This window comes from Mauremys reevesii, linkage group 8, assembly GCF_016161935.1.
Source record: "Mauremys reevesii isolate NIE-2019 linkage group 8, ASM1616193v1, whole genome shotgun sequence".
Lineage (NCBI taxonomy): Eukaryota > Metazoa > Chordata > Testudines > Geoemydidae > Mauremys > Mauremys reevesii.
The window spans coordinates 90,950,903-91,057,397 of NC_052630.1; the positions used below are offsets into that span (position 1 = coordinate 90,950,903).

Genomic DNA, 106,495 nt, shown 5'->3' on the forward strand with positions numbered 1-106,495 from the left:
AACCCTATAATTCAGGGCTCAGCAAACTTTGGCTCCCGAGCCATCAGGATAAGCTGCCGAGATGGTTTGTTTACCTCGAGCATCCGCAGGCACGGAGGTAAACCTAAGTAAACAAAGTGTCCCGGCGCGACAGCTGCTTACCCTGATGGGCCGGGACAGCAACTGGTGGGCAAGTTTTTTGGGGGGGAGGAGAAGCTGGGAGTCAGGGGAGTAACCCCTGTGACCACCCCCTACATGATCCCGCCCCTAGCCTGGGACCCCCCCCACTCTCCCCATCCCATCCCAGCCCTTCCCACCTTATCTGGGGAGGGCCAGGAGGGGATGTCTCTGACCTGGCTGGAGCTGCTCCGGCAGGCTGGGCAGTGCAGCAGCAGCCTGCTCCAGTGGGCCAGACCGGGCGGCGCGGCCACAGCATCTTCCAGCGGGCCGGGCGGCACAGCCACAGACTGCTCTGTGGGGCGGGGCCGAGCGGCACGGCTGCAGCCTGCCAGCCCCGGAGCTGCAGCTGCTTTGGAGGCTCGGGGGAATGCACGCCAGCCTCTGCCTCTTCCCTTCTGGCTGTGCTGCCTCTCCTTGCTCCCTCTGTTGGGGGGAGGGGCTGTGTCCCACCTCTCCCTCTGTACCCGTTCATAAGCCGACCCCCGTCTCTGGTGCTTCCCTTTTTTACTAAAAAATATTTGGCTTATGAACGAGTATATACGGTAAGAAGTAATGTCAGTTTATAACATGGTAAGACATTAAAATGGAGTTATTATCCGATTACCCCCAACATATACCCACAGTTACAACTAGAGTGGGATGAAAACAGAATATTTTCCTTTTTTATTTGTTGAATGCTGACTGAGTGTAGGGAAGGGTGTTTGTTGAATCTACATTCCCTTTACCTGTAGTAGTGAGATGCAAGACCAGATGTGGTTCTGGTAGTGCGCCATGGGCCATTAATACAAAGGTGAGCCTGAGAATTCAGAGAAATTAGAACATAGCCTCCTAGAACATCCAATACTTCTCACTCTCCCTTTATCGTGGATTGGAAAAGAGATACTTGGCAGCAGTATTATGGGTACTCAATGGGGTTTGGTTTTTTTAAACTGAGAGAACAAGCTACTGAAAATTACAATTATTTGAATACAGAGGCAAATATTTGTTCCATCCTAGTCACAAAACAGAAATTAATCAAGTTAGCGAAACCAGGAGACTAAACTGTACAGTCAGTATATAGGTCCATTTTGATTATGCTGTAAAAATGTCAGCTATGTTACTGACTCCCAACATACATACCAATATTATATCAGAATTAAAAACTAAAAGTCAATAAAATAGTGCACACTGTGTAAACAAAGATTTAAGGACAGATTTAGCTATTGTGATTTCAGCTTATTCTGTACCTATTTAAAAAGCTGTCAGAAGGCTCTTTCCCCTTAATTTGGCGGACATACAAGTGTAAAAACGCATATGATGTTCGGATAGCATAAGGCTACATGTGCAGGCACAAACATTCCAACATACACACATCCATATATACAGTATATAAACATGTATGTTGCATATCACCAACATCATAGTGATGTAGTGAAGTCCTACCACTGCTCCCAGCTAAAGTCATCTCCTCTACCAAATACAAGAAAAAAGCCTAAAATGGTAAGAAAAATGACTGCATTGCCAGCAAGCACAAGACCACAGGCTCCCCACTTGATCTGAAATACAAGATGAGAAGAAAAAAAATCCTTATTTGGTTTACATGATGTGTACAGATCTGTGTTACTTTCATGCATTACATAAGCTAAATGAAATATTACACACGGGTGCTAAAAGCATAAGGGAAAAGACCAACGAATAATTGATTCAGTTCAAGCATTCAATTAGCACCCACTGAAGTAACAAGTATTATACTTATAAATTCTCCCTTCATTAGACAGTCTTCTTCAATACACTATCTTTCAGAACTAAATAATTATCTTAAAGCAGAATCCTCTTGGCAAAAAGAACAAATAATAAAGGATACAGAAAATTGTTTCAAGCTCAATGTTTTCTCCTAAAAGCAACAAAGAATCCTGTGGCACCTTATAGACTAACAGACGTTTTGCAGCATGAGCTAAATTTTCTCCTATGCATTACAGATTCGAAGATATTCCATAAAATCAAGGCAAGGAATAACAATGAACAATAATTTGCAAAAATAAATAGCAATAGCTTTTTGTAGCCAAACAATCCCATGCCCCAGCCTTAAAAATATTTTGCTCTTAGGAGATGTTGCTAGGGATTCGAGTACCCTCTTGTGGGCATTTCTGGTTTTGCCTACTGTCAAAAACCTACAATTGCTAAATCAATTTGTTTCTATATAGTGTCCTTCATACAGAGCATTACAAAACACATTAGAATGAAGCGTACAAAAGCCTAAGCAAAAGAGGAAGTCTGTAAAGTGATATTAAGAAAAAAAGCATTTCAGTAATTTAGCAGCAGGGAGGAAAGAGTTCCACATACATGGCAAAGAACCAGTGTCAGACTGAATCCATCCCACAGAGGAGCAGCTCAGGGATGGGGCAGAGAGGAACGGAGTTAGTGGGTGGATAAAAGGTAGGGTAGAGCAAGTCTGGGGAATGTTTTGAAAACCAGGAAAGTAGTTTTGGACATATGGTCCTATTTCTTTAAGCAAGAATTTCATTTTATTTCACATAATTTTGGATGCCCTAAACTTCAGTAAACAGAATTTTTAGAAGACCAAAATAAGATAGCTGTAATACCCAAGACAGGAAAGGAACAGGCATAGATACAGATTTCAGAAGAGCTACTATCAAGAATTCTGGAAATGGGAGTAGGTAGACTAGTTAAGGATCACAAGGGATGAAAATGAACGTTTGTGAACAGAAATGACTCCAGGATTTGAGCTGAAAAGAGCAACAATACAAGCTAGGCAGGGACATAAAAACTGTCAACAAATGTGCAACAGTACTAAGTTTCTTATAATAAGAAAGAGTCAGCAGAACGTACCGCTTCAACACGTGCAAGGATTATAGGCATTCCAAAGGCAGAAACAACAATTCCAGTTGTGAAGAAATATGCCAATTCCCTGCAGGCACTGCTAGCTGCATCAGTGTCATCGCTCACTCTTTTTGCAATGAAGTGAGGAATAGGACAAAGGATGTAAAATATCAAGACAAACAGGGGCCAGTACACGCTGTGGGAGAAAAAGCCCCCAAAAGAAAATAAAGTTACTTTTCACAATCAAATTAGACAGACAACTTTATAGATTTCAAGGGGATTTTCACATGCACAAAATTAATTATATGTGACTTTGTAAGATCAGGACCAATGTTTGAACTAAATAACCTATTTTTTAGCTTTTATTGATCAGAAAACAATTATATGTAAGCATGTTTAATGTTTTTGCCCTTCAGTCACTATTGGAAAAGTGTATATCTAATAGTTAATCTTAAAACTCAGTGAATTTTACAGTTATTTTTATATACTTTTTCAAAAATAAACCATCTGGTTGTTGTTTAGAATTAGTAAAATTTAAATATCATTTGTATTTTTTTTAATGCTGCTTGTCCATGTCAGATAAATTCACCTCTACTCCATTAATTCGGTATTACTATTTTAATAAATTCAGTAAAATATTTATTAAAATCAAATCAATGCTAGAGAAATCTACTGCAAAAATACTTCTACAAAGTTAAAACTACTGACTCATTAAACAATACTATAGTTCTACCCAACCGAGATTCAGTATACAATGATTTTAGTCCAGTTTTTACAGGAGTTAAACATCAATGAAAATAGTGTATTTACAATAACTAGAGCCCCATTACCAAGTGCTGGTTCTGGACCTTACAATGGTGTTCTAGGATAGTAGGATTAATATGAATAATCGTAAATGCAAAGCTAAATGGGTTACAAAGCCATCCAATCAGAGTCCACAATTCTTAGTTAACAACTACTGACCTTATCTTTTAGCTAGTAAAACAGTGGCTAAATGTGCATACTCCAAATTATATGGGACCGACATACAACTAGACTGCATGTGTGTATTGACATGGGCAATTCAAGAACACAAAGTTAGAACAAAGTCAATTTTTATTTTTGAACTGAATTATTTCTTACCCATAATATTCTAGGGCACATCCCAACATAAGAAACGTTAGACCAATGGCTCCACTGAAGGATAAACCAACAAGGGCTGTACAAGAGCAAAGAAATGGATTGTTATGCTGAAAACTCAAAACAAAACAACAATTATTATAACTTTAAGAGGAAGTCACCCTGACATTGTGACAGCAAAACTTTCCCCAAGAGTCAGTAAAAACTACCCTTGACTTGAATCAGCAGCTGCAATGCAAAGTGATTCATTATTTCAATTCATTGTGTGATCTGGTTACTAACGATCATTGTAGCAGACAGGTACATTCCTCATTCGTTTGATTTTTATTCGTCACCTTTTCTGCTCTTGATACCATACTCTTCCTTGAATGACCATAGCAACAACTTATTGAAGCTTCAAAATAGAAGTTAAGGGATTTTTACTCTTTTTAAAGTTTCATTAAAATCTAATAATAGCATTTTTATATATTGTGAAATCAAGACACACCATAACACAAATAAGGCTTTTATTCGACTTCAAACTGTTCCCTACAGTGTTTGCAATCCACACTGTAGCACCCTAAGAGTGCATGGAAAGCAAAAAATGAAACCAGCAAGTCTCTCTCCTTACCCCCAAGCTAAACAAGGCCAAAGTATCATCAGACCCTGATCTTTGAGAATATGGCCTTTTGTAACATCACCTCAAGCCTTTCAAAACTATTCACAACTTTTACAGATGTCAGCCACTTCAGGGAATACCTGCGGAAGGATGGAGGAGCTGGGGAGCTACTCTGGGGGCAAAACGAGAAATAAGATCCAGAGAACTGAGGGGGGACCAGATTTGGGGCCAGGGAGAATGGGGAAGAATCAGAGGTGTGCAAGGGGGCCGCAAAGGGAGAACTAGGGGTGTCCAGACTCAGAGGCGAGGGGGGCCAGTGGGGAGAAATGGGGGGGTGTCCAGGATGGAAGGAACGGGAGAATCGGGAATGTCAGAGAGACTCAGGGGGTAAGGGGGAGAGTGAGGTGAGGAGGAACTGGGGGAGGGCGACCCAGTGAGGGAGAGGCAATGAGGCTCGGGGAGGAGGGAATGGGAACTCTGTGATGTCATGGCTCCAAAGGAGGAATCGGAGTGTCCAGGCTCGGGATAGGGGGAATCAAGAGTGACAAGGCTCAGGAGGGTATCATGACTGTGCAGGGAGGGAATCGAGGCGTGATGAGCCTCATAGTAGGGAATCATGGTGGGCAATCGGGGTGTCCAGGCTCAGGAAGGTATTGTAGCTGGAGGGGAGGGGGCAATCAGGAGGTGATGAGGCTCAGAAAGGGGAATCGGAGTGTCCAGGCTCACAGGGCGAGGGGAGAATCAGGGTGTCCAAGGTAGGGTTGCCAGCTTTGGTTAGATGAATTCCTGGAGACTCCAGGCCAATCCTGGAGGCTTGGCAACCCTAGTCCAGGCTCGGGAGGGTGCCGTGGCTGCAGGGGTGAAAGGGGGAGTAATGGGGTTAGGATGCTGGAGGGGGAATCTGAGTGTCCAGGTTTGGAGTGGCTCAAAGAGGAGGAATCGGTGGGGGGAGGTGTGACGAAATCAGAGGTGAGGGGATCGGGCTGGCCAGACTCAGGAGGGTAGGGAATCGGGGTGATGAGGCTCAGGGGAGGATCGTGAATGATGAAACTTGAGAGGGTATCGAGGCCAGGAATCGGGGTGAGGAGGCTCGGAGGAGAAGAATCGGGGGTGACGAGGCTCGGGAGAGTATCGTGGCTGGGGGCCAATCAGGGGTTGATGAGGCTCACAGACGGAGTCCGGAGGGTGAGGATGCTCGAAGGAGTCGGGGGTGACGAGGCTCAGGAGAGTATTGTGGCGGGGGTGAAATAGGGAGTGACGAGGCTCGGGGGCAGTCGGGGGAGTATCGTGGCGGGGCCAGTCAGGGGTGACGAGGCTCAGAGGAGCCGTTGGGGGGTGCCGAGGCTGGGGGGACAGTCAGGGGGTGCCGAGGCGGTATCGTGGCGGGGACAGTCAGGGGTGCCGAGGCGGTATCGTGGCGGGGAGCCGAGGCTGGGGGGAGCAGTCGGGGGGTGCCGAGGCGGTATCGTGGCAGGGGGGGCCGAGGCGGTATCGTGGCGGGGAGACAGTCGGGGGGTGCCGAGGCGGTATCGTGGCAGGGGTGCGGAGGCTGGGGGAGCAGTCAGGGTGCCGAGGTGGTATCATGGCAGGGGACAGTCGGGGTGCCGAGGCGGTATCGTGGCGGGGTGCCGAGGCGGTATCGTGGCGGGGACAGTCAGGGGTGCCGAGGCTGGGGAGCAGTAGGGGTGATGAGACTCAGGAGAGTATTGTGGCGGGGTGAAATGGGGAGTGACGAGGCTCAGGGGGAGTATCGTGGCAGGGGACAGTCGGGGGTGACGAGGCTCGGAGGAGCAGTCGGGGGTGCTGAGGCGGTATCGTGGCTGGGGGATAGTCGGGGTGCCGAGGTGGTAGGAGCAGTCGGGGTGCCGAGGCTGGGGAGCAGTCGGGGTGCCGAGGCGGTATCGTGGCGGGGAGCAGTCGGGGGCCGAGGCTGGGGAGCAGTCGGGGGCCGAGGCGGTATCGTGGCGGGGAGCAGTCAGGGGGGCCGAGGCTGGGGAGCAGTCGGGGCCTGAGGCTCAGGAGAGTATTGTGGCGGGGGTGAAATGGGGAGTGACGAGGCTCAGGGGAGTTGGGGGAGGCGGTATCGTGGCAGGGGAGCAGTCGGGGGTGACGAGGCTCGGAGGGAGCAGTCGGGGGCCGAGGCGGTATCGTGGCGGGGAGCAGGCGGGGTGCCGAGGCGGTATCGTGGCGGGGAGCAGGCGGGGTGCCGAGGCTGGGGAGCAGTCGGGGTGCCGAGGCTGGGGAGCAGTCGGGGTGCCGAGGCTGGGGAGCAGTCAGGGGGTGCCGAGGCTGGGGAGCAGTCGGGGGCCGAGGCGGTATCGTGGCGGGGAGCAGGCGGGGTGCCGAGGCTGGGGAGCAGTCGGGGGTGCCGAGGCGGTATCGTGGCGGGGGTGCCGAGGCTGGTGGGGGGGAGCAGGCGGGCGCTCCCCCGGAGACTGGGTGCCGGTCTCTGGGGCAGGCCCCGGCCGGCGCCGCTCGGTACCTTTCACCCCCGCCATGGTCGCGGGGAGCAGAGAGCGGGGGGCGAGCTCCGCTTTTCGGGGCGGCGAGCGGATCTGCGGCCTGCGGCTACTTCCGGCTTCCGCTCACGGAGACACCTCCCCCCTTAGCTCCGCCCCGGCCCGGCCCACGTGGCCACAGAGGGCGGGGCCGTTAAAGGGCCAGCGGCGCGACACCCCCCGGCGGGAGCCCGTGTCCATCCCCGCCCCGGCAGCGGGTGGAGCCGCGCGTGTCCCCTCCCCCCCGTGAACCAACGTGGGTGTTTGGAGCCAAACCCCCGCAAATCCCCAGCGAGCCCTGGGACCCGCCGCCCTCTCGCCTCGTAGCCCGCCAAGGCTCCGGGTGCTTCCGTGCGAGCGGCCCTGGGGGCCGGCGCCTTACAGCGCTCACTAGCATCACGCGTGGATTTGGCTGGCGGACTCCAGCGTGGGGCGCGGCCCTGGCGGGCTCCCTTCCTCCCACTCCCAGGAGGAGGAGCCTGTCCCAGAGAGACTTTTCCCCCCACCTGTTTCAGTGTAACAAGCATGGGACAGACAAGAGTTTTGAGCAACTATTGCTGCTGCTACACAGAATCTCAGGGTTGGAAGGGACCTCAGGAGATCACCTACTCCAACCCCCTGCTCAAAGCAGGACCAATCCCCAACTGGCCTCTCAAAGATTGAACTCTCAACCCTGGGTTTAGCAGGCCAAGGCTCAAACCACTGAGCTATCAGGTTTTGCGTTTATTGGCTATCCTAATCCTGCGCCTTCCCCCATCAGCCCTGTTAGAGTCTTGCAGGAAAAGCAGGTAGACAAAGTCTGCAATTCTCACCTGAAACGAGCCTGAAGAAAAAGTTATTTTTCTAGAAGCCATCTTGTAGTGTTGCCCCTGCCTTGGCTCGTGAAAGGAAACAGTCCTCCAGAAGTCAGCTGGTTGGAATTTAATAATAAAGTTACGGTCTACTGATGGTATGAACCAGAGGTACCGTTAATCTGGATCAGGGGTAGCCACCTAATTAAAACATGAGCACTAAATTTATGAATTTGTCTCCTCTAGAAAACCAGCATCAAGATAATCCAAGTGCACTACAATTTATTACTTAATTAGATCACTCTTGCTGAAAGTCATAGTCACTGACATGGGCCCATTAAATGAGGTTTGCTATTTGTATGGCAGCACATTAGGAGAAGAGAAGGATAAATGTAGCAAAACAAAATGAATTGGTAGACTTTGTGGCAACTGAGAAATTACACACTCCACTGTTCTTGGTGTATGTTTGATAGAAATGGCAACAGTATGAAATGTTATGAATACTGTAGAAGCTACAGTGTGTTAACCTATGAATACTGATATGTACCAATGGTACCAGGTCAGTGAGGGGAAGTTACTCTGTATTGGGTTAGAAGACTTTTTCTTGTATGAATGCATTGGTCTAATTCTTAGTGGGGTTAGGGCAGTATTTATTATATGCCTATACTGCTTGAATTCAATGGGGAACTGCACAGGAAGGCAAAACAATGTCTTTCCAGCTACAAATACATATGTACACAGTAGAGACCAGGCAGGTGAGGTAATATCTTTTGCTGGACCAACTTCTGTTGGTGAAAGAGACAAGCTTTGGAGGCATACAGAGCTCTTCTTCAGATCTGGGAAAGGCACTCAGAGGTCTTGTCTATACTACATACTTATGTCAGTATAACTATGTTGCTCAGGGTATGAACAATCCACCCCAAGCCACAGTTATAACCGACCTAACTCCCCATGTAGGCAGCGCTATGTTGGCTGAACAGCGTCTCCCACCAACATAGCTACCACCTTTCGGGGAGGTGGATTAACTATGCCAATGTAAGAGCTCTCTCCCATCATCTTAGAGCATCTTCATTAGAGCACTACAGCGGTGCCGATGCAGCGTTTTAAGTGTAGACCGGCCCAGAGTGTCAGAGCTAAATACAAGGGTGGAACAACAAAGGAGTTAACACATGTTGAAAAGACCATTTAAGTGGTAAGACAAAAGGAGGGTTATTGGGTTACAGATTGTTGTAATGAGCCATAAATCCAGTGTCTTTATTATGTCCATAAGTTTTGGAGCCTAGCAGAATTATGAATTAAAGTTCCCAGGCTAGCCTTTTGAAGGTGTTGTGCAGATTTCCTTTGAGGATGAGGACTGAGAGGTCAGAGATGGTACACATTAGGAAGATAGAAGGGCCAGCTTCAAGATCCTATATCTTGTCTCCAAGGCAGCGCAAGCCTTGTTTTGCCAGGCTGGTAACTAGAGACTAAAAACTTAGAATTAAAAAGTACTGAGTAGGAGAAGGGCATTCAGTGGTGAACAGCTGTCTAGGTAGGCAGACTCTGCAGAGGGAATCTGAAGGAATGGGGATTTCCCACACCCTGGGAATGGTGAGCATTAGGGAAAAGCACATATATTTAGGCTGGTTTATTTTAAAAATTTATTTTCTCTTAAGTTCATTTGTTCTAAATAAGTGATACTTTGCTTTAAGGAAGCTGTTTGGTCACCCATTACTGCTCTCCATTGCCCCGTGAGGTTGGGCAGGGCAGGCATGCGGAGTAGTTTGTTGATGTACGTAGGGAAGGCCTTCATCTCCTCCTAAGATCTTTCAATGGAACTTTTCTTGAGGTACTCGGCCCTCTTCTCCTGAGGGATGGCAGCCTTATTTCTTCCTCCACAGTAGGTGGCTTTTCCATACCACTCCACAATCAGTTTGGCTGGCACCATTGCAGTAAACTGGGTAACAGCATACCAGCCCAGAAGGCTTTGGGAACCAGCAGCTTCTGTGCTCTCTGTGTATGTATGACCCTCAAGAGATATCAGTTAAAATCACCACCACCAGTAGAAAATAGTGCCAGTACTCCATATCATTGCCTGGTTATTGTACCCATGGGAACAGGGGCCAAGATTTTATTGTTTCATTCAACCAAAAAATTCCATCTTCGTTTCACCCCACCCCGGTGGGCCATGCTCCCCATGGCTGTGGCTGGAGGGCTGTACTGTGGCACTCCAATGCTGAAGTGTCAATAAGCATGGCTTATATAAAAATTTTGTAGGGAAAAGGAAAGGGCACGCTGAAACGTAACTTTTGCTTTCCATTTGGACTGTAAATACAATGATATATCTATTTTATCTGTAGCTACTGCCATTGCAGCCTTCAAAGGTGCCCCATCCCACACCCATCGGACACCTGAACATGCTAGCATTAGGGTTCCTCTGGGTAGAGTATTTGTGGGTAGGGCATCCTGCCCTAGGGTTGCGGTTCCTAGGGAGAGTGTAGTAAGAGCTAGGGTTCGGGTTCCTATGGAGAGGGCTTTCCACCTTAGGGTTAGTATTCCTAGAGGTAGGATACTTGGAGCTAGGGTGAGGGTTCCTCTGGGAAAGGCTCCCCGCCCTAGGCTTAGGGTTCCTATGAATAGGGTACTTGGAGGTATGGTAGGAGGAGAAAGAAGAGAACATGATAGACTATGGTCAATAAGATACCGCAAGCCAGTGCTACATGGACTGTGCTCAGAGGGCCTGGTTGGTGATACAACAGAAACCATGGAAAAGAAAAAAAGTGGACAGGAGAAAGGCCCAGGAGCCCCCCCAGCAAAGAGGGGAGAGAGAGAGATGCACCAGGACATAATGCAGCTTCTTAGGCAGCCAATATAAATACTGTAGACCAGTGTTTCTCAAACTGGGGCCACAAGGGTACTCCAGGGGGTTGACAGGCCCCGCTGATCAACTCCCCTCCTCCACCTCTCTCCCCTGGCTAGTTCTGGGGAACAGCTGTTCAGCAGTGTGCAGGAGGCACTAGGAGGGAGAGGGAGGAGGGAGGACAGGGCACATACAGGAGGGAGGGTGGGAAGAGGAGGGGCAGGGGTTGGGAAGTCTGTGAAAAATTTTAAATCAAAATGGAGTCCTCAGGTTACTAAAGTTTGAGAACCGCTGCTGTAGATTCTTGTTGACTTAGAGGTCCAACAATTATGGGCTCACTTCCTCATACAATCTACGGAGAGCTTCACTTTAACACCTCTCTACCACCCCCTACAGTCCGCATTGTTTCAGGGGCCACATCCCTACCCTTACCAGAGCCAATAAAGAGAATCGCAGCTTCAAATACACAAACCTGTGAGAGCCAGAGTTGCTGTATGTGTAGCCAAAGGGGACTGAAATGGACACAAATGTTTTCTACCTTTCTAATTTTCAAGTTCTGTTAACATATTTTAGATGTTTATAGTATATTTGTTTTGTAGTTTAACATTTTTGCACTGTATTTGGTATACAGTAAGTTTCTATTGTTTTGAAAATGAATTCATTTTTATCACTTCACAACATGTATTGCAGAATGCCTAGTACTACCCAGCACACCCACTGGCTGTTACTGGACAGAACCACAGAACTCACAGGTTCAGTGAAAAACAGTGTGTTGCAGGGATCACTCACCGCTGGTGGCATCTCCCCTGGTTAGCTCTGGGGATTAGCTCTGGTCAGGCATTATGTTCTCTGGTGATCTCTCTCCCACTGTCCTCTCATCCTGCTCCAGGACCCACAGTCTCCTCTTGATGACTCAGCCCTCCAATCAAGTCACTCCACGGGTCCCCCTGCTGAGGGGGTATCAAAGTCTTTCCAGGACAAATCATCCCACACAGTCCACTGTCCTCTACATGGTCTGTGCCACATCTTGAGTGGCTGTTAGGGGAACCCGGGCCCACCCTCTACTCCAGGTTCCAGCTCAGGGGTCCCGCAGCAGCAGGTGGAAGGGCCACGGTGGCTCTTCACAGCTGCCTGCATGGCTCTTAACATGGCCAGGCTGCAGCTCTGCACTCCCTCCCCTCCCCCAGCCAGAGCAAGATCGGGGAGAACCACATGGGGAGCTGTGGGGAGGCCCCCCCCCCCCGCCACTTTTGGGAAGGCTCCGATGCCCTGGCCAGGAGTCATAGTCCTGCATAGCAGGAGACAATTACAAACTTGCATGACAATAGATCTCCCCTGTGGATTTTCCAGCTCCAAACTGATTACCTACTGACTGGTAGCAATTTGGCACTGCAAGGTTCCAGAGTATGATCACTACTCACTTTTCAACTATCCATGCAGCTTTCATTGTGGTATCCATGCAAAGGAGGGCTGGGGTTTGCTCGGCCCATAGACCTAGGAACATGGTCTTTCACATCTGAAAGTTCTGCAGCCACTGCTCATTGTCCCAGACCTGTATTATGAGGTGATCCCACCAGTCCATAGTTGTTCCTTGGGCCCACCACTGGCAGCTTCTCCGTGAAATGCCACCAAGAACCTTGAATTGGTTTTCACTACATCCCTCAGCAACCTGTCCTTGAAGAAATAGGCATGTCTCCCTGTTGTTGTGGCTCTCCTTGGGACTCTGCAAATAGCGGAGATCCTTAATCAGGGCCGGCTTTAGGCCTATTCCACCAATTCCCCCGAATTGGGCCCCGCTCCCAGCGAGAATCCCCTCCCTGGCTAGAGGTGCCTTTTTAAATTTTTACGCACCTGGCGGCGCTCCAGGTCTTCAGCAGCAGGTCCTTCGCTCGCTCCAGGTCTTCGGTGGCACTTTGGCAATGGGTCCTTCGCTTGCTCTGCGTCTTCAGCGGCACTGAAGGACTCGCCGCCGAAGACCTGGAGCGAGTGAAGGACCCGCTGCTGCTGTGCCAACGAAGAATCGGAGCACCACCTGGTGAGTACAAGCCCCACGTTTTTTTTATTTATTTATTTTCGAATTGGGCCCCGTACTTCCTAAAGCCTTAGTCCTGTGTCCTTAGTCCTGTGTTTGTAACATTCAGGATAATAGTGCAGAGCTCTGTGGGCTCCATGCTTCTGTCAGAGATGGTGGAGAGCAAAGAGTACCAGGTGGGTTTGTAGGATTTAAAACACACAAAAATGTTACAGGATGTGGATGTTATTATGGGACAGAGAAAATTGCTCCTAGCCCCCTGCAAGACTTGATTTCTGCCCCACCCTGCATTGTGAAAATTTCTCAAAAGACAGTGCACCAGATAGTGGTGAGTGCTACATTGGGATACGTATCCATGGTACACCACACTGTACTTTGACACAAGCATTCCTGGTGAGTACATGCAGCGCTGACCCAAGCAGCCAAGTGCTCACACACATAAGCAACACAGTAATTGCAGCAGCTTTCCATCAACATAGCTTGCATTGACCAAAGTTTGTAGTATAGACATGGCGATAGACAAAGCCATAATCACAGCAAGCACAAACATACAAAACCTGATTTCCACTTATATACATCAATGAAATCAGACTCTGGGCTTTTAGGTTTTTTAAATAGAACTGCTTTTAAAAAAAGTCATTTTCTAGTTGTGTAGTTTTGCAATATACCTGTTCTTCATATGCATCAAGATATTATTGTCCTATTAATCTAATTTGTCTTCAGCAACAGAAACCAAAGCTGACTAACTTCCTCGCTCAGCTTGTTTGCGCTAGAGCAGTGGTTTTCAAACTGGGGTATCTATACCACCTCTCATCAGGGGCTACATGAGAAAAATCCTGTAACAGCAGACACGTTTTATTTAGTATAGAGGTTTTCAAACTGTGGGGCATGCCCTGTTAGGGGGGCAAAGAACATTTGGGGGGGGAGTAGAGGAGGTAGGTAAGAGGCAAACACCAGTTACTCTTTTGAGTTACAATTTTAGTTGCACCCTCTAACCCAGACAGGCTGGGTGGCCCACTGAGGTGAATCAGAGAGTGGAGGTGGCACTCCCTCCCCAAACCCTGCAGGGCAGGGTTGGCCTGAGCCCCCTGGCATCGCCACTACCCCCCACCCACCCATGTTCCTCTGCACCCCCACAGTTTGAAAGCCTCTATTAGCTGTTGCTAAATGGAAGGCAAAATTTGGGGGGGCGCACATGCCCCTGCATGCTCCCCCACATTGCCTCTTCCTATCTCACATGGGGGTATGTGGTAAACTACATTATTTGGAAAAGGGTATGCAACCTAAGAAGTTTGAAAACCATTGCTCTAGAGGAAAAGTCTCTAGGGAGCACCCAGTGTTGATTTATTTCTCCACAAAAAGTAGCAATAGTTACTTCAGGTGCATAGCTGAGTGGGTCCATTCCTCCGGAGACATGATTAAAGGGGGTCTGTTTAGGCACATGTAAAAATCTTGTAAATACAGTATAAGCAGGAGAGCTAGTGCTGAAGTTAAACCTGTATTTTGCACAGTTTTATTCCCCCAAATTGTATTCAGAGTAATAAAGTGGAGGTTTCTTTACAAGCAGAGAACATACCTGGATTTATTGAATTTAAGCTTTAATATATATACAAATGTTTTAGACTAGTCACATAGCATATTTACAAAAAAATTACAATAATTTTAGACAAACAGTAAACCTGAACATTGATAAGCTCTGTCACTACAAGATATGAAAATAAATGAATTGCCGAGTTAACTAATTTTGAGATAAGTACGTCCCAAAACTTTCATGCACCATAAAAACCATTAGGTTGGAGAAGAATCAAAGTTTAAATTTGGGTAAGTTTTTTTTTTCCTGTGTTATTTAAAGTTTAATGATGGTTTGTATTTTGTGAACATTGAGGAGTTATCCAGAGCTCTCTGCCATGACAAACTTGATACAAAGCTAATGTAGTTTATCATTTCAAAAATGTATATTACATCAATGAGATCCTTTTATTATATAGGCATAGTTCACACAATATCTACAAACGTGAATGAGAAACAAAATAAATCAACAAACCACAGGAACATGATTCACATTCCAATTATCTTTTTAAATAAGACAAGCACATACTGGATCAAAAACATTTCATAATATGTTAATAAATATCATTTGTTATGGTTATCTTGAACATTTTAAGGTCTTGTATATAAAAAGGAAAAGTGTGTTTTGGTATCACATTGTCAGTTAATGGTAATAAATAATGGACCAATACGACAAAAAGATGAAGTTTTATACAGAAAGTGTTGTCCTTTGACATGCTGCCTTTGCTGTAAATATTTTGCCACTGGAAAATTAAAATTTAAAGTAAACAAACAAAAATGGATTGTCTTTAAAAATATCAGCTTTCCAAAGATTTTCACATCAGATATAGATCTTTTCCTTAAAGAATTAATATGGAAACCTTTCTGCCCATCCTATGCATATGCTGAACTTTTAAAGCTAAAGCAGATATGAGATTTCATCTCATCCATGACGTGTGGTAAATAAACCATTATTTCTAGTTACTTTACAAAAGGAGAAATAGCCTGGGTCAAAGTAACTTGCTGCATAACTAGATAAGAAAGGCTTCAGCTTCAGCATCAGACACGCCTGTATGTTGCCATTATTGCTGTGCAACTTTTAAATATGCAAACTGCCCTGTTGTTACTTCTCAAAGGCCAGACAAATTCCACATTCCTGAATAACTTGCGTACTGTGATCTGCAGGGTGAAGCGGTAACAGATTCCATTTCTATCATGACCCCTTTCCCAAGTGCTCTGAGAAACTTTTAGACAGTTGGTTGGAACTGATAAAACATGGTGGTGCAAGATCTTTCAAACCCTCAAGTTAAATGTTTTTAACTAATGTGGAAAGCTTCTGAAGGAGCAGCATAACTGACATAGCAATCTTAAAAAACATGGGCTATCAGACAGTTCTACTTATGGGTACAGCTTCACCAGGAATGTGGTAAATGCTTACCATTCCCGTTCTACAACTACGGACTCATCCGACACCCACACAGTTCACTATTCCCTGAACATTGCATCTTAAGCGGTGTTTAGTTTAGGCTGGTGTAACATCAAATATTTGATCTTCAGTTTAAGTCACTCTCTGTTCTACGGTGCTGTAGAATTTTGTTCTCAATATTTCACTGCTTGGCTGTAATGTGAAGTACAGTTCTCTGCTTAAGGCGTTAAGTTGCCATATTGACTTATCCAGTTGCTCAGCTTTTGTCTTTGAGAATATCCTAAAAGTGATTAGATATCAAATGAGGATTAATTATTATTAGATGTGCCTAAACCAGGTCCCTGGAGGCGAACACTTACATTTGGATCTCAGCTTGGAAGGTTGGACATAATCTCCAGTTATTGCACTCACTTGAAGTGCGGTGTCTCGCTACAATTCATTGTCAGAAGTGGGACGTCAAGTGTCCCAAGACAAAACAGTTCCATCTTTGTCTAGAATGCATTCCTCCCTCACCCCACTTAACTCTGGAAATATAGGATATGTTTCCAAAGTAATATGAGCAATTTTAGCTACACAGGTCCACTTAGGAGACATGTGGCTAAAATTCTCCTGTGCTTTTGAAGTGTGTGTGATGTATGTATGTATGTATGTATGAGGGAACATCTGTTTTGTTCTTCGTGATAAGTGTTAGGTTCATGAGCAATTTTGAAACTTCCAAATTTCCAGCCAGATTTTGGTGATCTGTGAAAATCGCGAAGTTGTGATCAGAGACTATACGAGCACGAGCACAGGTCTGAGAAAGTAGGTTAATACAAAGGCTTTTGGCCTTGGTTTTCAAATTCTGACCAGGCATCATTTAGCTCCATGAAGATCATCTTTGCATACTGTTCATATGGCTGCCCTGTAGCCTACAAGAGAGCAAAGTAAAGAATCCATCACCCATCTGCTAAACCAGAATACATACAATTGACATTTAAACACTGTAGTTTAAAGTAGTTAGTAGTTTACTTCAAGGGGAAAAAAAGGGGCTTCTCAGTTTGCTTTTGCTTCACTAAACCTAACTGCTCTTACTAAGGTTACTCACCCTGGATACATCTTAATGAAACTTCATGGCCCTCCCGCTCCTCCATAGCTTTTCTAGTATACAAGGGCGCCTCACAGCTAGTCTGGAAGGCTGCCTCCAACTCCAGAGTACAGCACTGCAGCCCCAAGATGAGGGCAATGAGGGTTTTAACATCAGGCTTTCGTGAAAGGACACTGAATTGGCCATCACCTTACATGCAATGAAGGATGCTGCTGTCTGACAGCAGGTCATTCCAGCTCCCCAACAGAAGCATCTCCCTGTCTTGCAAGCCTCACAACCCAAACATTGTTCTCAATGGTCATCCCTGGTTATGCAAACCCAGTCTTGGGGCCACGGGTACAGCAAAACCAAAACCACCATCCTCTCAAAGATAGGAGCATCCCCAGACTACCAGGGATTAATGGATCAAATCTGAACATCACTCTCCTGTTTCATGTCACACTGTTGACAGACTGTAGCCTGTCTTCTATTTTCAAATCATTATAAAAGTAAAGATCACTTAAAAAAAAAAAAAACAGCTCTTCCCATCTGCAGGACATTTGATAGTATGGGAGCAGTTCATGGATAATTTGGCTCAAAAACTAAAGTGTGAGGATGAACCAAAACCCTGAATCTGAACATCCTTGTATTTGGGGGAAGTTTGTACCCAAATTTGAACTGCCTGGGCTCATTTAAGGGACTGGTCTTGAGAACAAGCTTAGCTCTTTTTGGATTCAATTTCCCTATTCAACCATTTAACGAGCTGGTGCAATCACATCTCATGCTTTCTACCTCACCTTTCAATTGTTCATGAGATTAGTTCTTAAAAAATAAAAAGATATACTTACTTTGTCAGGATGAACAACAAGCACTGCTCTCCGGTAGACCTTCTTCACTTGTTCTGGAGTTACAAGATCTGCCATGCCGATGGGTTTCCATTTAGTCTCTCCAGCCCATAACACTGTGTGCATCGTTGACAGCAGTGCTCTTATGTTTCTCTCCTTCCCTTCAATCCATTCTAGGATCTGGAGACAAGAGACAATTCTCAACAAGAAAGCATCCATAACCGATGTGAAGAGTGTCAAATCCACATTTTGCCATTTGGATGGCAAGGGTTTCCAAGGATCACTCTCCCCACCGCCCCCAACACTCAGGCCCAGATTTTAGAAAAGGTTGAAGACCATGTTATCAGAGAGTCTCAGAGTGGGGAAAGTTTTTTAAGGAGTCTCTGGTGTATTGGGGTGGGGAGGAACAACAGTTTAGATTCCACTCACCTTCTGTACATATCTCCGAGACTGTACTAATATGAGTCAAGTATTTCAGGATCGTCAAAGTCACTGCACCACCACTGTAGCCTTTTGTGGCAGTCTGACTTTGTTACTTATCACCACCACCCTCCCTTGGGAATAGATTGGTGGACTTCTCATGGCAAGCTTTGATGCACAACTGCAATGACTGAACAGCCCCTTTTTAACATTTAATTGTGAGCGGACTACCCTGGAGAGACAATAACTATGTCCCAGCAGGGCAGCTCACCAGACACTGGTGAATGCAGTCACATAATTTAAGATCAGAAACTGACTGAGCCAGTACCACTTCCTTTCCTCCTCATCCCATTCTTCTTGTGTTCCAGCTTTGGAATCTGTTCCTTTTTTAGAAAGTAATTAAGTCATTAAAGAGTCTGCACCCATTTTTCCTACAATACCTCCCTTATGACAACCTTCAGTCACTCCCACAAAGCACTGAACTGATACCTGATTTAAAAAAGGATCTACAGAATAGCAGATTTCAGAAGAGCATATTCAGTGCTAAAGGGAAATGGCCAATGGATTTATTTAGGGTTTGGACCCCACTGGGAGTTGGGCATCTGAGTGTTAAACACAGGAACACTTCTTAAGTTGCTTTCAGTTAAGTCTGCAGCTTTGGGGCATATGGTTCAGACCCTGGGTCTGTGTTGGAGCAGACTGGTGTGTCTGGCTCAACAAGACAGGGTGCTGGAGTCCCAAGCTGGCAGGGAAAGCAGGGGCAGAAGTAGTCTTGGCACATCAGTTGGCAGCCCCCAAGGGGGTTTCTGTGATCCAACCCATCGGCTGACATTTACAACTCTAAATTGCACAGCAGTGTCAGAGTTCTTCAGTGTGAAACCCAGCTCTAAAAAAAAACCGTACCTCTGGATTTGAACAAAAACCATCTCATCCTTCAGCCTCAGTTTCCCTATTTGTAAGGTGGAGATTATGTTCCCATCAGAAGGCTGTGATGAGGATTAAGTGCCATATGAGAGATGCAAGATTTACCACAGTGAAGACTGAAATTTCATTTATCCACAGAAGAGGAACAGCAACTTTTTTTCGTTGCTTCTCAGCTCTGACTTGGAAGACCCAACCTTAGGAATCAGAGGGTAATTCCTCTGCTGAGGTCACCAATAAGAGTGCCACTAGGAAGAGGACTGACCAGCTCACACGGAAGAGCTCTCTGTTGGAAACATTTGACCGCTACTGCCCTAAACAGGGTATGAACCAGGCAGCCAGATGAGCAAGGCCCTATGCTATTAGTCCCCAGAGTACCCCGGTGACCTGAAGCTAGATATAGAGCTGTTGCTATGTAATACTGGCACTTAGCCTCCACTTAAATCTGTGAAGATTGAAATCTAGATAGGTAGGTGGCAATGTAGGGGGACCATGCCAATGATGAGCTCGCTCTCAGTCCTAACGTGCTCTCCCGTCAGTACTACGCAGACATGCACCAGGAAAGACCACACTACATGCTAGAGGTGGGTCAAGAGCCAGACAATGTGTTATTGCTTTCTCAGACAAGTACTTTAGTGGTGGGGTGTATGGGGGATAGCAGGGAGAGGTAGTGCCTCTGTTGGAGGAACACATTGTGCTCCTTAGGGAGCAGTTCATCTGCTTTGGTCCCCATCTACACCCAGCTCTCACCTGTGGCTCCCAAGTAGCTTTTTACTGGGGTGTGGCTGGTGTCGCATGCAAACTGCTGCAACGAGCAGGCTAAACCAGGCGAGGGTAGCCAATGGGTCATTTGCCCTTGGTGAGATAGGCAGTTTCCCTTTCTCTAGCACGCAAAGACTGTTCCGACGGACTGGGTGGAGGAAAATCAATTTGTGATTCGACGGCCATGAAGGCAGTTCAGCAATGTGCTATGGGGGATGGTCAGCACAACAAGGCAGGGACGATGTCCTGGTCACCCACTGCAGCTAAGGAAGTCCCCAGCCATAACGATTCTTCATGCCGCTAGAATCTGACTGCCACAGCCAAGAGAGTGGGACTGCCTCTGTGCAACGGCTTTCTCACTCAAAAAAATTTCCTGCACAGGTTTCGTCATCATCAATGGACTACCAATGTAACACACTCGTGGTTGAGCTCCATATGAAGCTTGAAATTATGTACATTCCTTTGAATATAAGGTGTATAACTAAAATAATCCTTTTACAGGAGGCTAAGAGCCACATTTGGGCATGTAGCTTTTAGAAGAAATGCATCTTTAGATTTTGGAGGACCTTGCCTTAAGATTTCCCTTCATGCCTAGCAAGGTACATAATCCAATAGCCAAATATGGCAGTTATACACTACATAGGCAATTTAGTAATCTTTAGTGGTTGCCAATTTCAGCCCTACTTTCCCATTAACAAGAAAGACAAAAAGTTACTATAAATAGTTCAACAGCTCTAAAATAAGAGATGACTCACAGGAGTAAAAAGCATCAGAAGAAAAGGGCACTGAGAAAATCAGTGGACTGGTGATTTCATTTGCTCTGCAAGATGCTAATTGGAAGACAATATTGCATGCACTAAACTCAAAACCAGCTGAATTACTAGAAGAATTATGTAGCCTATACTAGGTAAGAGTAATATCCAATTAGTATGAAGAAGATTACAACTAGTTGCAATCAAGCTGGTATTAGTGTTCATTGAATGTTTAGAACATTTTGCACCTCTTATCTGCACATCCAGACTGATCCCCAAGCCTTTCACTGTCAAATTTAAACACAAATTGTATTTTCCTAACAAAGTTTACTTGGTTTTTGATTGAGCTATTCCTCCTCCCTCCCCATTCTACCTTGATAGCTTCAGTAGCAACATAGTTTCCCACCTGGAATGGCTCACCTAGGACATAATCTGGCAATTCTATCAACAAGTCTGCTTCAAAAGAGAAAGAATTTCAGCAGAGGAAACAGGAGAATGCTAGAGCATGTGGGATCAACAAATACAGAGAACAAAATGCAGCCCTGACTTTAGCAGGTACGGCTAACTGAAGTCCTATGGCAGACCACCAGCCATGGCAATGTCACTGAGCAAGAAACTCAGTTTACCACAGAGACTGATCTAAACCATAAGCTAGAACTCCAGAGCTGCAGGAACATTCCCAGAGGACTGTTCTCAAATCCAGAGACGATTTAAGGATTTACTGAAAGACCTGAACACTGTCAAGTTCCCCTACCCCCTTACTATGGATGTGTTGAGATGGGGAGCAGGAAAGGAGAGAGGGTGGAGGAAGGAAGGGGGGAAAAATCCTAGGTGAAAGAGCAGCTTTCACTTGGAAAGGCTGCTTTTGAAGTTACAATAGGAATTCTCCAGCATGCCAGCTTATGAAGCTTCTAGGTTTTTTTGTACCAGAGGGGGAAAAAAAAAGATTTGCTCAGCTCTATTCTGGACTAACATTTTAAAACAAAAAAAAACTTTTACTATAGCAAAGTACTCTTTATGCTAAATCACAAAATATTTTTTTTTCTATCTTGGATTTGAGAATTGGGATTTTCCAAAGACAAACTTCCCCAAATTGTGGTATGTCAGCAACTGGAGCATTTGCTGGTGGGCTCCAGAGAGCTGACTAGTCACCTAGTGCAAGCTCTTCATTTCTAGTTGTTAAGTTGTATTAAGATGGCTAAAAATGCATTAGATGCTTTCCAAGTGTTTCTTTTCCATGCAAATGTAACTCACTGGTGTGTGTTACACAGCTCCCTCGGAGCCCAATCTGCACATGATGCAAGTCAGTTACAGACACAGCTAAAGAGATGTGGCTCTTTAGTTCAAACTGTAGCAATTCAAGCTTTCAGCTCTGGGGTCCCCAGCTCAATCCCCCGGTGTGCTGGCGAAGATGGCAGATCTCACGTAAGTAGTTAAGGATTGTGAGTGGAAAGCAAGGGAGTTAGTGATCATTTGTATTTAAATGTGGCTCTACTATGATAGTTTGATGCCTAGCTGAGGAATTTAGTGTGACATAGTAAATTTTAGTAGATACACATTCTAGTGCATACTAGAATGGAGTGTGCGCTAAGTGAATATAGGAATACCGTAAACGAAGGCATTAGTAGTTTCTGGCACAGGAGTTTGTTCTTAAAAACTAAGCTTGTGGCAAGTTAAAAAAGTGACAAGTTTTACTTATTGCAAGGAGGAAATTGAGCTGGATTTCAGTCTTCAGCTTGCTGAAAGGAAAGTCGTTCCAAATGTGGGTACAGTTATCACAGTACAACAAGAATGCAGCTTACTTTTAACTTTTCAGGGTCCATCTCCTTAGCCATTTCTTCTTTTCTCATTTCAGCTATTGTTCTGGGTCCCTTTTTGTCTTTGTGGGCATTAAAGCCTTGATCAGATAACAGGTCTTCAAAATCAGCAGACACCTTTGGTTTTGAGTCTTCATAAAAATCAGAAAGCTTAAGTTAGCGTCTCCTTTTGTAAATATGTAGTATGATTAAACATCATCTTCAAGTTACCCACCAAAGCAATATTCTGATCACAAAGCACATAACCTCTTAATACTTCAACAGTCTGTCTATAAATTCTCACCTCGTTATGTAGAAACCACCCCCCAGAGCACAAGGCATTTTCAGAAATGGAAACTAGTTGCATGTATCCAACTTAATACACTTGGGCTCCAGATTCAGGCTTTCAAAGCACTAGGCTCCAGTTGAAGGGAAAACACATATATTCTGCAATCAGACATGTCTAGCTGGACACTCAGACAGAACCACACAAACTCTACAGCCACTTTTGGAACATAAGAGCAACCATACTGGGTCAGACCCAAGGTCCATCCAGCCCAGTATCCTGTTTTCCAACAGTGGCCAATGCCAGGTGCCCCAAAGGAAATGAACAGAACAGGTAATCAAGTGATTCATCCCGTCACCCATTCCCATATGGCTGTAGGAGTGTTAGGAATGCAGAATTTCCGGAATACCACCAAACTTCAGAATCATCATTCCCCTCCGTCTCTCCCCGCCCAAGTACAAAATGTAATTGCCCTTTGAGATCATACAACGATCAGTTTGGTTGTATTTACTCTGGTCATAAATTGTTCATCTCTTTCTGTGATGAGCTACATTAAATAGCAGCAAACATTTTGGAAGTCATTTGGATTGGGGAGGGGGTGGAAAACTTACCAGCATTGGCTGGTCCTTTTCCACGATCGTTTTGCCCACCAGGCATTGCTGAAAAGCTCACATTGTAGTTGGGCCTGTTCTGTGGAGAGGCATGTGGTATGTTTTGCTGGGATTTGGACTGTGATTGTGGCCAGGAGTATCCGGCACCTTGCTGCCAACCACTACCACCCATTGGCTGTGGAGATGGTTTCTGTGGAGAGCCCATAGGAGGGAATCCTCCACTTATTCCTGTCGGTGTGGTTGGTTTGCTGGCAAATGAAGACCCCCCTGTGATATAGGAAGAGGTGAAGAGAAAAGAAAAAAGTTTAGAAGCATGTTCCAATAGACAGGGTACTGGTCTTAGAGCTGGAAACAGAACCCAGTGTTCTGACTCAGCTATTGACCTGTTGTGTGACCTGGAGCAAGTCACTTCACTGGTCTCCTTTGGTCTTAGTCTATATTTAGTTTGTAAGCTCTCTGGAGCAGGGAATTTCCTTTGCTAAGTCTATACTGCACCTAGCAGAAAAGGGCCCTGACGTGGATTGGAACCTCTACAGGCTATTGTAATACAAACTAACAGTAAGCACAGGTAGCTCCTTGCGTGCTACACATGGTGGACAGTCAGGAACCAAAGAATTTATTGTGGTAGTTACAATGCCAAGCAACATTTACTAAAACATTTGCCATGAGATTGTATGCGTAGACACACACTTCCTGAGGGGCATAAGGTACCAAAATGGCCAAAACTAAAATAATGATGTAACAAAAAAAATATTATCCTTCAGAGCTTAAAGCATCAAGCTGAATTCAGATACATGTAATGTAAGTTCAGTTAAGTTCATGTGACCTAAAAAATGTGAACTATGCTGAACATTTAAAGTCTTGTCCATATCCTGTAGAGTCCAACCTCTTGCTTGTTTTTAGAATCCATCACATCACTACACAGATTCACTAAAGCAAAAACAACAACTGCTCTCTTACATAATGCCTGGCACTTGTGTGTTTTGTTCCGGCAGAGCAAGTGGCAAGCCAGCAGAGGGAACTGGGAAACCTAATTTCAGAACCATGCTGACACTGACACAGATGAAGAAATAAAAATGGCAGCCAAAGGCATGTTAGTTTGTCCAATGTAAGAAGCAGGCAAATGAAAAAAAAAAAATCTGTTTACACTAAAGTAGAAGCGGGAGAAAGTCAGAGATATTGAACACATTAGAGTGTCTTAAAACCAATGTGATCAGAAGTCTTTCCAGTAGCAGAGCCTAGAGGCCTCTGATCATTTTGAAGGCCAAACTAAGCCGAAAGCATTTATCTAGGAGTCAGAAAGTGAAGTGTCATTTGCAGGATCCTTGGGGTTCCAGGCCCCATCTTTAGGGGAAGTGTGGATGGAGCAGCGAGTCAGGGCAGAGCAGCAGGCACAACAAAAAGGCATAGCCTGGAGGGGAAGATCAAAGCCCAGGCAGAAGAAATAAAGCCCACTGAAAGGGCAGGTGGAGAGTCACTCCCAGGAATCCCTGAAATTTGGGGGGGGGGGTGTCAAAAAATATTGGTTGAGCTAGGCCCCATTTGTTGTTTTATCACATTTGTTGCCATCAGATTTAAGCTAAGGATAAAAATCAAGGCAGCAGCCCCTCACAAGTTAAAACCTGTCATTGGCAAGTCATTGACTTCATATTATACCTTACAAACCCATGCTGCCTAACAGTGGTGAGGTCCCAGCCAAGTCTTCCAACAAACACCTGTAGATCAAAGCTGGACTTCTTCTGAGCTTGCAAGAGGCATAAAGAGACTAGTCCTCCCCTCCCTTCTTTGAAACAGCTGCTTTCCAAAGCCATCTCTGAGGTGCAAGTGTAGTAAACTGCCTCCCTCCTCCCAGAAATACTGCTGCCTCAAACACCAAGCTGCCCATTCTAACGCAACACTTCCACATTGGCATCTCATCTAAACTGGCCAACCAGGTGATCTGAGTTGTTATTAAAAAACAACCTGCTAAATTTGCACCAAGAGCCCCCAAATCAGCAAATGGATCCAGAGTTTGTGGTTTGGACTGATGAGTGGGAGTGCTATGGAGAGATCCTGTAGGACTTGTAGCAGCTGACTTGCTTCCCATACCAAGGCCACCTACAGAGAGAAACAGAGTTTGTAAAGCCTATCTGTAACATTAGCTCTGCTCAAACTTACCATTAGGATTCACACTAGTATATTACTATCTTAATGTTTAAGTCAAGCATGCTGTTGTAGAACATCAAGGTGCTTTGTATATTGAGCTGACATTTTATACTTTGAAGAGTAAATGGTTCATCTCTCTCTCACAATTCAACACCAACTATGAAAGAAAATATTAGGCTTGGTATTCTCAGATTGCTTCTACAGCAGCCATGGTATTTTGCGATCATATGGGGGGGGTGGGGAGTGAAACACTTTAAAAGTTTTGAATTAATTTTATGTAGTAGCTAGCCATTAGCCACAGTTAGGACTCCACAACGTAACTGAAGACCTCAATGGCTGAGAAGTTCGCATTTCATTTGATTTCATGAGGCATCTGCTACATTTTGCAGGTTTTTTGCTCAAAATGAGGACCAATTTTCAATCAAATGGTTCAATTTTCAAGCTAAACCCTTCACATCTTCAGATCAATATTTACTTTGTGGCACACAGAGTTTGGAAGTCTTGCACACTGATGCAAAAAACAGCTTTCACAGATGGTGAGAAGTAAAATTTGGAGAGGGCCACACATCATCATTTAGGCTTTTATTTTTTTGAGCAGGGATATGAAATTCTGCATGAAAAATGGTTTGCACTACTTCAGTGTTCACTGTTACTACAGTAACCTACAATCTTGTCACCTTCAACGGACAGCAATTTCACATGCAAAACTTCCTCAGTGCCTTTGAAGGAGCATGCACTAGATCCCTTAAGTTCAGGGGAGAATCTTAGTTGTGTTTCATCAATGGAGTAAATAAAGTTGTTGTTGTTGTTGTAATACAACAAAACTGTACTCATTTATAGGTAATAGAAGATGAAACCAGCTCTCTTCAGCTAGTGGTAATATTTTCCCCATTGAGAATTCACCTTTAGAAAGGGATAGAAAGTGGTACCATACAAACCTGATTTGTTGGACCACTCCCAGCCACTTGAAACATCTGGTTGTATGGCAACCGTTGGTGTACTAGAAGCTAAACAAAACAATTGTTACTTATCAACGTATTATAAAAAGAAAACCTAACCCAGCCTCAGAGAAGAAAAACAAAAAATTAAAGAAACCTATATTGCAGAATGAAAGTGTATAGTGGTACTCTGTGGCTGTCTGTGATTTGGTAATAATAGAAGAGTCACGTATTAAGTCACAGCTATTGTGAGTAAGGTTTCTCTTTGACCCCACCCCATTACGTTTTGTTACGTACGGTACACAGATTTAATGTCTGTTTCAAGTGACTCAGTTGTACAAGCTGCACAGTCCAATACAAACTTCTCTGATTTGGTTAAAGGCAATGCATAAAATCAATGTGATCACCATCCATTAGGATTTTTAAGTAAATATCTGTAGCTGTCAAATGGGGATGATTTTAGGCAGTTTTACTTTAGGCAACAAAGTCAGTTGGCTTGCACTCGATTTTATCAGAAATTAAGGTTGTGCCAGTTTGTGATGCCTATTACCACACATTATTTTACCTGAAAGAATTTAAGTAGTGACCAGAGCACAGAGCTACTGTACTGGGTGGAAGGTCGAGCAAAGTATCTAGCACATTCAACAGAAGCCTTCATTTTGGCAAGTTCTAAGCAGTAGAAGAATTCAGGTTTTGAAGTGTTAACGGAATCCCATATTTCAGATGAGAGTGTCCATTAAAAACATTACCTGTCTTAGGTAAAGAAAATAGTTCTAACCCAAATTAGATCAGGATCAATTTTGAATTCAGTGCTTTAAAATGAAGCAAGGCTTCATTCTTCCCCATGTATGTTATCTGCCCTGAAACCTCCTACTATTTCCCTCTACCCTAGTACTGATGACTATTTCTCTAGGCAATCTGAAGTACTTTGGAACTATTTTTGGGTGAGCAACACTAGGATACCTTACATATTTACTTATAATCCCTTACACTTAAGTGCTTTAAATAAAAAAGAAATTCCAGAAATTGCTGAACTCAAGTGAATGCTGCAAATCTACAGACCCTTCTATCTTTTGTTGAGCTTTTTGTACCACTCTTTTTGTACTTCTCTCTGGAGCGACAGGCCTGTCTTGTGAAAGTAAGGACCCCCTAAATATAAACATAGCAGCACAAAGGGAAAATGCAAAATGAAAAATCAAATGAAAAATGCACCTCATAAATAAGCCTCAAGATCACGATGTGGTGACTTGCTTTGGACATAAACAGCCAGCCAGAACAGTTGCTTATCAAGAGCTGAACCTAGTCAACATTATAAGTTCGCACTTTCTGAACAATACAAAAACAGTGCTCCAATACCATGGTGACGGGCACTGTTCCTAGATTACATGTGTCCCCATTCCCACCACCAGGGTAGTGCATGGATTCTCTTCAGCACTGATTGCACATATCCTCTTTTCGGAAGTGAAACATGCACATTAAATGCAAAGCCCAGCTCTGATAGAAGGGAAAGTGACATCAAATACAGCATCTTGATGAGTGAGGTAAAATGATTCAAGCTGCTCTTTACAGAAAGTAGCACAGTTCTGAGCCAGCATCAGGCTTCAGAAGGAGCCAAAAGACACTCTCTTAAGCACTTCTCCATTCCAGAGCAAGCCTTAGCAGTTCAGTAAAACCTTACATCCTCCTGTCAGGAAAGATCAGCCGCCACAGAAACATTAAAGGAAAGCAAAGGTGTAACTGTATTTCAGAGGGGACAGCAAGTTTTTTCATTCTAATGAAGTGGTATAAAAATACCCAGATAAACCAAACTGGGTTTCTTTAATGCAGCAGAGAGAAACAAGTGGTTGGGTTTTCAAACATTATTGGACTGCACAACCACCTTCTGCCAAGTTCCCTCATTGATTCTCAGCACTAGCACTGTAATTTAGTACCATAAAGAGCCAAGATACTGTTTAACTGCTTTCATTGACACAGCTGGCTCTGGCTAGGACTCAAGTGTCCAATTAACAAAGTTGATATGCCCAGTACCCTCCCCGCTTCCATGTTATGGCAGAGCTAAAATACAACAGTGCCAGTGAGATAAGAATCCCCTCTTTTGTAATACTAACTTTCCAATGAGAATATCCCACCCAAGATATCTCACAAACGATTCTCCAATGAGAAATTGCTGAACTAGAATTAATTTGCAAACTAGATACCATTAACTTGGGCTTGAATAGAGACTTGGAGTGGCTGGGTCATTACACAAATCGAATGTATTTCCCCATGTTAAGTATCCTCACAGCTTCTTGTCAACTGTCTGGAATGGGCCATCTTGATTATCACTACAAAAGTTTTTTTTTCCTCCTGCTGATAATAGCTCATCTTAATCAATTAGCCTCTTAGAATTGGTATGACAACTTCCACCTTTTCATGTTCTCTGTATGTATATATCTTCTTACTACATGTTCCATTCTATGCATCTGATGAAGTGGGCTGTAGCCCACGAAAGCTTATGCTCAAATAAATTTGTTAGTCTCTAAAGTGCCGCAAGTACCCCTCTTCTCTTTCCAGATGATCAGACACAACGATTAATTTGGGGCTGGATTTGTTTAAGCCAGAGAAGGCTACAGGATCAAAAGTTCTCAGCATCTGAATGAACGTGATATCTAGTTCACTTCAAGTGAGACACTATTTGGTGGTAATGCACCAATAAATGGGCATAGAGAGTCAATATTCAGATTGAGCAGGAGGAGGAGGAGGCAGCAGCGGCGATTGCTGTCTAAAAAAAGAAAAGTCAAGGAGCTTTTCTGCAAACACACAAAGCTTAGTATCAGTCTGATGGAGACTCAAAGATAAAATGAAACAAACAACTGAACAACAAAATAATTCTGATGGTTCTTCACATCAGACATCTAGATCCAGGCTGATGCCTGACTAAACACTAAAAGTCCTGAGTTTTCTTTACCAGTGTGCTGTGCCCTATTTAGTGCAATTAATAGTAATCTGGTTCATATCAGACCTCTTAACCACATGAATATACAAGCAGGCATCGCTGTTTAGCGGTCCAATTTCTTCAGGTGCACAAATGGCTCAATAATTAAATACAGACTGGGAGTGTAACAGGATTCAAAATTAGAAATAAGCTGCAAATCTAGGGACTGAAAGCCCTTTCTTCTCTCTCCATTGAGCAGCTGTGCTTTAGTCATTATTTCAGAGATAAGTACGTTTGGGCTTATTAATGGCTTATTCCCTCACCATTACTTATAAAAACACCTGTTTTAAATACAATAGATGAGGCATTGAGATTCTTACCCATGTGAAAAGGATCACTGTGCACGGTAGGTGAAGGACTTCTTGTTGCTTGAAGGAAAGGATCACCAGTGGCATTTGATGAACGAAGAAAAGAACCCAGTAGATCTGGACCAGATTGCTTTGGGCTAGTTCCAAATGGGTCAAAGGCAGTTGCTGTAAAAATGCATTAGAGGTTAATTTCTCCATTTCACACCATGCTTTCCCTTTCTAATTAGTCTGGATTAGCGCTGTTCTCAAAACAAGTAGGCATCATTTTTAACTCCCACAGACACTAACAGGAGGTAGGATGCAACTGGGAGAGACAGACGGATAACTGGGATTTGCACTGAATTTATAGAAGTATTCCAACCAAGTGCTATAACTCTAGGTTCTGTAGGATATATCCATGGCAACACAGATGCACATCCCATCTGTCATATCCAAGGAGAATAACTGCTCCTAAATTCAGCTGAAGTGGGAAGCTATAGGAAGGTATGTTAAATTCTGATTTGCACACTGTGTGGAGAAACAAGTGAATAGCCCAGAAACGTCAGGTGTTGGAGTCTAACCCGTCTCCCTTCCTAAAACTAATTTGAGAAATAAGATGGGGAGTGTTGGAAGTTCTCTAAAAGCTTTGAAGACACCCAGAGGATGTCACCAAGATTATGGAGTTTCCAAAAGGCTCTTGTAGAAATAGCTTTAGAGAAGCACTAGTGCCTTTCCTGTATATATGAACCATTTCCACATCCGTGACATGGGTACTGAGTTCAGGTCTTCCATAAATTCTGTTTTGAGTACATGCATAGCCCATCACATTTTAACTTGGAGAAGCTGCCAACAACAAGGAGCAAAAAGTTTAAGGAGAGAGGGGAGCAATCTAATCTGACCACTCAAAACGTTATTGTAACATAACAGCACATTACAGAAGACAGTTCTGAGCTCTGAACGCTGTACACTAGTGAAGTTACACTTATGTGGTAGCAGCATCGGTCATGTTATTTAACAATCGAATACTGGCTTACTCATTTGTCCTCCTTATTCTGCCCAAGCTGCTCATTTGACCACTACCTTCCCGCCCTTTAACATATGGTTCCACTCTGCCTGGAGATCCTTTCCCGACCCTAGTGGCAGAGCTGGCTCTAGGGGTGGGCAAGCAGGTCATTGGCCTGGGCACTAGCTCCCAGGGGGTGCTTAACTGCTGTGATTTTTATTTCCCTCGTTCTGCTGATTGGCTGGCTGTGTGTTTTGTTATTGCTCAGCCGCTGGGTGGAGAGGCAGGGGTGCCAAGTGTGTTTTCCACTGTGACTGACAAAGTCTAGAGCTGCTCCTGCCCACTGCCACACCATCACCCTCTTAAGAGTGTTCTCACAAATCAAATCAACTTTGAGGCTTATAAACCACAGTCATATATCGGAAGCAAGATACTCAGGATGAGCATACTGCTCACACAAGGAACCCTTCACTCACTTCTTCCTTCTCCAAATCTGTCAGTGTCCTTCCATCCCCGCACCTCACGAAGATTTTTGTTCTCATCATGGTTTAGATTACAACACAAAATTGAAAATTGTGACTGTTGCAGACACATATGGTGTCTGGGCACTAGTAAATAGAAGTGTCCCTCTACGAGCAGGACCCTAGATTCACTGATTTAAGTTAGCTTTGGGATCTTCAGGAACTGGCTGTGAAAACCTCACATTTAGTAGGTGTTACTACAGTGAGCTCTACTCAAGTCTTACCCTGTGTTGATCTAGTGCAGAGATGGGCAAACTATGGCCCGTGGGCCACATCCAGCCCGCGGGCCACATCCAGCCCGTCCCCTGAGCTCCTGGCTAAGGAGGCTAGCCCCCGGGCCCTCCCCTGCAGCCTCAGTACGCTATGCCGCCAGCGCAATACTCTGGGCTGCCGGGGGGGTTGGATAGAGGGCAGAGGAGTTCAGGGTGGTGGTCAGGGGGCAGAGATGTGGATAAGGGTTGGGGCGGTCAGAGGGCAGGGAATGGGGAGTTGAATGGGTGCAGTGGTCCTAGGGGCAGTCAGGGAGAAGGGGTGGTTGGATGGGGCAGGGGTCCCGGGGGAGGGAGGGCACATTCAGGAATGAGAGGAGGGGTTGGGTGGGGGTTCCAAGGACAGTCAGGGGACAGAGAATGGGGTGGGGGGAGGTGGATGAGGCAGGAGTCCTGAGGGGGGCGTCAGAGGGCAAGAAGCAGGAGGGGATAGGGGGCGGGGGCCAGGCCACACCTGGCTGTTTGGGGAGGCACAGCCTCCCCTAACTGGCCCTCCATACAATTTCCGAAACCCGATGTGGCCCTCAGGCCAAAAAAAGTTTTCCCGCCCCGATCTAGCGCACTACAAGCGGATTTTAAACACCACAGCATTAACACTCAGCATTTAATGCTGTTAAATTGCAGAGGAAAAAAAAAATACTATCAGGAACTTCAGCATATGCATCGATGTACGTATGCTGCTGCTAAACAGGTTCTTTGAAACTAAGGCTGATAGTTGTGGGTTAAAAAGACAAACTGTCAGCCTTTACCATACATTTCTTTAACTGGCTCTGAATGCGCGTGTTAAATAAATATATATATTATATATATTAGAGAGAGAGAGACACACACACACACACACACACACACAAAAAAAGGGAAGAAGCTCAGCTTTACAGCTCTCTTTTAAAACAGAAGAAAAAGCCCACCCACAACAGGGACAAGCTGCAGTTTAAGTATTGTGCCCAGTGATCTGGAATAGCTCCTCTGAAGCTTGCAATCAAGTTAGACCAGGGGTCTCCATTCTCTGTGAGCCTGCAGCTGCCTTTGGCAAGGTTGATTAACCACTTCAGAGACTTTTCCCCATCTGGGCCTTTGAGACTCTGGCCTTCAGCATTTCCTTCATAGATCCTCTTCATTCCTCCTTTCCCCAAGGAGTCTGGCCCCCCTCCCTTCTCTCTTACACTCAGCCTATGGGCAAACTCATCGACACTCAGTGTCAATATCATCTACACCAGGAGTCGGCAACCTTTCAGAAGTGCTGTGCCGAGTCTTCATTTATTCACTCTAATTTAAAGGTTTCGTATGCCAGTCATACATTTTAACCTTTTTAGAAGGTCTCTTTCTGTAAGTCTATAATATATAACTAAACTATTGTTGTATACAGAGTAAATAAGGTTTTTAAAATGTTTAAGAAGCTTCATTTAAAATTAAATTAAAATGCAGAGCCCCCCGACTGGTGGCCAGGACCCGGCCAGTGTGAGTGCCACTGAAAGTCAGCTTGCGTGCCACCTTCGGTATGTGTGCCATAGGTTGCCTACCCCTGATCTAAACAGTCTGCCTTGTACTTTTCAGCAGGCAGGTATCAGAGGGGTAGCTGTGTTAGTCTGTATCCACAAAAACAATGAGGAGTCTGGTGGCACCTTAAAGACTAATAGATTTATTTGGGAATAAGCTTTAGTGGGTAAAACACCCCACTTTTTCAGGCAGGGAGGCGAGAGAATTTTTAATGATTCAGTATTTGCCTGCTGAAAGAAGAGAGAAGGCAGAAATAGCAGAGGGACAGAGATGGACTGCGACCACAGCTCCTCACCCCTCTGAACTAAGAGAAAGTGGAGATCCAGACTTTGCTATACAGACTCCTCTCTAGCATAAATCCAACAGCTGGTAGGTTAGAGCATACCCCTACCAGCCCCCACAGCATCCCTCTAAATGGAGAATTATGGAAAATATCTGCTGGTCTTCAGTTTGGAATCTTCAATTTCATTTAGATGGACATTGGGTCACTAAGTTTTATGAATTCTAAAATATTCTCCTTCTACCTTTGTTACACAGTATCATTTTAAAAAGTCCCCCCCAACACAAACTATAAACTTACAGAAATAAATACTAAATGACACCAGTATAACTAATTCACCTGGACATGAGTGTAATGGACAGGTCCCTTCACCCGAGAAGTACACACACATTAGCAGGGCCCACTGAAAATGCAATATTTGAGATTCCTTAGAGGGCGATGCTCTGTGTAGTGCAAAATGCCTTGGTTTCCTTGCAAGGCCTCACAGAGACTTCAAATCCCTCCCCATGTAGAATCTCACTCGTCCATCATCTCTACTACAAGTCCAATAGCTCAGAAACGACTGTAGAATGAGCCTAACACTGGGATAACACCACACATTTGTACCAAGTCAGGCACTAGGCTAAGAAGTGTTACCTTCTCCTACTCTTGGGGCTGGAGATGGAGATGCTGAGGCTGCAGAGCGTCGAGGGGTGGAGTGTGCAGATCCAGGCCCACCCACGTGGAAGACATCCTCAGCAGCTGCCTGTCCACCTTGACTGTGGGCCCTGGAACCACTGATCCCAAACAGATCACTCAGCAAGTCTGAGTTAGAGGGGAGAGCAGTGGACTGAGTGGGGAAATTCTTGCTCATAGGGCTACCGTCCAGACCCAGAAGGTCGACATCCTCAGGGGGAAGTGGTGCTGGAGGCTCTTGCTGCTTTTTGCTGTGTTTTGGCGTCCCGTGGGTTTTGTCGCTGCTAGCATTGCTGTGCTGACTGGAAAGGGATAAGAGTTCATCGTCCGACTGTTCACTCTCCTCGTGCACTAGTGCTGCCCGATCCTCAGAGGTGGGGTGAGAACTGCTTTTGTCGGATTTCTGATCTAAGTGAGCAAAAGAATTGACGTTAGCTTCCTGTTCTTCAGGTTTTTACATACATGCAGTTTATTAGCCTCCCATGGAAAAAGGCAGCAATAGCAAAACACACGTGTGTTCAGTTAAATTTAAAATGGAAGTGCCTAACAAAAAGATTAGTTAAGTCCCAATCACTTTGTACTGTACAAATATCCACACTTTACTGCTAGGGAAACTGAGCCTACAGAACAGGACAGCGTAAGAGCCTGGATGAGAACAGAAGCTGTTCCTGGGTCCAGATGTGGTGCCTCGACTGATTTGTCTAGGATTTCATTTATGGGGGACTAAAACACAAGCCAAGGGCAAAAACATGTAGAAGCATTTTAATGAAAGCAGCACTTGAACTTGAACCCAGCTTTTTAGTTTGGTAAGAGGGGGAATCCTCATGCTGGATTCCTAAACTGTATGTTGCAAAGATGCTGCAGAAGACTTGTGCTATAGAGGCTATAGGAGAGGTTCTCAAGCTTGTTCATAATGTGGAACGTGTTCTATTAGACCATTACGTTCCATGGAACACCAACCCTCCCATTGGCAGGCACAGACCACTTCCTCCCTGTAGGTAGTCACATCAGATGCCACAGGCATGTTGTAAGTGAAAGAGAAATACTGGGAAAGGCAAGTATTTTAAAACGGTCTTTTAATGGGTATTAGCAGCTGGAATCAATGGTTTTGAGTTTGAGATTATGAACGAACTACCTCAGTCAGACAAATCCAGGGCAAGTAGGCACAGGGAATCTCAATACCTCAGAAGAGAGTGTTCATTTTAACTCAAATTGCAGCCTAACCAGTAGCCCACAGTGATCTAATGTGATCTTGTCTTTCACAAGCTGACCCTTTGTTTGAGCAAATTCATCCTTTAAAAACTAGAGACAACAACTTTTTGCAATACGTTGGCTGAAAATACTAGAGGCCAAGTCCAAGTACCTTGCCAGCTGAGAGTGGAGAGGAACGCCCCCTGGCCAACATTTTTAATGTTATCCTGAGGTGCATCTACAGGGCCTCGACCTGCAAGAGAAAGAACCAAATGCACCAGGATAAAAGAAAGTCACAAGATAGTAAAAGGACATTCTTCAGCTTTAGAAGCTGAAGAATGTGCACAAAGCAGGGTAGTTCTCACCTGCCAAGGCCAGAGCATCTTGATGTTCCTGGTGAGAGGAGAAGAGAATGCTGGCATTGATGTCTTTTGTTGTGAAGTTCTCCCAAGGAGGAGTCAGGTCGGTCTGTCTATCAGCAGATTCTATTTCTATCTCCAGTGTAACATGAAACAGCTGTGGATATTTTTCTGGGGAGTCACATGCATCCAGTTCAGGTCTAAATGTTGACAGAAAGCTGTTCAGTTAAAAGTAGTAAAGCAACTTTTTTTTTTTTTGGCAGACACATATAAAGTCTTCAACATGTGTATATGTCTGTTATTGATTTTTACACTTTCGCCTATTCACTCCTAGCATCTTTTCAACTGCACACAAACAGCAGCAAAGTGGCAAGGATGAAGCAAGTTTCTGGCATTTTGTTACTATGAGACGAATCACACAAATCAGCAAAGTTATTCTTTAGCTAGTGCCCAAGGAAGGAGAGAGGGGAGGGCAAAAACTGTACTCTAAAGACTCTTGTCTCACTCCATCCTAACAGTCCCCATTTCAAAAGAATCAACCTCGCTTGTTGACAGATTGTGCTGCTGTCCGCACTCTATAGAGATCCAACAGCAGCTGAAAAATATAGACACTCCTCTTGAATAGAGATACTTCATTTAAAATAAAATGGAATCAATTACCCAAATTAGTCTGCTCCGCGTTACAAACTCATTGCCATAAGGTAGATGTGGGCTAGGACCCATCCCCAAATCAACTATTCCTTATCTAGGCCTTGTCATTATACTGGAAACCACAGCCACGTTCTCCTACTCATCCAGTGATTGGACAGTCTGTAAATCAGTCCCAAAGAAAGTTCCTTGTCTCATCACATGGGTGTAGTCCTTGTCAAGCCAGTTCCCGCTGAGTTGGGGGAGTTGGTGTTCCCTTCTGTCTATTCTGTTGCCTTCTCAATTACTGATTAGGAGCCTGAAGGCTGAATACTTCCTCCAGCCTTGAAATTTCTGGTCTGCCATTTTCTGCTCTCCGGCCCAGTGTGGGATTTCTACACCCCATCACATGGATCAAGCTACCTTTTGACTGGACCCCACCACTTTGCAGTTAGGAGAAGTTAGGAAAAACGGCACAGTAAGAAGCTATTGTCCCTGCACCATGCAAAGAGCATACTCGGTATCTGATTTTGCAGTCTAATGAATGCAAAAGTTGTAAGCAGGGAACATTCTTAGAGTACTCAAGCCTTAGTTTGGTTATTTTAAAACTTTGTAAAACAGAGTTAATGAAATCAATAAAGCAACAGAAGACGACATTTCCCTTGAACACTTCTACAGAGAAAGTATCTTATTCCATTCACCCATGAAAGGGAACAAGATCTTACTCATTTTATTGTTCCCCTCATCCTCCCATACTCCACACCACCATGCGGTCATCCTTGCAGGGGTTAGATATACCCTAGACTGTATGCAAGGACCTGTTTGTTTTACCTGTTACCTAGGGCACTGAAAATAAAGAGTTGCATCTCAGAAATTAAGACATTTGCCTAGGATAACTCATGTTCTTGGATATTTTACCACAATGCACCAGCCTTGGGGAAGTAGTGGGCATAACTTCCCTCCCCATTAAACTGAGATAGGCGGACCTGAGCCAGCTGAGGGGATGTCCAGGTATTAGTTATACTGGAAACAAAAGGGGACTTGCCTTTCTAGGGAGGCTCAGCAAGTCCAAGAGTATTTTCCCTTTAAGGGACTTTCACTTAGTAGGCAGCAAATGTGAGTAAAACATTCTACTGTGTATTCCAGGTGCTCCAGACAGCTCTCCTACTGCAGAGTCCAGAGTGGATACGAGCCAGCAAGACAAGAAGAGTGTACATCATGCATGCATTTAATATATGCAGTAACCCGGACCATTTAAAAAAAAAATGGTGAGGAAGAGGACCACTCATTATGGGAAGCCCAAATATTTTTTCTGCATGTTCACAATTGCCCATTATGTAGTTTGAGAATCCCTGAATGAGTGGTACCTAGGGAAGAGATGGCTCCCTCGAAGTAAAAGAAAAAATGGTCTGCAGAAAACCTTGTTTCTCATTTCACCAGCACCTCAGAAGAGGCATTTGAGAGACACTGGAATAAAAGTCTGACAGTTTAGTCTTTTATCAGTAATGTTGTCAATGCTACTCAGGCAGCAGATCCTAGAAGAGCTATTTATGCCCTGTTTATGTGCCAACATGAATTGGTTACTTTATCAAACTAGTCAGTGATGGTCAGATTGTTTATATGCAGCTAACATGCTGAAGTTTGCATGCAGTACTGGTCTCTGCTCTAAGAGGTACTTACTTTGTAAATTTTAGCGTAGTTGTTCCCAGTGCTATGAATCCAGTATGAAATTGAATCTGGAAGATTTGTGTGTTTGTCATCTTAAGAAAAGAAAAAAAAAAATCACAGGATTAAATATACACTTTTTAAATAAAGGGAAATAATTCTCTAGATTTATATAATATACAGGCAGCTAATCAGTTGTACTTCACTGTTACTATATAAGTGAATACTCCTGGGGGAATTCTGCACCACTGCACATGCGCAGAATTTATGTTCCCTGCAGATTTGCTTCCCTGCGGGAAAGTGACTTTTTGACAGGAAAGCAAGGGAAGCCACAAAAGCGGTCAGGTGACCTACCCCAGCAGCATGTTTTGGGGGCCCAGGGCAGCTGGCAGAGAGGTAAATCACTGTGGGGCAGGAAGCAGGACTGGGGAAGATCCAGCTGGTGGCTCCTATGCCATGCCAGGCTCAGCTGCTAGTCCCAGTTGGGCTGGAGAGGACAGGACTTCCTCTTTCCTTGCACAGCAACCGGGGCCAGGTCAGACCCACCCCTAGATTTCTCCCCCAGCTGAAGGAAGCTCTGCAGACTCTCCCCCCTCCCCCCGGATTTCTGCATCCATTGCTCCTCAGTTGCAGGGGAAGGGATCCCTATAGAAGGAGCTGCTCCCCCATCTGCTCAACCCCTGTGCATCCAGCCCCCCTCATACCCAACCCTCTCACTGAGCCTCACCCCCCAGCACTCAGAACCCCCCCGAAATGAGCCACACTGCCCCTGCACCTGGGCCACCCCAACAAGCCCCTCACATCCCCAACCAGCTGCCTCTGGACCCCCCGGAGTTCCCCCCACACCCATACCCCTGTGTCAAACTCTAACTCCCCTGCACCCAGAGCCCCACGCTGAGCCCTAAGCACCTTCACCTGCACCCCCCTGCAGAGTCCCATTACTGTTGCACCCAGAACTCCCCCCCGCACCCAAACAAGCCCCTGTGCATCCAAATCCTCCCCGCACCCGGATCCTCCACTGAGCCACCCACACAGAACCCTCTCAACCCACACCTGGATCCCCCCCACACTAAGCCCCTTCGCACTCGGATCCTGCTGGGCTGAGCCTGCCTGCCCACACCTGGTGCCCTTGGCACAGAGAGGCAGGGCCCTGGGGTGTTTCTGAGGCAGGCCCGGTCCTGTGTCAGACTTGGGTGCAGCCTCACCGCTGAGTCCGTGTCCTGGGAGGAGCTACACAGTGATCTCCCACCTCTCTGCAGCCAGTGGCCTGCCATGCTGGAGCCTCCACATATGACAAATAAAATTTGCAGAATTTTAATTTTTCTGGCACAGAATGCGCTCAGGAGTAAAGTGAAAGAAAGTCTTTACTGACAGCTATGTCTTATTATGTCATCACCCAATTTGTTTTTCCAAGCATACAACAGCTTTTCTGTCTCAGAGTCCAATCTCTCTAATCATCTTCAACTTTCCTTCCTTGCTTGTAATTCAGAATACCTCAGTGTTGAGTAAACATTTCTCCCTTTGTTCCCACTTATCAAGAGATGTTATTTTTATTGTAGTGATTTTATTATAGATCTTTTCTGACAGACAACCATGTTGCCATTATGTATGTTAAAAGTCTGTTGACCTAATCCTGAGAGAATGCAGGAACTTTCCTCCTGGCTGGAGTGGAGTCCTCATTGGCAAGTCCACCCAGAGGATGATGAAATAGCACATTAGTAGGCGCCATACCAAAATTCACAGTCCATCTTGGTGAATTTCACAGTCCTACGATTTTTAAAAATTGTAAGTTTCATTATTTCAGCTATTTAAATCTGAAATTTCAGGGTGTTGTAATCGTAGGGGTCCTGACCCAAAAAGGAGTTGGGGCGAGGGTCACAAGGTTATTGTAGGGGGTTTGCGGTACTGCTACCCTTACTTCTGCGCTGCTGCTGGCAGCAGCACTTCCTTCAGAGCTGGGCAGGTGGAGAGCGGTGGCTGCCAGCTGGGAGCTGCAGCTGGTATTGCCATCTTTACTTCTGTGCTGCTGCCTTCAGAGCTGGGCCCCTGGCCAACAGCCGCCACTCTCTGGTTGCCTAGCCCTGAAGGCAGCACAGAAGTAAGGGTGTTAATACTGCAACCCCCTAAAATAACCTTGCAACCCCCCACCCCCAACTCCCTTTTGGGTCAGGACCCCCAATTCGAGAAACGTTGGTCTCCACCGTGAAATCTGTGCAGTACAGGGTAAAAGCACACAAAAAAAGACGATTTCACAGGGGAAGACAAGATTTCACAGTCTGTGATGAGTTTAAGGCCGTGAATTTGGTAGGGATTAGGAATGTGGAGGTACTGGCTTGTTGCCACCTCCTTCTATAGGGAGGGTAGGGAGTCCAGTGGGCCCTTGCTTCAAGCTAGTTACTGGCTGAGGGTCTTTCAGTCTAGCAGCTGGAGGGACCCTGCCCGGCCCCCTCCATACAGCACCATCAGCACGGTCACTGCCTACTCTGAGCTTCACTCCCAGCCTCTCCAAATCTTTAGGCGCATGCCAAACATTTTTATGGCTACGTTGCCCTCCTTCCACTTCAATCTTTGAGTGCCAGGGTCAGCCTTTGACTCAGTGTTTGTGTTGTGTGTATCAAAAGGTAGACCAAACTATACTTTTGCTTGAAGTCGTCCCCCAATGGTTGATCTCATATGGTAGACAGAAAGGACAACATCTCCATGCACAGTGACTCCTAATGGAATTAGGACTTTCCCTTCTTGCATACGGAATTCCCTTTAAAACAAATGAGGAAGAAGTCTATTGTTATGCTCACTTCAGCAGTACCATTAAAGCTATTGCTTGTGTACTTTAAAAATACATAATCTCAAAAACTCAGACCATGATCAGTTGGTAGAAGAAGCATTCTGTGCTCTTGTTAGTTGTCAGTTGAAACAGTAATGCTTCACATAGAACTACTAGTATAGTGCTGAAATATGCCAGGAGTAAGCCCCAGCACCTCATCACAGAAGTTCAGACAAGCTCTGGCAATCGAGTTTTAACACTGGGCATCAACTTTCCAATAACATTTTCACTTCTAGTAGCATTATCTTGCCCAATTCAATCACAGTCGGGGGGAACCCGCCCACCCACCCACCCAGAGCCTAGGAAATTAGATGTACTACACTAAAAAAAAAAAAAAAGACTTATTAGCATCATTTAGCGATAAGAAAGCCATAGTAACTTACTTCATTCTTTCATATTCCTGGGAGGTTGTAAAGATTCTGGTTTCTCCAATCAGAATGTCACAGAAGGGTCGACACCCATTTCTCTGCTTATTGAAACAGGGGACCGGACTGAGAGAGACTGATTTGATAGTAAGAGGCTTACAGTGAGGGTGGATGGGCTTTTCTGCTATTAGATCACAAATGTATCCTAGGTATCTGCAACAAAGAGAGCGATTACCAAAATGATCCCATCACTAGGGCTGTCAAGAAATTAAAAAATAAATAAACACAAAAAAAACAAACAAAAACACACATCAATCACAATTAATTGCACTGTTAAACAATAATAGAATCACATTTAAATATTTTTGGATGTTTTCTACATTTTCAAATATTTTGATTTCAATTACAACAGAATGCAAAGTGTACTGTTATCACTTTATTTTTTATTACAAATATTTGCACTGTAAAAAGACAATAGCATTCTCAATTCACCTCGTACAAGTACTGTAGTGCAATCTCTGTCATGAAAGTACAACTTACAGATGTAGATTTTTTTGGTTACATAACTGCATTCAAAAACAAAAACAATGGAGGCGCTCAAGTTTTACAATTCCACTTAGTCCTACTTCTTGTTCAGCCAATCGCTAAGACAAGCAAGTTTATTTTCATTTGCAGGAGATAATACTGCCTGGTTCTTGTTTACAGTGTCACCTGAAAGTGAACACAGGCATTCACACAGCACTTTTGTAGCCAGTGTCACAAGATATTTACGTGCCAGATGTGCTAAAGATTCATATTCATATATCCCTTCATGCTTCAACCATCATACATCCAAGCTGATGACGGGTTCTGCTCGATAATCGAAAGTAGTGTGGACTAACACCTGTTCATTTTCATTATTGGAGTCAGATGCCACCAGAAGATTAGTCTTCTTTTTTGGTGGTTCAGGTTCTGTACTTTCCACCTCAGAGTGTTGCTCTTTTAAGACTTCTGAAAGCATGCGCCACACCTCGTCCCTCTCAGATTTTGGAAGGCACTTCAGACTCTTAAACCTTGGGTCGAGTGCTGTAGCTATCTTTGGAAATCTCAAATTGGTACCTTCTTTGGGTTTTGTCAAATCTACAGTGAAAAAAAAGTGTTCTTAAAATGAACAATTTGTGCTGGGTCATCTGCCATATATTTCATATCATAGCAGTCTTGGATGAATGCGGGTAAAACAGAGCAGGGAACATACAATTCTCCCCCAAGGGAGTTCAGTCACCAATTTAATTAACACATTTTTAAAAAAAATAGCATTGTCAGCATGGAAACACGTCCTCTGGAATGGTGGCCGAAGCATGAAGGGTCATACGAATGTTTAATATATCTGGCATGTAAATACTTTGCAATGCTGGCTACAACAGTGCCATGCAAATGCCTATTCTCACTTTCTGGTGACATTGTAAATAAGAAGCAGGCAGCATTATCTCCTGTAAATGTAAACAAACTTGTTTCCCTTAGCGATTGGCTGAACAAGAAGCAGGACTGAGTGGAATTGTAGGCTCTAAAGTTTTACATTATTTTGTTTTAGAGTGCAATTATGTAACAAACAAAACACCCAAAAAACCTATGTTTGCAAGTTGCACTTTCATGACAAAGAGAGATTGCTAAAAAGATGTCTAAAAGGCATGGGGGGGGGGGGAGGGAGGAAGAGGAGGGTAAATGGAAGACTCACAGCCAGACCTCCTTGGTAAGAGCTTCTCCCCCTATCTCAGGGCAGTGCTTCTCCAGGAAATGGCTTCTTTCCTGCCCCCAGCCTGGACTGCTGGAACTCTTTATACTCTTTTCCCTAGGAGTATGCTTGGCAGTGCATGAGGGGCAGAGCTTTCCTGACCCAGCACTGCTGGACCCTTTCCCCTGCCTCAGCCTTAGTGTGGCTTTGGAAACTCCATCACACTTGGGTTCATGCTATGGTGCTAAAAATAGCAGTGCAGACATTCCCACTCTGGTTGAGACCCACCCTCTTTGCAGGGTTCCAGAGTTTGAGCGGAAACATGTACACTACAATTTTTAAGTGCTGTAGCAGGAGCCTGAGTCTGTAGATTCAGGCTCTGAGATTCCCTTTTGCCGGTGTGTGTGGGGTTTTTTTTTTTGGGCAGTGTAGATATACCCTTAGAGAGCAGTTAATTTAGCTCCAGCTAAGTGGATTGGAAGGTTTGTTTCTATAATGATCCTAAACAACACTTTTAGAAAAGGAAAAAAAATAATGACAAATCCAAAACTTGCCAGGACACAGCAATGCTGCTTTCAGTTTAACTAGGCTAAGTATCTTAGGGCTTTAAACTTTTGTGTCTACATACTTATCACTGCATTTTTTCTGTTCACTCTGTGGGAGCCTCCCAACAGGATATTCTTCAGTTGCAAGACAAACCTACTGCAAACAAGATGGTTTACACAGCAAGTTTCTGATCAGACAAACTCATTTTGGGGGAAGTTTGAAGCAATCTTAAGGCCAGACTGGTCTTAATTTTTTTCCAACCTAAGGAACAAAGCCATCATAAACAAACAGCCTTCATCTGTTAATCCTTGGACACAATTTAAAGAAAACAGCATTCACTACTCTCACTTTACACAGGGTGAGGCTAGGACACAAAGGCTAAGGAACTTGCCTGACACTACATAGCTCTGGCAATGTTAACATGCTGGGACTGGAACTCAAGCTCCAAACCCCTTGCTTAATACTTTAGACCATCCTTACTCAGGCTAGCATGTGGCACATGAGCAGTTCCACTGACTTCCGTGGAACTACTCACAGGTATGTTTGCAGGACCCAGGCCTGGACAGCTAAGGAGATGGGAACCACAGGCTTAAAAAGTTATACATTTAACTGTGTTGAATAGTGCTTGCCCAACTAACATACTCTACCTTCTGTGGGATGGCCAGAGTCCTATTCCAGGTCTCTTTGAGTTGAGCAACTGAATAGCTGGGATTGGACTAGAGAAGAGATGACAGAAACAGAACATTGCACTGACCAGAACTGCTGATGCTGCACGACCATCCTGTCAGATAAAATGCAAGAGCACATATCAGAGATATCCTGTTAATTGAAGGGAAAGGATAGTCTATTTTAACCCAATCCATATTTAAAAGTGCATTTCAGCAAGATTTCAATGACATGGCTGTATTAGAGCTAAAGGAGGAATGTCTATAGAAACTCTTGTTTCGGCGCTTTCATTTCCAGTAATTAACTTTTGAACCAGACTAAATACAGTTGATTTAAACGGATTCAGCTATTTTACAGAAGTGCATAAAAGAGTAGTTGATGATTTACACAAGATTTTGAGGGCCCAGAAATAACTCGTTTTTGGATTGGAACTTCTGCTGTGTGTGTTAAGTAATCTGCTGTTTGTAATATTAAAATACAACTGCAGATCTTGGGCTCACTGCAATCTGCTATAGCAGTGTTTTACCTTGATACAGGATTTGCCACGCCAGAACAGACTAAGGCTTAAGTATCCTGCTGAATATGGGCATGTGCTTGAAGTCAAAGGAGCCACTCATGTCTTTCGAGCTTACATAGAGCTCTTCTTGAGGGTTAGAGCTCTGTGTAAACTCAAAAGCTTGTCTCTCTCACCAACAGACGTTGGTCCAATAAAAGATATTACCTCACCCAACTTGTTTCTCTAATATCCTGGGACCAACATCATTTCATACCTTATGTTAAGCACTGGTTTAAGTGCCTTGCTGAAGAGGGGCCCCATATTGGTAACCTGCCTATCTTTTGGACTTGGCTGGCTGTACAAGCTAGTTAGGGGGAGGGCAGTCAAAGAGAAAAATGCCCTTTGACACACACAAAATTAATTTGGGTACTAAGCAGGTCTTGGAGCTCTGTCATATTCGAGTCTTTTGGGTTGGGAAACTACATACCTAGAGAACCTATGTGTTTCTGATTTTCCCAGTAGAACTGTACTCTTATTGAGAGTGACACTATGAGGCACCAGGGTTAATATTTATCGGGAGTTTCTTATGACCTAGGCAGATTTCATCTGGAATTTTTTACTGCCCCAAACTGCCAGCCCCGGAATCCCAACCTGGGCTCCGAAAGTTAAACAGAACTCCTTCGGGATCATTATCAACTGTAAAGGTTCTACAGGCCAATCTTCAGCCTACACTGTCCTCAACATCTGTGCAATTACATGGCCCTCAATGGATTTGCACAAGGCCCTGGAAACACTACTTTGTTAACAAGTCTGTTGATGTACAAGGAGGGACAGAACATGGTTCATCTTCCTTAGCTACATTGGCTCTACAGGGCTCACTGGATTAAAAGCCATCAGACTTCCATGAAAAGTAAGTTAGTATAACTGACACAATACTCACAGGAAGCAGATTTGATGGGTAAAATGTCTCTCTTGTCGCAGAGAGACTTTTCAGAATAGACCCACATTTTAATGGTAGGTTTAATTATTCTTATTCAAGGGCTCCTCCCCCGAGCCAAACTAGAAACTGCATTTAAAGTTGTGACAAACCATAACACTATTCAAAGCAATGTCTGCCATTGTGTTGGGCAGAAAAGGCTCTCAAACTAGGAGATCAAATATATTGCAACACATGTAAGATTGAAAGCTAAAATTGCTTCATGTCTTTAATCAAGTTGAATTATCTCTTTATATGCAAGTTTAGGTTTCTGCATATTGGCAGATTGTATAACACTTATTCTCCTGTATGGACTTACTTCATTGTATCCTCGTACAATGGTGCATTTATTGCTGGTCAATTCCCCAGGGAAGCAAGAGTTTACAAGCAGAGATTTCTCAAATGCAGCTACTGGCTGACTTACCATGCAATGGATGACACACACATTTTTTGGGTTCTGCTGTAACCAGTTGTGCATGTTCTTACATACGGCATAGAGATTATGCAGACTGGGCGCTTGTCTCATTGGCCAGCTACATTCAGATACCTAGGAGATCACATAGTGAACAAACATAAACTTCATAATCCCCTTAATTGAGACACTTTCATGGATCTTTCCTGTCAAAAAGAGCATGTTCCTTCCACACAAGGTAACTGCTGTGCTTAAACCCCTTCAGCCTCTCTTTTCATGCATAACTCTGCTTAATGGGGAGGCACGAATTATAGAATGGGCCAGAGAAGAGAATTTTTTGTTTCATAATATGAAATTGATATTTTGTCCCTGACAATACATTTTAAAACAGTTTTGAAATATTTAGCGTGCAACTTGGATCATCCTTAGTAACCATTTAAAGCACTGAATTCTCTTTGGAAAGAAGAGTTGGATCAAATTGCTGTGCTTTGATTATACTGTAGTTACATTGCAGTAAGTCCTGCACTAGTCACAGGGTTGACATGTTAGCAAATTGGTTCTTAAAGTTGGGGCCTGGTTTTCAAGAGGTGCCGAGCAGCTCTTGCTTCCACTGACTTAATGGAATGGGATTTGAGAGACCTCAGCAATCCTGAAGATCAGGCCACTAGTGCCTAATTAGTAAATATTAATTCCTGGACTCTTGTTACCAAGAGAGAGAGATCTGATTTCTACAGCACTCTTATGAGTAATTCTTTGCAGAAAGGAATTGGGTAATAAAGAGTTACTAAGATGTCAGCCAGAACATTATTCCTCAAATGCTAAGTGGTACAAACAAGCAAAGCACTTCTAGCTATCACTCATCAACGTACTCTCTGAATCACACAGTTGTCTCAAGGACAATCTTTGCAGTGCTGTTTCAAGTTGCAGATTGGCTAGCCTTCCACAAACCTATTTTTAATGGAATTGCCTTTTAAAATGAGGTTTCTGGTCAGAGGTAGGAAGCTGCAGCACCAAGTTTCTCTTTTTGTCTGAAGAGCAGTTTTTTCCCCCCCGAGCAGACATTTGAATTCTGCTTTAGGAATACCAGGGGCAGGGAGGGGGAGAGAAGATGTTTGGTTAAACCTTCCTAAATACGAGGAAGTTCCTTAGATGATCATATAAGCACTTAAAAGGAGAATGATAAAAATTTGGCAAGGCAGCTTACTCAGACTCTGCCCATAATGTCTAAGCAATTAATTCTGTATTTTGGGTTGTATTTAGTTAGAACCCTAATATTTGTAAGAGGATCAACAGCAAGGCTGGAATCCCCCTATAAGAATGTTTTGTTTCCCATTGTAAGCACCTAGCATGGTATCTGTTGCTGCAGTTAACGGTCTGTAAAACAAATTCTTATTTTACGTTATTTACAATAGTCAGTCTGATCTGTAGCACATGAGCATACATTAGGGAATGCTCACATGAAGTGCAATGCACATTTATTTGGCCAGTTTTTCCCCCCCAGACACTGTCACATCATGATTTTTGAAAGTGGAGTTGCACAGGCAATTAGTCCAGATTGTGTTTTGTTGTTCTCCAAGAGAGGCTGTTACTGTCAATATGACCAACCACCCATAAACTAAATATCCTCTAACTAGGCCTTGACACAGCAGACTCTGAAAAAGCCATTACCATCTATAAAGTAAATATGCATTTCCAGCAGTCCATAATTATGCATTTGCTTGGTCTGTAATTACAAGCCAGCAAGCAGATATGCAATTAGGAAATTTTTAAGTATATGTTACATAGTTTTATTTATTTGAAGTGCTACCTCAATATCACTAAGGAAATTCAACACAACATAAAAGTAAGTGAAAGTTTTATATGGCTTTTGAAATATGGGGGCCTGTGGCCATGTTTATGATACTAGTGTTAGGACCGTAACATCAGCTTGTTTTTGTGCTTAAGACTTTTATTTTGAATTTCTCCCAGCTTCCTTGGGAAACTGCCAGAGAAGCCACTACCAGGAAAGTCACTAGAACAGTGGTCTCAAACTCAATATACCTTAGGGCCAGTGCCAATCCTCAAATCCTCCCAGCAGGCCAATGTCACTCATGCCACCCAGAACCTGCCCCCCAAAACTCCACCCCCCACCTGCCTAAGGCTCTAGGAGGGAGTTTGGGTGGGGGGAAAGGGGTCTGAGGTGAGTGGAAAAGGGGTGGGGATGCAGGCTCAGGGGGGAGGAGGGGGTCAGCGGTGCAGTGCTTACCTGGGGCTCCAAGGCAGGGCAGGCCACAGGGCCTCTGTGTGCTGCTGCCCCCAGGCACTGCCCCCAAGCGTCCCATTGGCCACAGGGACGTTTGGGGAGGGGGCAGTGCGCGGAGGCACAGCCCCACCCCGGGGCCGCATGGAGGGGCCGGCAGCCATTGGAGCGAGCTGGCAGACGCTGCTCAGCTCCACTGTGCTGCCGGGGCCCTGGAGTGGGAGAAGTGCCTGGGGGTGGCAGGTGGGGCCAAGGGAGAGACCTGGCCCCAAAATTGCTGGAGCTGCGAGGGCCACATTGGGGAGGCTCAGCCTGCGGGCCAGGAGTTTGAGACCCCTGCACTAGAAGAATGGAATATTAAAAGGACTAATGAGTATTATACTGTTTTTATTTACATTCTTCCAGTGGCTCTACATTTTGCCTTGCTAATTTTTTTCAAACTGTCTCCCACTGCATCTTCTATTGATCCATAAGAGCCCTGACATTAGTCCAGTGTTTCTGAGCACTCTTCATCTCAGCTTCATTGCCAACAAATACACCTGAATTCGATAAGCAAATGTGAATTAAAAGCTCCTTGATTATTTTAACCTAACAGGTTTTCCTGATTCACTGACAGCATGCAACACCACCACAGAAAGGCCGTTTACAAACCGCCATTTTTTTAGTGGCAAAAATCCATGGTGTGTGCACAAATGTAAATGGAATGGCTACCAGTGATCTAGACAGTAGCTGCAAATAGACTCTTAACTATAGATCAGACTAAACTAAAGTTAGGTAATCTCTTGCTACACTAGCTTAAGTTTAGTAATTAATGTTGCATTTTGGTGGAAGACAGAGCTAGAAAGGAGGAGGAAGAAGATCACTTGTAGGAAAGTTTCTACCAGTTATGCCTAACCTTGCATATCTACAGGGATCTCCAAATGCTTTAAAAACCTTTAACGAATTGGAGCCCAACACGACTGTCTGGTCTCATTTTGGTTTTACAGAGGAGGAAACTAAGGCAGAAAGCATTAGTGACTTCTCAAATAATAAAAGTCAGTGGCAGAGCCAGATACACAACCCGTATCTTACTTCTAACCCTGTGCTTTAGCCACCAGATATTCCTGCCCTCACAAAATAAAGTTATATCACTGATTGTCTCTAGTTCTATAAAATATTGATGCAGTTTTGCAACACAGAAGTATGATGGTTTATTTAAAAAAATAAAACTTCTTTAGAAGCACCTTTGCTAGGATACCTGTTCTCACGGCTTTGCTTTTTTAATTCTTTCTAGGAGAGTCTGGTGAAGTGAGGTTTCCCTACGGACAGTACCAATACAGTAGGTCAGGGGTGGGCAAACTTTTTGGCCCGAGGGCCACATCGGGGTTGCACAACTGTATGGAGGGCCGGGTTGGGAAGGCTGTGCCTCCCCAAAGAGTCTGGCCCCCGCCCCTATCCACCTCCTCCCACTTCCTGTCCCCTGACTGCCCCCCTCAGAACCCACAACCCATCCAACCCCCGCTTCTTGTCCCCTGACCGCCCCCTCACAGGACCCCTGCCCCCTATCCAACCCCCCTGTTCCCTATCCCCTGACAGCCCTCCCAGAATCTCTGCCCCATCCAACCACCCCCGCTCCCTGACTGCCTCCCAGGATTCCCTGCTCCCTTACCTAAACCCCCCCATTCCCCGCCCCCTTACCAGCAGCAGGAGCTCGCAGCTGCGACACCCGGCCAGAGCCAGCTGTGCTCCCCACAATGCCCAGCATCAGAGCATTATGCTATTACGCAGTCATGCAGATGGGAGCTACTTTCATTCATACACATTACAACTTTAAAGAGTTGTGCAACTCAGTCAGTATATTAACACTAAGTTTTATAGACCGAGTCTTTCAGACATTTTTCTAAAAGAAAAAGTGCTTATTCCTCACTCCTCTGCAGCAGTTTCTAGTAGCTGTACAGGAGCCACGGGTGGCATAGCGGCAACCTAAGTAGCCCTACAGTCCCTCCCATTGCAAGCTCCGGTGGAGGTACGTGCCATAGCACTGAGCCCTCCAGGGCTGCGTTAACTTATGCCAGGGGCTGTTTGAGGCCCTGCCGTAGGCCAGAATCCAGGGAGCGTAATGGGCATTTATAGCCACCTTTGGTCCCCTTCTCCCTGAACTCAGCCTTCTGTGCTCTGCCTCAGGAGGCACAGAACCTGCCCCCTTTGTTTTGTAAGAACTCTGGGTCAGACAGCAAGAGGTCTCGGAAGCAGCCTGTCCTCCGAAATTTGTGATCCTGGGCTTTGGTATCCCAGAAGAAAGCACTCACCCTGTTATGGAACTTGGCACTACGATAAGACTTCTGTGACAAATTGAAGACCGTGTAGTGGTCAGGATGTCGTGAATCTAAGAACGTCCGCACATCTTCAATGTGATTCCTGAATCCCAGTTCAACCCCTTCAGCAGGAAAAGACATAACTGTCGAGACCAAACACAAGAGTGAATATGGACCACAACAGGGTTCAGAAGTTGGTTCATAAAAAAAGATTACCACAGACAGCATGATTTCATTTACAAAAGTGACTGACACTTACCAATGATTCTTGAGGTAACATAAGATATATCTAGCTCTCCCTTGGTGTAACTAAAGGAAAGAAAGCAGGGAAGACATGTGTTAACATACACACCTACATACAGAAGCCAAGACAACAATGTTTCTTCATAAAGATTCACTTCAGATTAAGTATGGATAACAGGTGAGACAAACTACTTAGTACACTGGAAGTTAAGTCTAAACAAGATAGAAGTAGAGTTTTAAAATGTTGCTTTCCAACAATGGACTGAACAACCCTCTCCTTTTTATACTCCATTGTCTTTACCCCATTGCCTTCCCCAGCCCCCCAAAAGAGCATCCTCCACTTTTCATTATCTGCCTTGGCTCCAATTTCTAATGGAAACTTGAGCAACCTGCACAATCAATCACTTCCACAGACACCTGAAAGCCTCTCGCAAGATCATGAACTATGCAGAGCTCTGCCAGCTCAGAGTTATCCCAGAGCACACAGTGCACACCACAAGGCGGCACCAGAGCACAGTGCATAGTTGAGGTGCAGTCAGCAGCAGTGACCAACAGCATGCAACAAGTCAACAGAATTCTCTTAAAAGGTAGTGGTCAAGAGTGGATTTAAGGATGGGAACAATAAGAGAGGCTGAATAGGGAGAAGTGAGATGTTAGCAAGAGGTTGTCGTCTCATGTTGAACAGCAGATGGGTGAGGGAACAGAGGTCAGTTGGAAGAATCGGTATTTAAAAAGACAAAAAACGGTCTGCATAGGCTAGAAGTGGGATGCACAAGGGATATATAGGTAAGAGTAGTAAAGAGACTTGGAGAAGAGAATGGATAGGAAAAGCCCATTCAGATGTTCAGGATCTCTGATATTCACTCATCTCAACGTTACAAATCTTGCTTTAGTGGTCTTAGCTTCATTTAAACCATGTACCCAATTATAAGACCAACTCATTCATAAAGGTCACATCAAACAAATAAAAGAAAAGAAAAGCTTTCTAGATAAACTGGTCTTTTTCCAGGTTCTTTGCCCAATGCCAGTTAAGAAAAAAGTAGTTTCCTTCTCAGACATCCTGCAGCTACAGTATTTGTTTTACCTGCGTTGAGAGGCTTTGGTTGTACTATACCTGGCAACAGATTGCATAACTTTTGAAGAGGTATCTTTTAGGGTGTCCTTCAGGTTATCCTTCAAGTTGCTGAAGAGTCTCCCTGCTCCTCCTTTCACCATGTCTAGTAAGCCTCCCCCATAGGTAGATTCCATATCTGGCGACGATGCCCCTTTAAACAAAAAGGAAAAACCCACACAGCACAGATGTCACTCATTCAAAGCAAAGAGCATACTGCCAACAGGCACTCTACTTTAGCCTCGTGGTAACACAGCTGACTGCTTTGCTTAAGAGCAGGAAACAGGTTACTTTCACGGGTCTCCAGCTAAATACTGATTTTCAGAGTTGTGGAAGCACTCCTGCTAGCCAAGGTGAAGATTTTTAGGAGTTGCTAGCATTGTATGCAAGGCAGCAGGTTGACAGTCTATAGCAGGGGTGGCCAAACCCCAGCTCTTTTGCAGTTAAAGTGCAGCTCCCAGAGCCTCCCACACCCCACCATTCTCCGCCTATGGGGGGGGGTGCTCAGGGCTTCTGCCCTGCGGCAGGGTGGGGCTAGGGGCTTCTGCCAGAGACAACTGCTAACTGTAAGAGTGGGGGGTGGCCACAATTTGAAGGTTCAGCCCTCCCAACATCTTGAGTCACACACCCCCAGGCACACTCCCCCTCTTTCCCTCAGTGGCCCCTCCCTGCAGCTCCCAGGTGTTTGCTGCTGCCTCTCCATGCAGAGCTAACAGCTGGGAGCTGCAAGGAGGTGTCTCTGCTTTAGCTCCTTGGGGAGAGGCAGCAGCAAAAGAAGCTGAAGCCCCAAGCTCCAGCAGGTGCCACCTGCAGGGCAGAACCCCTAAGCCCCAGCAGGTGTGTCCCAGCTCTCGAACATGTGACGATGGTCATATGCAGCTTGAAGGGTCAGTAAGTTTGCCTCTCCTGGTCTATAGAATAGGCACAGTATGGGCAAGAGTAGTACAAGCTATGCTACTTTTTGCCTCAACCCAGCCTCTGGGTACAAGCAGAATTCGTTACAGAAAGAGAAACCTTGATGGAAACTGGACTTCTCTACCATGAAATGGAGGCAATGATCTCAGCAACTCTTTTCACAGCTGATGTGGTCACCAGCCTGATGCATCTCAGAAGTCAAAGGCTCGGTCTCCCAATTACCAGTCCCTTAACATCTAGTCTCCTAGGAGAAATACAAACCAATAGCTTTTCTATTCTCTGCCTTCCACCCTCGTAATACACGCAATATGCAAGAGGGGATGATAGTAGGCATCCCATTTCACAGACAGGGTATCTTGGGAGTGGAGATAGTCATGGGGTTGCATGTTCCTGGCAATATCCGTTGTCAAAAGGCAAGGTAGGTGTGTCAATTTTACTGGGGGAGGGTGAGCAGAATGTTGTTTTTTTTTTTTGTTTGTTTTTGTTACACTTCAATATAATTATTTCAACACCTGGGTAATAATTAATGTATACAGAATGGGAAGAGGAGGCAATGTTTTATGCTAAGTGCATGTCTTCATAAATGTGATTTTATGCTAAGATAAAACAGAGCAAAACAAACAAAACAAAACAGAGTGTTAGTATGGTGGGATGCAATGAATCAGGCAGGCAGCCACAGAGGCGCCAAGGCAGGGCGGCAGTAAGCCGCATGGGCCATGCGCCAGCAGGCCAGGGCTGGCTGGCGGCGGGAGGCGGGCTGTTGGCCGCCGCGCGGTCCGCTGGTCCCGGTCCCCACCGGGGCCACACCGGGCGACGCCCGCCGGCCCGCCCGGCCACGGACCGGACCGCAGGCAAGCCGCAGGAGGCAGCCTGCCCGCCATGCTTGGGGCGGCAAAATTCCTAGAGCCGCCCCTGGTTCTTATACGCAGTATATCCTACACGTCACAAATCAAAAAAGTGATTTGATATTTATTTTTATTGTAATCATCATCAATAATTAAGTTATGAAAACATTTGTTATGGATGCAGAATCTCTGTTAATTTCCAGCTGAGAATATTGTTCTGGAAGTGACTGCCAATTATGTTATAGATTGCAGTACACAAGTTCTTTTATTTCATTCTGCAACTGAACTGCAAAGCATCAGTCTAGCAAAAGATTTAAAAATCCTTTGATTATCTATAAATTAAGGCTACGTTTTAGTCACACGTGTTTTTAGTAAAAGTCATGGACAGGTCACAGACAGTACACAAAAATTCATGGCCTGTGACCTGTCATAGAATATCAGGGTTGGAAGGGGCCTCAGGAGGTTATCTAGCCCAACCCCCTGCTCAAAGCAGGACCAATCCCCAACTAAATCATCCCAGCCAAGGCTTTGTCAAGCCGGGCCTTAAAAACCTCTAAGGAAGGAGATTCCACCACCTTGTATTATATACCCCGACTGACTAAATCTTGGGTAGGGGGGCAGCCTGGGGGGCGCCATGCGTGATCTGGGTGGAGCAACCTGGGACCCCTGTTGGTGCTGAGGGGGCAGGCAGCAGCACATGGCCTGGGACCCCTCTGGTGCTGGGGCAGAGGGTTGTTGGGACTACAAGGCTCCCTACCTAGCTCTGCATGCTGCCTCCGCCCTGAGCGCCAGCTCCATAGCTCCCATTGGCCAGGAACCATGGCCAATGGGAGTTACAGGGGCGGTGCCTGCAGGTGGAGGCAGCACAGGGAGCTGTCTGCTAGGAGCTGAGGGAGGAGGATGTTGCCGCTTCCAAGGAGCCCCCCTCCCTGAGGTAAATGCTGCCCAGAGCCCTCACACCCCGCCCCCGTGCCCCAACCTCCTGTCCTGACCCCCCTCCCACACCCAAACTACTGTTGCTGCTGGGGGTGGGGTGGCCAAAGACTGCCTCAGCAGCGGCCAGTGCAGCTGGCCCAGGTGCTGCCCGAGCTGCTCTACAAAGTAAATCCAGTTTCTACTTTGCTATAAACTGCCAATCCTATGTCCCTATTTAAATAATTTACACTACACTTGCTGTTTAAAAATCCAACAGTAATGGAGACCATATAATGAACCAATGGATTCTATCGTTTGAGAGTTATGCTATTATCACCTTTTATCTAAGGCATGTTTAGCATATGGTATTGTGGTAGTTTCGGACTACAGGTCTGTCACATCTTAGGCGCATTTAACATACGTGATTTCAGCTCTACGCGGTCGGCAAAAACAAGAGAAAAATAACAATTTAAATACTGTTTCTGTAGTGTGGGCGATTCCGCCCGCCATTACACTCAATGTAATTTTGACTATACGCGATTTTTGCTTTACGCGCTGACTGCGAAACGTCACCCCAGCGTAAGATGAGACAGACCTGTAGTTAGAATGGGATCCCCTACAGAAGCTGTAAAATTTAGGACTGGTCAGCTGATACTTCTGCTCATTAGGAGAGCTTTACCTGTGCTTCTTACTACCTTTGGAAGGTAGATACTACTCCCTTCCACCCCCCCCACTTCTAAATAGCCATACGGTAGTAAGAGACTGATTAAAGTAAGGTGTTGGCTTTCAACTGAAGTAAGATGAGCGTATGACAGGGGAATATGGAAGAACAGTACAGAGAGATCAACATCTGATATTTCTAACATATAAGAAAGTGGGAGGGAGTTTTGTACTCAAAGATACTCTTGGTTTTTTCAATTCACCTTTAAGAGAACCGAGGGGAAACAGTAGAGAACATGGAAATAGAGGAAGTAGCTGAAGATAGGTGGTAGTCAACCTTCAAAAATTTGTGGAAGGAACTAAGAACATACTGAAAAGGCTGACCAAAAATATGTATAAATATGTGCAACAGTTAGAAAGTGAATGCCTGGGGAGGTGTCAGGGGAAAAAAAAATAGAGAGGAGAGAGAGAGAGACTGACAAAAGAAAATTTAAGAGCCATCTTCATGGAGAACAAGAAAATTAAGACTGATGCAAAGATAGAACAAATAAGTCCATACGTGCTACAGATAGACATGGTGCTGGAAAACAATTGAAGAAACTCAAGCTGTTACCACTGAAAAGCTTAGATAGTTGGTGTCAAGCAACTGAGAGCATAGAACCAATAATGAAGGTTCAACAACGGGCAGTTATCACAGTTATCCATCCTACACACATTGAGAAGCCGACATTACACCAGCACTTGACATAAAACCTTGGTAGTTACTGGACCCGGTATCTTCTAGTCATTGAATTGGAAGTGTGTCCTATGATCTGACAGATAAAGCGAATTTCCTAGTTACAAGATACTGTGCAGATCCCTTAGACAATTTACAAGAGAACAAAGTGACATTTCATTCTAGAGATAGTGTATCTTGAAGCTTTATCCTTTAATTATAGAGAATACATATTCGTCAGCAGCTCCTCTGTCCCTAGCAAACAAACACTCTCTCCCAAAGCCATGCAAAAGTGTTTAAAACCAGAACAAATCAGTATCACTGAGCAAAAGTGATAGAGCATCTCACATGCTAAGCAAACAACAGATGCTGAAACCAGGAATTAATCCACGATAAGAAAAGGACTGTAAAATGACAGTCTGTTCAAGTAATTTCTACATAGTCATTTCTTTTTACAGAAATGGAAATCCCAGGTTTTTTTGGCTTGTTTGTCTTATACATGCTAACTCGTGAGGCAATATTTTTACTGTTGAAAAAAGAGAAAGCTGATTCTGCAAGTGCAGACATTAATTTTTAAAAAAATATTAACTATATCATATCATGTGTCTGAATTAACCAGGATAAACATTGAGAGAGACAAGGTGGGTGAGGCAATATCTTTTATTGGACCAACTTCTGTTGGTGGAAGGGAAAAAGCTTTTGAGCTTTAAAGAGCTCTTCTTCTGATTACCTTCTCTTGAGTGTCCACACTAGCTTGGATCCAAAGCTAGACAAACTAGTATGGACACTCTGGACACCTTCTCCAGGCCTAAGGAAGAGCTCTGAAGTTCAAAAGCTTGTCCCTTCCACCAACGGAGGTTGGTCCAATAAAAAAAGGTATTACATCACCTATCGTGTCTCTTTCAGATCCTGGGACCAACACAGCTACAACACTGCAAACAGGATAAATATTGTTGTATTTGCACCATCTGAATTGTTATCCCATATAGCTTGCAAGTTATGTTAGTTAGCCACCACTAGCCTTTGCAGCTCCAGTGCAAAGTCTAGTCAACACTACTACCACCCATGATTCAGATTCCCAGATCAGATTCCACTTCTGGGAGCGCATTTGTCATATAAAACAGGATATGCTGATATCTCTCATATCTATCTGATATGAATGATACATGCAGACACAGTTGACCAGCAGCAGACAGAGTCTAGGTTGACAAAACTTGACGAAACTTTTGACACTTCTTTGGTCTTCGGGTACTTTCAAAAAACCAAAAAAAAACAAAAGTGGTGGCAGTGTGTTGGCGGTGGTGTGGGAGCACTGGCCAACACCACACTCTCTCCAACACCACAGGCTGGGCTAAAGTATTCTGCTGCAAAAGTACAAAAAAAACACAAAACCACTTACACACATCCACTGTTTTTAGTGTGCTGGCTGTGAGCCAGCCATGTGTGCTAAAAATCGTAGAGTGTAGACAATCCTATCCTCCTACTAATGTCCTAACAAAAAACTCTGTTCCATTCTGTAGATGAAGAAATCAATAGAACTTCAGCAGTACTGTACCTACAGTTACTCTCTTCTTTTTAAATGGCAATCAGACTGTTTGAGGCAGGAATTACAGAGATTTTAAAAAAAGCAACACAACTTAGATTCAATTGACAACCTCTGCTAAAATTCCACTTAATTATGGTTTTCAAAACTGTTAATTAGAAGAATCAGTAGCCCTGGTGTAGTTCTAATGAAGACAATCAACAACCAAGGATCATAGCTGAATTTAAGGGAACACCTCACAATATAAGCTGTTCTCTGAATACCAGAGGGAATGATTCAGACCCTAACATACAGCTCAACAGATTGACACAAGCTTGGTAGGGATGGTACAGTTGCAGTGCAAATGTTCTTTTTCTTTTCAGCAAGAAGAAGATATAAAAAAGAAATAAAGATAATAAATATAATGCAATATAAGCATCCTCCTTAACATGTGCAGGCAGCAGGCACATTTTGTAGTGTTGTTTGCAGACTGTACATTAGCAGTGTGGGGAACTAGGCTGCTGCACAAGACCATGAGATTCCCCTTTCCCCTTCCCCCCACTCCCAGGAAGGAGCAATTGTGTTGCAAGTGCCCATTTGCTTATGCTTTAACAATATTAGAAGTATTAATTAAAACCCATAAACATATATGTGAAATTCAGTGTTAAAACCTAGTAATGTTTTATTCTACAATGTTAGAAGTGTGCCAGTGTATCTTCATAAAAATACACCCCTGCAAGTTAGAATGGTAGGAGTACCCCACCTGGCCCTCAATCCAATAGTCTGCACATTTACTTATAACTCTAGTTAATTTTGACCTTGTGTTAAAATTACTGTCTAGTGATCTTATCCTTGTTTGTGAAGAACTGATTCTTGCTCAGTATGAGATTTTTGTTCTGTATGCAGCAGGAATCCTTTACTAATTCAATTATTGGATATTCACTGAAAAGCTTAAGTATTTCAGAGAGATTGTCACTTTTGACAGCTTCTAGCTCTGTATAATTTGGTCATTAGTTGCGATACAAGTTTTAGTTAAGGTATTTTGCCAACCATGACTTTTTACTTTTCCTAATAATGATGAAGCTTTTAATAGTGTTTTTAATGCACATGTAATGTAAAATGCTAGCGAAACAGAAGCTAACATGCCTCCCCTTTAAAAAAAATTGCATTAGCAATGACAATTTTTCCATCGTCTCACTTTTAAGATTACCAATCTGAGCCACTGATGTGGAAAAGTGACTGTTTGGTTCGTTTAGTTGACAAGTTTAAACATTCATCTGCATTCATTTTCAACAGGCAGCCTTTCATTCTGAAGATACCACACACTCATATTATCAGGCATACGTACCAGCTGCAGCTATTTATAATACAGCACTATTATGGTTATAGGCACCCTACCATATGGGATATCAGCCACTCCTCGATTAACCTACGAAAAGGGATGCAGTTGTTACTCTTAAATTTCTGCTAAATGCATCAGGTGTCTGCTTGGTTCTTGTCCAAGATAATCCCCTTGTGATAACCAAATAAAACTGATAAACCCCTATTCAGATCTCCCTCCCTGCTCCCCCCACAAAAATGTTAGGAGGTGCTGCTGCTCCTGGCACTGCCCTTTACTGTCACTTACAATAAGGCAAGGCACTCAGAATGCTATAGAACAGTTAAAAGGTATGAAAACAGTGCAAAGTCAAATAAAAGGGAGCCTTCTAAAAAGAGTGGGAGCTCACGCAGGAGTGGACTGATTGCAGCTGAAAAGGTGGACAAAGACATTTATAAAGGGAGAACAGGTCTGCCCCCTGGATGCCACACAGAAATACATCATAACTCCTGGAATACTGGTGCACATTTTTGGCTGGGATGCTGAAGTTGCATCATACTGGGGGACCAGTCAATTCACTTTTAACCAACCTAGATCCCTAGCCCAGCGTTTTCTCTTGGATGGCACCAAACTGGTGCCAGGGGGTCACAGGGAAAGCTCCATGACCCTAAATCAATCCCACTGCACCACTACAAATATGCTGCTGTGGGTAAAGAGATGGGCAGCTCCTTGAAACCCCCGCCCTCTCTCCCCACTCCTGATACAGCATCTAAATATAGCTGGCCACAGGAGCCATTCATGTACAGGATTAAAGGTGCAGGAAGCAGTGCCCTATTCCATGCTTTCTGCTTCTACTCTCACACTACCCCATTTTGCTGCAGAGCAGGAGTCCCAGCCTCCAGATACACCAATGGATCTTCCCTGGCATCAAGCAGCACATACCCTTTGGGGAGGGAAGGGACAGGAGGAGCAACAGAGGAGGAGGAGACCAAAGAACAACAACAATTCATTCAAAGTGGAAGAAAGACAAGATGAGAAAGATTTGAGTCAGAAGGGAAGAGAAGGAACAGCCTGGCATGATGGGATAGACTGGAGGAGCAATGGCCTAATGGACAGAGACCTGAGCCCAATTCCCAGCTCAGCCACAGATTTCCTCTATGACTTTGGGCAAGTCATTTCATCTATCCTGTGCCTCAGTTCCCCATCTGTAAAATGGGGATACCATCACCTCACAAGCCTGAGGAGGATAAAAGTCATTAATGACCAAGGTGCACTGATGCTACAGTGATGAGGACCACATAGGTACCTAGACAGAGAGGCATCTCCAACAGCAACACAAGGGTCAGGAACCATCGCCCTTCCCTCACCTTTAAACTTCTTCTCTTTCGAGTTTCAATTCCTTTACAATCAGTCTGATCTTGCTTATGCTCCTCTAGAGCCATTTCATTATTGGGCTCTCTCTGAAGAGGAAGAAGTCTTAACAGTGAAAGCCAACAGACCCACTGGAGGTTAGTTAAATAAATCTATTGTGCAAAGCTCACTGCTAGAGCTGGGACTAGAATCAGAGCTGCTGGTTCCAATCCAGTATTCTACATACATCTTCCCTGAATGCAGAGTTCTTAGAGACACTTCTTATGTAGTGTGTTTGCAGACAGATACTAGGATAGCGACTGAGACGATAGCAGAGATGAGTTGCCTATATTTTGACAAGAAGCTTCCACAAGCAGGTCACCTCAACCTGTGAGAAACCCAGGGTGCTAGGGATGCATGTGCTGGCAGCAACAGGTGCAGGGCTAGGACACTTTCCCATTTCAGTAAGGGAATTTTCTTATACCTTAGGAAGGAAACAAAAAGCCATTAAGCAAACAAGCATTTAAAATGCACTTTGCAAACTTCCAAGAGCTAGTCTGAATATTGTTGATAGGACAGTATTTAACTTGAAATGGGGGGCGAAGGTAGACATGCAAGGTCAGGAAATTAAATCAGATAAGGCCCTTCATTCAGACAATTAACAAACCAAGAAGTCCCCTTTAAGACAAAGGCAAACAGAAGTACACAGAAAGAGAGCAAAGGAATCAGGTTTACTTCAGCTTACCAACATCATTAGGGTACTCTCCATGGGACAGCTCCCAGTCCAGGAACATTTTTCTTCCCTATACTCTTGCATGTGCTCTCTGCTCCCTTTTGAGGGAGACTGAATAGTCACCAAGCCTCCAGGGCTAACCCCACCCTTCTCTCTTGCAGATTCCTGCAAGGAGAGCAGGCAGCTGTGGTCCTTGCAGCAAGTTAACCCTTTCTCACTCACTTCCCCCAAAGAATCAGGACTGTCCTCTCTCCTGGTACAATCTGGTCTACTTCAGAATAGGAGGGGAGGGATCTTTGGGGCTTTTTAAAAATTACATTATACCCATGGATAAGCAATCACTCGGAGAGGTAATTTAGTATTAGCAGTATCCAAAGAGAGAGTTACTCCACCAGCAGCACAGGTATAATCACCTTAATTGTCTCTTAAATATCATGGCAAAACTTTAACAAAGCAGCTCCCAGGAGTATGCTCCAGCACACTATGCTGAGAAAAAGTATCTTCCTGTTTCCCCCAGTGGTGGTGACTCCTGTAAATTGATGACAGCGTATATGTTAAATTTACTGTGGTAATAAAATAGAATATAACTTAAGTCAGAGTGGGAACTACAGATCAACTCAAAAATCAAAAAATGGAAGATTTCTATTTTCTTCTACATATCAGTGCTGCTTTCATTCTGAAAGTATTAAATGCTCTAATGAATATATGGGGTTCCATGATAGAAGTCTGACACTGTACTTAAAGGAGCTCAGCCAGCTCTGCAACTGACTTTGCACAGGTGCTTCAGTTCCCTGACCATTTCCAAATTTCTGGCTTTTTATGCCACATTTTCCCCCAAGGCACTTCACTTTACAGATCTTGGAATTGTTTTTTTCCTGACGTCATTACCATGGCAGCGTCAGGGATGTCATCTGAGTTTTGTTTTTAAACAAACTCTAAGACATACAAACACCTCTATAATTACGAGCCAGCACTTCTCTTCTAAATCAATGTTAAGCCACACAACAGCTCTGTGATATAGGCAAGAAGGGGTCTAATCCTGCATTCCCTGGGCCCCCAGAGCTGCCAGTGAAGTTTCTGAGTGCTTCAGCATTATCTGCATTTTTACAGAAGGGGAAAGTTAAATTTATGACTTGTTCAAGGCCAGAGGGAGTGTCAAGGAGATTGGAATTGAGGATATCCCAACTCACTTCTTTCCCTTAGACTATGAGTCTTGATGCTATCTTCCATACTTGTCTTTCATCAGTGCCTTTCATCAGAGACTCTCAAGTCATTTTATAAACATTAATGGAAATATACAAACCCACACTTGAAATGTGAAGGTGATTGTTATTTCTAAAGGACACTTCTCTGCACAGGTGACTCCTTTCAGCCACTCATAATGGATAATATTAAGAGCTGCAAGTGCTGTATTTGTCAAATATACTTGCAAGAGTAGCCATCAAAATCTAACAAGTGTTAGAGATAATCCTTTGCCCATGCCTATTTCTAATTGCAAATTGGAGGTGATCAGTTATATGCTGTGCACCTCCGAGATTCATCTAATTTAAATGAGACACTTAAAGCACCAAAGTGCATAGTAGTTTTGTAACTGGAACTCACTCACATTAATGAAAGTTAGCTGCATAAATCTCTCAGGCATCCAGGAAAGATTAGACCCTAAACTGTGCTTCTAAAGAATTAGCAAATTTGAAAGAAGAAATATTTAAGCTACAGCTTTTGCTCATTTGATCCAGTTGCCCTTTTAATTTTTGTATTAGTTTTTCAGTATTGTTAGATTCCCTAGAATCCTTCAAACACAGGTGTACAAAGCTTGTAACATGTATTGCTATTATAAAGCAATACCTGAGATGCTCAGTCCCTCTCAGAAACATACCTCATGAGCAAGATGTGCTCTGACAGAGTAGATCAGCAGAGCATAGTAATCAATTCCAAAGGCTTGATTACCCTTTGGGATCCCATTACACAAATTTCACTCCTGTACTTGTAGTAAATATCATTAAGACTTGCAAAGTGAACTTTTAAAACGGTACAACTTTTGTAGCGCAATGATGTAGCAGCTTAGCAATATTGCAGGGGCAGTCAGCTAACAAGCCAACAGCCTGTGGTTGCTCTGCCGTGACTGGTTATGTGAAGTATACAGCAGTAGGAAGAGGTTTGTTGCACTGTGGTCTAGTGCAGTGTTTCCCAAAGTAAAGTAGAGCATGTACCCCCACCCCCACCTCGCAGTGGAGGTGGGGGAGCATAGAGAGGTCTCAATTGTTCTCCAGAGTCTCAGCTTTCATTAGAAAGAGTCTCTAGTTGTTAGGGTTGCAAAGAAAACCTCAAAAAAGTGACCTGAGCGGAAGTAATGCAATGATGTTAGCTTGGGTCTGCAGACAGCCTGAGAAACAATAGTGCTGCAGTGTGAACTGCCTCATTCTTCCCCATGCGTGCTAACTCAAATGCCAATGATATTTAAAATGTAAATATTGTTGATGTTTCATTGCTGGTCTAAGAATGCAAGAAGATCTACACAATCTACACTGAGGGATCCCTCATTTTGGGTAGGCCTTTACAGGACAAGAGGGAGCACAATTGGTTACATTCTCCTGAAGTGGGGTTCCACTTTCAAAAGTTTGAGAAATATTGGTTGAGTGGATAATGCACTGGATTGGGAGTCAGGAGACCTGGAGTTTTATAGCCAGCTCTCCCACTGATCTGCCATGTGACCTTGGGCAAGTCACTATTTATGACAACTCTCTGCCCCTCACCCTTCGTCTTGTCCATTTTGGTTGTAATCCCTTTGGGACAAGGACAAAGTATATGTTTTTACGATGGCTAGCATGATGAGTTCCAATCTTGGTGGGGCATCTAGGCCCTACTGTAACACAAATAGGTAAGGGAATACAGCCTTTGACGAAGCACAATTGTGATTTTGATTGATTAAATTTGATCAGAGAGAGGGTTCTAACTGAAAGTTTTGATTAGCTGTTTTCTATGAAGAGTAAATGACTTTTCTGGGTACTGTTCTAGTGAAAGAGTTATAAAAGGCAGTGATTTATCATATTTCTTGGCACTAACACTTGTTTATGAAGTTACAGTCTACATCTATCAAAGCACAGATGCATTCTCTCAGACATTCATCTAGGAAATAACCAGTATATACTGGAGCACAGTTCCATGTAAAATGGCCGTACATTAAGATCATCATCCAACTATTCCTTTATCAGTAAACACTCACACCACGAAAACTTATGTTCCAATACATCTGTTAGTCTTAAAGGTGCCACAGGACTCTCTGTTGCTTTTTACAGATCCAGACTAACACGGCTACCCCTCTGATACTTTTTTGAAGGCTGCAAGTTAGACAATTCTCTAGGGCAGTGGTTTTAAACCTGTGGTCTGCAGACCCCCGGAGGTCCACAGATTATATGTAAGATTACCAAAGGGGTCTGAAACTCTATTTGACATTTTTTAAGGGTCTTCAAATGAAAAAAAGTTGAAAACCACTTCTGTAGGAAGCTGGTAACCTAACCAATTAACCTCTCCTCTACACCCCATTCTCTCCTCCCTCTCAAACCCAAAGTCAGGAAGAAACAAGGAAAAAGACTTATCTGACTTGACTGATCATGTCCGTTTCCCTTCACAATGCAGGATAATAGTCCACCAATTCAACGACAAGTTGATGATTACAAATATAAAAGTATAGGAACTGCCATACTGGGTCACCCCAGTATCCTGTTTCCAACAATAACCAGTACCAGAGCTTCAGGGGAAATGTACAGAACAGGGCAGTTTGAGTGATCCACCCCTGTCTTACAGTGCATGAGAGGAATGGTTGAGGAGGAGTTTGGTTCCTTTCAGGGATTACATTACTGGTTACCTATTTCTTCTTTAAAGGCTGGCCATCGTTTGGAGAACATAGTAGTGTCCATGGAACCAGAATAAGAAGTGGCTTTCCAGTGCGGTGGAGGACACCCGCCACCTCTGCCAGAGAGATGTTTCTGCTAATGCTCACCCCTCTACATATTGCTGAGGAGGAGTTGGGTGAGCTACAAAGGTCCTGCCATTAAACCTGAAGAGACAGCTTGAATTTCTGCCAGACCAGAAATTTGCTGAATTATGTTACAGAACTGGGATGGAATTTGAGAGGAAATTGATTCTATTTTAAACAAGCAGGCAGAGTTCCTATGGAAAAGGAACAGAGGACCACAGAAAAACTTCCACCTAACCCTTTGTCTTGCCAGAAAGTCCAGCCCGAGTCCAGCACACCACATTGAATGGGACAGGAAAACAGTTGGACTTCAACTGTATTTTCTTCCCAGAACTTTTGCATTAACACTGCAAGCCAGTCGCCTCTTTGCTGCTAAGAGACATGACCTTGTATTTGTGCAACTGCTGGAGGGATGCTTCACACACCCTCACATCCCCCAGCTTCTTCAGGGCGGCTCAGCGCAGGGAGAGGATAGACACCAGGGACTGGGAATGGTAATAACATTTTGAAATTGTCATAGTGGGATTGGACTGCTCTGATGTTCCTTGGACAACTATATGTTTCCCTTTCCCTTCCGGGACCTAGACAGCCCCACACACAAGCAATCAAAGACCCTGCTTCATGCCGGTCCTATTCATAAGGGGAAGGAAAAACAGTGTGGGGGGGGAGAAAGGTGCTGTTGGGGGGGTCTTTGCACAACCATAAGTGTCATGAAACTGTTCCAGAGGTGAAAGTAAGCCGGTCCGGTCCGGTCTGGTCCGGCGTACCGGCAAGAGCCAGTATGCCGTGCCGGACTGCACTGGCTTCTGCGGCGGGGATTTAAAGGGCTCTGGGCTCCCACAAGAGGCATTTCATTACGTCCTGTGTGAATTATCTAGAGTCACAGAAATGCAGGGCTGTAAGGACCTCTGGAGGTCACCCTGTCCATCCCTCTATACTGAGGCAGGATTAGACTATCCCTGAGAAGTGTTAGTTTAAAAAACCCAAAGTCAGGGATCACCCAGCCTCCAGGAATGCTGCTCACTCAAAAGATGCAGTACTAATAAGTAACTTGCACACTCATCCCTAGCATTTACATCAATTTAAATATTTTGTCCAAATACTGATTTTACTAAACCTGTAACACCCATGTTTTGGCTACAACTTTTATCTGGAGTTCTGTGCACATCAGGCAGAAACTGCCTCCAGACTTTATATATGTCCCAAATGGTTTTAATGACTTCAAAGGAGGGATAGCTCAGTGGTTTGAGCATTAGCCTGCTATACCCAGGGTTGTGAGCTCAATCCTTGAGGAGACCATTTAGGGCTCAGGGGTAAAAATCTGTCTGGGGATTGGTCCTGCTTTGAGCAGGAGGCTGGACTAGATGATCTCCTGAGGTCCCTTCCAGCCCTGATAGTCTATGAAAGGCAAGTTCCTGGACAGTCTACTTTTGGAAAGTTGCTGGGCCTTATTCTCTCCTGTAGGGGCATGAGTGACTCTGCCTGAAAGGGAGAATAGGATCCCTCACAGGGGTGTTGTGCAGATAAAAGCATTAAAAGATTGGAAGGCCCTTAGATATTAAGGTAATGGGGGCTATGTAAGTAACTAAAATAGAGAGTCTTGAATACAGTAAGTAACACATTATTCTGTGCATAAGAAGTTGAAGAAGTATTGGCCATGGTGGCCATGTACAAATTGAAAGGTGCAGAGCATTGTTGCAGGTTCTTGCCATGCAGGACAATGCATTGTAATAGAGACTCCAAGAGAAATCTTCAATACTTGCAGGAATGAGCTTTGTTTATTATGCAGTCACTGCTACTGTACAGAAAAGCTATGTCCACTCCTAGACAGTAAGTCCTAGTGGCTAGAGCAACGGACTGGGAGTCAGGAGACCTGGGTTCTAGTCCTGACATTGCTAGTGATCTACTAGATGACCTTTGGCAAGTCACTTTCCCTTCTCTGTCTCTCAATATCCCCACTTGTAACATGGGGATAATGATACTGACCTCCTTTGTAAGGCACTTGGAAATCTACCAATGAAAAGTGCTACATGTGAATATTCTAGCAATTAAATTCCACATGTAATTTTTCTTCAGTTTCTTTCAATTTCAAATCGTTGTCCCCCACCAGCTCATGTAAACATACAGCACTATAAATTCCATCGATAATCCTTACATTTGTTTACAAATTTATAAAACCAACACAGAATGACCACATCAAGTAATTTTTTTATGAGTAAAGCCTTAAGGTTTTATAATCAAACTGCCTACATATAAACTTCATGACATTTTTGAGAACTCTAGGAAATATTACTGCTGTTTCTTCAGAACTTTACAAGTTTGCCTCATTGTCTACTCTAAACAATATTCCTTAACAACAACAAGCAGATATATTTTAAGGGAGAGGTACAAAATAACCCAGTGTTACGAGTGACCTGAGCAAAACATCTGCATTCTGAACAATTCCCCTCTCCCCCTGCCTTCCCCATTGGTCAATCAAGTTTATTTATACCAAATGAAAGATCTTCCTTGTTTGTGAAATTTACATTATGAGGAGCAAAATGTGTTAGCAGTCAAAGTGATTAAGTGCTGAAACTTGTCAAAGCCATGAAACTTGTTTTTAAAGTTTACACTAAAACTAAAACTGAGAAAAAACAACATGTAAAGCTACTGCCACATCACACGCAAGAAGAATCAGGCCATGCTATTCAGTGTTCAAAACAAAGAGGCTTATGAAATGGAACCTTCTCTTTTAAAAATGCAGAGACACAAAACAAAGCAGACATTGTCTGAGAGATGCTGTATCTCATTGCCAGTGATATGGAGATGTCTCTCTCCTGACTCACTCAGGGGTAAGCACCAACACACAAGGTTTTGATTTGTGGGTATGCAAATTTAAAATAGTTAAAGAAATCCTGACTTTACACTTCCAATGGATTCTAGATAATTTTCAGATTATGAATAATTTAAGAACACTGTACAAGACCAATGTGAATAGGAATTTCATTAGTTTTATTAAGTGTGTTTGTTTAACCAAACACTCATTTTCTTTCAATATTCAGCTTGTTAGTGCGAGAGAGCATTATTACACATCACAGCGGAAGCAAGAAGCTCATTTTACTCCTCCATTGCCTATTCCTCGTTCTCTAACCACTTTCAGCCGCCCATAAACTCTTCTCCATATTCCGTATCAGGTATTATTTTTTTCTGTAATATTTGTTTTATATTTTCTGTCTCTTTCCACTTTTGCTCAAATCTTCCATTGCTAAATTTTGCCTTTTTTGTCCTCTTTCTAAGTTCAATCCACTCTAAGGCTGAGTACACACTACCTCTTACATCCATATAAGTTCAGCTGCGCTGCTGTAAGCTCTGTAGTGTAGCCATAGCCTAAGATTCCTCTCTGGAGGTTGGTCCTTCAGATTATTCTTGAACAAAGATAAGCAGTGAACCTATTAAAATGACATAGGGAAGTCTTGTAATGGTGGCAGTCTGGGACGATTTTCTACTCAAAGTATGCAGCTGCAGTTTGGCCCCCGGTACATATACAAATACATTATGATACAGCCCTAGGAGCGGTGAAGGGCTGGAGCATGCTCAGTGACAATGGAATCTTTTAGCATTAGCAATTCTCTACTGAGCATGTGCAAACTAAGATTTTTTTTTTCCAAAGATTTATAAATTGGCCAAATTTAGGCAGATTTTTACAGGGACAGCAAAAGGCGTATCCCTGATACAAAGACCAGCCATATTTCAAATCCCTGCTCCAAAGCATAGGGATGGTAGAGCTGGTCAAAGAAAAGGGCTCAAGATGTAGTTTTTAAAAAAATATGGGCAAAACTGTGTTTTCTCCCCTAGCCTTGTTCTTGGCAATAACTGGACTATTTTGCCTTAAATTTTCTTGAAAAAATTCAAAGACCCAGCATGGAAAGTTTCAGCTGAAACGATTAAAGTTTGGCAAAGTTATATGCAACTGAACACAGGGTCTTATAATGGAAATTGTTAGTCAATCTTAATAAGCACTGATATCAGCCCTATCTGGAATATAATGACTGAGAACAAAAACGATGAAACTATGAGCTAAATCCATGAATCCTACCAGTAAATTTTCAGCATTACTGTGGGTCATTTATACCTTTGCACTCCTACTTAATCAAAACAAAAAGTAAAGTCAACACAATTGCAATTTGAACCAGAATGTTAAAATTTCATGTCTTATGTTGTGTCAGAGAGAAACAAAGTTCAAATTATTTAAATAAAACAAATTCCCTACCTTGTATTACCAACAGCTTAAATTATTCAAACAGGAACTTTCTCCATTTCACTCAGCTTGGACAATGGCCACAGACCAGTCAGATCGTCTCGTTTTCATGTGCTAACACAATGTTGTGGGGCTTGGACCAAACACATTTACATGTTACAGAATCATTGTAAGGGGATGTTCAGATCAAAACATGATTTACTTTAGTTAAAATCTCCCATTCTAGTCATATTACATTTTGTAATTTATATATTATATATACACCCCCACACCATATCTATTTGCCTGAAAGTGACTTTTTTCCCCAGATATGCCAAGATATGGTTTTAGTTAACTTAATCCTTCAAAAAAAATTTTTAAAAGGTATTCTTTCATTCTACCTGCACAAGTATCTGGGAAGTTAGAATATAGCCTAAAGGTTTGGTTATTTTTATTGCAAGGAGTTATTTATAGGATTGCAAGCCTATGTTTGGACCTACTTTCAATCTTTAAGTACCATCCAAAAAAGGTTTAGTATTTGTTTTGTTTTGTTTTTTAACTAGAGGGCCAGATTTTGAGCTGGGATAAATTATCACAACTGCACTGACTTTACTACGCCAGCTGAGGTTCTGAGCCAGAATTCCCAATGTTATGTCTTCACCATAATCCGATTATCCTTCACCACCCTCAGTTCCCTAATTACTTTATAACGTATCTACATCTACACTTTCCTATGCTTCTAGAGTAATGAAGCTACCTTAAATTGAATGTTGTCAAAATGCGGCTCTTAAACAATATTTTCTTCACAGAACAGAAAAAACATACAGTGCCTACCTGGAATAAAAGGAATATATTTTGTACATCTGTCTATATTTCACACTGTCGGTCTCTGGGCACTCCTCCTCCTTCTATGCATAAACAAGTCCCATTAATCTTACATGACTTGAGAAGACAATATGTTAAAACCTGCAAACCTAAAACACCACCAAATCAAGTGAAAGCCAGAGTTTGATCAAACCCAAACCCATCTATGTCATGAAGTGTTGGTATTTACATTGGAACCATATAGCCAATCCGAGGTTATGCCCCAATTTCTGGCACTATTTTCTCCTCTGAGTTTTCCTTGTGTAATGTGACTGGCACTTTATTAAAGTACTATTGACACAGTGAAGATCATTCTTAAATGTAACAGTAAGAAACACTACCAGCAACGTAACAGCATCAAAACTATGGGTCCAGTTCACTTCACGGCCAGAGGAACCCAAACTCCAGCACCCTAGTGCACCAGGAGTGCAGGTGGTACAGGCTACCAGTAACACCTGCTCTCCTGAGTGCCCAGGCCCAGTGAGTGCAGCCCCCAAAGTGGGTATTGCTTGCCTAAGAGGGATCCAGAGTAGGTCAACTGGAAAATGTGCTCATTAAGCCTTCATCAATGAGACTCCTATGGAGCTCCAGATAGATTTTAAAGCTGCCCTTCCCCATTGGAACACCTGCAGGAGATCAGCAACGATTTCTCCTCAGCCACTGGTGTAAGTCTGGCTTAATAGGAGGGGTTGCTATTTGACTCTGGAAACTTCTTTCAAATGTACTGATACAGCAAAGAGCTGAAGGGCCTGATTCCCCGCTGTTACTCCAGTTTTACAGAATGGTTCTTCGGTGGAGTTCCACTAGTGCAGAAGTGACGTGATGCAGTGAAGTCTGGGGTCCCCAGTCTTTCACTGCACCCAAAGACATGCAGGACAGAGGTGCAGTAACAACTGTCTCAGCCAAACATGCCAAGTCATTGCATTCTTGGCATCTTGTATTCTGAACAGTCCCAAGATGCCTGACAACTTAAAGCTACACCAAGGGATCACTTTTCCCACCACCCAAATACAGTCAACTCCGTGATAGAAATATGGCAACTATTCCAGAACCAGCATACCAACACTAACACAAAACATAATTTAACATGGGAAGTGAAGAATATTGTATCCTGTTGAAAAGCCAGGGGAAAGTCATGTCAGTAGAAAGTAAATGAGTTATAATCTGGCCAGAAGACCCCATCATGGATTATATATTGTATATTCTGAATATACAATATGTAATCCATATAAAAAATAAATCAGGAATCACTTTCTGTCATCCAAAAAAAATAAAAAAGCACAGAACAATTTTCCTTGACACCATGATAAGGCATTGGTTTAGAGAGAAAAGTACTACTCACTGAATCACCAACATCACTTCTTGCAGCATTTAGGTGTCTGGGATTGGCTGTCAGCTACACTGGCCTGTTCTGACACTAACCATCTTGTGACACTGCACATCACAACGGGAAGTTTTATACAGATTACCAAGAAAGATTATCTTGACATTTTTGCTGTGTGCTCCCTTTGATAACACATTTTACTAGGTTAGATTTACTGTCTTTGTCTTGTAGGACTAGCTAATTTCACCCACCTACCCATCCACATGTGTACAGCTTTAAAACCAAATGATGTGCTTACATTCATGAAGAACTCCCCAGTGGAAGTCAATGGGAACCACATGCACACCTGAGAGGTAGTTTCAGCTCTTAAAACTTGTTTTATTCTGCAGATTAGCTAAATTATATATGTATGTATTTACTGTAGACTACAACTGATAAAAAATCTCATTTGTAAACATAAAAAGTTTAATTGGAAAGACCAGGTGGAAGAAATGGACATCAAGTTTTAAGTAGAATATCATAGTTGATCCAGTATTCCTGTTCTTGCTGAGAATACTCCATCCATCCAAAAATGGTCTCACTTTTAGCAGAGACAAATCACTATCAAGAAATCTCATAAGCCAATTTCAAGAGCATATAAACAGAGTATTGTTGTTGCACTGTCTAGACACACAGTTGCTTGCAGTACCTCTGAAATTCATCAAATGGATATTATTAATCATGCTAATTACAGCAGTGCTCAAGGGCCAACCAAGAATGGGGTCCTAATGTGCAAGGTGCTGTACAGAGTAGTAGATTACTCTTGCCCTGAAGCACTTACAATCTAACTAGACAAGACAGACACAAGGTGGGGGAAGAGGTATAACACCCAAGCAGAGTGAACAATGTGACGGCATCAAATTGCATGTTCTATGATTTGTTGGGAGGGATGGGGGTTTAGATCAGGGGGGATCATCTAAATGGGGGCGGGGGAAGGAAGGGTGAGAGGAAGGGACAGGACAGGTAAGACGAGGACAAGAGAGGCAGGTGCGGAATAAAGCTGCAATGAAGAGACTGTAGGAGAGGAAGAGGGTTGGAGTACACAGCAAATCAATCAGCACAGGGCAGAGAAAGTCCAGTGAAACCTGTAGAAAGTTCTCTGAATGTCCAAAGGTCCATTCCCCAAAAGATGGAGTGTCTGGCTGGTTCCTCGCTGCAGTTTTTCCCCCAAGACTCCTTTGTGGTGTTGGTGGGGCACTCACTGGGGATGAAGTGAGCAGACACCTCATTCAAAGGGGCAGGAACTCGGCAGAGCATGGGGAGAGGTGGGCAAACAGACCTGCCCAGGACGCCTGGGCAGAGTAACAACAGCAAAAGATACCCCCAGTGAGAACTGCTGACTGAGCGAAAGGAAGTAAAATAGGCTAATAAGACTTCTCAACCATTAAAATCAAATACAACACAAGTGTAATGCAGAAGTGTTGGAGAAGTCCTGGAAACAGCCCTTCATCATTCAATGTATTTTGTGCATGCAAATTCTAGAAGTTCATAGTGGGAGTTATACAGTTAACCACACAGGGACTTTTGATATTTAGCAGTAGAACTTTTGATATGGCAGAAAATTGCATGAATACCTTTATATAGAAAAATACTATGTAAACACCACCATGAACACTTGTTTTTACCCAGGGAGAAAATAATGAAAATTGAACAAATAGCAGAGCAACTGCAAGAACACTCAAGTAACATACAAGTTAACATTAAGCAAAGGTCACCATTTGACATTTACTATACACTATTTGCCAGACCTAGCTAGATATAAATATTATCATCTGCCACACTTAGTTCCTCTATTTCTATTATTCTAATTAACTCCAAGACCAATTGCTTTAATAATATGTCAAAAATACAATATATAGGGGAAGGATAGCTCAGTGGTTTGAGCATTGGCCTGCTAAACCCAGGGTTGTGAGTTCAATCCTTGAGGTGGCTATTTAGGGATCTGGGGCAAAAATCTGTCTGAGGATTGATCCTACCCTGAGCAGGGGATTAGACTAGATGACCTCCTGAGGTCCCTTCCATCCCTGATAGTCTATGAAGTAGACCATAGCCTCCAAGTGTCTTGGATGGGTGCCTAGCTATGAAAACCTAGATAGCTAGAACTTAGCAACCTACTATGAATAAGCATCAGCTCACATGCTGAGTCAAACAAGCAAATCTAGCACTGACATCACACTATCAACTTAAAGTAGATTTCAATGTTCTCTCAGAGCAAGAGGCAGTTATAAACTAGAAAGACATGATTCATTTGCAAAAACCCTACTTAATCTGAACTTTCCCCAGATGTTTGTAAACATAACTATTTCTCCATATGGTACTTCTTATGCCATGAACTCTTTTCCTCAAGGAAGAAATTTTAATATATTTTAACATTGAATTCTTTTCATTACTTGTAGAGTGTCAGACTTAGTTTGACAGGTGTGCCTTGGGATTGAACTTCTCCATCCAAAGAATAAGTATTCAAGGAGACTGTGGTAGTGCAAACTTCCCTATATCATCCTCTAAGGGTGCTTAGACATCAGATTGGACCCATAGAGCTCAAAAGGGTACTTCTGCGACTACTCAATATACGTTTCCACTCTAAAATTCTCTGAAAAAACTCTGAGTAGTAATTGTGATGTGACCACATGGCCCACTAGGAATTGGACTGAAACCAATTCATTTCTGCAGACATTGAAAGGCCATTATCAAGTAAGTATGTTCAAATCACTAGTGACTCAGGCAAATTTGAATATGTGACCTAGAGGTGACAGACTCTACATCCTATTACCAATCACATGGGCCATCTGGTCCCTCCACTGCAAGATTTAAAACACACACACACACACACACACACACACACACACACACACACACGTTCATGCAGCATGCATCAAAACTTATCTGATTTAATTCTACCAGTTGTTTTTACAACAAAATGATTACCAAATGACTTCAAAAGAAATCAATAAAGTATTCAGGATTTCTCCCCCTTTTATTGATTCCCATTTACCACGGTTTCACAACAGCTTTTCTTCTCTTTGGGGGAAATTACAAAGAAATCGGTTGCAATGACAGTCATTTGCCTTTAATTTCACACTATCAAGAAGTGTTTCTGATTTCCAGCTCTCTGAAATTGCATTGAATCTATGAATGACTTGACCACCACCCAAACCACCTAGGTTACTACTCTTATGAAAGCTGTTAGAGCGGACAAAGGATTTCTGTTCAACATAGCATCAGCATCTTCAGGATAGTTGTTTCCTATTCAGTATATTTAGCTGCATAACAGCACAATGCATTTCTCATTTAGATAATGAACTCCCTCCTACTCTCCTAAACATGCTCATTCAAAAGATTTACCATGCCTGGGAAATGCACAGATTGCATTCCGATGAACAGTACAATTTCTTGCTATGGTTTCAAAAATGTCCTGCCATAAGAAGTGTCAGCAACCCCTCCCCCATAGGAACAATACATCAGCCCCAGCAGCCCCTGCGTCCCTTAGCAAGACAGAGCAGCAGCACCTGGGCTGTGTTTATTCCTTGGCTGGTAATGAACAGCTCTTTACAGTTGCAGGACCGGTCCCTGCCATCTCAGGTGTCCTCTCCCAGGGTGAGGATCACAGCCAGTGCAGCCAGGCCGATCCCCCCTTGCCAGCGCCTGGCTGGGCCAGTCAGCCCCAGCGAGGAGCAGGAAAGTGGGTCTGTAACACGATCCCCACCCCCCTCCCCGGCCAGCCCTCGGGGCGGGAAGCGGGAGAAAGGAGGCCCCTTACCTGAGCTGTCCATGGTGCTGCTGCTGCCGTCCAGAGGCTGCGGCTGCGGCTGCTGTCGGGCCGGGCTCCGGGCTGCGGCCAGCACGGCCGGGATCACCCCTTGCTTGCTGCCGCCGGCTCGCTCCTTGCTGCCCCCGCAGAAGTCACCGTTGCTCTCCACCAGCTGCAAAGATTCGTACCCGTCATTGCTGGGCTTTTTGCGGTAGCTCCCGAGCAGGCTCATGGGCGAGGCCGAAGGGGGGGAGGCTGCGCCGGCAGGGGCGGGAAATCGCACGCGCCTCGCCTTCCCCGGGGGGCAGAGGGGCCGCCGGGAGCAGCCCGAGCAGGGCCCTGCGTGCGGGGCGTGGGCCGCCGGCTCCGCTCCCCGGCTCGGCGCAGGGACTGAGCACAGCGCTCCCCGGCGGCCGCCACAGCCCAGCGCTGGGTGCTCGCAGGCTCGGCTCCGCTGGCCGGGAGCCAGCGCCTGTCTGGAGCCCGGGCCCGGAAGCGATCCGGGGGCGTCTGGCCCGGCCCGCGCCCTGCCTCTCGCGGCACCGGCAGGGAGGGGAGGGGAGGGGCGCGCATGGCAGCGGCCCCCGCCCGGCAGGGCAGCGGAGTGGATGGGCCGCTCGCGGGGGGGCGAAGGCCTAATGGAGGCCTGGCTCAGCCTAAGGCTAAAAAAGCCTCTTAAGCCCCCCGGTTTTAAAAGGGTTCGATGGGGGCTGATTTCAGTCTTAGGGCCACAGTGCTCGTGGCCTCGGTTTGAAAATTCTGTCTTGTGTGTGTAACCCCCCCAGTATATTATCTACACACACACTGACTCATAGAATATCAGGGTTGGAAGGGACCTCAGGAAGTCTTCTAGTCCAACCCCCTGCTCAAAGCAGGACCAATCCTCAGGCAAATTTTTGCGCCAGATTCCTAAATGGCCCTTTCAGAGATTGAACGCACAACTCTGGGTTTAACAGGCCAATGCTCAAACCACTGAGCTACTCTCCCCCCACATACACCCTCTATATTATCTACATACACATACACCCTATACATTATCAACTCATGTCTTCTCCGCTCTTTATTCCAAACCCAATTTTCTCTTAGCAGTCAAGGAGTTTGAAAGAAAATGGAGAAAGTCTCTCTGATTCGGAGCTATAATTCACCTAACCTAATCAGGCCAAGGACTGTAAAACCACAGACAAACTGCAGTCACTGGCACTGCCAGGACACTTGGACCAAACCCCCTCAAACAAATTACACCGGCCAATTCTGTCAATGCCACTTTTCTTGCCACAAGGCTTAGACTAAATTGATAGTGGTAGAGACATAAGAACGGCCATATTGGGTCAGACCAAAGGTCCATCAAGCCCAGGATCCTGTCTACCGACAGTGGCCAATCCCAGGTGCCCCAGAGGGAAAGAACAGAACAGGTAATCATCAAGTGATCCTGTCATCAAGTGATCATCAGATCATCAAGTGACCCTGTCACCCATTCCCAGCTTTTGGCAAACAGGCTAGGAACATCATCCCTGCCATTGATGGACCTATCCTCCATACAGGGGCGGCCCATCCATATAGGCAAACTAGGTGATCACCTACAGTGCCAAGTTAAATGGGGCACCAAATTCGAGGAAAAAAATCAAATTAAAAAAATAAAATGAAACAAATTAAAAAGATGAAAAAATACAAATAAAATAACAAAGATGTCATTATTTCATTTCCCGTGCGTGTACGGAGGGAATATGAATTATAATTCATTTCTCTACATTTCTGATAATTTATTAATATGTCAAATCTTTTATTTAGTGCAAAAATAAATAATATTTTAGCAAAAAAAAATTCAATTTGCATGATAGGATCAAGATGCCCCACTCCGCAATTTTGGTAAGCAATAACTCAGCCACAATGAAACACATCCTCCAGCAGCAAGAGCTGCAATGCTAGTGACACCTAACTCGAATATACATCCAGGACGCATAGCCGGAAATTCATGTAGAGTGGAGATATCGCGAGTTGATACATGTCAAACGGTCATTTTAACACACGTCGCAGGTAGATGGTTAAGAATTGAGCAAATACTGTGAAAAATTGTGTTTCTTGGTGCCAAAGAATAACGCCTTTCAGCATTATAAATCCAAAAAGTGAGTATCTTTAAGCGTTATTAAACCTTAGTATATCAGGCTGTATAATTATGAACTTTTCTTTGTTATAACTGGTTCACATGTAATAAATAAGGTCCATAAAAGAAAAGTAACAGCGTTAACGCTTAATAGACTACGAAAGTGATTTCGTCACGCTCCAAGCGGGTAACCGTGAGGAAGGGGATTACTTTCCAAACAACCGGTGTTGGGTTATAACATCAAAAAAGGTCATTTTGTTTCTGTGTAAATGCTGTAACTAACTGTTTTAATAGGTAAGTGAGTGTATGTTATTAATCATTGAACCTTTAAACAGTGAAAAGACATGTTGGGATGGCTGCAATGTGGTTTAAATTGCCAATGTGGTGGGTGTGTCAGCCATCCTTAATGCTATAATGCTTGCAGTCAGGAGCACAGTACATAACAATATTCAAATGCCCCATGGCAGAAAGAGAAAAAAGAAAACCTTCAGGAGCTTAGTATCGTAAACAAAAGGCTGAGAAGGAAAAGGACCAAGCAAAACAGCAGGGATCCTTCCTGAAATATCTTCTCTTTAATCCCAATAAAGATGGAAGCAGTTCACAGCATCCAGATGAAGATATATTACTTGGAGAGGAGGTTAGCTCACATCCGCATGGAAGCAGTTTGGAACATCAAGATGAAGATATATTACTTGGAGATGAGGGTAGCTCACATCCACAAAAAAGCAGTTTGGAAACTCAAGATGATGGAAACTTACTTCTAGATGAAGCTGCTCACAGCATCTGATATGGAAGTGGAGAAAATTTATTCACCTTCAGAGACACATGCAGTAAATGAAGTAAATGAAGTAGAAGGAAGAAAGGATGAGGAAGTTACAAACAAGTTACAGTATGGGGACCCAGCTTCATGGCCCAGATGTGATGACAGTCTGCAACAAATTCTCATGGAACATGGACCCGAACAAGTTCATGCATTTCCCTTACCTAAGGACAGGAATAAAAGAAAATTCTCTGCTCAGCATTACAAGAGGAAACTCATTAATGGAGAAGAAATTCATCGAAACTGGTTACAATATTTAGTGTTGAAGGACTCTGTGTTTTGCTTTTGCTGCAAGTTGTTTAGAAATCAAGCAATTCTTACATCACTTATTGAAAATGGTTCGAAGGACTGGAAAAACATATCTTCAATTCTCTCTTCACATGAAAGAAGTACAGAACATTTGGAATGTTTTCAAAACTGGAAATAACCTTGAATTACGATTGAAAAAAGGAAAAACTGTCGATGAAGAAAATTTACATGTGATGAAGGAAAAAGAAGAATATTGGCAACAAATATTAGAGCGTCTGATTGCTTTAGTGAGAGTTCTTGGTGGGCAAAATTTAGCATTCCATGGCCGCTGTAGAAATGAAAAATTATACACTCCAGGTAATGGAAGCTTTTAAAAATTTGTTGAATACCTAGCTTTGTTTGATCCAGTCATGAAGTAGCAGCTGTAAAATAACTGATCATGAAACACAGGTTTATTACTTAGGAAAAAATATGCAGAATGAACTGATTCAAATCCTAGCAAATGTCATTAAAAAGAAAATTGTAGAAGCTGTCCATTCTGCAAAATACTTTTCAGTAATACTGGACTGTATACCAGATGTGTGTCATGTTGAACAAATGATGCTTTGAAGCCTCTTTGCTATGAACCTGGAAACATTTATGATGCCCTAATTGAAATTTCTGATACTTTCTTTACTGAATAATATGGCACATTCAGATGCAGAAGCTCTTGCAAATGGCCTTTCCAAGTTCAAATTTGACGTCACTCATTTTGTGGTATAATATCCTTTCCAAGATTAACCTCCCTAGTAAGCAGCTTCAGGAAAAGAATTTGAACATACATTCTGCTATTCAAAACTGCAGCAAACTAAAAATATTCTGAAGGAATTCAGAAGTGATGAAGGGTTTGAAAGAACATTGGTAGATTCTCTCGAGCTTGCTGAAGAAATAGATTTTCCAACAGAATTTGAACCAGAGCCAGTTTGCATAGATTTTTTTAATAAGAAAACAGCAGTTTTCGTTTGAAGGACGAGACACACCCATTCAGAACCCAAAACAAAAGTTCAAAGTGAATTTCTACTTCGCAGTCCTTGATACTGCTATTCACTCGGTTGACGAAAGATTTCAACAGATGCAGCAGCTAGAGTCAGTATTTGGCTCTCTATATGATATCCACAGCTTGAAAAAGAAAACAGCAAAAAAGATAAGAGAATTTTGTATAAAACTGGAGTCGCATTGACTTATGAAAATTCAAAAGACATTGATGCTACCGATTTGTGTAGTGAGCTTCAGACTTTTTCAAGACAACTTAAGAAACATTCCACTCCTGAAGAAGTACTGATGTTTGTTTGTGAAAATAAACTCACAGACAGTTTTCCAAGAATTTTTATAGCTCTACGCATTCTTTTAACTTTGCCAGTTTCCGTAGCTAGTGGGGAACATAGCTTCTCAAACTTAAAATTGATAAAAACTTATCTGCGTTCAACAGTGGTACAAGAGAGACTTGTTGGACTTGCCACAATGTCAGTAGAGCATGAAATAGGTGGAAAACTGGATCTAAAAGAACTAGTGACTGAATTTTCAAAACTTAAAGCAAGAAAAAGTAATGTTTTAAGAGCACAGTGTGTTTTTTATTAGGAGTGTTTTGTAAATACAGGTTAAAGTTCATTGAAGAGTTTTCTTATTTCTTTCTATATTGGATGTGGTGGTAATGGCAGTTAAAGCAGGATAATATAATGGATGATTTTGGATTTGTAATAATAAAAATAATTAACATTTTAATGCATTTTTATTTGAAATCAGACTGAAATATCATCTAGCTGTCGTATACAAATCTATTCTGAAAATTTCATGTCTCTATTTTATCTGATCTCAGAAACATTGGTTGGACAGATGGACGGATGGACAAACTGAATAATTAAGCCTCTGTTTAAAAAACAACCCTTAAAAAACATTAAAAGGAAAAAAGGAGCAAAATGTTTCCCAGTTTTACCAAAAACCTCAGCCTAGATCTGCCCTTGGGACTTGGGGATGGGGGTGCTGGTTGCATGGTTTGCCTGGGGCACCAGTTGCTGGCAGCTAGTCTAGGGCCACCCCTGTCTCCGTGAACTTATCTAGTTCTTTTCTGAACCCTGTTATAGTCTTGGCCTTCACAACATCCTCTGGTAGGAGTTCCACAGGTTGACTGTGCATTGTGTGGAAAAAATACTTCCTTTTGTTTGTTTTAAACCCTGCTGCCTATTCATTTCATTTGGTGTCCCCTAGTTCTTGTGCTCTGAGAAGGAGTAAATAACACTTCCTTATTTACTTTCTCCACACCAGTCATGATTTTATAGACCTCTATCGTATCCCCCCTTAGTCATCTCTTTTCCAAGCTGAAAAGTCCCAGTCTTATTAATCTCTCCTCGTATGGCTTCTGTTCCATACCCCTAATCATTTTTGTTGCCCTTTTCTGAACCTTTTCCAAATCCAATCTATCATTTTTGAGATGGGGTGACCACGTCTGCACAGAGTATTCAAGATGTGGGCGTACCATGGATTTATATAGCAACAATATGATATTTTCTGTCTTATTATCTATCCCTTTCTTAATGATTCCCAACATTCTGTTCGCTTTTTTTGACTGCCACTGCACATTGAACAGACGTTTTCAGAGCAAGCAGATGTTTTCAGAGACACAAACAATTTTTTTAAATGTTGGCTCTCTCCCCCTTCCCCTCCTCTCCATTCCCAAATATATTTTAGGAGAGTTTGTTTTGTTTGTAGAAGGTGCTTACTTGATAGCCCTGAACCATGAAATCCCGAATCCCTGAGTTTATTCTCTTCATGTTGACAGTGCCACTGTCCTGAATATGTGCTTTAGCCCAGTTTTAGGGTTACCATAATGCAGATCCCTCTGTGCTGAGACTGCCAAACAAACAGCTAGTTCATGCCTACCATGATGGTGGATTTTGTGGTGTTGATTGGATGACCCAAGCTGATTTCATACAGACCAAGAACCCATCTGATGAGACCTGTGCAGGATAGGAAGGATGGCCTAGTGTTGGTATGCTGGACTGGGGCCAGACTACACTAGAATCACTGCAGCTGTGCCACTGTAGTGCTGCTAGTGCAGACACTCTGTGCCAACAGCAGAGAGCTCTCCCATCGGCAAAATAAATCCACTTCTGCGTGTGGTGGTAGCTATGTCAATGGGAGAAGCTCTCCCACTGACATAGCGCTGTAAACTCCGGTGCTTAGTTCGATGTAATTTACATGACTCAGGGGTGGCTTTTTTACATCCCTGAGCAAAACAGGTTGTACCAACATAAGTGCTGGTGTGTAGAAGCCCTGGGACTCAGAAGAGCTGTATTCAGTTCTTGGTTCAGATACAGACTTCTGGTGTGACCCTGGGCAAATCACTTAATCTCTCTTCTCTATCTGTAAAAAATGGGTACATTTCCCTACTTCACAAGGGTGTTGCCTGAATATAATCCATTAATGATTGTGAGGTGCTCAGATACTGACTACAGTGCTGAAGCCTATGTGAGTATCTAGATGCAGAGATCGCCAGCCCAGACGAGGTTAGAATGGGTGGTGTCAACTTGAAATGTTTGATTTTTATCATTAATTGCTAGCCTGTCTTCTGTTTGCTGTGCCCAATTTATTTTTAGACATTTGTATAGGTGGATTTCTCACTGTATAACACAGAGGATTGTCCTTGAACAATACAATAGTCTAATGTTACTCTGTATTTATATTTTAAGCACCCAAGGTAGTTCGTGTTTTAGTCATTTCCGTTTGTAGTGATCTAGGAGTGTAAAATCTGACATACAGACTATAAAAAAAAAAAGTTTAGCCACCATGAAGCTTGCACAGCCTACCAAAGCAACCAAGCAATGTTATTGCTTTACATGTGGGCCTCTCCACATCCTGCCCTTCTTGTTGTTTCATCACTATTTGGATGTAAAAAAACAAATTAAAACAAATTGTGTTTTCCTGTAAAGCAGTAGTCATGAAAGCAGTAATGCCAAGATGAAACTCTATTGCAATTCCCACAATTTGAGGTATTAAAGACACTTGGCTTTCAACCTTATGCTTAACACTCCAGGAGAGTGGGCAGCTGGTACAATCATAACTCATCATATACTATTGATTATATAACTCCTCAAATGCTGTATTGCTGGGTAGAGAAGATTCTAGGCCAGAGATGCACCTATGCAGGAGAACACACAAGTTTGAAAGTGACAAAATAAAGGACATCATGTCCAAAGATATGTAATAAAGGACACCATCTCCAAAGGTATGTAATTTGGAATGAAAATCAAAACTAATTTCTGCGGTAGGTTTGTATAAGTTCTGCCCCTTCATTATATTGTGTTAAAATACTGTATGAAGTAAAATGCAGAGAGCAAATCTTGCCAGTATGCTTCATGTGAGAAATATGTTAACAAGAAACCAATCTGAATATCCAGTAGAGCAAAACTCATGTATTTGTTTGGATCCATGAAGTGCTGAGAGACACACCTCACATTAGGCAGCCAGTAAATCCTGAATGATTGTGAAAGTCTGTACAATCAAAGTGGATTTATTTCTGTTTTCTTTATTTAAAAATACCAAATTCAGTTTTTGCAGTGTTTTCTGAAAGAGTTCGTGGTCCTGTTATGGTATGTCTACACTATTCGCTGGATTGGCAGGCAGCAATCGATCCAGTGGGGGTTGATTTATCGTGTCTAGTCTAGACACGATAAATCGATCCCCAAGTGCTCTCCCGTCGACTCCTGTACTCCACCGCCACGAGAGGTGCAGGCGGAGTCAATGGGGGAGCAGCAGCAAACTCACTGTGGTGAAGACACCACGGTAAGTCGATCTAAGTACATTGACTTCAGATATGTTATTCACGTAGCTGAAGTTGCATAACTTAGATCAATTCCCCGCTCAAGTGTAGACCAGGCCTTATAGAGGTGAGGGCTGTGAGTGAACTGATTCAAGTCTATGGCAACTCTAAATAAGGCTAGCTAATTTCATATCTGAATATTTCACTGGACTCTATCCCCTTTAAATATCCAAAAAATTGCCTGTATCAATATAGTATTTACATAGGATAGTCATTCCCTTTTATTAGTCTATTCTGTAATGTACAAGAAAGTTTTCCTGAAAGTGTAACTCATTTGTATTCTCAATTAGTTAATTAAATTAGCTCTAAATGCTGTTTAAGATATGTTTTTATTTCTTTCAACAATGTAGTTCAGAACAATAATACACATGCAATAGGAACTGGGAATCAGAACAAAGCCAGCTTCATCCTAGCTACAAAAATTTATGGTTGAAATTTGTGACTAAATTTTATATTTAGAAAAGATAGTTGAACAAAAGGTGTGTAATTTAAGGAAAATAATTTTGCATCATGAACTAATTGTTGCTTTGATTACTACATTCAATTCCTTTGAAAAGTATATTTTATTCATTATTCTGTTTTACCCTAGTTAAACCAAGTTAGTGAACTTTTGGGGGCACTGTTGAAATATTCACATATTTCAAAACATTTTGGGCTAGTCACCAAATGTTGTTCTATGCATTAAGAGGCTGATCCTGCTCCCACTGAAGTCAATAGAAAAACTCCCTGTGATTGGAGAAGAATCAGATCCTGACAGCCTCATCCAAAGCAAAAACCTTTCCATTAAATGAGGCTGGATTTACATTGATGTTTAATATACCTGTGTTTTGTGGAATGTAGTCTATACAAAGAATGAAGTTTTTCCATATTATATGTCCTCAGTTTCCACTGATATGACCCTCTCTGGTTATTCCAACAGATAGCACATATTGCTATCAATCCCCTGTGAATGAAGCTCATTAAAGTACATTCAGATTTTTCTTTCAGCATCTGAAGTGGCTCCAGCTACTAATCCCATTTCAGTTTCAGTCAATGAAGCCTAATGAGGTTCTTTCCGTGGATTTCTTGTGTCACAGCATTTTTTATTTGAGGACATATGAGCAAAAAGGGAATAAGCAAATTGATGATCATTAAAGCAGCCCTATTTATGGCAAACTGCTGCACCCCAAGGGTTACCCAAACCACTAAAGGAATTAGTGTCTGCAGCATTAAGAAGCAAGGCCCAGGAGAGCAAAGAATGTAGAAGGCAGATGTCAAAAGGTAGAATCCTTACAGCAATTCTGCTCTTGGATACCTTTGACTCAAATTTTGAGATTCTGAAGTGCACAGTGGCTGTACTTGGAACTCATCCCTGGAAATGCTTATTCAATGAGAAGTCCCAGCTCAAGCAAGAAGTCACACTGAACTCAATGGGACTTACCCACATGAGTAAAGGTTTGCTGGATGATGCCCTTAATCTGGCAACCCATCCCATGCATCGTGCAGTTATTATAGTCTAGTGGTTTTAAGCATGTAAGATCGGTGCCATCCTCCAAGGAAGAGAACTCCCCTTAGTGAAAATAATTAGTTTAATAAATGTAAGAGGAGAGTCGCAAAGATAGCTTTCCCCTTGTTAAATGTTTAAGGTGCTTAGAATCTATAGCATAGCAGCTAGTACCTATTAGATAGTGAGGGATTGTATTCCTTCGATTCCCATTTTATTAGTTTGATGTTTAGTGTAGTCAGACTGCAAGAATTTAGCATAGTTAAGATATTCACAATTTTTGGAAAGCTAGCAGAATCCTTACTAGCATTAATAAGGCTACCTAATCTAACCTTTTTACTGTAATACCCCATTCGTCTCTTTGGTATCTGCACTGCATCATTTACAAGTTAAAGGTCCAATCTGCTGAGACACTGGCTGCCAGTTCTTGATACCTTACAGAATTAGAGTCCAAGACTGGGTTTACATTCTCTTTCAGACTATTTCAAAAACTCTCTCTCTAGTAGTGGTCATTACTGAAGCAACCATTTTTTTACACCCTTTAAAAAAATATATAAAAAAGCATGACAGTTTTCTTCTTCAGCTATAATTTAGCACTCTAGATAACTTCATTGTTATACAAACAGTTGGATGCCCCTTGAACACTAGAAAAATACTATTTTGTTTTTTTATTTAAAAATAAAATGAAAACCTCCCAACTGGACTTATTAGTTCCACTCTTGCACATCAGTTCCGTTTCTCAAGGCCCTATCTGAATGCTTGAATAGCACATATATTTTATATGCACCCATCTCAGAGATGTACCACTGCTGCATGGGACTTGAGCTCCATCACCTGCATATTATGTAGCCCTTTGCGGTAGTAGTAAGATGTGCCTCTATTTGAATTATTATTTGATGGCTTGTGCTAGGACTCCCAGGCTCTTAGCTGCATAGCAGGAAGCTGGAAGCCCTAGCCCTAAGACAGTCTGCGGCTGCCTGAAGCTGCGGACTCTGGCAGTCCAGGCTCACCAGCAACCTAGCAAGTGAGCTGGGAGGAAACCAGGCAGGTTTCTAGTAGAAAGCTGCCTGTGTTTGGCAGAAGATTGTTGAAATCAAACTGTTGGTTTACATGAATTGGCATTTTCCAACAAACGTTTCATTGGAAAATTCCTGGCCAGCTCTACCTAACCCACATTTGTGTCACCCTTATCCACGGTACTATCGGAAACATTTTCAAAAGTGCCTAAGTTGTATTGACAAGTCATGCTTGAAAATGGGGCTTAGGCTCCAAAGTCAGTTAGGCGTGTTAGAAAATTTTACTCTGTCTAAACTCAGGTCCCGATCCTGTAAACCGTTTAATGTGGGCAGATCCTAGGCCTATGCAGAGTTCTATTGACTTCGGAGGGCTGTAGAGAGCTCCTCCCACAAAGATCTGATCACATCGCCAAGGCCTTAGATTATGAGTTCTCTGGTACAAGGAGCTATATCCATTTATGACATTTTATTGGTAACAAAATTGCCATCAAACCATGGAAATGTTAGACTGTATCAGATCAACATGTACAGACTGAGAACACATGCCTATAAATTAAATTACAATTATACTCAGACTCAAACTTTAAGGTCAGAAGGGACCATCATGATCATCTAGTATGACCTCCTGCACATTGCAGGCCACAGAACCTCACCCACCTACTCCTGTTAGACCCCTAATCTCTGGCTGAGTTACTGAAATCCTCAAATCGTGGTTGAAAAACTTCAAGTTACAGAGAATCCACCATTTACACTAGTTTAACCTGCAAGTGACCCATGTCCCATGCTGCAGAGGAAGGCGAAAAATCCCCAGGGTCTCTGCCAATCTGACCTAGGGGAAAATTCCTTCCTGACCCCAAATATGGTGATCAGTTAGACCTTGAGCATGTGGGAAAGACCCACCAGCCAGACACACGGGAAGGAATTCTCTGTAGTGACTCAGAGCCCTCCCCATCTAGTGTCCCATCACCAGCCATTGTAGATATTTACTGCTAGCAGTCACAGATTACCTACATGCCATTGTAGGCAGTCTCATCATATCATCCCCCCATAAATTTATCAAGCTCAGTCTTGAAACCAGTTAGGTTTGTTGCCCCCACTGCTCCCCTTGGGAGGCTGTTCCAGAACTTCACTCCTCTGATGGTTAGAAACCTTCGTCTAATTTCAAGTCTAAACTTCTTAGTGGCCAGTTTATATCCCTTTGTCCATACACATGGAATACTGATATAACAATCGAATGCCAGTAACAAAAATCAGTGTAAAGGAGCTTTAGATCTATTGGTTCATCGCTTGTAAGAAATACAATAGGATTGCCTATTATAGTACCGTTGGGAATGTTCCTCTCCACAAAAGTGATGGTTTTCCACTTTTTCCTGTTTTCATGCTTCTCCTTTATTATTCTTTGCTTTCCTTCTCCTTCGTTCCCCTCTTGTCACCCTTGTTTGCCTTCTCATGTATTCCCTAGATTTTTTTCTATTAAACTATCCTTACCTCTGCACAAATTATTTCTGTAAGTCCTTTCATTTGGAGAGTTGTTTCTAGTTAATTTCAGTCTGCACTTCACCCTTATGCTCTATTTGCCAAAGAGAGAGCATTTCTCGCTCACTCTCTCATTTGTACGTGGGAAAGAAATCAGCGATTGCTGTGCAGTAGCTGACTCTAGAAAGGGTTTTCAAAGTATATTTTAGAAGTGTGTATCACCATTGAGGTCCATAAAGCGTTTCCACAACAAACTGCTTTACATAAAATGTAATTTCTACCAAATGACCTTTACTGTACCATTAAAAAAGGTGTATTGTTAAATTAAACGCAGATTGTATATGTTAAAGTTATGTTATGGGTCATAGCCAAACCGTCAAAACCAAGTACATTCTGATCTGAATTATGGCTGTACACTGTCCTTGTTTCCTCATTCTAACACTGTATGGGCCTCTGTCATCAGTTCCCTCTGCACCAGTAAGCAGTGTCTACTTTTATATTCAAATCTATTGTCACCATTACACTACCACCCGTGCTGGTCCACCAGTGGGAGCTCTAGCATAGGCTCCAGCAGTTGCCTGCATTTTTAGCAGTCTCTCACAAGCTGGCTTTTGATAACTTTTCTTCAAAACTAGTCAGACATGGGTGGATTCTGGAGAGCATATAGCCTTCTAGATCAGCTGCAGATGTCTCCAATATATATCTCCTAGAAGCCTTACCCAGAATTCTTAGGTCCAATCCACACCTTCAGTGACCTTTCATTGAGGTAAACAGGAACTTTGTATGGAGGGGGGTCTCTGTCATGTCAAGAGATTGCAACACTAACTTATGCTCCTGTAGACATGCCGCTAACTGATAAAATATGGATACAGGCACCATCCTATCTAAATGGACATCTAGCACTCTTGTGGTAGAAGCTATATTTAGTCATATATAATATGAAGAAGCAGAGTCTCATGGTTAAGGTACAGGAGCAGGAGTCAGTCTATCTGGATTCTGTTCCTGATTCTGACACAGAGTATGTGTGTGACACTGGATGACTCAGTTAACTTCTCTGTACCTCAATTTCCTCATCTGTAAATCAGGGCTGATATGCCCCTCCTTCGTGTGCTGTTCAGAGGCTTCATTAATCACTGGGGAGATGCTATACATTGTCCAATAATATTTATGCAGATACACTACTCCCAGGCTTAGTACATGAATAGTGTTTTCAGGAAAATTTTAAATTTTGGAAATTTTGTCACTGGCAAATAGGTCCCTTTTTCTTTTGGTTCCAATCTAGTACCAAACGATAAGGGCTAGGTAGGATCTGGTGATCTGAATCCTTGTTCCCCTCCTGCTAAAATTCAAAACAATTTGAATTGCTGTTCCTGTTTTGCCCACTTCTAGTGAAAGGTAAATGCAGAGGTGAGAAATGTTTCATATTTGCCTTCGAACACTGAAACATTTAATTCATGCATTAAACATTTGTTTTCCCATGTCAGATGAAGCCAGGAGTGCTACTGTAGCAAAGTATAAAACAAACAGGGATCTCAAAAGCCTTGTTGATGTTTATTGGAACAGATCAAATACCTCAAAAATATTTACAAACATTTAAGCCATGAAGTCACTTTGGTGACTATTCAAGGCCCTTATTAGTTTTCCACCAACATTTGTATCTGATCTTGGGTTAGCAAGAATATTCAGTGAAGGAAAGTCACGAACACATTTGCAATTGTATTCATTCAAATACTTGCACCAGAAGTGTTCATTCAGCCGTCCTGAAAGTATTTTGTGGGTTTGAGAGTGAGTCAGTCAGGGAGCAGATTCATTCCCATGTGACTTATGGTGTTTGTGCTAAGAGTCTGCTCACTTAAGCCTTTCTTGGCAAGTAGTTCACAAGTAATCTATAGACAGAAATGTTTGTCTAAACTTTCTGTCAAATAATTTTGAACAAGTTTGTAAAAATCTACATCTGAACAAGAATGAGTCATGAAATGAGCAAAGGGCTAGTTTAATCAAAAATCGCATTCTGAATAGTTGGCGCAGCTCTACTAAGAATCTTTAAAACAATACATCTGAATCTGAAACTCTTCCAGTTCTCTTTCTCTATGGGCCTCCTTGAGCCTTGTCTCAATTGTTATCTGCCCTCAGACAGTACCCATCATTAGGTCTTACCTTCACTATGGAAGGCTCCACCATGTGCAGATCTATCCCCTTGACATAGCTTCCTTCCTCATTTCCTGCTAAAAAAATTCCTCAACATTCTTATGTCCGAGGTTTTCTAGTATGACCAGTGTTGGCCCCATAATTATTATAATCTTCGTCCCCAACCCTTTCTTTCCTTGTTTTGATATTAGACCTCATTAATTGGTTTTGTTTGTCTGAATTTTGAAGGGTTGTAGTCGTATTTTAATCTTGTTAAAACATTAGAGAGGAGGTATGACCTGCTGGTCTAAGTACAAGAGTAGAATTAGAAGATATGCATTTTGTTCTGCAGACTGTGACTCCTTGGCCATATCACTTAACCTCTTTGTGCCTGTTTGCACATCTGAAAAATTTATATTTTAAAGCACCCCTAACTAACCGACTAGATTTGTGAAGGATGAGAATTTCAGAAGCACTCGCCGTTGGCCTAATTGTGTTCCCATTAAAGTCAGTGGGAGTTTTACCATTGATTTTAACGGGAGCAGAATTAGGTCAATGCGGAGTGCTTTGGAAAATTCCAATTCAGCTTACTCAGCTGTTTGCCTCAGTATTGTGCAGCAGTGAGTCACAAAGATTAATCAGCCATTTTGTGTATAAGTAATGTCTACAGCTGCATGTTGCATTATAGGGTTTTTCAGTTGTGCTTAGAAGTGCAACAACAACGCAAGAATTTGGGAATCACTTTTTGCAAAAAAGTATAACTTTGCAGCACTTGAATTTCTTTTTTAAAAAGGGATCATTCTCAATGAAACAGTGCAACTAACTAAAATAAAGATTAAAAACATCAGGCTGCCTTTTAGAAATATCAGCAAATGAGTTACCACTGGATAATTTCAATTCCTGCTGCTGTAATGTTCGGTTTAGGGCACAAAAATTATTGAAACAGAGTTTTGGTTCATTTAAGAGAAACATATTTAAATATAAATAAAACCCAATTTTTTATTTAAAAAAAAGTAATTTCTTTTTTAAAGAAAAGCTTTAAAACCAAGAACCTAATAGATTTCCTTTCGCATATATTTGAGATCCCTGCACGTATTTGTTCAAATCCAGTTCAAATGTCATTTGATGCAGTCAGCACTGTGTGTCCAAAAATCCACATGACCTGATTTTCAGAGGTGTTAGGAACTTTCAGGTCTCATTGGCTTTATTACTCAGTACCTGTGAAAAGAAATCAGGCCATCTGCTCCCCACTAGCCATGACGAAATCAAGGAGAAAAACTCTTAGTCTATAAAATGTTTTAATTAAAATTTAGATAAATGTATCAGATTATTATTCCATCAAGTTTTATATCCTACCACCCTGGCAGTTGCCAATGGCTGATATTAACCCATATTGCATCTAGCCTATCATTATTTGTATGGTGAGGTGGTACCAAGAGGCCCCAGCTGAAATCAGGACCTCATAGTGCTAGGCACTATAAAACCCAGAGTAAGAGACAGTCCATACCCACAAAAACTTACCCTTGAAACAGACCAGGAGTCGAAGGGAACATAGACGCATAAAGAGTTGAAGTGACTTGCATAAGGTTGCACAGCAGGTCAGTGGCAGAGCTGGTAACACAACCCAGGTCTCCTGACTCCCAATCTGGTGTCCTACTCACTGAACCACACTGCATCTCAGTCTGCAATAACTATGCAAAGCTGTACAGGCGGGGGCAAAAAGAGGGTCCTTCCTTAACCCTCCATTACATCAGTTTCCTTGACTCATTTACTTAGTTGACCTTGCAGAACTGTCCCAAATGGTGATGTTACCCGATAATATCCAGCAATAGACCAGAAATGATTAAATGTGGGTCAGAAAGTCTAATAGGGAATGTCCCAAGAAGCACATTTCCTTTACCTCCAAAGAAAGACACAGAGCAGAGAAGAGACGACAACACGACTAGGAGATTTAGGGGGGAAAAAAAGGGCAGAAATATAGAAGTAGAAGTAGTAACCAGCAACGGGGCTGGAAGGCAATGGCAATGAATCCGCTAGTTGTGTTACAAATGTACCTATACACACATACCAGGCTACATCTTTCTTGGTAAAATTTCCTTTTCCTCTGCTTTGTCTTTCTCCTGACACTTTCTTTCTCCCACCTTTTGTTCCATCTCTCTTTCCACTCTCTCCCTTTTGCTTCATACTGGGAAGGAACACATGTGGATAAGCTGTTTATATTCCTTATGTCTTTTAAACTCCCAGTGGTGGGGAAGAAGCAAGTTCTTAGAGCCACTGATGCTCCCTCCAGTATGCAGGCCACATTCAAAGAGGCATCTTCAGATCAACTTAGGCTCCATGTTTAGGTTATGTGAAATCAAGGTTCTGGAAAACCTAAAGGTCAAAAGCTTCTATTGCTTTTAAAAATACCTATTTGAGTGAAATGGGTTGTTTTCATTTAGTTGGTTTAAAATGTTTCCCTGCAGGGTTTATAAAACCCCCTTTGCTGCAGTGCCATAGAAAAGGAAAATCGAAGTAAAACAGATGAGTCTATTTTCATTTTCCAACCTAAGTGAAATGCAAAGGAAACAATCTGCATTCGCAGTAAAAAGAGCAAAGCAAAACTTTAAAATTCCTTTGTAAACAGTTCTGTTTTCACAGGTTGAGGTGCTAATCCTGGGGGATTATTTGTGAAGGTGGATCCCTGTGCCTACATGAAGCCTCATTGATTTCAGTAAAACAATGAGGAGTCCAGTGGCACCTTAATGACTAACAGATTTATTTGGGCATAAGCTTTTGTGGGTAAAAACCCCACTTTTTCCTCAAGAAGTGGATTTTTTACCCACAAAATCTTATGCCCAAATAAATCTGTTAGTCATTAAGGTGCCACCGGACTCCTTGTTGTTTTTGTGGCTACAGACTAACACAGCTACCCCTCTGGTAATTGATTTCAGTGGGGCTTGGTGCAGGTGCCTGGGTCCTCCGGAGAGGGGATCAGCTTACAGGACTGTGGAGCCTTAGCTGCTAATGAAAGTAAGACAATTTCATGGATTCCCCTCAATATGATCTCTCAACTGAGTTTTCCTTTAACAAGTCCACAAGTGAAGTCTGGCCCATGAGCTATGGTGTGACTGTAGCTGGACCAAACATTTCAAGACTTGCCATCTGTAGTAACCCACCTTATCACTGTTTTCTTCATAAAGGTTTCTCTGCTCTCTTATAGGATCCCATTGCTTACTGTGGCAGTGCCCCGGGTCCCCTTGTGCAACATGTAGTACAAACATAGAACAAAGATGGTCCCTACCCCAAATCTGCAGCACTCAGGCCATGCATCTGCTCTAGTGGATGGAATTTTGCGGCTCAAAATTGTTACTCCTCTCTCCACTACCTCCAAAGTAGTTATTCACCTGTCCACCCCTGGGCTACTGTTTGGGTTGCACCCTCTCCCAGTCTGTTGCCATCAAAATACAGAGTAGCATGTAGTTGTGGAAGAATAACTTGTGCAAATCCACTGAAGAAACATTTTCGCTCATTGGAACAAAGATGGTCCCTCCCCCAAATCTGCAGCACTCAGGCCATGCATCTGCTCTAGTGTCCAAAGTAGTTATTCACCTGTCCACCCCTGGGCTACTGTTTGGGTTGCACCCTCTCCCAGTCTGTTGCCATCAAAATACAGAGTAGCATGTAGTTGTGGAAGAATAACTTGTGCAAATCCACTGAAGAAACATTTTCGCTCATTGGAATGGGAACAACTTTTGGCATCGCAAGATGAACCCTCATGAAGTTAGATCTGTAGCGCAGGTAGGCACACTGGAGCTAGTTTTACTCTAGCTAGCACAGGTAACTGTAGTAGTGAAGACGCAGTAGCATTGATCCCAGAATGGGTCAGCAGTCCAAATATATATCCAGAGTTCTCAGGGAACTTGTATTGGAGTAGGTAGTAGTCCACTCTTAAGCCCACCAGGGCCGGCTCCAGGCACCAGCGAAGGAAGCAGGTGCTTGGGGCTGCCAATGGAAAGGGTCTTTGGTGGCAATTCGGCAGCGGGTCCCTCAGTCCCTCTTGGAGCAAAGGACCTGTCGCCGAATTGCCACCGAAGAATGAAGCAGCGCGGTAGAGCTGCTGCCGAAGTGCCGCCAATCACGGCTTTATTTATTACTTCCCCCCTCCCCGCCTCGCTTCGCCACTTGGGCCGGCAAAAAAGCTGGAGCCGGCCCTGAAGCCCACTCTGCCTCTTTCTCACTATCACTGTTACCAGTGCTAGCTAGATTAAAGCTAATACCTACCTGCACTGCAATCAGACCTTCATTTGCACTGCAGATGTACTCTGAGGCCCCTTTATCCCCCTGTGGCAGTGTAAAGGGCATTCAGATGGGTGTAAATGTCATTCGTGCACACTTAGAGGCCCCTTTATACTGCCAAAGTGGAGTACAGAGACCTTAGTGCAGGAGTGGGCAAACTTTTTGGCCCAAGGACCACATCTGGGAATAGAAATTATATGGAAGGCCATCAATGCTCACAAAATTGGAGCTGGGGTGCAGGAGGGGGTGAGGGCTCTGGTTTGGGGTGTGGGCTCCAGGGTGGGACTGGGGATGAGGGGTTTGGGGTGCAGAAGGGTGCACCAGGCTGGGGAGGGAGGGTTAGCTCAGTGGTTTGAGCATTGGCCTGCTAAACCCAGGGTTGTGAGTTCAATCCTTGAGGGGGACAATTAGGGATCTAGGGTAAAATCAGTACTTGGTCCTGCTAGTGAAGGCAGGGGGCTGGACTCAATGACCTTTCAAGGTCCCTTCCAGTTCTAGGAGATAGAATATCTCCATTATTGAGGGGTTCAGAGGGTGGGAGGGGGAATCAAGGCTGGAGCAGGGGGTTGGGCACAGGGAGAGGCTCAGGGGGTGCAAGCTCCAGGCAGCACTTATCTCAAGCAGCTCCTGGAAGCAGCAGCATGTCCCTGCTTCGTTTCCGCCGTTCACAGGCACCGCCGCTACAGTTCCTGGCCAATGAGAGCTGCAGTGGTGGCACTTGGGGGCAGGGGAAGTGCCAAGAGTGGAGCCCCCTGGCTGCCCCTACACATAGGTGCCAGAATGGGGCCGTGCCACTGGTTCTGGGAGCTGCGTGGAGTGGCCCTTGACCCTGCTCCCCAGCTGGAGCACCGGAGCAGGGCAAACCCCAGAACCCACTCCCCTGCGGGAGATCAAGGGCCAGATTAAAATAGCTGGCAAGCCGGATCTGGCCCACGGGCTGTAGTTTGCCCACCCCTGCCTTAGTGTAAATGAAAACCAGGACCCACGTCAGCCTCTGTTTTGTTCAGCACTGAGCTCACTCTTGGTGTTTAAATTATCCTTTTATGGATTATAAAGATTTGGAGTCTGCCCCGTGACCTGTTTTAGTTTGCATTCCTGAGGCCATGGCTACACTTGCAAATTTGCAGCGCTGCAGCAGGGTGTGAAAACACACCCTCTCCAGCACTGCAAATTGCGGCGCTGCAAAGCGCCAGTGTGGTCAAAGCCCCAGCGCTGGGAGCGTGGCTCCCAGCGCTGTACGTTATTCCCCACAGGGAGGTGGAGTACGGACAGCGCTGGGAGAGCTCTCTCCCAGCGCTGGCGCTTTGACTACACTTAGCGCTTCGAAGCGCTGCCGCGGCAGCGCTTTGAAGTGCAAGTGTAGCCATAGAGATGTATTCGGATGTTGTACAATAAAAGAACATCAAGACCATTTAAAGGAAAGTAGGCTTTGTCCAGCAGAAGGGATTCACTTCTCACAAAGATATGAAGTCACATCTGCCTTTCACACGTAGTTAATTGAATCAATGAACATTTTGTTGAGCCTCGGGATTTGACTTTGCCTCTCCCTAAGAGTGTGACTGATATGGTGAAGAACAGGGCTGAGTAAAAGGCTTGAATCTCTCAGAAAATCCAGTTCTCCAGATAAATACACTTCTGGTTCTTTGCTACCAGTTGGGATGAGAAACATTGAATTAGCTCAATCCTGAAAGTTAACTTTGAGGGGCCTAGTTCACACAACTATCTGAGACAGTCTTTAAATGATCATGAACATAGAGTTTGAATCTAAAGTCCCAATCCTGCAAATATTTATGCACATGCTTAATTTTTTCAACTACAGGAAATCCTATGGGATCAGGGTGTAAAAAAGATGGTCTCTTGCCCTATATACCACATTACCTGATGTCCTATATGCTTTAAAAGTGACCTTGCCTTAAAATTTCAGCTACATTAGTTACCATCATCTGAGGTGTCTCTTTTCCGATAAGGTCATGTGACTCTGTCTTAGCTAATAGCAAAACAGGGAGGTTTTTGAAAGTTCTAGTTAAATAAACATATTTGGCCTCAAACAGTTCCCTCCCACCTCTCTGTCATCTCCAGGATGTTGCTAAATCTCCAGCACATGTTCAAGGAGTCACAGCCACATACACATATTAACAGGGAGGCCAAGAGTCGAAGCACAACTCTCCTGGACTGGAGTCAGAAGGTGAGGTCACTAGGGAATACCCTCTGTTGCAATTTGTTGGTGTCAGAGTCAGATGAACTTTACCCAGAAGTGGGATGATGCTCTGCCATTAAAATCCTAACATTCACCTCCACAGGCCCTGCAGTAACTTAAATGAAAAGATGCTGTGGTACTCAGTGTGGAGTGGTGAATGAATTGTTAATGGTGCCTCCTGTAGGGGACATATTTTTAAGGTCCCCACAGCTCCAAGAATGGTAACTGTGGACTTTCTGAATTCAAGTAAGTGACATTTCTATTTTAAAAAATAATAAATTTCTACCTGTATTATTGGCACACCTCCAGGGTTCCTTACGGGGAAGGATGGTCTGCTTATGGCATTGGACTAGGACTCGGGAATAGGGCTGTTTGGGGAAAAAAATATTGTGCAAAATGTTTTAAAACAGAAAAAAAAATTATATAAATTTTCCACAGGAAAAAAAAATATTTTTGGCAGAAATTCAAATTATAATAAAACATTCAGCCAAAAGTTTTTTTTAAATGTCTGGGTGTTCTGTTTTTTTGATGAAAAAAAAAATCCCATGGATTGCAGACATTTAGTTTAACCAAAACCTCAATTTCTAATTGAAAACCAGTTTCAGGAGATCTGGGTCTAATTCCTAACTTTGCCACAGCCTTCCTGTATGACCTTGTGCAATTCCCTTAATCTCTCTGTGTCTGTGCCCCAACTACCACACAGGGATTGCATCTCTTCTCCCACCCTTTGTATATTTTTGTCTATGAAGTTTGCAAGCTCTTCAGGACAGGGACTGTGTCTCACTATGAGTATGTGCAGAGCCTAGCACAAAGAGGCTCCAGTGTCTGCTGGGGCCTTTACATGCTATTGTAATATAAATAATTAGAGTGTATAAAGTAATATTTATGGGTATTTTAATTTAAGCGGCTTTACACAGCTGCTTATGCATCAATACCAAAGTGAATCAGCATCTCATACCTGATTTTTAAAGTGAATAGAAATTATGGCACCCTATTTATCTGGTAGTGTTACAATTGTGGTTTATAGACGATATTGTACATGTTTATAGAGGTTTATTCTCTCTTTGTCTTAGCGTTAACAGATGTGTGACACACATAAGGAAGAATAGATTCTCACAATACCTTCGCATTAGTTAATACATTTCTGAATGCTTCCAAAGCATATTGGCTCAAGAGCAGTAATCACTTCCAGATTATTCATTAGTTGTGTTGATATTATGTCCTTATCTACAGTACACAGGCTCTAACACTGATAATTGAAATGTAAACAGACCTACAGTGTCAGGATACAGAATCCTGAGTGTGTATTAGATATTAGATTAAAAGCACCATCATTTATTTATATGCTCTGAGACCATAGGACTTGTTTCTTTCATGTTGATCCACAAATCCTCTGTACAGGGCATTTCAGTGCTGCACTCTCTCCACCATCAAAGTAAACTGACTTCCTTTGACAACTGTTTCCTGTTAAGTTCCTCATCCAAGTAGAAGGAGTTTTAGAAAATTCTTATAAAAAAAATACACAACTCTGTCAAAAAGATTGGTGGGGGGGGAAATAAAAATATACAGCAGGCAACAGAACAGGCTTGGGGCCTATCCTATCTGGCTACATCCAGGATTAATCTGCACCAGGGTAAAGCCGTATGTGAAACAGATTAGTTCAGTCGGCAACTGAACATTTGAGCGTACACTACCAATGACATGCAGTAAAAACCAGTACTCAAGGGCAAAATTTGATTCCTCCTTAAAAGACAGAGAGCTCAAAAATACTGCATGTATCAGCTGTTAACATTTCTGGGACTACAAACAAGCAGGCTCTGTCAGCTGACTAAATATAGCACAGCCAGTGTTGTCTTAATGCTGTGAGTACCATCTAAATTACTTGCTTTTTTTCCCCCCTTGAATGCTGCTATGACTCAGAGAAAACCCTCAGTTTAGGGGATGTTAGAAGATGGAGGCCCTATTCCAAATTCAATATCTGAATACAGGGTTCAATTTTCCAGTGCTGCAGGCCTTTTTCATTCCAGCAATATAAGGCAAGAATATATCAGGAAGAAGTAAAACATTTCATGTTTTAAAGCCTGAGGAACCTGGAAACACTTCAGTATGGAATATGTACCTTCGAAATGGTAGTTTAATTCACAGCCTCAGAAACATATCTGACGTTCTGTTATTATTTGTTTCTGCCTTCACCTCTCAGAGCAGTCTTGTTTGCATCTGTCCTAATAAGGTCAAAGCAAACTACATTTAACCGAAAGTGATAAAGTCTTTTCTGAACTGAAATATAATTTTAAAAATTTTCTAGCTATGAAGGTCAGTTTGACCATATGTCCTGAAAAGACTGAATGCCTGTATTTCTTTATATTAAATATTTTATTCTTAAACATATACCTGGTTAATCTTTCCCTCAGAAGCAGCGATGCACTCAGCTACTAATCACACCATGCCATTATCATTTTAACCTGAAAACACTACATTATTTTTCTCTATTGAAGGTAATATGCTCAGATGATGACATATTAAATATACATTTAGGTAGTCAAACAAAGCTTTAATGATCTATACATAATTAGCTAGGTACGTGGAAAAAGGAATGTTTTTTCAGTTATTCAAATGCTATATACTCAGCTATGCACTTGCTAAATTCAGCATCTTAACTTGCCATCAAATAGTAATATGTAATATATTGAAATCAGAAGCAGATGTTGATGCAAATTCTTTCCCTCTGCATATTATATAACTGCATTTTTTTTTAAACTGGGATCTTTGCATCAAAGATGCAGGATGCATTTTTAAAATGGTTACTCAGCAGAATGTACTGTAAACAGTCCCACTTATTTAATGATGCACCATTTCATTTTTCATCTATTGTATGCAATTCCCTTTATGGTCTTTTCTTACCTTTATTTTCAGATTCTTTCATTCTCCTCTTCCTCCTCTTGCTGTGGATCAGCAGGAAGCCCAGCTGATTTGTGAAATGCTGACTTTTGATTTGTCATTCACGGCCAGTCATAGGTCATGGAGGCTATGTCCATCAAGCCAGGGCACTGATGTGTGATAATTGTATGCAACTGTGTCTGGTATTGGGTTATAGTTAGAATTATACAGAAGCAGGGAAGGATGAGGATGTAAGCAGACATAACACATTTTCTAAAATGTGGCATGGAGTAGGATCTGGAGTCAAAGGATTTTCCCTTAATTCAGTTCTGAATCAAGTTTCATTTAAAAAAAAAATCTAAATCCTTTGGAAAAAATCAGTGAAAGGAGCATGTAGGCAAAACAGCACCCAAAAGGTGTTCTTTGTAGAGAACCTTGAAATCAGAAGGCATCTAATAAGCAAGTGAGATGGATTAGAAATGCAGATACATTCATTTCTATGTTTTGTCATTCCCCTGGGGAATGACACTTGTGGCTACAGATCATAACAATTCTAATCCCTTCTTGCATTAAACAATCAGTGTAAATCCAAAAAATATTATGGAGTAAAGAGACTATATTGTAGTGGACTTGAAGCATGACCCATGTTATGTGGATCTATAAGTGCCCTAGCTAATTATTAGTAAAATTTGATTACTATTCATCCCTTAATCCTTAACACAGTGCAACTATGGCTGCAGCAGGATTATGGGCTATGCATTCTGTTTCGTCTAAGCATGATGTTTTCAAGCTAGTTCCAGTGATAGTTTTACCTAGCCAGTGAGTGGGGGAGCACTTGACGGTGCATTGTAGCCGTGCTCGTCCAGGTAGCGTACCCGAAAGCAGCAGGAGTGGAATCCACAAGTCATGGAACAGTCCACAATCTATGAAATAGAAGCCTAAAAAAAAACCCCTATGGTATTGCCCAAGTCCCTTGTGGTGACAACCAGCCTTAGTTAATTAGCATATGGGTAACTAATACATTTTGTAGGACTCCAACTAAGATTAGCCTAGAAGTATCACTGGGAAGCACTCTTCAAAATAAAACTTTACAAGATTCTTATTCAGTTTTGACAATAGATTTTTTTCTTTTTTTAAGATTAATTTCATAGTTATTGTTTTTTTAAACGTCTGTTTATCTATATTGGTACCTAAAGCTTTGTCATTGTCACTCATGCTGCCCACTTGCAACTGTACAGTGGCAGATTATATAAAATCTGGACCACCTTCTCCAAAAGTACAACCATTCTTGCTTGTACCATGGAGAATCTTCTTTACCTTTTAGCAGTATCAGGCCTGTGACACACAGTTGAGAAATTTGGAGTCCATCCATTACAAGATACACATACACCAGCCAGATTAAGATTCATAAGAACAAAGGCCCAGTATATTTGCCAGCATTAAATATAGAATGTACATCATTATATGTGGGTTTTTTTCCAGATATTGCCCCTAAGTATTTATATAGGACCTGAAGAGCCAGAGTTTCAGAAGACGACCTCACTTTCATTCGATACCGAGTTATTTTGAAAATCTGGCCTGAAGTGTCCAAGTGGGAGCTTGTGGGTGCTAAGATCTTTTGAAAATATGGCCCCAACTGTGAGTACTGAGCAGCTGAAAATCTGCTCCCGTATGCCTGAGGCCAGAAATAATTACAAATTTAGTGAATCACACTCCCAGCCCTAAGGATCTTGCTTAATCCAAGATTATCAACAGAGCAATAAGGTGGGTGAGATATCTTCTATTGGACCAACTTCTTCTGGTGAAAGAAACACGCTTTCACAGAGCTCCTCTTCAGTTCTGTGTAAACTCAAAAGTTGGCTCTTCACCAAGAGAAATTGGTCCAATAAAAGATATTACCTCACCCACCTTCTCTCTCTCACTGCAAACAATAGAGTGGGATGTAAGGGGCACTTTCTGGAGAAGAAGTGGAGCTTGTTCTAAGCATAGGGCAGCCATATTGAAAGTGGGAACCTGAGAGTGCACGTGAAGGAAACAAAGGCTGTGCGTCTATACTAGTCTTTTGCAGGGGAAGTTTCACCAGCACCGGTGGGCACTGCCTTTTTTACCATCATGTCATCTAGACCTGCTCTGAACAGGGTGAGATGACACCATGGTAACACCACCAATATCCTCTCTTCACTAACACTCCCACACTCTGTAAGGAAGTCCTGGGCCATTTCCCCCGATAATCTAGCGTAGGCAAGACCAGAGAGAGCAGCAAGAGGAAAGGACTGAGAGGGACATAGAGAAGGAAAGTGTGAAGGATCCTGGTGTTGGCTGCAGCAGGGAAAGGATACCACAAAGCATTTTTCCTACTGTACGTTACTGTGTCTGCTCCAGGCCGCTACGCAAGTACATTCGGGTTACTTCTGAGAATGAGGCTCCTGAAGTGCTCTCAGGCCCAGCCAGAGGTTACTTGACTCTAAGTTGATTTAGTTATAGTTGGTTGTCCTCCTGGAACAGTCCAGCTTCACAGAGCTCTCCTCCTTGTCCCACCTGTCTAAAGGCCATTATACACAGGAGGTTGCTTATAAGTATTGGAATATTCTGATAAAAATAAACCCAAGCATCTCATGCTCCAGGATGAATCAGATACTACATCAGTGACCTTTGCAATTCCTATGCTTATTTTTCACTGTTAAATCAAAAGTTTAACTCAGGCCCACTACAGGTTTCAATGAAAAAAAAAGAACAATTTCAGGCACGTTCTTAAACAAATAGTCCAGAGTGATAGAAATGGCATGACATTGTTCTCTGTTTTCAAGGATCATCTTTGCTCCTACACAACGTACTCAGTTCCCAGTGAACCTTTGGACAGAGCACCAAAGACAAGTCACATCTCCCTGTTTTGCCAAATCTCCTGTTAAATACTGACTCACTTTCCTCGTGAATCAGGCTGGTGAACTGAAGCTTGCCGAATACAGCAATGGCAATTAAGAAAGATGTTTTATTCACAATATTTTCATTGCAGAAGCCTGGAGGAACATACCATAACTCAAATGGGGAGAGGAGGGAGTAGAACTCTTCTGATTCCTCCTGTCTCTTTCCTCGCTGGAAGCTACTCCCCCCACTATGCCACCCCAATCTTTTCAGGTGCTAAGTCCACAACGTCCTGGGGATGGTTGATGTTATACAGTCCAAATACAGAACAGTCCAGCTCCTCTTTAGCTTATTTGATTCACAGTTGGCCTTAAGATTTTGCACAGATTTGCAAAACAATTCTCTCTGTGCAACTTTATCTCAGTTTGCACAGGGCCAACAGAAGGATTTAAGTTTTGAAAGAGGGCTCACTTAGATACATCCCAAATTTGACTAACTTTTTACATAAAAGTATGTTATGCTGATCAGATGCCTTCCAGCTCCGAGCTGCAGAATGAAAGTGAAGTTTCCTTTCAATTTATGTCTTTACATGTGAAAAGGAAAACGGGCTAGAAACTTTGTAACTGGAATGTCCTTTACATCTCCAGTTCTCCCAAATCTGAGAAGCTCATGGGCTTTTAGAGGGGCCCAAAGACCCAGCTCTGAGAAACATCACAGCCAAAAGGAACAATGAACTAAGTAGAATACAAGCAGTGAAGCTAAATTACTAAATATTTGCTTTTCATGCAGCTTGGTTGTACACATGGAATTCACAGGGGAGGGGAGGAGCTGAACCAAGGTATTCCACAAACAGAAAGGATTCATACAAATGTGGTTCGACTGAACAAACAAAAGGCACTACTTTAAGCAATCTTGGTGAGTAAGAGAGTGCTAAGCACCAGGAAGGGAGCAGATGCGTGTTGAAATATCAGGCTGTTGCTTCTGAAATTAAGGTCACCCAGATGAATTTCAGAGGTTCCAGGCACCAGAAATTCCCACTAATTATTATATTATTTATTATTATTATGTCAATGGAGAATGTGGATGGTCAGCACCTCTGAAAATCAGACCTCTGGTGAAATGCTCTATGGTAATGCCTGCTGGCCAGAGAAGAGCCCTACACCCGGGGCATGTTTTATACATTAAATGGACTAGGAGGTAACATGGTAGGAATTGGGGGACAGGTTTTAATAAGGCAAAAATGTAACTTGTACTATCCAGGCTTGGAATGTAATGACCGCCCCAGTGAGAACTGGTTGAGCACAGCCAGCCTTGCTGAAGCATTTGGGTGAGTGTTTGTTCCTGTAAGGAAATGGGCATTCACAAACAAATGGGAAAGTAAAAAATGTGTAACCTGATTCTTCTTTTGTACAGGCTTTTTAAACTCAAGATGCCTCCTCATATTACTACCGCCATTAAAACAAAAAAATCCATAAAACCAACCATGCACTGCTCTTGCTCACTCTGTCTACTCTAACAGAAAAATAACCTGTCCCCATGGATGTTATCAATAAAGTCCCAGATCCCCTTCATGCCCTGAAGAAAAGTGATTAATCTATTAGGAAGTGCCTGGCAGAGCCATTCTTTGCTCACCCTACAAGCCCTTTAGAGTTTCTGGCTTTGGAAAGAGGTCATCTTTGAATTATTGGCCTAAAGCGAAACGAAAAGCTAACGAATGTTGGAGGTTCTTCCCCCAGTTCAAGACTGCCGAGCGCTGACCACAATCATTTGGAGCATTCATAGCATATGATCTGGCAAAGGCATGTTCAAGATCATTTTCTCATAGTGGGCCTGGTTCTGCATTGCCCTGAACCTTATGTCATCATTTACAACTGGGTAAAGTATTACCCTGTGATTTACACAAGTGGCAAGGGAGAATCAAGTTCAGTCGATTGGCTCTGAAGCATCTCACAACAGAAACTAATGTACAAGATTAGCACCAAGACAGACATCCTGATGGTAGATTACCAAAGATGAAAGCAGTTAAAACCTCCACCAATAAGTGATGGAAAGAGAATCTTGAAGCAGGTGTGCACCACTCTCGACAGTAGATTATCTGAAAAATATGTGCTAATCATTTACTGTAATATTGGTAACATCAGTAACTTTCTAGTAACGACACTGAAAAGTACAATAGTGCTAGAATTTAGCCCTTTCCTACCAGTAGGAGGTATTGGGGAGAATGGAAGAGGCTTATAAACTGATTGCCTCCCCACATGAAACAATTGCCCAACTCATACACAGAGCAAGAGTTTTAACCAACAGTAACAAGTCAACAGGCTTCCTAGAATCAAGGGAGTTATGTGGACTTAAGGTAAATTGTCACAATTATCACAAACGGTATCTTGAGAAGTGACAGTTTTATGGTCTAGTGGAGAGAACCTAGAACTAGGAAACAGGATTCCAGGTTACACCCATGCTGTGGGCTTGGGCTTGGGCAAGTCACTTACAAGTATGTGTCTCCATTTACCCATTTGTAAAATGGGGATAAGAATGCTTCCCTCCTTCGCAGGAATTGAGAGATTTAATTAAATGTTTGTGAAATGCTTTCAGATTCTTGGATACAAAATGCTAGATGTAAATACAAAGTTTATCGTAAGAATAAAGTGCCTGTTTATCAGGTGTTGGTTTGTATGTAGTTAGGCAACTTATTTAGGAACAGATGACTCAGCTAATGTGCACTCTCAGTTATATCTAACAGCTGAGCAGAAGGGAGTGTTCTTTCCCTTGGTATTTTCCTTAGGACAAGTACAATCATCTTATTAAATGTTGCTTCCCATTCCTGGAACATTTTGTTATAATTCCATATTTGGTTACTGCAGTGTAAACTTGCCTTTGTGGAGAAAAATTGTTATAATAGGCAAAGAAAACCCTTAGCGTGCTGTTTGGCTTATGACGTAAGGGAGCTCTAAAGCTTATCAAGCTGACGTCAGGACTGACTCAAATTCAGATTTCACTAGTGTCACTGAAATTCCAGATCCTTTTTTGATCTAAGTCCTTTCCAGTGTTGTGGGTCAGCATCAGACTAGAATCACAGATGCCTACTTGTGCCACTAGAGTAACTAAATCTGTTCACATCTCCTCAATCACTGTTCTTCCGAGTGCACTGAACCTGCTGAATGGTCATAATGGTGGCTATGTGGTCTTCGTGACAGAGTGGCCCTGGTTCATTCAGTAATGGAACTACTGCCCATTGACTCCAGGAAGAGCCACAAAGGTCATCCAGTGGAGCTAAAAGAGGAACCAGGTCTTGCCAATAAAAGACTTCAGCTGGGTAGATGCCTCCAGGCTTCTTGCAGCCACAATGATGCGTCAAATATCTCTGGCATTAAAAGTGACCCACTGAGAGTTCAAGGGACAGCAGAGAGGCAGTACAGTGGGGTGCCACACAGACAGATGACCTCCCAATTAGGAGGCATGGTGTGGGGAGGAACAAAGCAGAGACAGGGAGCCCTGGGGAGGAGTGGACAGACTTCTTACTACTACACGCTGATTTCTTGTCTCCTTGATTAATGAAGACTCCTGTTTGAAAAGCTTTAAAAATGGGTCTTGATAGGGACTCAGTCACCAGGATGCTCAGCCCAAACTTTCACATGTACCTAGAGAAAGGGGTGCTCAAGATAAATGGGGGGTAATCAATTTTGTTATTCTTTCAATTGTTACATTCTGCAGAGATGGAGAAATGTACCTGGATTTCTGGACAATTTACACAAAAAAGTTCCCTAATGTGATTCAGTTGCATTCATGCACATTACACTATATGCAAATTCCTTCATTGGGAAAAATAATTAAGCAACCAGAGACCCAATAACCCGAGGAGCAGAAGGATGCATTACTATTAGAGGGGCAGAGGAAGGAGTTACCCAAAAAGCAAGTTCTTCCTTTGCTGACAGCATTACCTTCCCAAAGTAGTCTCTCTAAACTCATCCTGCCAAAAGCATGAACACATCTCTGCACTGATCCAGGTGTTTGCGTCGCCAAACTGCAAAGCTAAGCTCCTTAAATCCCCAGCGGAAAATTAAAAATCAAAAGTGCCCTGTAGAGAAATTTGCAGGACAGAGGCCATAGATTGCAAGATCCCAGAGGCAGGGGCTGTCTCCTTCTGCGCACACAGGAGCAAATACACAGCTCGTGCTCACCAAAGAGCATGATCTTAGTTAGTGCCAGGTCTTGCCACAAATTAAACACCACATAAAACAGGTAGAAGCAGGGGGGAAAATTTTATTTACATATATCAAATGGCAAATAGCTGTAGTGATTCTCCAGGGACGGGACCATCCAAGAATAAACCCGCGGTTACATTTACAGCCATCACCAAAACATACAAATACCAAATGGTTCCCTAGGCGAGAGGATAGACAGAGGAAACCTCCTCCTCCCAACCCCCACTTTGGTTTATTACAGAACTGTCACCACTTTATTTAAAAAAAAAAAAAAAAAACCACAAGATTCACAGTAAAGTACCAAAGTCAGGGGATGGAGTGGGGAATTGTGTTGTGTTCTGACAGGAGGATTCAGACTGTAGGAGAAAGCTGAAGTAAAATAACTAACTTAGGTAGGTTCTGTGACTCAAGTGCTATGGGATGGTATGCAGTTCAAATTGAAGAGGTTTCTCTCTGCAATGATTGGATCCACCCTTTAAGAACACAGTACACGTATCTATAGATAATTTGCACAGCAATATTGAATTAGTGTATGCCTTGTAAAACTAGACCTGTTCCTCGCCTTAAAAAAAAAAAAGTGGATTTATTTAGGGCCTAAAACCTCTCACAAGCCCTCCCATGGCTGTTCTAAGGTAAATACACACACATCCATTCCCTCCCTTTAACTGTACACTTCAAACACCCAACCCCTTTGCACACAGCATAGACAACTACAAAGGTACAGCTGGACTCTGGGATGAGTGGGATCATCATAAATTGTTGGATTTAACACAGATTGCCAGGTTGTACCCAGTTTCGAGCGAGTTTTGGGGTTCCTACCCCAATTCAGGGTCTCCTGGATTCTGCTTTGCACTAAAGAACAGGTGTGGCAGCCATCTTACAAACTCAAAATTAAAAACCTAGTGCTGAAATGACAGTGCAACCAGGTGTAGTGTATTAGTCAGTCACTACCACTCCAATCCATAGCATTATTAAACCCTGAGGAATGCACATGCTATGAGTGCCAACTCTTTGAAATAAACAACACTTCATACTTATACAGTGTTTTATGTCACGCCAGCAATGCCCTGCTGTAGTATGTAAATATAGTATTATCCCCAAGGTGATCAGGTGTTGAATTGATGTAAAGAATTTTTAACTCTAAAAAAAATTGACATTAAAAAAGTTTGTAGATGCCACAAAGAATAGCAATTGCTATTTTCATAGATTCAC

The 106,495-nt window shown here is 43.2% G+C and overlaps 2 protein-coding genes across 5 annotated transcripts; both read right to left on the bottom strand.

Annotated features, from left to right (window-relative positions):
- Positions 1 to 270: 270 nt before the first annotated feature.
- LEPROT lies at positions 271 to 7,297 on the bottom strand. The gene is made up of 4 exons (XM_039483258.1): positions 7,179 to 7,297; positions 4,102 to 4,177; positions 2,989 to 3,175; positions 271 to 1,694 (listed from the first exon to the last, which is right to left on the bottom strand). The coding sequence occupies exons 1-4, from the start codon at positions 7,192 to 7,194 to the stop codon at positions 1,578 to 1,580; spliced, it is 396 nt and encodes a 131-aa protein (XP_039339192.1). The 5' UTR covers positions 7,195 to 7,297; the 3' UTR covers positions 271 to 1,577.
- Positions 7,298 to 14,695: 7,398 nt separating this feature from the next.
- DNAJC6 (DnaJ heat shock protein family (Hsp40) member C6) lies at positions 14,696 to 74,987 on the bottom strand. Of its 4 annotated transcripts, none has more exons than XM_039486259.1 (19): positions 74,750 to 74,987; positions 51,604 to 51,754; positions 50,506 to 50,555; positions 50,241 to 50,389; positions 45,726 to 45,848; positions 43,811 to 43,944; positions 40,925 to 41,119; positions 40,355 to 40,472; positions 37,733 to 37,812; positions 35,432 to 35,625; positions 35,239 to 35,319; positions 33,837 to 34,283; positions 29,664 to 29,816; positions 26,370 to 26,438; positions 25,249 to 25,383; positions 23,287 to 23,553; positions 22,396 to 22,541; positions 17,742 to 17,918; positions 14,696 to 16,738 (listed from the first exon to the last, which is right to left on the bottom strand). In XM_039486259.1, exons 1-19 carry the CDS (start codon positions 74,970 to 74,972, stop codon positions 16,637 to 16,639), a joined length of 2,994 nt encoding a protein of 997 aa, XP_039342193.1. In that variant the 5' UTR covers positions 74,973 to 74,987; the 3' UTR covers positions 14,696 to 16,636. The 4 variants fall into 4 exon arrangements, with proteins under 4 accessions (XP_039342193.1, XP_039342196.1, XP_039342195.1 ...); XM_039486262.1 differs by lacking the exon at positions 74,750 to 74,987 and adding an exon at positions 60,987 to 61,215; XM_039486261.1 differs by lacking the exon at positions 74,750 to 74,987 and adding an exon at positions 60,586 to 60,929.
- Positions 74,988 to 106,495: the final 31,508 nt, after the last annotated feature.

What these genes read in the sequence shown, in the direction of transcription:
- DNAJC6 (XM_039486259.1), bottom strand. Translation starts at nt 74,972, where the DNA reads ATGAGCCTGCTCGGGAGCTACCGCAAAAAGCCCAGCAATGACGGGTAC. An exon ending in TGTGTGTCATCCATTGCATG is followed by an intron (nt 43,945 to 45,725) that starts GTAAGTCAGCCA and finishes TTTATCTGACAG; the next exon opens with GATGGTCGTGCAGCATCAGC. An exon ending in AAAAGGACCAGCCAATGCTG is followed by an intron (nt 22,542 to 23,286) that starts GTAAGTTTTCCA and finishes ATTTTTATGAAG; the next exon opens with ACTCAAAACCAAAGGTGTCT.
- LEPROT (XM_039483258.1), bottom strand. An exon ending in TGTGCCCTAGAATATTATGG is followed by an intron (nt 3,176 to 4,101) that starts GTAAGAAATAAT and finishes TTTCTCCCACAG; the next exon opens with CGTGTACTGGCCCCTGTTTG. An exon ending in TCCTTGCACGTGTTGAAGCG is followed by an intron (nt 1,695 to 2,988) that starts GTACGTTCTGCT and finishes CTTGTATTTCAG; the next exon opens with ATCAAGTGGGGAGCCTGTGG.